This window comes from Gossypium raimondii, chromosome 5 (genome assembly GCF_025698545.1).
Source record: "Gossypium raimondii isolate GPD5lz chromosome 5, ASM2569854v1, whole genome shotgun sequence".
Classification (NCBI taxonomy): Eukaryota; Viridiplantae; Streptophyta; class Magnoliopsida; order Malvales; family Malvaceae; genus Gossypium; species Gossypium raimondii.
This window is the reverse complement of record NC_068569.1, coordinates 23,903,845-24,033,403: the sequence shown is the minus strand read 5'-3', so window position 1 is coordinate 24,033,403 and position 129,559 is coordinate 23,903,845. Positions and strand designations below refer to the sequence as shown.

Genomic DNA, 129,559 nt, shown 5'->3' with positions numbered 1-129,559 from the left:
TAAGAAACCAAAATATAATTTTATCTTACTAATTTAAATTTTTTATAAATTATAAATAATCTTTTTTTTTTCCATTTTAGAGAGATCGAGACCCCTGCCAACTTTTAACTCCATCTTAACTGAGAAGGCATCCTTCAACCCCATTAAAATTAGGATGCAGCTCAAATATAAAATCTAATGTTTTTTAGTAAGCCCCGTCTCTGATCTACTTCTCATGTGAACAACACTTTCATCATCCGTGTTATTATTTTAAATATGCCATATTCAATTTTCTTTCAATTAAGGAACCGTCAAAACACACATAAATGTGATACAAATCGGGTGTAGAGACGAAAGACGAATGCCATGTCGGTTAAATCAGCATTGGCTGCCATGGGAATACAGTGGCAACTCAAGAAACCTCATGGTACGGACGTACGGTGTAGTTGGTGGTGATGGTCAATGGGGAATATTATTGTGGATGTGGCTTAGGTGAACCACAAATTTTCAAAGATAGAGGGGCACAAAACATGCGTGCAAATTAGATGTTTTTGTTCATTGTGTGGGGGGCAGTTGGATGCCAGCCTACGCTCCAAAATCTTCTTTTATTTTTTGGCATAATTCGAAATTTAACTTTACAAAAAGAAATTATTTTATTTTTAAATTTGTATATTTTGTCAAATCATCTTAAAATGTATAAGAAAATTAATGTTTTTTAAACTTTTCTGATGTGGCTTACACGTGGATTATCACGTGGATGACACATCAACATTTAATTAATTTTTTAAAATTTTAAAAATAAAATTAAAACCATTAAAATTATTTAAAAGTATAAAAATAATACAAATAAAATAAAGTATTTTTAAAATTTTAAAAATTAATTAAATGACGACATGTAATCCACATGAATATTATGTCAACAAAGAGACGAAAAATAAAATAGAAGACTAAAATGATTTTCTTTTGTAAAATTGAAGGGTCAAAAAATATTATCCCTTTGTTTTTTTTATTTCAAGAAGGAATTTAAATTTAGAGTCTCCGTTTGATGTGAATCCAGATTTGAGAGCAACATAATTTTTGGTCACAAGTTTATTAAGAGGTTTGATTAGGAATAGAGGAAGGAAATATCGAAGTTTAAACTATTTGTGATTTTATATTTAAGAATTTTTGTCTATAAATATAAAAAATATCGATGTTAGATCAAATGATCGCCATTAAATATAAATATAAAAAATACATAAAAATTAAAAAATAGTTGACACCTATTCAATTCTATAAAAAAATTCATATACGTGATGTGATTTGATGTGATGCGATCATAAAATATATGAGTGATTAGTTATATCGATCTTATTGAGCGATGTCAACTGGATAGGGAGGGTGACCTAGATTAGCGTGGCCTTACTCTCTAGCAATATATAACATTGGTGAGGTAATCTAATAGGGTATGTTTAACTAAGGGTGTTCAGTCGGTTAACCGACTCGAAATAACATTAACCGAATTAACCGACCTTTCAAAATTTTTAACCGTTAACCAAACCAAAATTTTTTCAAAGAAATTAACCGAACCAAATTTTTTTTGGTTAATTCGGTTGGTTAACCGAATTAACTGAAATTTATATGTTTTTTTTATTTTTGGTTAAAAATTAACCGAATTGAATCACTACATAATTATTTGTTTAGACTTTTAGACTTTAGTTTTAGTTTTAGAATTTTATTTTTATTTACTAAATTATTTGTAAATTTTTTTAATTAGGTTGAGTTGGGTAATTAGGTTGGGTTGGATACTTGGGTTTCGATTGGATTTAGGTGAATAGTGGACCTATTTATATATTATAATTTTATTTATTAATTTTTTCGGTTAAACCGAAAAAATTCGGTTAACCAACCAGTTTCGAACCTAATTAACTGTTAACCATAAAATTAAAAAATAATTAACCGACCCCCAACTAAAAAAATTCAATTAACCGACCGATTAACCGAATTTTTTCGATTTTATCCGAATTTTGCACAGCTCTATGTTTAACAATTGCCCCCAGTTTTGAAGGGGAGTATAACATTAGTTAGGTGTTTCCTGTGTATGGCATGATGTGGGGTGTTGCAATTTTGAAAAAAAGATTGAATTTGTAACTGATGGTTTGATGGGGCGTGACTAAAGGGAACATATGCTAACCATTACTTAGGATACACGTATTATAGGTGTTATGACAGATCATAGGCCACATATGAGCCTGTGGTTGGTTGCAGTTATTGCCATAATTGGGATGTGTTGATCTTGAGCTAAACACATGTAAGTGTAGTGAAGAAGTCTTGGGTCATTCTTATAAATAGGGGCACTTTTTCTCGATTTTTTTTATTATCATTTTTAGATTTTCCTTCTACAAATTTACTTTTGCACCATACCTTTCGTTTGGTCTTTAGAATTTGTTGACTTGTTATTGTATGGCGTGAGCCTTACCTTAGATAATACAAAAAGCAATATACATTTTAGCAAAAACAAGCCCACCCAACCCTAAGCCACAACATATGTACGGGGAAAACATGTTAGATAAGGGTTTTTAAAATTGGACTGATAATCAAATCGATCAGGTTATTTGTTTGTCGATTAAATAGATTATTAAAATTAAAAATATATTAAAAAATAGGTTCGATCACACAATTTAACTGATTTTTTTGCTTGGTTAAACCGGTCTAATGGTCTTCTATGGATTGGTACTCGATTGATTCCCTAACCAACCAGTTCAATCGATCAATCCAGTCCGATTCAGACAACAATGAATAGAAATTTTATCATTCGAGTTTTAGGCTTCTAACTCATGCAAATAATAATTAAAATACTTTATTTCATAAATGAAAATTTCAATAAAATAATTAGACATAACAATCAAATATATATAAAGAACAAAATCTAGATTATTTATAATTATTTCATCTATAGGCATTTCTAGGGGAAATTATTTATGAACCCTTCTCACCACATTATTCACGGTCCCTACCTATTAAAAATAAACATATAATCTTTGTTTCCACTTCATCCATGATCTGTCCTTACCAACTGTACATATAATGTGAAAAAAAATGATGTGTTTATTTTTAATTGGTAGGGACCATAGATGATGTGGTAAGAAAGATTTATAAAATAATTTCTCCGCTCCTAGACTTAACTATAGAAAGGAGAAGGAAAAATGTGGTACATTACCAAAACATATTAGATAGAGTATTAAGAAGTTTGATTTCCTTTAAATAGGATTTTAAATAAGATTTTTATGTTCGAGTTTTCGTAATTAAAATTCTTGTGAAACTATATTATTCCTATTTCTTGCCTCTAATATTATATAAAAAAATATATTAAAAATATTATAAAAAAACATTATTAAAAGAGTTTTAGCTCTGCTTAAAACATTCAAACTAACTCAACTTTGTTTTTAATTGTGGTCCAAATATGGCCACCAACCATTAGAAAGTCTCAAACAAGACAAGACCGGAAAAACATGTGGCAGATTCTTTTACACAAGGCAATGGGTGAAGGGAGACAAACATCTAGAAGTATTTATATATCAATTCGAATTTGATCTTAAAATATTTTCTAAGTCTGAGCTTAATTAATCTAAATAATAATAAAAATATTTCTACTTATATTTAATTATAAAAATGCATAAATATTATGTATATTTATACAGGCGATTATGCATTATAATCCTATGAAATATAAAGTTTAAATTAATTCCTCACATCCTTTTCTAGCTTTCACATACGCAACATATTCGGAAGCCGCAACCCCTCTCTCTCTCTATAATATGGAAGTTTGATTTTGACCCGTCGCCAGCCACCGCCACCTCTTTCTCTTCATCAATGGCTGCCCCACCCCTTCCCAACATTCTCGATCATATTCATATACCAGCTTCTTAAAGCCTTCCCTCTCCTTTCGTTTCTCTCTTTTGCTTCCCTCAATTCAACTTCATATTGTAAATACCAACCAGAAGGAGAAAACAAAAACCCTTCCTTCTTTCTATTGATTCTGGTAAAAAAGCAACTAGTATGCAATCTTCAAGCGGTGGTGATAACGACTTCGGTTCACTCCAACAATTTTTGAACCCCTCCCTTGTCTCTCACCACCAGCACCACCCACACACTTTACTGGCTCAAGGACTCGATCAAGTTCCGTTTCCGAGCTCATCATCGATGCAACCAAGGCCAGTTGGTGAACTTAATGGTGTTGTCAAGAATCCCAAGAAGCGAACTAGGGCGTCAAGGAAAGCACCCACTACGGTTCTCACCACTGACCCAACCAATTTCAGAGCCATGGTGCAAGAATATACTGGAATTCCTACACCACCAGGCTCATCATCATTTTCTCGAAAGCTCGATATTTTTGGCTCTGGTTCATCAGGTACCCGGTCGTCCACTCACTTGGAACCTTTACGTCCCTCGGCTAAAAGGGTTCAGCCTGCTGCATCTTCATTATTAAACAATATTCCTTTAGCTGAAGCTTCTAATATGTTAAACTTTCAAGCCCAGATTCTCCAGCCTCCACTTCAGCCTTCTCTTAATTTGCCTGGTTGTTCAGCTTCAGCTTCTTCAACAATGGCTTCCCTCGATGGTGTGAGTGGGAACCTCGGTGGCTCACATGGAAACTGGAGAGGTGGGGTTGGATTAAACGATGGGAACCAAGATCATTTCAGGCCGTTTGATGGGATTTACGGTAATACTTCTCAGAGACTGAACAGTTTCAAGTCGAATTACTCTTCAATATCGGATTTCCAACATGAAAAGGGACTGGAAAACGTTTCATCCAGAGCTCAAGGTACAGTTGATTCATGGATTTCTCCTGCAGACTAGAATAGTTTGCTGAACTGTTACAAATTTAAATGTGCAGAAGTACTAGTAATTTTAATGTGAAAAGGATTTCGCTGCACTAGTCATCATATTCTCTCTTTTCGTTTCTTTTCGTTCATTTTAGAAATAATCATCAACAATTCAATTAAAATATGTTGAATCTATCATATTGGATAATTATTTGTCACCAGATTTTATCATATCATACATTCCAATATACCCTACGCGCAGTTAATAGCTATATCATATATATATGTCTAGGATTATAGGATAATACTAGGTCGGTGATGTTAATCAAAGGTCTGTTTTATTCCTTAATTCCCATGTCCCTTCCAAGTGGCCTCGTTTTCTCTTGGGAACTGCTTGGCTAATTGTAAATTTGAATATTCATTTTTTTTATATTATCTTATTATGCTCATGCTAATTTAATCTTAAATATTGTGTTTTAATTATTTGATTTATCTTTTTATATTATATTAATAATAATAAAGAGTTGAAAGATGGTGCAGACCGATGTGTGGCAATAGTGAAGCAATCCCAATCGAAACTTCTATGCCTGCCGGTCGCAATCATAAAATATAATATTCCATCATTTTAATTATTTTATTTTAAAAAAAATCTTTCTCAATCTTAAGAAAATCCGAATCATGAAAAATATATAAAGAAAAATCCACCGCATCAATGATGCACAAAACTCATCATCATCTCAAATCTGTCATCATCACTATCATCTATCATAATAATGCCCTTTGAAAATGATTTCTAATATAGATCTAGCGATATCCTTACATTAGTAAATCTCGTATTTATACCGCATATAAATAGAAATTAAAAATCAAAATTAAAAAATTTGGAAAAAATAACGATAATGTGACCTGATATTAAAAACAAAATAAAAATAAAAATATGGTGAAGAAGGCATAGTACCCAAACTCATGCCTGTTTTTTAAAAAGAATCTTAATTTATCCTTTAACTTTCATTTTTTAAAGAAAATTGTGTATCATATAATCTAAATTAATTCTCAATTTTTATTCTTTAAGACAGGCTATCCTCCATTATAATTTGATGAAGCCACCGTTATCATAAAATCACAAAAATAATACTATAAAAATAATGTATACTTCTATTATATGTAAATGCACATATGGATGGCCAAATATATAATGATAAGCATGTGATTCAATAACGCCGTTTGTTGATAAATTAGATTAAATAAAAATTCTTTGCGTTGATGTTTTACATTGTAATTTACAAAAATATTGGTAATGAGTTTTTTATTAATATTAATTTTATTATAGATTTTATCATATATTATATATATGATGTTTAGAATTATTTATAATTCCTTTACAGTCTTAAAATAAGAAGATAATGCACTTCACGCACTTCATGACAATAATATCAATACTAATTAAACTAAAACTCAATCGATTTAGTAATGAATTTATAATTTGTGAAATTAGTTAATGTGTGAAGGAATAATTAAATTTGCCAGCAATTACATTTATTTACGGACCATATTATTTTTTATACTATTACGTGACATTTAAAATTGGGTTCACTCCTTAATATCTCTTTTCCTTACCCAATTATTTTGAAAAATAGAAATAGAAAAACAATAATTACCTAAAGTCAATAGAAATAGACTGCTTAAAAGTACTTATTATTCATCTCTAGCCCATAAATAGGAAGATAATGTATTTTAGCGCACTCGAACTCACATCCTCCTACTTTGACAACAGTACCCATACCAATCGAGTTAAGACTCAATCGACTTTACCTTACTCATTCTAAGACACTTACTAATATACATTAATTGAAATTATTAAATAAATCCTACAATCACATCCAATCATATAATAGCATATAAAATTATTTTTATTTGTCGTTGTTGACTAATAAATTTGAAGAAAATTCAGAAATTGAATTTTCTCCTTCCTTCAACCATGACAAAGTTGTTTTGATTTACATCTTGGGTATTTTTTAAAATTTTTTTCTTTATTTCATCTATAGATTTAAATCTTGAGAAATTATTAAAGAATAAACCAAATATTTTGATTTCTTCTATTGATTTGCATCTTGGGTATTTTGATTTTTTTGGCACAACTGATATTTTGATTTTAGAAAATACAATTGATATATTTTTTTGTTAAAGATGCCATCACAAGATTTAAATACGAGTATTTAATCAAAATACTTAAAATCTTAGTCAACAATCATATGTTTTATATGACATTATCATATAGTTGATAGGATCATAGCTTATATGATAAAAGTGACTTCTTAATAAATCTTCCCATATGAGATATGGGAATATGGTAACCTATAAATATATATAATATTTTAAATATGTTCATAATTTATAAAAATATAAAAATAAGTAAAAATATCATGGAATATTAAAAGTCAAATTGTATTTTACTTCCTCTACATAATAAATGGGTAAATTAATCTCGTGTATTAGACTAAAGAGTAATTTGATCTTTCTTCATTAAAATTTTAACCTTTTGTCTTGTTAAAAGTTAGTGTGGTTGACAGATATTAATGTATACAGACCAGTTTTTAATTACAAAAATAGATAAATTTTTTAATAAATAGACTAATTTACTTTTTAATCTAACATATAAAAAAACTAAAATATAATTTAAGTCTTAATATAATAGTTTTATTGAAGAATGAAGATTGAGTCTATTATTAGGTAAATGGCAATTTGGATGAAGAGGACAAATAATGACATGTAACATTTTTTCTCCTTTGGAATCATGGGTGGGTGGGTCCATCCCGCTGAATAATCTGGTTTTAAGCAATTATCCTTGTTTTTTATCTTTAATTTATGGTCTCACTCAATCCATCAATTTTACGTTGATTCGTTTTAAATTTAATATTTTTTCCCTTAAAATGTAAATGCAATCCATAAAATTAGATAATTTTAATAAATACTGTAGTTTATCGCCTTTTAAAACATGCTAGTTTACCTTGATATCTTTTTAAAAATAATTTTAAGAATTATGTTTATGTATATATATATATTAATATTTTGACCTATTATAAAAATAATATGAAGATAGATAAAACAATTCCTAGCTTTGTTGTTAGGTGGATATATACGAGAGATCGTTTTATTATAGGGATCTGATTAAAATATATTTTACTATAAAATGGATAATACAATGGTTTATTTAACCTTCTAATATATACGAGAGGTCGTTCTATTATAGGGATCTAATCGAATAGATCTTCTACTATTAAATGGATAGTACAATGACTTATTTGGCATTACAATTTTATAATAAAAAAATCATCTTAGCCTTCCATTTAATTTTTCGTCTTTTTAATTATTAAACTTGTGTTGTTTATCAACTCTATCCAAAATGGATGAAAATGTAAGGTTTGTTAACTTCGGTTACGTGGCATATAAAAATATACGTGGATGCCGCAATAGCAATAAATTAAATTTTTAAATTTAAAAAAATTCAAAAAAAATATAAATTATTTAAAAAGTATAAAATTTATAAAAATAAATATTTTTCAATATTTTTAATTTAAAAATATAATTAATTGCTAATAGACATATACGTGGATGCTACGCCAGCAAAGTTAACTGACGTTAACTTTTCCATCCATTTTGAGTTGATTTGACAAACAATACAAGTTCAAGAATTAAAAAGCTGAAAATGGGCTAAAACGCTATTTTTATAAAATTAGAAGGTTAAATAAGTCATTATGCCTAAATGAATCAATTTAATTATCGTATTATTAAAAAAAATTAAATAAGACCAAATTAAAATAAAGTTACCATTTATAGTTTAAAAAATATAATTTACCATTTAACATAACTAATATTTTTAAAATTTTTATAATTTTGTAAATAAAAACATTTTATTTAATATCTAAACCTTTTTTTATAACATTACAAATTTAACTTTTTTTATAAATCTAACTTTTTAAACATTTTTTGTAACACACCTTAACCCTAAACCGTCGCCGAAACAGGGTTACGAGATATTACCGGACATGTCAATAATTTACAAATAATTCTTAAATAAATAACAAACGTATTATAATATAATCATAAATTCATATAAATATTTGTTATTAATTGACTTCATTTTTTTTTATAACTTAACGTTTCATTTATCATTCAAACATTAGAGACCAATTCTTTACAACCAAAACTTACAAGACTCTTTAATAAGACCGAAGTACATGGCACATTTACCAAAGGAAAAATACATCACCGAAGTTATGCTGAAGTCGGGATTGATCTGGACGCTAAACCGAAACCTTTAACCTCTATCGACCTACGCACGGAAACAACTGTACGCTGAGTATTTCATACTCAGTGATATTATCATAATTCAATTATAACAACAATAAACATGTAATGCACAAATCACACATACAAATTTAAACTCAAAATTCATATTTCAACAATAACAAATCATCAATTAATATCATATATCCACAATTTGAACTTGGACACATCATGAACCTTAAGTTCATTCATCAATCTCATACACATTTCAATTCACAATTCAACTTTTTCATCTCATTTCAATAGCTCGATTGATCAACTCATTCGGTTTATCATTTCATTATTTACCCCTATTAACAAAACTTGGACTTTGACAGATACACGAATCCAACCAAACACTCCAGTATGACACCCAGTGCCTCATCGGATAGTTCAAAGCAATAGTTGGCACCCAATGTCTCATCGGCAAAGCCGAAGAAAGTTGGTACCCAGTACCTCATCGAATCTATCCGAAGAAATATAGTGACACCCAATGTCTCATCGACTTGAGGTCGAAGTATCCCTGAACTCTTCCAATCCTATGGCATGCCAACTATATCGGACTCAACCCGACTAGTTAATAGGGTCTCCAAATTCAAATTTCAATTCAATTCCACTTTTTCACTTTCAATCACAATTCAATTCAAAATTCACTTTTTCATTTTTCAAGCCAATATATTCAATTCAATTCTACACTTATATTCATCATTCGAGTGAATTTCTTTCAACTTAATAATAATACTTACCTTATATTTCACTTACCATACATATAAATTTAAATATAGCATTTAGTAATAAGTTATTTGAATTATAGTAATACAAACCGTAAATCTCCCGTTTTAGTCCTCGATAGCTTTCTCCTTTCCTTTCGATGCCGATGCCTCGAGTTCTTTGTTAGCTACGAAAATAATAATTTTCACTATTAATCACGGCATTAAATTACAATAAATAATTGATTTTTATTCAATTCCTACTTATTCTCAATTTAATCCTAACTAAGTTTACTTACTTTTCTAACTTAATTCATATTTCTTTTCTACTTAATTTCTTGCCATATTTAACTCAACTATTCAATATTCATAATAAAACCCTCATTTAAAACTTCTTACAATTTAATCCCAGCTATGTAAAACTTATAACCTAGTTTACAATTTAATCATTTTATCAAATTTAACTAGAAACTCTATAAACCAAACCCCTAATTTAACAATTTGTTCAACACGAATCATGTTCAAAAATCTAAGAACTTACAAAAATTTAGCTTGAATTCAACAAAACTTTGTTCTAAGACTTCTAAAACATCAAAATTAAAAGAAAAGGACTTGATTGACTTACCTTTTAAAGCTTTAAAACCTTAAACCCTAATTTTTCCTTTCTTTCTTTCTCTTTTCTTTTCTTTCTTTCCCTACTCTGTTTTCGTTTCTATTCTCTGTTTCTCTTTTCAATTCCTTTTCTTTTCTTTTATTTGTTTTGTTTTAATTATAATAATATAATAATATATATTTACTTAATTAATAAGCAATACATATTCTATTATTAAATACGTATATTTATTATTATTACACATGTAATTACTATTACCATACACTTGTATTAAATCATCATCATACATTTGTCTTTATTTAATTTATTTACCACATAAAAATCTTATAATATAATTATTTAATTAATAAATATCTTTTACTTAATAATAAATAATAAATATATATGTACTTAAATAATAAGTAATTTAAATCCATGAATTACAATTGTATGCTTATTTTTATTACACATGTATATTTTATTACCATACATTTGGCTTTAATATATATATATATATATATATATATATTTCATTAATTTAATAATATAATATCAATTAAATAATAATTTATGCTATTATATTCTAATATTAATTACCGCCTCAACTATTACTTAATGGGATATTTTCCATTTTGGTCCTTTATATTTTCTTTTAATCTATAATTCAACTTTTACCCTTATTCAATCTAATCCTTCTTCCTACTTTCTCTTAATTAAGCTAAATTCACTTAATTAAAATCTAATTAAACACACTACTAGACTCATAAATATTTTTAATAATTATTTACAAACTTGGTTTATTAAGACGGAGGCCCGATATTACACTTTTTCGATGCCCGTGAATTTTGGGTCATTACGTTTTTAATAAACTGAATGAATTCATTTAATAATAATATCTTCCCAAATGCTTTTAACTTCATTGTTCTCCCCACTTGTGAGATAGGGAGAGACCCCACCTTTTATGTCTCTCTCACCATTTTCAAGATTAAAATCTAATTAAACACACTACTAGACTCATAAATATTTTTAATAATTATTTACAAACTTGGTTTATTAAGACGGAGGCCCGATATTACACTTTTTCGATACCCGTGAATTTTGGGTCATTACATTTTTAATAAACTGAATGAATTCATTTAATAATAATATCTTCCCAAATGCTTTTAACTTCATTGTTCTCCCCACTTGTGAGATAGGGAGAGACCCCTCCTTTTATGTCTCTCTCACCATTTTCAGGTTCGAAAGCAGCGGCTTCAAAAGCTACAGACCTTTGCACTTCATCACACCCTTTTCATCTAACATATCTATCTCCGTGTTTCTATACTGGGAACCTTCTTTGACAAGTGCCCTTTCCTTTTCTCTTTTACAACATTATTAACATAGTTAAATTTCAAGGTCCTCTATCTCTTTAGAGTATATAAAAATGGTTAAATTTCAATTTAAATCCCTATACTATTATACTCAAATTTAAGATTTAATTTTTAATATAATTTGGTACTATAATATTCATAATGTCATAAATTAATTTAAATATTTTATTCTAATTAAAATGCTAACATAAAACTTAAGAATTATTGACATCATTAAAATTCTTTGTTAAATTCATATCTATTACAATGGTTTTTTGTCACATGATTATTGAGTGAATACTTTTAAATTTTAGAATGTTACACCAATAAAATTAACATAAAATTTCCACAGTATTAGCCACTAAATTCTAAAACTTTTTTTTTTGCATTTTATAAAATGGATTGTTTTAAATTTAGTCCCTCTGATATACTTAAGCTTGAAATTTAATCATTATCCTTTAATTTCTCAAATAATTTGCTCTCTATATTTTATAATGTTTTTAATTATTTTAAATAATTTATATCATTTAGTTTTCAATTAAAATGATATGCGGTTATATATGATTTGAAAACAGATTTTAAATCTACAAAGTAAAGGGATTAAATTATTGAAAATAAAAGTAGGACTAAATTCCAAATGTATAAAGCTTTAAAACTTAGAATCATGGTTGTTTGACTGAATCGAACTGGTTGGTTGAAACGTGTATCCACCTTTCTTTCTTTCTTTTTCATTATATAGAAAATGGTCAAACTTAAACTTTACTGCTTATGCTACAATAAAATTTAAAATTATATAATAATGATCAAATTTCAATATTGATCCCTATGCTACATTCGGATTTAAGATTATATCTTTATACTTGACTTTTCAACATAAATTGATAATTTAATTTTAAAATGTCTTTGATTAGCTCAAATATTTTATTTTGATCAAAATGTTGATATAACTTTTAAGAATTGTTAATAGTAATAAAATTATTTGTTAAATTTAAGTCAATTGCAATGCCATTTTTGTTACATGACTACGAAGTGAGTTTTTTTTAAATTAAAATACCACACCAACAAATTTAACAAAAGAAATTAATGTTGTTGTGTTAACAATTGAATCTGAAATTTTAAGTTCGAAAAATAGATATAAAGATTAAATTTCAAATATAAAAGAGAGTACATAGACTTAAGTGTATTTTAATATTCAAATATTTACTTTATAATTTGATTAAAAAATAAATAATAATTTTTTTAAACATTAATCTCATTATAGGTTTTTAATATATATGTTATTTTTTATACGATGCCTAAAACTACTTATAACCCTCCCTCAACCCTTAAATAGGAGGATAATATGCTTCAACGCATTCGAATCCACATATTCCTGTATTGACAATAATATCGATATTAATCAAACTAAAACTCAACACGAAACGTGATAGGGTCTATAGTAATATAATATAATATCGTTAAAATTTTGTGTTTTCGGTAAAAATTGGAGGGTTTTTTTTTTCTTTTTAGATAAAAATTTGAAGTTAAGAGAACGTAAGCAGTGATGAAAAATAGAAGGTGACGAAATTTGGTCATGTTTCAAAGGCTGCAATGTTAGACCATTTTGAATAATTGACATTTTCCTCTTTTTTATTTTTCCATTTATTTGACTATTTATTTCCTTTCGGGTTTTGTTGACCGAAGAATTTATATCAACCGTTGATTTTATTTATTTTAAACAGAAATTAGTTATCATTACACTTTGAACTTGATTGAGATTATTAAATCACGTGACTTAAACACATGAGAGTATTAGCACTGGTTATATGTTAAGATTTTTTAATAAATCTTAATTTTAAGATTACTGTTGAATGAAATTTTGATAATTAAATATTCTTTTTCTGGAGACATTATTATCTTTGTCTGCCTCAAAGAGGGTTTCAAGTGATTTTCAATAAACCCATGTGTTTCCCACTTCCGATAAATACGTCTTAACGTTACCCACTCAAACTTGTCGTCTTATTTTCCAACAAGATAAAATCCATAACTGACAACTGATGCTGTGTCATCTTTTGAAAGACATTAGAACGTAGAGGAGGGTTTAGGTAAGTTCTAGCAAAAACGGGAAGTTGTGGAAAGATGTTGGAGAGGAAGATCCGAGTAAATAAGTGTAGTGTTTAGCCAAGTCCTCGTAAACCTAATTTTATTATCCTTAATATTTATTAAATTGTTGAAAGCTTTTTATATATACAAAATAATTAAAAAATTTAATTCATAACAAACTTGATATATATGATCTAAATAAATTAAATATAATATATAATCATTAAATCATTAAAATATTAAAAATGCGAAAAGCTTAACAATATTGATTTCATATTGAAATAAGTAAATCTCGGGTAATTTACCAAAAAAAGCCGTTTTTTTTTAAAATTTACCGAAATGGGCCGATTTTTTGATTATTTACCGGAATGGGTCATTTTTCGTGAAATCGCGTCCACGTCAGCGCGATGTCAGGGTACGTGTCAGGACATCGTGTCCACGTCAGCGCGATTTGCTAACATGGACACAAATCGCGCCTACGAGGACGCGATTTGCTGACGTGGATGAACAGTTTATGTTTTTAAGCTTGGAAAACTTTGAAAGGCCATAACTTTTCGCTCGGTTGTCCGATTGAAACGATTTTTTTTATTTCGAATAAATTTTTGAGATCTACGCGCTGAAAAACAGCCGAAGGCGGTTTGCCGCAGTTTTCGTCGAAAAAGATCATTTTTTGCCCCTAAATTTTGATTTTTTTGGTTTAAAATTGAATTTTGAAACATTCAAATCATTATTTTCCTTATTTATTTGAAGTAAACACCGGATCTTTTTTTACAGAATTGTCTTATATCATCCTGTTATAGGTATAAGTCAGCTCATTCCACTTTTGAGAAGTTCCCTAAAATTTTCCATTTTATTCAATTTAGTCCCTAAAACCTAAATAGTCATATTTTGAAATCTAAGCTTCGTTTTTTAATTCAAATTCAATTTCATCCTTCCATAACATTCAAATATTCTTAAATACAAAAATTTCATGCTAATTTTGAAATAATTACACTTTAGTCCCTATACTCGTAACTAACAAATTCTACTTTACAAATTAGTCCCTATTCATCTCTAAGCAGTTTGTCAGTGTGTAGATCTCGAAAAGTTATTCGAAATAAAAAAAATTGTCTCAATCGGACAACCGAGCCAAAATTTATGGCCTTTCAAAGTTTTTCAAGCTAAAAAATATAAACTGTTCATGCCACGTCAGCAAATCGCGTCCTCTAGGGTGCGATTTTCATCCACGTCAGCAAGTCGCGCTGATGTGGATGCAATTTCCTGGCGCGTACCCTGACATCGCGCTGACGTGGACGCGATTTCGCGGAAAATGGACCATTCCGGTAAATAATTAAATAGTTGGCCCATTTCAGTAAATTTTGAAAAAAAAGGGCTTTTATTGGTAAAATACCCGTAAATCTCTCCCTTTAAATTTTTATTATTTTTTAAAAATTACTTACAATCACAATTAATGTTATTATGTTTTATCTAACTTCACGACTGCGTCCCCAAAATTACACCCTCACTAATGTAAAAAAGTTCCCACCACATTTCATCTCAATTCGTACTTATGAAGATATTTAATTAAGTTAAAAAAGCGAATATAAATACAAATAATTATAAATTTGAAAATTTTAATCTATAAAAACAAAATGTCAATAATGGCAAGAAAAGAGAAAAAAATAGAACACACAGATTTTATGTGAAAACCCTTAAAAAAAACCACAGGTAGAGAAAAAATTCACTATGTCAAATTCGAATGATACAAGAAGAGAGACAACTACATCTATTTATAGGTTTGTAAAACCATATTCTAATCAAGGTCAAATAGAAATAATGCAGTAATGTTAAAACACCTTATTTTAATTAACATCAAATAGAAGAATCATACTTCTATACGGATTTCGCTTGTACAGCCTTTGTCGTCTTTTATTTAATAAAAATTTGGGTCACATATCTTTAACAATTAAATCAACATAAACAAAATATGAATTAGTTTAGAAATAGTTTCGATAAAAAATTAGTTGAGAAATAGAAAATGAACAAATCATCATAATTAAAAATTTATTCATTTAAATTGATTCATTTACTATCTTAAAAATAAAAAAATCGTATTTATGAAGATAGGACAATGTATTCACCGTAATTTCACAAAAAAATCACATTTATCGGAAATCAACATAAAGGTTATAGGATTGGATCAAATTAATCTTTATACTATTAAAAGAATCAAATAGATTTAAATTGAACAAATTTAACATTTATTGTATAAAAATATTTTAAAAATATTTTTAATTGTAATTTAATTCTAAATAAAATTTTATTTACAAAACTATAAAATTTTAAAATATTAACTATTTCAAACTGCAAATAATTTTTTTAAATAATAAATATTAAATTTATTCAAATTTAATTTTATATAAATTTTTAATAGTACAGACATTAATTTAATTTGATATCTATCATAGATAACTCAGCTTAAGAAACTGAAGAGAGCCGAAAGAAGTAAAAAGGCCAACGGAGTCGCTTGTTCGGGACGGTGCGTGACACATAACGGGACGTCATGGAGAGCTCCATATGGCATACTGGAAGGACACGTGTCCAAAGCATGAACAAAGGAGAGAGATACACCAATGTGGTGAGATGGGAAGTCCCACGTAGGAGACAAAGTAAAAAAAGAAGAAAAAAATACCTTTCTGGTCCCTCTTAAATTTAAAGTTCAGCAATTTAGTCCCTTTTGAAAAATCGGATCAATTAAGAATAATCAATCACGGTATTAATGTTTTCTATCAATTGTGCATAATTTAGATTGGCACAATAACAATTTAAGCCTTTGATGTTTAGATATTCAATGTAAATGTTGATAGAATATGTAGGTGTTGCAAGTTAAATTTATTAAATTAACATCAAATTGATAGAATGCGTAAAATTTAAGGGTTAAATTTGTTATTATAACAATACAAAATATGTACAATTGATAAAAATATCAATATTGTGATTAATTGTCCTTAGTTGTTCAATTTCAAATTGATAAGGAATAATTACTCTAATTCTTTTGAGAGGATTAATTTGCTTAATTTTGACAATGAGATGGATCAGAGAGATCTTTTTATGCAAAAAATTAATTGTTTAATTATATTTAAGGTAAACTACAGATAGTCACCCAACTATAAAAAAAATTCATTTTAAGAACTCAAAATAAAAAGTTTGCAATTTAAATACTCGCGTTACATAGTTCGATCATATCGGTCACTCTTGTTAAAATCACAAATGGCCAGCTGACGTAGCAGTTTAAAAATCGATATGATAACAAAATTTTCCCTCAACTTGTACATATTATATCAATTTAGTCATAATTTTAAAAATTAATCTGAAAATTTATTAATGGTCTCAATTTGATCCTAATTCCAAAAAAATTAAAAGAAACATATAAAAATACATAAATATTTTTTAAAAAATATAATAAATAATTTAAAAATATAATAAAAATAAAAATATTGTTAACAAAAAATAATAATATATAAAATTTAAATTTTTATATTAATATAAGTATATTTATTTAATATTTAATATTATGTTTTTAACATAACTTTTTATTTTTATACATTTATTAAATTTATTATGTATATATTTAAAATGTTTATGTAGTTTTATATATTTCTTTGAATTTTTAGAATTAGGATTAAATTGAGATTTTGTAAATTTTGAAGGTTAATTTTTAAAATTATGACTAAATTGATATAATATGTAAAAATTGAGAGCTAAATTTATTATTATACGAATTTTTTAACTGCCACGTTAGCTTACTGTTTATAATTTTAACCAGAATAAAAAGGATAGAATAAACTTTTTGTCTTGATGAAAATTTTTAGTTTACCTTTATATTTAATTATTTATTTCCAGCGATGGGTGGTGTGAGCCCAATAACCCAAGTTGGGACATGGGTCGGGTCTCTCATTGCATCTAATAGTCGAAGTTGTACAATTTGCAATCTTAATTTGAACCCAACATTAAAGATAAAAATGATCTCTCATCCTTCATAATGCACATTATCTACAATAAAAAGCCCACCAGAACCATAAACTTGAATCAAAAGAAAAAACCCTCTGTAGACTATACACTGTTTAGTTTGTAAAATCATTGAGATTTGCTTAACTGCTGCGTTTTCTAGCAGATATCATCACAAACGGTCCGTTTCTCATGCATGTAAAACCAACTAGTCCACAAGTTCGGCACAGATCTTCGAGTTCTCGTTCCGAAACGGCGAAATAGCTACCAGCAATTCCCATCATATTCTACACCCAACAATGAAAATGAATTCGATGAGTTCAATACCATTAACGATATCAACGAATTTGATTTAGGATACAAAATCAAGTGGCCAATTCTGGATTCCGGTTGTGCATTGAATGATGAACATTTAAACTTGTGGTCAATGCCATTACGAAGGTGAAATAGTTTACCTGTCGGAAAGCATTCACAAATGGCAGAAACGTAAACGGCCCATCAACTATGTAGGTGGTAGCGACAAAAACACCGCCTGGTCGAAGAACTCGACTTATTTCAGCTACCTAGATGAAAAGTTTTAGGATCACTTAAAACATGAACTGTAAAATATAAAAGCTCAATACATTATGCCACAAGTAAGCATCCAGTAATTAGGAGCAATAAGCCCAGAATGATTAGTTAATCATCACATTTGAAAGAAATGCTTACAGCGGTTGATGGTGAAGGCCAACAGTGCAAAGCAGCACCAGCATGCACAGCATCGATTGAACTTGACTCAAAAGGAAGTCGAGAGATATCAGCTCGGACCAAGGTCACTTTCCTTTGAAACAAAAAGTGAGAATGAAAAATCGGATGTAACATTCATAAGTATTTAAAATTACATACTTTCACATATCTAATGAGATTAGCTTAAACTAAAGGTAAACTCATACTCTTTGGGGAAGTTTTCCTCTTCTCATAGCATTGTTGCAGCATGTTTTCTGAGTAGTCCAAAGCAATAACCTGCGAAAATAATCCACTCTTGGCGAAAAGCCTGGTGAACATCCCGCTGCCACAACTAGCATCAACGATCTTTCCACCTAGCACTCGCTTTAGGTAATTCTTTGCCATATCAAACTGCAATGTATATCAATAGTCAATTAGTGACTCACATTGAGGGGTAATACGATCCCATATCAACGACCTAAAGATTGGATTGTGGCTTTATAACGCAATGGTCACCCCTTTCCCTAACAAGGTGGATTTTCTCAAAGGACAAAACTTGCCTCTGGAACAAACGATACCTCTTAGGAGGAAGTAGGCAATCCTTACATCAACTGCGGCACCTTCAATATATTAATAGAAAAGACTATGAAACAACAATGGCATGGATAGAGTGAAAAACATTCCATGCATGTTATGTTGAAATTGTAGGATGATTAGAAACGGATGTTTTGTCATGTTACCACTTCATAGTCCCTTCCTGATGAACAAAATCGTAGAAATTGTCATGTTACCTCTTTCTCTGGACCTGGAAAGCCGCCAAATACAAAATTTTGACGCCAGCCTCTCTCGTAGAGAAAGGACACCACTGGAGTCCTGGTTATGAAAACAATCCCAATATGCAACGAACAAGTAAGATAAAAGCAAAACTAACTTAGGACATAACATCAAAGGACATGTACTAGTCAATTGCAGCCATACGCAGCAACAACATCGAAAATGGTTCATAAGGCTGTGGTAAACAACAAAACAGAATATGAACTGTACTACCATGTTAGGTTCCCAGCATAAACCGAATTGGCAATAGGTGGCTCAACTTGAATATCAAGAAAGCCTACAACTTAACAAACTCGGGACTGGTATTAAACACGAGAACATGCAATAACAAAAAAACCGAGCTAAAGTTCCCACCTAAAACCATCTCAACCTGAATATAAAGATCGCAGTTAAATCAAGACTTAACCATGTATGAAAACATCACTTTAACCTGAAGAGTTCGGTGGCTAGCGGCATGGATTCATCGTATTGCTTAGACCCACTTGAGGCAACAAGGTCAAGATGCGTTTGGGTACCAGAGTAAGTCTTTTTGCATGTATTACATTGCAAATTAGACCCAACTGTTGATCCCCTGTTCCATTCCAAATCCAAAACTAATTCAAACCCAATTTGAAATTCATTTTGGGGGGGGGGGGAATAATAACAGCAACTCACACGTATATAGGGGAATCACTAATCACCGTTAATGGGTTATAACAAATGGGACAAGCTAAACCACAGCTGCCGCCGCCGCCGCCGCTCTCCTCTTTCTCCACCGCAATCGGTGCCTAACAAAGAGTAAAGTAATGCTATAAGCAACAAGACAAATAACTTTGGCATCAAAATTAACCCCTTTTCTTCGGGTTTTGCTATTGCATACCGTTGGCTTGGTTTCAACGAAGGCACGAACTTTAGCGGTTAAACTTCTTGTGAAGACGAGTGTGGTGAAGGGTCTGAACAAGAATCGTGCCGAGTTTTTACTGAGTTGACTCGGGAAAAACGGGGGTCTGAAATTACCGGTAATAACTGAATTCATGGTTTCTCTCTCTCTTTGACTGTAATAATTGAAGAGGAATTTCTGGTTTGTGGGAAGAAAATGGAGGTAGGCCGTATGTAGAAAAGACGACGGAGAGACCCAAAAGGCGACGTGGACTTAACAAGACCCTGAAACTTCTACATACATACATGGCTTATATATACTGAGATTGTTTTTGAACATACTGAGATATATGTGAGGATGAGCAGGTAAATTGTGAAATTGTGAAAAGATAATATATTATATAAAATTGTGAAATTATGAATATTAGATTATATCAAAGCGGGTGAAATTTAACTATATAAAACTATATATTTATTAAAATTTTAGTTGAAATGTCAAAATCGAAGGATTATATGTTAATGTGTGACAAAATGTGCTGAGACGTTCATTTATCTACCCTTTAATTATATAGTTAGGTATTCGCTTTTCGATCTGGATAGAGTAAATTTTGTGGTGAGTTGTTTATCTCTTTAAAAAATATGATTATTTTATTAAAATGACCTAAAATAATTAATTAGAAAAATGATTTAGGTTAAAAAACAATCAATCAAATGATTTGAAATGTACAGTAAAATAGGGTTAGGAGATTTAATGGTTAGCACCATCATGATTTTTGACCTAATCATTGCCTGATGATTTTGTCAGACTTAAAAAAAATTAATATTTGGAGTTGGGGGACTTAATGGCCAGCACTTGGATATATTCTTTTTCATACAATAGCACACTAGTATTCATTTATACCAGTATTTGAAAAAATTTTGGTTGGGGGATAATTGGCCAGCACCACTTTATAATATTAAAATATAATATTTTTTGGGTGCTGGCACATTGATGGTCGACACTCACTTTATCAGATAAAAAAATTTGGGTTGGGGTACTATATGGCCGACATCACTTTTTTCAAGTACCGAAAAAAATTCTAGTGCTGGGACACTGATGGCTGACACCCTTGTACCTGATTTGAAAAAAAATATATTCTGGGTGTTGGGACACTGATGGCCGACACCCTCCTAAGTTTATATATATAGAAGCTATTTGGTTGTGGTATTGTAACTGGATGGGAAAAATATCATTAAGATCATCTTCAAATGGGAGTATTTGGGTACATAACCATCAAATGAGGATATTGTATTTGGAAGTGTATCATCAAATAAGTGTACAACCAAATTTCGAAGTTGAATTATATATTGTCATATTTTAACAGAGTTGAAATATATATGTGAAAAATATGTGAGTATGAGCAGCGTCTTTTTAATAGATGATTGTGAAGAAACACCCTTTTCTTCTAATTTCGTAACATTTAAATGAATAATATGAAAAGATAATATATTATTTTAAATTTATGAATATTAGATTATATCAAATTGAGTGAAATTGATCTATATAAAACTAAACATATTTATTAAAAGTTTAGTTGAAATGTCAAAATCGAAGGATTAAATATTAATGTATGATGTCGAACTTTTCAACCGTAAAGTGTTGTAATCACTGAATTTTGTCAGGGATTAATTTCGTGTTTAAAAAAAAAGGAATTTTTTTAATTTTTTTGACCCCTAATCTTTTCTAAAATTACCTTTTGACCCCTAAACTTTCTCAAAATTACATTTCAATCTCTAAACTTTTTCAAAATTACACTTTTGCCCCAAAACTTTTGCTACATTTACGATTTGGTCCCTCTGGCAGCAATCAGCCCAACTTGCGCCTGCAACGGCGGCGGCCGGCCTACCGCTCCCTAGCAACCTACAACCTGCAAAAAAAGAGAAGAAAAATCAGTTTAAAAGGGGTTTTAAACCCCCAAAGCAAAAAAGAAAAGGGGGGGAAGCAAAGCAAGAAAAGAAAAAGCAAAAATTTTTGAGAGAGAAAAAAAAAATAATAATAACAGCACACCGTCGGCCATAGCACCAGCGCCACCATGCCCACCGCCGCAGCACCCCCATCGCCGACACCTAGCAAAGCAAACAACAACCAAGAAGCAAAAATAAAAAGAGCAAGAAGCAAGCAACAAACAAAAATAAAAGAGAAAAAAGAAGAAAAGAAGGGAAGAGGAGACCACCGTGTGCGCCACCGCCGGCCGTCGCTGGGCAGCAGGTCACCGTCGGCAAAAAAGCAGAGGAAGAGGAGGGCTGATCGGAAAAGAAAGAAAGAAAGAAAAAGAGAAGAAACAAAGAAAGAAGAGGGAAACAAAAAAAAATAACAGTCGGGTCAAACCGACCCGACCCGGATCTGACACGACCCAATCCGGCGACCGACCCAGCGAGCCCATTAGTCAAGCCCAAAGCAGCCCAAAAAAAAACAAAGCAGAAAAAAAAAGGAAAAGCAGCAAAAAAAAAGAAGCAGCCCAAAGCCCAACAGCCCCAACAGCAGGCCAATAGCAGGCCCATTTCTCCAGCAGTCCAGATTTGCACCCAGCAGACCAGCCAGCAGGCCCAGATTCGGTAGCAGCCCAGCAGGCCCAGTCCCCCCAGCAGCCCAGCAAGCCCAAGTTCAACAGGCCAGCCCAACAAAAAAAAAGAGAAAAAAGAAAAAGAAGGAAAAAAAGGGAAAGGCCCAAAATTCAAGCCCATAACATTGGGCTTTTGGTAATTTCTTTAAATCCATTTTAATTTTGTATATTTTAATTAAATTAGCATTTTAAAAATAATTTTTGTTAAAATATTATTATGTTAATTGTATTTTCATGTTTAAAATAAATAATAAATAAAAATTATTTTAATGCATAAGGCAACAAACCGATTTAACATCAAGCCGTTGATTTCATCGGTATGTTGGGTGAATATCGATAGCTCGTGTTAAATACGGGACGTCCTAAAAATGGAAAATTTTCAAAAATTCTCGTTTTTTTATTAAAAAAAGGGGTTTCTCGTGTTTTAATAGAATCAAAATTAAATATTAATTTGAATCGTTTGACACTAATTCGTCGATTTCATTGCCATGTCGGGGTAAATATCGTCGATTCGTGTTAAATATGGTACAATTTTAAAAAAATTGTCGTGTTTCAAAAATTTCGAGTTTAAAAAAAAAGCGAGTTTTCAAAAAAATTTCTCATGTTTCAAAAATTTTCGTGTTTTCAAAAAATTCTCGTGTTTCAAAAATTTTCTTGTTTTTTAAAAAAATCATATTTCAAAAATATTCGTGTTTTAAAAAATAAAAAATAAAAATCCATTTTTCAAAATCCTCGTGTTTTCAAAATTCCAATGTTTTAAAAACTTTCGTATTTTCAAAAATTTCCGTGCTTTCAAAAATCTTCGTGTTTTCAAAAATCCTCATGTTTTCAAAAATTCCGGTATTTAAAAAATTCTCGTGTTTTCAGAAATTCCCATGTTTTAAAAACTTCTATATTTTCAAAATTTTCGTGTTTTTTTAAGAATTTTCGTGTCTCTAAAATTCTCGTGTTCTTAAAAATTTTTCGTGTTTTTTTTTAAAAAAATTGTTTCAAAAATCTTCGTGTTAAAAAAAAAATTTCTAGTATTTTGATCGGATCACGATTAACTATTAAATTGAACTTGTATTTTTGAAAATTAAGACAACACGCGTTTAACGAGATACCAATTTGGGGCGTCGCGAGGGTGCTAAAACTTTCCTCGCGCGTAACCGACTCCCGAACCCTAATTTTCTCTGGATTTCAACGTAGACCTAAAATTGCCTCTTTTTTAGAAAAGTTTAAAAATAAATTTTCTTCTAAAAAGAGAGTTTTGAAGGTGTCCGATCACACCTAGAAAAAGATCAGTGATGACTCCCTTTTTCAAATAAAATCGAAACTCCATTTTCAAATTTTCGACAATCAATTCGATTAGCGCCCATCGCAAAATTTTTAGGTCGCTACAAGTGTGATATGATGGTTGTTTATTTGTCTTTTAATTATATAATTAGAAATTCATTTCTCGGTTATAGGAGTAGAGTATATTTTGTAGTGAGTTATTTACCTCTTTAAAAATCACTCGCAATATGATAAAATGATTAATTATTACTATATTCTCTTAATTCCAATAAAAAAATTTAAGAAATTTACATTTTTATAATAATTAATTTAATTGTTAATTGCATCATCCATCCAAGTGAAAGGGAAGGAAGTTTATTTCGGGGGTGTAGTTGGAAATTTTGGAATGAAGGCTAGATAAAATTATAAGATTTAGAAAAGTTAAGCAAAAAAATTATGTTAAAACTTTAATTTCATAATTAATTAGCTTTAAACCCATAGATTTACTAATAAATTATAAATTTTATAGTATAAAATTCAGTATTGTTTGAAACAGATCAGTCGATTCGATCAAGAACTGATTAGGGTATCGGTTTAGAGAGTGACTTTAAATTGGTTGAATCGACGATTGAATCATTTTTTTTAATTCTTGTGAATTTTTAATAAATTTTTAATCAAACTAGTTAGACTGGCCGGATCAATGAACTAATGGCCTGACCAATTCGACCACCGGTTCAATTTTAAAAAAAAATATTGGTATAACTAAAAATTCTATAACGTGCGTATGCGTATGGAAATTATATAATTTGAACATAGTTGTTAGTTTTAAAATAACATACAATAAATAACGAAAGGTATGTTTTGAAAATAATTAATAATAACACACCAATTGTATACAATATTAAAATGAAAAATAGATTAAATTGTAAGTAAAATAAAATTAAAACATGTAAATACATCGTAATAAGAACATCAAATGAACTACAATTGTTTCTCATGGTGTTGTTATCAATCTTAAATTAGTGTCAAGTTGATTTGTGGCACCAACTCAATCAAGAACATTATCAATAGATAATACAATTAAAATGTAAATATTATATTAAGATGAAATTTTAGTTCAATGATAAAGTAAATTTTGTTTACTAATGTAAATAGCAGGAATTCAAATTCATACATGTAAACATTTTTATTGGTTTTTTAAATAAAAGGATTAAAATATTATTGAATAATATAACTTATTTTAATTAGAGAATGTCATTCTTGTAATTTCTCTAATTGAGTTAATGTTTGATTGGCTAACAAGACCATCTCAGTTAGGGTCTTAAATAATAGTATACATATTTAGTAATATTATAATAAAACTAAAATTAAATTTAAAGAAATTTGAAATATCTATAATCCATATGAAAGTTTTAATTTTGAGAAACTTTTGAATCAGCAAAAATGTCTTTTAGGGTAAATTATTAAAATAGATAATTTTATTTACATCAGGTTACATTTTAGTCACTTATGTTTGAAATGTTACGTTTTAGTCAATTATGTTATTGTTTTGTTATGAAATAGTTACTCTGCTGTTAAGATTTGTTACCTCCCAAACGATAAATCGACGTGGCAGTTAAAATGGGTTTTAAATGCCAGCATGGATATCCAACAAAGTAAATTAATTAATTTTTAATTAAATAAAATTAATTAATTGAATTTTTAAATTAATTAAAGAAAAATGTTAATTTGATTTCCCAAAATAATCAAAACCAATGCATCATATTAATCTTTGAATTGAAAAAAAAAAAAAGAACCCTTGTTTTTTTTTTCTTTTAGTTTTCATTTCCATTTTGACAAAAAAAAAGTCAAATTTTTATAATCATCTTTGTTGAATCGAAATAGTAGAAATCAAAATGAGTGCTCCATCAATCGGTTAGATTTTTTATTTAAAATGGAAGAACAAAGAGTCGATTTAATGGATGGTCCAGGCATGGATTACAATAAGTAATGGATTTTTTTGTTCTTTACCTAAATTTTAGGTTCAAATATTATGGTGTTTTTTCACAAAAATGTGGTCCATCTTTTCATCTTTTTCTATATGTGTGGCATACAAAAAGGACATGCTTCATCTTTGTTTATTTGTGTATTGTCGGCAACCACAATAGCAAACATGTATTGAGGTTGGTGTGTCCATTTCTTCTTCTTTTTCTTCTTTATTGTTATGCTTTTTTCTTCTCTTCTCTGATGGTAACAAAAAAAAAAAAACTCAATTGTTAACTTCTTTTTAAATTGGAGAAATTTAGGTTTTAGGGCAAAATTTTGTATTATATTTTCATGAAAAAAATTAAATTTTCTCATCCCAGTTGGACTCCATATTGACATTTAAAACTCATTTTAACTATTAGGTCGGGCTGTCGTTTGGGAGGTAACAGATCTAAACGGCAGAATAACCATTTTGTAACAAAATGATAACGTAAGTGATTAAAACATAACATTTTAAACATAAGTGACTAAAATGTAACTTGAGACAAACAAAAATGACTATTTTAATGTTTTAAAAAATGACTATTTTAATGTTTTACCTTGTCTTTTATTGTTCATTATATCGCTAAATAAACATTTATAAAGTTTTTATTTTTTAAAATGCATAATGACTTATTTTGCTCTCCAACTTTATAAAAAAAGTTATCTTAACCGTCCATTTATTTTTTCACCTCTTTTATCTATTGAATTTGTATTGCTGGTCAAATCACTTAAAAGTGGAAGGAAAAATTCACTGACATGGCATCCAAGTGTATGCCACATTAGCAATTAATTAATTTTAAAAAATAATTTTAATAACTTTTAAAATTTTAAAATATAATTAATTGCTTACATGGCAATTCATGTGTATGCAATGTCAAGCCAACAAAATTAACAAGCGTTAATTTTTCCATCGATTTTAAAATGATTTGACAAATAATATAAATTTAAAGGCTAATAGAGGAAAATTTAAATGGAGAGCTAATTATTTTTAAATAAAAGACAAATAAATTATTATGTTTTTTAAACAATAAAATTTTAAAATAATACCATATATTGAAATAAATTAATTATTTTAAAATGAAAAATAATTAGACTCAACATCCGTACTAAAAAGATGGCATCGAATAAATAACATCGCAACCTAAGTAAAGGAAATTTTAAATGCAACCTTTATTCTAATTGAGTTAATGTCACACCTCGTAAGCTAGCTATCATAAAACTACCTCAAATACCAGAAAAATTGAAGGTTTCACTTAAAATTTTTCAAGGAAAAAAAATGCTACAATTTGACTAGCAGTGATTAGTGTAGTTTATGGGCCGGGTCAGACATAAGAATGATATTAATATATTTTATTTTTGTTCAAGTTTGGTTCGGCTCAAAATATGGACTTAAATTTTTGTCCAAATCTGTTTATGTTTGTAAAAAACTAACCCAAATCTATTTTAGGTCCGTTCATATTATTTTTAAATTTTTTTAAAATATTATATTATATTAATATTTAATAAATTTTTTTATTTTTTTTATTTATTGAAATTTTTTATATTGTTATTTTAACATTATTTTAATGTTTACAGTAGAGTAGTATTATATATTTAGTATAAGCTTATTTTTTAGTGTGTTCTAAATTATATAATATATAAAAATAACATAATATAAAATATTATAAACTTAAAAATAGACCGAGCTCGAGCACTAATGTTCAAGTCTGAGCTCAACCCATATTTTAAGCAAGCTTAATTTTTTTGCTCAAACCCATTTTCAAGCCTAATATTTTTATTCAAACTCTCTCATATTTTGAACAGATCTTTAGACTTGAGCGAATAATTCGACCCATTAACAGGTCTAATCGTGATAAACGAAAAAGCATGATTATATTAAAACGAATAAAATTTAATAATAGTCATAACAATAAACGAAACACCAATTATTCAAAATATATAAAGAAGCAAAATTTATAAGGAATATGTTAACCTTCGTTGGAATGAAGCTGGTAAGCAACACTCCAAAACAAATCAATAAAATTAATAAGAATCTTATTTTTAAAATAAAAAAATTAAAAAATAAATTAATATAAGTTAATTTTATTATTAAAATAAACATTTCAATCGAAGTAAATCAGTTTAAAATTTACATTAAAAAGAAAAGGGAAACGTGGATCAAAATTCGGCTTGAAACATAAGGAAAGGTGGACCACAAAATGATTTGGTTTGGTGTGGTGAATTGACTGAATCACTCTCAATATAGTTACACTTCTTTCAACTTTGAATGCTCACATGGAGGGGTCGTGAAAAGCGAAAACGATGCTTTCTGTAATTTCCTTTTTTGTTAATTAGAACCATTTTTAGAGAACCTACACCTTTCACGGGTCAAATTCTGCTATCTCATTTTATATGTGAATTTAATATATGTATTCTTACACTAATTTACCAGAAAAGATCCATTTTTAAAAATAATATTTATTGGAATGGCTTGATTTTATTAAAATGTACTGAGCTAGAGTCGTTTCTAGGGGAAAACTAAAAAAGCACGTCTAGCTCAGCTTTTTTTACCCCTTTGACATGTAAAAAGCTCTCATGTCAACGTGCTTTAGTAAAGTGTTTTCACATAAGCGCGCTTTTACTTGTGTTCCGACAGTTATTTAAAATAGTCGTTGGCCCCCTAACTGTAAAAAAAAAAAGAGAGTATAAACCCCCACACATTTATCACAATTCTCTCCTAAATCTCTAAAAATTCTCAATTAATTCTAAAAAATCTCTCAAATAGTCTCTTATTTTTTTCCTAAATTCTATTTTTATCTAAATTATACTTTTTATTAGTATTTTCAAGAAATAGTTTTTTTTATTAAAAATTTGTTCGTGTTCAATTATATATATAGCAATTGTCGGGTCTTTAATCCATCTTGATAACAAGCACATCTCTGTCAACCAATTGCAAATGGTAAGAATAAATTTTAATAAGTTTTAATCTTTTTTTAATTTTTTTATTTCATAGTTATGATTGAACTTGATATTTTTTTTATAATTTTTATGTAATTAGTCGGAAGATCGAATTTTGCAATGTCATATACCCGATCTTCCATCACCGTTGATCGAAACCTACTTGAGGGAAGTTGGTTTTTTGTACGTGGCCCTTGTAGGCCGAGGGTGTAAGTTGGATCCGAAACTCATAAACGCGTTGGTTGAGAGGTGGAGGCCCGAGATGCACACATTTCATCTTCCATGCGATGAGTGTACTATTACTTTAGAATACGTGCATTTACAGTTGTGGTTATCCATGGACGGGTCGGTAGTCAACGGGTCTATTTAATCTACTGATTGAGGAACTGTATGTTACGATCTTTTGAGTGTGGTTCTGGAGACGATTTAAAGAGCTCAGATAGAAATGGCCTCGTTACGAAATAATTTCGCGGAGCTGGCGGAGGATTCGACTGAAGAGGAAAGAGAACGATATGCTTGAGCGTACATCCTTCAGATTATCAGGGGTATACTGATGCCATATAAGTCACGGAACCTCGTACATCTAAAGTGGCTACTGAAACTTATCGATTTTAAAGCAGTTGACGAACTCAGTTGGGGGTCTGTCGTGTTAGGAACATTGTACCGAGAGATGCGTCAGACGACGCAACCAAAAAAATAAAAATTGGTGGCTGCCTTTTACTACTACAATCATGGGCTCGGTACTGCTTTCCATTTTTACGTTCTCGAGTAAACTACCACTATACATTCCTACTCGTAACAAGGTAAAATTTAGTAGATATTATCATTATTAAATTGATTTAAAATAAAATTATTATGCTAATAAGTTATTTAAATGGTGGAACCATGCCCCGAGTCATGTGGGATTATCTACCGAACTTGAAGATATACAACTTTTATTAGACCAACGATCGGAAGCGGATGTATATATTTATTTAATTTTGAACTATATACAAATAACGTAGTCGATTTCATATTTAGTATTTAGTAGTATGTATATATATAAAACTAATGTTTTTATCACGTTTATATAGTTTGAATAGACACCATATGAGGACTCAGCAATTTAGGTAGTAATTCTTGATGAATTCTTTGTGAATCCCAACGCTTAGCACGTTAAGGTTTAATCGACAGTGTACGCTACAATCGAGATGCATGAGGCGGATAGAGTATTGCGGCAATTCGAATCCCAACAATAGATTCCCGTGGCACCTTAGGAGCTTGATGATCTACATCGTATCAAATGACAACTACCAAATATGAATTGGTCGATATTCCACTTGCAATATATCAACATGTGGAATAATCTGTAAGATTTTTTACCTACTAGTGAAAATATTATTGTTCTGGAGTTAGCATGCGATTCGGACTACATGTCATGGTTTAGGATCCATGGAAAGTCATATTTGTATGGAGAAAAGGCAAGGTGTCGACATCCTCATACGAGTAGGCCACGACGAGACCCTTTAAATCCAATGGGTGATGAGGCAGGCCCATCATCAACGCGCACACAAGAACCACCCCGATGACCTCAGCACCGATGCCCACACAACCCTCGGTCAGTATGTATCGTCTTATTCTGGTCTATATCCTAACTCTATTATTTTCACACAAGCACAAAATTTGCACAACATTTTTCTACTTCTAGTTCTATGTCAGGTTGAACTGTCGGTCATCCATCCTCGATGTGGTACACGCTCGGGCCATCTTGTTTCTCGATGACAGTGATGTCTATGATGATGTATAGTCCACCTATGCATGAGGCACCGACATATAGTCCACTCGTTATCCAATCAGCTTATGGGACTCAACACAGTTACACTCATTCGTTATAGATGACGTAAACACCTCCGAGATCTTTGTTTTATCAAGATGGGTCATCTTCCCAACCACCTATTTATAGACCGGAAGATGCACGACGACAACCGCAAATGAAAGGATCTACATCGACCAAAGGCAAACCCCAACAACCACAACCCCGACTGAAAGCTGAGCCTAGAATGAATCCAGCGCGTAACCATCGACCTCCCCAATGTGTCACAGATTTTGATCGACATATACACTAATGAATTATATATTGTATCATTTAAGAAAATGAAAGTTCTTTTGAATCTTTTTTGTACATAGTCTAATTTTTGTACCATTAAACCCTAATCAAAATTGAATTTTACTTTGATTCTTTTCACATAGGATAGCAATAAGATTTGATTTGAAAAGAATTATCAAATGTTTTTTTTTTTGAAAATTTTCATGAAAAAAAATATCAAATTTACTTTGGATTAACAATGGCTAATAATTCCCATGAAGACATATGTTATAATGTTTACTTTCGATGTGGACATGATGGCATTGTACGACTTGGGTTCCTACACCACCTGTATAATCTCTGTTGGTTTGAGCTTTCCCGAATATCCATGTTGTCATGTATTCGAGCCGGAAACGGTCGACCTTTTGGTTTGCGATGCAATTCTTTATCGGGTAACAACTTAAACGGAGCAAGCGATATAGGTAGCCACTTACGTTCATCTAGTACTCTTCATAAATTTAAAATTTAGTCTTTATACTTTTATTTCTAATAAATTAGTTCCTTTACTTTTCAAATTTCAAAGTTCAGGTCTAACTGTTAACACTGTTAAAATTATTTTGTTATATCCAGATTCATTGTAACATTATCATTTCTAGTTACATGACTACCGAGCAGAGGCGAAGCTAAAATTTTTTTTAGGGGGTGAAAATTAAATTGTAATTTTTACGATAGCAAAAATGAAACATCATCATTTTAATAGTCTATATCTTTATAACTTTTAAAGAATTATATCAAAATTTTATAATTTTTAGGGGGACCAAAGTGTAATTTTATATTTACTAATTTAAAATTTTAAAATTTTTAAAGGGCCTAAATGAGTTTTTTTTTTCATTTTAGGGGGGCTGGGGCCCCTGTCAGGCGCCAACCCTCATAGATATTTGGATTAGAGGTGCTCCTGGGCCGGGCCCAGAAAAAATTTTGGCCCGCGTCCTATGCCGGGCTGAAATTTTGTCCAGGCCCGGCTCGAGAAAAAATCCCTAAGCCCTAGCCCGGCCGGGCCCATTTCTTTAATAAACACTAAAAAATCATTTAAAAAAATAAAAAAGTATTTTAAAAATATTTTAAAATTAAAAAATTTAAAAAATATATATATTTATTATATATTCGGGCCGGGCCCAGGCCCGGGCCAAAAAAGTGGTGCCCGAGGCCCAGCCCGTTTTCTAAACGGGTCTCATTTTTTTGCCTAAACTCATATTTCGGGCTTATAATTTTACCCAAAGCCTCCCATATTTCGAGCGGACTATCGGGCCGGGCCAGGCCGCCCGCCCATGAGCACCTCTAATTTAGATATTCAATATCTTTTAGAATAAATAATTGCATCCAACATATATTTATTCTAAATTAATAAGTTAGGATACTCACGTCAGCAATTTTCTTAATAATATAAACAAGCATTTAAATAAAAAAGATATGAGCAAATTTTTTAATCTAAATTTCCTTCTTGAGAAAAGAACATGAATATTCAAATTTTATTGCAAACATCGTGTATGAAGATAAAGTTTAATTGTGGAGATATAAAATAGATGAAAGAACACTGATTAGTACGAATGATTAATTCATCCAAATTTATTAGAGTTTTATAACTTTTTTTTTATAAATTATAAATTTTAAAATATTTTTATAATTTTAAAAAAAATTATGAAACATTTAAAAACTTGGTATTGTAACTATAGTTTAAGACTAGTCGATTGAGTCTTAATTCAATTGATATGATCATTGTTGTCAATATAGGAGGGTATGGGTTCGAGAGCGCTGAAGCACACTGTCCTCCTATTTATGAGTTATGGGTTGGGGAGATGCTATGAGTAGTTCTAGACATTGTCTTACTAAATTAGTCGTCAAATATTTAATGAAAAATCTATAAATTGATAATATGGATGAGTATGTTATAACTTTCGATGGTAAAAATATCAGGGACGGAGGGAAGTCTCTGTATTTAGGGTGGATTGCATTTCGACTCTCTATTGAAAAATTGAGAAATTAGTCCTTATACATTTCAAAATGTACAGATTAGCCCTTCAGTTAAATTTTATCTGTTAAATGATGATGTGGAACGTTATTTAAATAGTTAATTACTAATTTAGTACCTAAACTACAGACTAAAATATCATTTTGAATTTTAAAATTTTTTAACAATAAATATAATTTAAAAAACTTAAAAATAAATATAAATTATTAAAAGTATATTAAAATTTTTTAATAAAAATTATAAATAGAGAACTTCTAAAAATTAAAAATATAAAAAAATTTATGGTTTTCATCCAACGAGAACATTTTTGCTTCCATAAAAACTTTTGAGATGTTCTAATTTTAAAAAGGAAACCAAACAATAGTATGGCAGCGGAGGTCAAGATGTCAAAATATATTTGTTCAAATATTCACACAGACGGCAGGCCATTGGTGCATTATGTCAAACGAAAACCATAAAAATTGAACTTAATCACCATGTTGAACTGATCCATCAAAAAGAAAAAAAAAAAAAATCCTATGCGAACATCTCCAACAAAATTAATATTCTAAAACCCCCATTTGATTCTTGAGAGGTTTTCTACTTCTCCCTTAAGATGTTTCCCTTGCCATTTGGTTGTTTCAGTTCCATATATTTTTTTAATTTTTGATTCTTTTGGGTTTTATAAGAATAGAGAAGAAAGTTTTATAAAAACGATGATTTCTAGGTTTCGACTTGAAAATTTTATATTTTTAAGTTTTTTTAATTTAGATATTTTTTATTTATAATTTTATTTTTAAAATATTTTAACATAGTTTTAATATTTATAATATAATTTTAATAATTTATGCTTATTTTAAGTTTTTTAAATTTTTGAATTATTGTTAAGAAAAATTTTAAGAAATCAAAATGATATTTTAGTTATAGTTCAAAGACCAAATTAGTGATTAACCATTTAAATTAATATTCATAGGGGCTAATTTGCACGTTTGAAATGTATAAATGTTAGTTTACCTATTTTTTAATAGAGATCAAAATGTAAATCAATTCTAAGTACAAAGCTTTTCGACATTTTTCTAACCTTTTATAGTTAAATGACAAAAATTAAACATAATTTATTGAGCAAAGATATAATTTGCGAATAATATTTGATACTTAGTGAAATTTTAGACTTAAAAATAAGACATATAAATTTTAAAAAATTACTTACAAAATAAATAAATAAAAACACTGCAATGTACCATATTTATGGACTCATAAATATTTTTAAAATACGACAAAATAATCTATACAATACTAGAATTATTGGAATTTCAAATTTAGATACTTGATGGAGAGGAAGGCGGTACAAGATTCAAAAATCAGTAGAGTAGCAGCTACTCTACCTTTTCTTTTTATTATTATTTAAAAAAATTCAAATGTATAAATACATTGATGAAAATCCATGAAAATTTAAACGAAAAGGGAAAGGGTGAGATCGAATTTCAAAGCAAAAGGCAGAAAAAGAAAGTTCCAGATCAAGAGATTTTCAAGTGTTTGGACAGGTTTCGTCATTTTCTACCTTTCTCTATCTCTCAGTTCCTGTTTTCATACTTCCTCTTCACTCTTTCACAACTCTACAAACAGTACCCTACTGCCCTCCTTTTGCTGTTGTTGCAGGGGAGGAGTAAGAATAGAGGAACCCAAAGGCTTTTGTTTGATTAAATTGAAAGCATTTCCATTTTTTTTTCTTTGCGTGTAGTTTTGAGAGTGGGAGGGAAAAAAATGGAGAGGAGCACTCCAGTTAGGAAGCCACATACTTCTACAGCAGATCTGCTCACTTGGTCTGAGACTCCTCTGCCGGACCCCGCCACCTCCGCCGCTCGCTCCGTCCGACCTCACCAGGTACTTCTTCTTCATTGTGGTGGTGAATTTGTGTTATTTTTTATTGATTTTTTTTATTAATGGCAGCCGTCGGATGGGATCAGAAAAGTGGTGTTTGGAGGCCAAGTAACTGATGAAGAATTTGAAAGCTTAAACAAACGGTGAGATCTGCTTTATTTGAAAATTTTTCAGCTCTTCGATTGTTTTTATAAATATAATCTGTCAAATACAGTTTTGAGAAAATTGAAATAAAAAGAGAGAAAAAATTGAATTCAAATCTGCGCTTAAATTAAAATTTTCATGTTTGATCCGTTCAATTATTCGTGACTTCTTTCCTTATTAGCTGCTATTTATCAATCATTAATTCGTGATCCATCGGATCTCCGTTCTGATCTAACCGTATCAACCGTTGGAGATCTAACTGTTCCAACTGTAACTATTTCTATCGTATTGAATCGATCATGTCTTCCTGGATTGGATAAAATTTCTTACTGCTCGTAATTGCTTAATGCTTTGCGAGGATCCGTGATTTAAAATTCGTTTGTTTGTTGAAATTCCAAGTAGAACTCTGTTCAAATTCGAGTTTTGATTCTTTCGTTCTTCATCTGTCTCAATTGTTCATTGCTCCATTGTTATATGAGATATGACCAAAGAACCTCTAAATCCGACATTCACAGGGTAACATAGCTGCAGCGGATTTTATAAGAGAATTCAGGAAGGCACTAGAAAGAGAAAATGAATATATGACTTGATGAATTTTGTATCTTCTTCATGCTGCTCATCTAATTATCTCTGCAACTGTAATGTGGTGATGTTTCCAGGAAACCTCCTTCTGGATATAAAATGAAGGAGATGACTGGTAGTGGTATTTTTGCAGCCAATGTAGAAAATGATGAGTCCGAACCAGGCAGTGCCAATCCTGCTTCAAACAACAAGACGGGATTACGAATGTACCAGGTATCCGTTCAATTCTTTCGTTTTCTATTCTATTATGATGATATACTGTAATCTATTGGAACATGCTATATTCGTGTCAACTAACATTTTACTTAAATGTTTTGATGTTCGGCACTGTCAGCAAGCACTAGCTGGAATTAGTCACATTTCTTTTGCTGAGGAAGAGACTATTTCTCCTAAGAAGCCAACTACTCTTCCTGAGGTGGCAAAGCAGCGTGAGTTAAGTGGAACGCTAGAAAGCGAAGATTCAAAGTTGCAGAAGCAGCTCTCAGATGCAAAGTGCAAGGAGCTTAGCGGACACAACATCTTTGCACCCCCACCTGAAATTTTGCCGAGACCAACAACCGTACGTGCGTTGGCATTGAAGGACAGTTTCGACTTGGGAGAATCTCATACACATAATGTAAGTACATCTTAAAACTCCTTCGTCCTTACTGACTTTTGGCAATGCTAGAGCGAATTGTACTTAATGCAACTGATTGCACCTAAGCTAGCTATAGATCTTATAGCAGAAAGTTTAATTAATAGGCGAATTAGATTTCTGTCATTCAATTTTTGCTTATACGGGGACTGCATCGCCTTTTGCAATCGTTAAGTACTTAAGTTTTGCCATTTAGTTCGATTTGCATCAATAAACTCGGAAAAGTCTAACCGATTTATGAACTTGGATGTCATTTTCTAGTCGAGCGATGAGGCCAGGGTTAAGACAGCAAAGAAAATTCCTAATCAGAAATTGGCTGAGCTTTCGGGTAATGACATATTTAAGGGTGACGTTCCGCCAGGTTCTGCCGAGAAGCCACTTAGTATGGCGAAAATGCGGGAGATAAGCGGCAGCAACATCTTTGCTGATGGAAAGGTTGAGTCTCGAGACTACTTTGGTGGTGTTCGCAAGCCCCCAGGTGGTGAAAGCAGCATTGCTTTGGTTTAACTTAGGTCTAACCCTGTCAGTTTGCAGTTGTTTCCGGGTGTTTTTCGGTTATGTCTTCAATGGGGTGTGATTATATCATTTGACCTTTTTTTTCAATGGGTTTTGGTATTTATGTTTTAGGTTATAACATGTCAAATTGAGCTATGGACCGTTGCTAATTGCATTGTTTGTCTATAGTCTTTGTGTTTTTCAGTCCCAATTTAGTAAAGGTCTTGGGCTGTTGCAGATTTAATTTTATTGCTCTTTTTGGTACATTGATTATCATTATATTGTTGGTGTGAGTAATTGACCTCGCTAAGCTTTAAATACAATTAGGACAAAAGTCGTAATAGAGACTCTTTACGCTTGTGCTTGCAACTGTGTGGGTACGGCTTAAAAATGCTTCAAATTAGTGTTTTTTTTTTTTTTGACATTTTGAATTTAGTTGGTTGTTTAATTGAGTATTTTATTACTTGAGTAACACGTATGTTTAATAGAGCTTTTAATTTTACTTGCATTTATTTTTAGGGTAAAATATTAAAATAGTCATTTTTGTTTGTTTTGGGTTACATTTTAGTCACTTATGTTTAAAATATATATTATTGTGTTGTAATATTTTAGACACTGACGTGGTATGTTAAATCATCATTTCAAACGAAAACATAGACAAACTACGTTAAAAGAAATGTAGAAGGGAGGAAAATAGAGGAGAGGCAGAATAGAATAAAAAGAGAGTTAAAAGAACGTAAAAGGAAAAAAATTAAATAGCTCAAAATAAAAAAATGTAGGGATTGATTGTATAAATTAACGTAAAATTTTATTTGAAATTATGATTTAATGTGCCGGGTTAGTTTATTGTTATATTGTTAACAATAATTAAAGGCTCAGAATTTAGTGATTAAAATTTTATAACACGATAATTTAATGGACTAAAACGTAACATTTTAAACATAAGTGACTAAAATGTAGTGCGAGATAAACAAAATTGATTATTTTGATAATTTATCCTTATTTTTAACTAGTTTTTAAAAATTTTATTTAAAGCTCGAGCACGAGCAGAAATAAGCAAGTTCAACATGATAATTGAATGAGTCTAACTGAATAATTAGATCTTTGAGAGTGAAGCTTAAATCAGCTCAAACTAAATTCGATGAAATACAAATCATGCTTAACGTAATAAATCGATAGTGATGATACAGTGCTTTTTGAAATTTCAGTGAGTGAAATGAAAGTTTAAAACACCAGATTTTGGCTCCCTTGCTCCGCACCGGTAAAAAAATTCGTTTAAATTCCAAAACCAGCGTTTCATTTAGATTTTAGAGAGATATAGAGAATGGAAGGAACCGAAGGAGAATTTCAAGACGGAGCTCGAAAATTACAGATTTCCATTCGATGTGCCAAAGCTGCATTTCTACTTTCTTCTCTCAAATCATCCGTCAATCGCGTCAACGATGAGCCTGAGGTAATTCACAAATCCCCCCCCCCCCCCCAATTTTTTTGCTCGAATTTGTGTTTAACACAGTTCAAAACTGATATCCGAAGTTAATTCTGATCTCATGACTCGACGTAGGAGAAGGAGAAGTTAATAAGAGAAATCGAAAATCTGAGGGTGGCGTTTGTGAAGGAACGACTGAAGATCAACAAAATCAAACTGTGTGGACTGACGGAGCTGATTCTTCAAGTGGTCTTCGCTATTTTGATTTCCTGTTTCTTTACAAAGCAAGCGTTTGATACCTTTCACTACTGATGGTGTATCTTCCTTTCGTTAATTACTGAACAAACTAGCTTCTGCTTTATAAGTTCAAAAAATTTCCAGTCATTTTGACATACGGAAGTTGCGAAAAGCATCCATTTGATTTTTCAAAAAAAAAATCGGCTGTTTGTTTCCAGATCATCAATTTGCCAAGCGAATTTACGTAGCTTTCCACTTGTTCGAAAATTTTCATTTTAAGCATAGATGTATTTCAAAATTCTTCGGATTTGCGTCTATGTATAATTTTTTCCCCTTTCAAAATCGCAAAAGTTCACTGATATTGAGTGAATCATCAATCACAGATTCAATTTTACTACGTAATCTCTCCAATTTTCAATTTGATTCCATTCAGAAGACTAGAATCAACACAATTCGTCTCCATACAAAGGCTAAAAATAAAAAACAAGTGCGTTAAAACCCTAATTAAAAACCCCCAATGCCCTAAACGTAGCCGTATCGACCACCAACCATATCCTCAAACCTCATCCTCAAGTAAAAGCATATTCGGAATCCCCTTATTAACAGGAAACTTCCGGCCGGTCTCGGGGCAAAGGAGCGCACCTTCCTCGAGATGAAGTTCCAAGAGGGCATGATGAAACTTCCCCCAAAACTCGACGTTCGACTCCAACACCGACGGCTCCGGCGGCTCCTCCGGCATCTCGTCGTAGCCCATGATTCTGGAAGCATCGGAGAAGGCTTTCCAGTCGATCTTCGGAAATATGTTCCTAAGGAAATCGTGATTGATCTCGACTTGCTTCTCCACCACTTTCTCCACTTGGATCTTCAGAGGGAAACCATTGGTTACCCCTTTGATGTTCGACGACAACATGTTGTGAGTTAACAATCTCATCCCTTTTTCCTTTTCTTCAGTCTTTTCGCTTTGTTTTCGAATTCTCGGGTAGATTAGAGCCTCCTAAAATCCGGGGTTTTCTCCTGTGGAAAGACCAATATATGTCCTTGTATGTAGATCAAATTTGGGGTGTTATAGTAATTTAACATGTTTGGTGTAGTTGAAAATAAGCCCTAGTTCTTAAGCCCAATCTAGGTTTGTGCTGAATATTTCTAGCCCACTTTAGACCTTAGGTCATTAGGCTTGATTTTTTAAGGCATTATTAAATATCACAATTAATATTAGAAATAATGCTGCAACTACTACATTAACAGGTGATGCATACTCTCATATATAGTAATTAATTAATCAATTAAAAGTGACATATGGGCAATTTATGAACTTTTTTAATAATAAAGTTTTAAGCTAAGCTTACAGCAGGATTAGTCGTTATCAAACAATGGGAATGTAGAAAAATGGTTGTTATAATTTAATAAAATTTTCACACTTTTCGATAATTCTATTTCACCTCGGGCTTCTTTCGCCATACGATCTGTCATCCTATCACTCTCTCTCATTATCTCTCATTATCTGGTCTTGAATGAGTCTAATTTCACTGTAGATATTATTTACGCTAGCTCATTCCGAATAATGGTTACCAACACCAAGTTAAAACAAGTTTATTGCTGCTAGTGTATAAAAACAAGTTTTTGTTGGTCAAATATATAAGTAATTAAAAATTATTTTTCAAATATATTGAATTTTAAATGATTTGTCCATTACTTATCATAACAAACAAGTCTAAATCTTTAAAATAATAGATGGCATTTAAAAGAAGTTAAAAAAATAAATTGACTATAAATGGCACAGAAAAACATCATAGTCCCTGCATGTCCAGCAGCTAGACCCAAGGTATCCATACAACAATACACCTGCACAATTTATTTGCTATGTCCTCCATCGTCACAATTGTACACAATATGAACTGAGAAATTAACTCCTCCAGAAACTCTGTTGAATAAATAATGATGATGATGATGACCTAAAATAATAATAATACCCAAAAGAAGTATTTGTAGAGTTCCTTGATTTAACTTGATACTAAAATCCACCACTTGTAAAGGCCAATGCTATAAATTGTGGTGTAAATAATTACTCTCATTGGGTAAATCCTGTACCTGCACATAAGCAGACATTTAGAGACATGAAAAAAATAATTAAAATATCATGTAAAACGTGAAACGAATACGAAAAATACATAACTATATTAATGTTTCAAAAATATTAATATATCAAATTTTTATATAATTGTAAAATAATAAATACAATACGCATACGGTCTAACAAATTGTTCCTGGAATAACATTGTCAGTTTCTTTTCTATCAAGTTATTCATTGTCGGCAACAATAACTAACTTTCTTGCTGTGGGTGCTCATCGAAAAGCTAAACGATTGACCATTAAATGTGATCCATTCCTATGAGTGGGGATCAAATCCCCTGGGCACATCATTAAAAGATGATGTGAGTAACTATCATACCACACCTTATAGTTAATATTGTCAGTTTTGAGTAATAATAATAATAATAATAATAATAGTAATTTATATTTGATATGTTAAGGGTGAATAATTTTATACAATTTTTAGTAAATTAGATTATTACATATAAAAATTTCTAAAATAAATTAAAGTTACTTTCATTGATAATAATACATCAAATTTTTAAAAATCACGTTTAATATGAATTTAAACAACTGTCACATCAACATAAGATACACGTGACATACCATATTTCGTGCTATCTACTAACTCATTTGCCACATCATTACATAAATATAGAAATGGATCAATTCACTTTTTACCTATTTAATTCTCTCTATATAGACAATATTGATAAAAAAATATCAAATTTACTAAAGAGTTAATTTATTTTTCAAAATTAATTTTCGCCAAAGAAAAGAGATAGACCCTAAGTTGAAGTTCCATTATTTTCTATTAAAGTATATAACTTTTTTGGCAAACTACATAGATAATCATTTAACTATAAAAAAATTATTTTAAGCATTAAAACTAAAAAATTACAATTTAAGCACCTACTTTATATACTTTGGTAATTTTGGTCATTCTGTTAAAAATGATAGTTAAAAAATCGGTATAATAACAAATTTAGTCATAATTTTAAAAATTAACCCTAAAAATTTAAAAGTGCTCTCAAAATTTTAATAAATGAAATTTAAATTTATTAATACATATTAATATAAATTTAAATTTATTATTGTATTTTTAAAATATTCATGTATTTTTATATTTTTTGAATTTTTAAAATTATGATTAAATTGATATAATATATAAAAGTTGAGGCTATATTTGTTATTATATCGATCTTTTTAGCTGCCATGTCAATTTAATGTTTGTGATTTTAACAAGAGTGACTCAAATAATTAAATTATATAATGTGAATGCTTAAATTACAATGCTTAAATTACAAATTTCTTTATTTTGAGGCCTAAAATAATATATATTTTTTATAATTGAGTACAATTTAATCAATTTTTTTTTCTATAAAGTTATAATTTCTTCACCCAGTCACTTCAAGCAGATATTCGAACACCCCATGCAAAACCTTGGCACGTGCTTCGAATACAGATCATACATATTTATTTACCGCGTATCCGGTCGAACCGGCGCAGATCCTTGAAGTGATCGTTAATGGCGGGTAGAGAATTCACGTATATGAAGTGAATTTAAAGCCTTGGAAAGGGCTAGTTCCACTTCCAATATTATATATGAAATGAAGTGGAAGATGAGAAAAAGAAATGAAAAATTGAATAACCTTTTGAATCCAGATCTTCGAGCTTGAAGAGCAGCTCTTTCATCGGCAGTAACCGGATAAGGCCAGCGAGAAAATTCACGATCGAAGAAATCCCAGTCGGGCAACAGTATCCCACTAATTCCGAGCATCCCAAACGCGTAAGTTACCATAATTTTCTTCAAAGAAAACGTGAATACCCCAACTAAAACCATGATCACCGATAGCCATACTATAGCCAACCTTAAAGCACCATCGTTCGCCATTTGATTATTCGAAGAAGATAGCGGCACTGAAAAAAAGGAAGAATGGAGAAATAGTGGTGTTCTAATTTGGTTGAAGACTCAAATTCATCAAAGTATCCAATAGGAAAAAAAATAGCAGCGGATTTAATGCCCCATCGCCTCAACGGTTTCATCACTTTATTTAAAAGCATTAAATGCGTAGTTGCCACGGCCATTGTCTGAGTTGGAGTATAGTATTCTCTATTTTTCATCATCTGTAACGTGCCACGTGTGCTCCCCCCTCTGCTTGAGAGTGACGTGTCTGATGAATCATGCTTAGATCAGATCACCCGTTCAGGTTCGAAGACTCACTCGAAAAATGAGAGAGTTTGAGTAACAATATCTATCCGAAAAATGAGCTTCGACAAAAAACAAGATTCGTTTTCTAAATGATTTTACCTAAGGTTTAGCCCATAACAACCCAAAACTAACCCACCAATGATCAGATATAATCAAGCTAATGACCCAGCATACCTAAACAACCCAAAACCCCATAATTCATTTTCTCATTCTAGTGCCTTGCTGAATTCTCTTATAAAATCCGCTGAAGCTATGTTACCCTGTGAATGTCGGATTTGGAACTAAAAAGCTTACGATTCTGAAGTGCTTTTAACAATGGAGTGCAGAAAGCTGTCTCTGTTTCTGCCTCTACTTTCGTTTTTAAGTGATTTCAGTTTTTATCAAATAAGCAAAACTAGTAACTCATAGCAGAAAATGGTGCCATCCATAGTCCATTCTCGATGAGGAAAGATTAAGAAAAAATTCCACCTTACCTGGTTTTCTCTATCCACATCAAACACTTAACAAGGATCAGCTCCTATGTCAACTGCATTGACATCATAAATTAACATGGTCGCAAAGTGGTATTATCCCACATTTGTTACGTAACAACCTAATTATAATTCATAACGTTACATGTCTACCACTAAGTGCAACAAACTTATCATTAAACATCAGGATAGGACATTTATCTACCAAATTTGAACCATCATATGCTTCTTTAAGAAATACAGTGCTCCTTGCACCTTTATTTGTAATGTAAAATATACCATGGTGCTTTATCAAACATAGCACTAACTTGGACGGTAATCGGTACTCTGAATGAAATGCGTCCAGTTTTGCAGATATCATCCTCTTCTCCATGGTCAAACTGAGGAGTTCATGAAGCACAGCCACCACTCTTTTTCGGGTTTTTGGATCCGCAACTTCAAATCTCCTTGCATTCAAGTATGGAGAAGGGAATTCCATTTTATGCCACTTCTCAAGCTCCTCAAGATAACTCTTATTCGGTCTAAAACCAGGAGCATAACACATTTTAAATGCGAATGGACCAAGATAGTTACCATCTTTCGTGATCCGAACCTTATTTTGACCACCAGCAGATTGCAACATCCTTTCACGTGCGAATCTCTCCTCACGAGCAGTCACTGCCAGCGAAGAATCCCAATTCTCCAAGTTAAGATAAGCTCTACCATTGATAACTTTGATGGAAAAGTATTCAGGATATTTGAAAATCAATGACTTTTTGAAGTCATGAGGCAAGCCAAGTTCATTTCCAATGAATTCAACCTTCTCCAATGGCACCCTGCAATCAATAGACAACATTAACAACTTCCTGAGGTTCTTAACCAAAATGGGTTCCATTAAATTCCTTGCTTCACCCTCTTCTCTTGCAACCTTTTCGGCTTTTCCAGTTAGTGTAACAAAAGGGAATTCTTTTCCACAGCCACCACCAACACGGAATATTGAAGGGTACTTCTCAATGATGGACATGAAATTCCATTTTGCCACAAACCCAACTTCCTTTTCGAGGTCACGAAGAAGAAGACGTTGATGATTTTGAGATTGGATAATGGACTTTAGCTGAAGAATTAAAGATGGTTTCTTCTGCAAATCCATTACTTTGTCAAGTTGATAGTCTCTGTGGTATATTTTCTTCTTTGATCTCTTTCCTCCATTTGATATTTGCCTTACTGAAACAACCATGAAGTCTGATTTTTTACATCGGATTGCTGAAGATGATAACGTTATTATGGATCTTCTCTTCATTATCAAGTAATAAAATAAAAGACGTTGCTTTTTCTGAGATAAAACCTCGAGCAGTTGGTGTGCGAGTCCAAAACCAAAATTACCACAAAGATTGGGTTGGAGATAAACAAAAAACCAGATATGGCAGGAAAACAGATCTAGATATCTGTTCCCCAATCAATCAAGACAGAAACGTCTTCTTTTCTCGATTGTATACGCCCAAACTCTTCCAACATTATCAACCAAGTCAAACAAAACCTTGACTACAGCCAGAGTGAAAACTTCAATGAACAGAGAGAACCTTAACCCCCCCCCCCCCAAAACCCTAAACATTAATATTTTGACCACAGACTCGGCTCATTTCCCATCCTGCCGGGCTTATCACCTTCAATAACATCAAGCCCAGGTGCGTCGTTTAAAACCAAACATTTCATTCTCGCATCACCCACACAACCCATAAAATTAAAATCGTCAACTTCAATAAGACCAACGTTGGTTTTACGACTTCCTCCAAACTATGGTTAACTCCAATTCTCCACCTGCTCTTACCGCTACCCTCCTTGAGCCCATAAATTATCCTCGACCCAACCTTTTAAAGAACTTCCTCTGTCATTAATATCATTACTACTAGTTTGGATGGGCGGTGTGTTTACCTCCGGTGAGGTTAAAAACAGCGGTGGCGGTGAGATTAGTTACTGTAGCAGTGAGATTGGGTACTGTAGCGGTGAGATTAGAAACAATGGTGGAGTGTGTGTTTGGATTCAAACGCAGCTGTAGCGGTGAGGTGAGAATGAAAAATGACTATTAAGGACATCAGATTAGAATTGATATATAATAGAAGTTATTTAAATTATTTTACATTTTTAAAATTATTAAAATATGCAAAATCATTTAATAAAATATTAAAATGCATCTTCCAATATTTTAATGAATTATATAATTAATTTAAATTATTTATTAGATAAAATGATAATTATTTTTAATTTTTTTATAGTTATAATTAAATATTTTTTTATAACAATGATAAATATTATTTTCACAAATAATAACATTATACTTGGATCTAATTTTGAAGTATCTAAACGGATGATTTTTAATAAAAAAAATATAGTAACATTAGACATAACAAGTTTCATTATTACTAGAAATTAGGTTATGATACAAAATGTGTTTACAAATATTGATTCATTAAACTAGTTGCAATGATTTCCCTTAACATTGTGATTTCAAGGTCACTTTCTCTGTTAGAAGAACTCGATTCACCTCTGTCAAACTGGCTTGAAGAGACTGGCATGTCCGGTATATTCTCAAATTCTCGAAAATCCTCATCATTTGACCAAGCATGTCTTCGAATGTAATTATGCAAAACCATTGTTGCAATAACTATTAAAACTTGCTTGTTGAATGAATAACTTGGAATATCTCTTAATATTGGCCATTTTTTTTTCCACACTCCAAATGTTCGTTCAATCACAGAGCGTAACGAAGAATGGGCATGATTAAAGATTTCTTTTTTTCCAGATACTTGATGATTACCTCGACGAAAATCAGGTAAATGATATCGTTCCCCCCTATATGGACCTAGAAAACCTGCCATTTGTGGATATCCGGAATCCACAAGATAATATTTTCCTGCAAAAAAAGTAAAACATAATATCAAGTTTAAAATTAAATTAAAAATTTTAATATTTTTTATGTAAAAAGTAATTAAAAAATTAAAGTTCGACCTGGTGGAGGGTGTGGAAACTTCAGCTCTTGCTTTCTAATTGCTTGTAAAAAAATTCTACTATCATGTGCTGTTCCTTCCCAACCAGGAAATGCAAAAATAAAGCACATGTTGAAGTCACAAGCTGCCATAATATTTTGAGTTGGTTCACCTTTCCGTCCGATATAAGGTATTTGAGAAGAAGGCGAAATGCATGCTTTTATGTGTGTTCCATCTATGGCCCCAATACAATCCTTTAAAATAAATACATGTAATGAGATAAAAGTTAGAAATAATTTATGTTTTAAAAATATAAAGATTGTGTAAATTTTACCTTAAAGTGAGGCCAATATCTTGTATCATGTCGAATATGGTTCGGTACTTCCTCGAATTGACCTTCAATGGGTTTAATCGTGTCTATTCCCATTCGAGCAAATATATGCAACATATCAGTAAAAATTCGACTAACAGTTTCCCCAGATCGTTGAAATCGCTTGTTGCATTTGATTCTCTATTTCCAAGAATGTACAATAATAATGCTAACTTCTCCATCGCCGATACTTTCCCATTCTTTAAGCCATAATTTGTTTGCAAATCATGCAACAATCTGTGAAATATATTTTTTGGCATCCTAAAACTAATCATGCAATGATCATCGTGCCCATTTAATACTTCGTCCACCCACATTTGACCAGTATAATTTGAATCCATACGTGGTTGCATAGTGAAATAAGTTTCGTGGTGTACCAATACACTGCTTAACACATATTCTTCCTCATTATGATAATTGTTGTGCTCAACTTGGGTAACAATTGTGGCTATTCTTCGTTAAGCTTCTTCACTTAATTCAGATGTATCATAATTCATATCAAAACTATTATATATATTGTTAAATTCATCCATAACCTGAAAAGGTAATCAAATGTAAGTAAATTAATATTTCGTGACATTCTATACAACACAGAAACTTGATTAAAAGCATAACATAAAAATACCAAACATAAAAAGTAGCATACATTAGTTTTACATATAAAAAAGTAGTATAGTTATATTACAATAATATTTCTAAGGAGTCGATGGTGGAGGTGGTTGATGATATGGTTGGAAGGGAAATGAGGATGTTGCTACCAAGGATGAAAATGATGCAATTGGATTTTGTTCAGCATACTCACGTCGAAGCCACCAAACCCTATCATCTAGATCTAAGTTCAAAAACATTTCTCGTTTCACCATTATTTGGAACATTTTGGTGGCAAAATAGTACAGTTCATCTCTTTTGGAATTTCATCTCCCAAAGCATAAAGCATCCATTGCATTTGAAATAGTATATTGAGAGTGAGGAAAAATAATTTCATTCACTAACTTCCTTGGACTAGCCATACTCTCACACAATTTCTCAATCTGAGTAGTTAATGTATTTCTTGATGATTCTCTACTTGAACTTGACTTTTTTCCCTTACCGTGTACATCCCCAAGTGTTTGCTTTCTTCGATTAGGGATTTCATGAGAAGGGTTTGATGGTACCTCATCAGGGGGAATACCTTCATTCTCGTTACTATGTTCATTGAATCACCAAATCCCTCATTAGGTGCATCATCTCCCATAGGAACCCCACGTGGAAGAACACCAGACGAAGGTGCCCATGCGTTCTCTCTAGTGGCTACAATGCCACCAAACATTTGCCACATTAACTCATTTAATCGTGGTTCAATTCCTTTCTTCTTAAATCCTTTAAAATCGGATTTTCCTACATAATATGTTAAACGTTAAATGTTATACTAAGATTTTTATAATCGTAAATTAATAATTTTAATAAACTTTATGCATTAAAATAATGATAAAGTTAACACTAACCTGTATTTTTTCAGCCCACCACTCTTCAGTAGCATCGACCGTCTTTTTAAATAGACACCATCCAATACCTGTAGATTCCTTAAGCAACTCCCTCCATAACCTCTATTCTTTTTTTAATGTATCCCACTTATTTTTCAATTGAGGTTTTCCATAATTTTTTCCCGTTTTTGCTTGAAAAAGAGCAATGACATTTTCCCATCCCTTTGAGTTTAGATGAGTTGTCGGTCTATTGCCAGCATTGACTTCATTCACGCAAAGTTCACAAAATATCAACGTCAACTCATCGTCCCAAACAGCTTTTGTTGCTAAGCTACTATCTCCCTCCACAAAATTTCGTGTCTTTACCATCTATTGTCATTGATATAATTCAGTCAATGTGCTAGCATTCACCAAGAAGCATAGAGAACATATATAGTCTATAAGTTATTTTAATTGTCTATAAATAGATACATGTGTTATTATGGCTTGTAAGATGGACTTATTTATTTTTTTATTTATCTTTTTTTGTTTTGTTTTGTTTATTTTTTAATCAAATGTTCTTGGACAAAAACTCAGGTCAAAATAAATGTGTTAGTAAATGAGTCAAAATTTTATAAATATAGAAAGGAAACTATGACAAATTATGACCATTGTTCAGAATTGGTCTCTAAACTATTGTTGTTATATCAATTAAGTCATGTCATTATTAAAACATGCCAAATATTACGTGGCATTGTAACAACTTGTTTTTTCACCGGTGTAGAAAAATTCAACTTTGAGATCGAATTGTTTAAACTGAAAATTTCTGAAAAATTAAACCAAGAAGTTTCCGGGGCGAGAATGAGAATTGAGATGAAAATGTTTAAAGAAATTAGTAAGTATAGTATAAAGACTAAATTGAAGAAGTAGTAAACATTAGGAGGATTAGGTGAGTTATTAATCAAAGCTATGAGTCGGAGGCAGTAGTTAGTGGATGATATTGATTTTAGCCATTGAAGTCCACTAACATATTTATGAATCAATAGTGGCCATTAGATTTATGATTAGAAAAGGATTTATATTATTATTATTATTATGAGAACATAAAAGGAAAGATGAAAGAACAGATTTGGTCATTCTCATCTCTCCCAGACGGCAAAGAAAGGAAGAAAGAACAAATAAATTTTCTCTCCATGCCGTGAGTTCAATCCGAGAGGTTAGTGTTTCCTCCTTCAAATTTTGATTGAATTATAGCTTTAGTGTTACTTAAGAGTTAAGAATGAACCTATTCAAGTGAATGTAGAAATTGAAAAGAAAATGCTTAGAAAACCTAGAAATACCATAAATGCTCAAATTCTGTATCCTTCGATATGGTGGTTGGATTTGTTTTGGCAAGTTCTTTTATTTGGTTTCTAGTAGAAAGATGTAACAGAGTAGCAGACTTCGATATGGGTTCATAATCATAATAATGGCCTTGCTTTAGTTATGGTGGTTATGCTTTTGTACCCTCTTCTTTAGTGACTGGTACGTGGATTGGGATCTTGCAGAGCTTCAAATAGAATTTTCCCAAGATGATCCCGTTGTTTTGACAATTGAAGCTCGGGTAAAGAAGATCGCTAACTTGGCTCATGAATCCTAAGCATATTCATGGATTATATAACTAAAATATTTCTTCTCAATCGTGCAAAATATGTTGGGAATTTGGGAGGTGCATTGAGCAAAATTTGTTCTTGAAGGTATAGTATAAAATGCTTTTTGTTACTTTCGGACGTGAAGGTGAATGAATCTCGATTTGTTTCTAATTTCTGTGTGATTGCAAATGGTTATCCATGCGGGACAAGAAACATAGGTACTATGTTGTCTCTGCTCTTGCAGATACAAAAGTAGATTTGAAAGGTACATTATTTTCTTTTAAGAAAATTAATTTTTGTAATATGTGTTCAAGTTTTTCTTTTAAATATTTGAAATAGTTTGTAATAAGGCTTCGCATTATCTTAACTGTTTCATTAGTTATGTATAAAATTATATATTGTGAATATATCATATATTAACTCATATAGTGTGGAATTTGGATCTGGTTTCGATTTTAATGCAAAGATGGAAAAAATTAGTGTTGCCAAGGAATAGCGCCGTAAATGTGGGTCTATGACTCCATTGTAAAGGCAAAATAGGAAGCCAAAGCTAACTCCATTTGGTGAGTTTTGTTGGGGGCTCCAAATGAAAATGGATATCTATATCATTTAATTTAAAATGAATTAGTTTGTTTTCAATAAACATTTTAGCTTTTTGGAGAAAGGAAAAAGAAGAAAGAGGAGCAAATTATGTTAAGTGAAATTCAGAATTAGTTTTAAGATATGTTTATTCTAAACGAATTTCGAATGTTTTGATGGTGAACTATTTCTTTATCCACATAATTTCTCATGTATGATTCGGTTTCATATTTCGATCATCTCTTTCGAGTGAGCTTCCACGGTGGGAAATCCACCTTCGATTTTGAGGTTGAGTTCGTCTTTGACCGGGAGTTCATTAAGGTATCTTATGTGGATATTGTTCTCAAGTATAGGCACTTAAATAAAATTTTCCTCTTTTGTTATGATTACATATGTTTTTCCAATTCTATTCGAACTATGCATTATTCTTTCAGTCAAGCTCTCGAATACATTGGGAAGAAATATGTGATTCTCTTCTTTTACCCGTTGGACTTCACATTTGTTTGCCCCACAAGTGTCTTTCACTCTGAACAACTAGCCTAATAGTTTTCTATGATATTCGAGTCTCATTCTTACTTTCACCTCCTAAAATGCTTCACGCTTGCGAGATTATCGCTTTCAATGACCGCTATGAAGAATTTGAGAAGCTAAATAACTTCTAATTTAACATACATGACACCTAATTTTATAAGTTTAATTTTTAGTTCATTTGTTGCTTATCTCGTGTTCTCTTTATGCTACTTTTTGTGGTTTTTGTTGATACTAGATGGGACTTGTGTGGATTATTTGTCATGCTCTATATTTCTTGAAATTACTTTGGAAAGAGTGTGTATGCTTGGTGGACAATGTGATGACCAATCATATTGACAAGGGAAGTGTATGGTCGAGCATGGTTCTATTTCTTAGGGGGAGATATATTCTAGTTTTCGTTGATTTGTTCAGATTGTGTGTTAATTGTTTGTTGTTGATCTTGTCAAAATGTCAAAGAGGGAGATTATTAGAACTTTGATTGCTTCTCTTGTTTTATTTCATGTTCGAACAACATATAGAATAACAATTTTGTATAGTCAAAGTTTTTAGTGTTGGCATATTTGACTTTTTAATTACATGGCTTTTGCTTTAATTTTATTTAGCAGCAAATGAGGAGGTATGGAAGTTGAAGATGGGATTAATGAGATTATCTTTAGTTTAGGCTAAGCCTTTCTCTAGAATCTTGGGAACCTTAGAACCTTTCTATACAAGCTTTTGTTGTTTCGTTTGTTTAGCTGTACTTTGTTTTGTTTTTGACAGTTTTTAGTTTTTGAGGGTTTGAGACATGAATACAGCATTGCAGGAGATGTTTTCTTATTTTATCTGGTCTCTTTCATTACATAATAATGTTTTAATTATGTTGATTTTTATAGGTTAGAAGGGAGAAAATCAGTGAAAGAATGAAGTATCTGTAAGATTTATACCAGGATGTAACAAAATCACAGGCAAAGCTGGTATGCTTGATGAAATCATCAATTATGTTCAATCTCTTCAACGGCAAGTAGAGGTAAAAAAAACATGTAATGAGAAAGAACATATGGATTTGTGTATGAACACAAAATTCTTTTCATTTCTAGTAATTACTTAACGCTTTAAGAAACTACTTTGATATAATTCAAACACATATATAGAGTAGAAAAGAAGGGTTTTGACTTACGGATCAAAGTTGAGAACAATATTGATAGGATGAGTCGAGAATATGAGCTTCTTTGAGTCTGCTGTGAGTGTCAATTGAAGGAGTTGAAGAGCAGGGTTTTCTGCAGGAAAAGAAATTAATTTAATTTTCAAGGCTAAAATGGTAAAATGATAAGCAAAAATAAGGGCGTTTTTGTCTGTTACAGTGCCAACAGTTCAGTAAATTCATCTACTGCTGAAATCTTCTCCAGCTGAAAATCAGCTGACCAGTGTGTTTGAAAGGAAAACTCACTGCACTGACCGTGCAAACCAAACAACTGCTGCAGTGAATTTGGCACTGTAAACGCACCTCACTGGTACTAACTGGGCATCCAAATGAGCACTAATATTGTCTTCCAATGCCACCTGCTTCTAACTCAGCGGCTACACAACAAATTTTTTGAGAATTATCCACATCATCATCTTCTTCCTCTATTTTCCTCTGTCATCCACATGGTATAAATATTTCTTCAAAGATCTTTTAAATACATAAAATTAAACCTATTTGTATCAATATATATATTTGATATTCACATCTAAATCCAAATAAAGCATATAGAAACTCCAAACTACTGGCCTGCATATTTTAGTCCTAGTTAAGCATAAACCAAACCAACCCATTGCTCCACATGATATACAAATTTCCTTGATATTTTTCACAACATATTTAAAATCCTTATAATTTATCGTGCACTAGTTGAGCCAAAATTGGCAGTAGTTGGCTTGTCTCATCTGCTTGAGTATGTAATCTCCAGTGAAAATGATGGAAATTATATCACCAAATTCCTGCTTTCCCTCATAGTTTGGATTATATAATAATATTGTTTCTGTTTTAGAACGAATTAGCTAGATTGTCAATATTAAATTTATGGAATATTATCTTATAAAAAGTGTGCTTAAAACAGAGATTGAAAAATCTAATATTAAATTGGAATCTGGGTATTTCTCATAGGCTTTAACTTAAAAGTGAGGCAAGATTTCTTGTTATATCTTCAAAAAATTGAAATGGTCTACATTAGGTGATCCATTAGGGACTTAAACACGAGTTTTGTGAAATGGGTTTCCAACTGTTCCCATCCCATCCCCACAAAGCTTAGTCCGCAAGCCATCTTCGTCACGCTTTGTTGTGAAACTTACGAAAGTGGATTACAGAGAGGCTAATTGCTATTGTGGGATTTAAATATTTGTAACATAAAACAAAGGAAAATTAAAAATTTTTATAAAAAAGAAAAATCTGATTAGTGGCTTAAATCGGAAATTGAAAGTTTATTTGGTATAGATAGTATTAGTATGTTGCAAATCATCATTAAAAGTTTAATTTCCTTGATAGCATCAATTTTTAATATAATTTATCTGTTTTAACATCTTGTCATCTGAAAGGTGATTGGGACTTCATTCTTATCTTTAGAAACCCTGATTATATGTGGGATATTGCTCACAACAATAGGGAAGCCAACGAATTTACGGATAAGTTGGCTAATGGTGGTGCGCTTGGTGAGACCATCTTCAATTCATGTCGCCTCTTGCTTTGAGCATTGATTTGCAATTGAAGAGAGCACTTGGGAGCTCCCTTGTTTTGTTTCGGGTCTTTTTGACCCAAGTGTTTACACAATAATTTTATGCTGTATTTTGATTTATTTTTGTTTTTCTATATAAGTTTATTCTGTGTTGCACTTTATGTTGCCTTAATTATATATTAAAATATTAACAACAATTTATAATAATTTTTTTATATTATTATTAAAATATAATAATATTAATTAATTTAAATATTATTTAAATGCATATTTGTTACTTGATAATAATATTTTTAAAAGTATTTTTTGACAGTAATACTAAATACTCAAATTCTAAACTAAACTTTTCAAAAATATTTTTCCACAGCAGTTTTCAAAAGTAATGAAAAACTGACCCTTAAAATAAACAAAACTCAGACTCGAAAATCAGGCCGTCGGCCGGGCTCGTTAACAGTTGTAATGATGTGTCGGTCAATGAGGATGTTTAGATGCATTGGTTGGAAACCTGATGAAAGAAGCAAATCAGTTTGTTTAACTGACAATTGAAAGTTCAAAACTGGAAAAAAAAATTTAAAAGGTTTTTGTCATATGACATCACTGCTTTATTTTTTTCAATTCACAGTCTCTGGTCCACCCGACAAAGGAACCTGGGTTGAAGTACCAAATCTAAATGATGATAATTAAAGTATTGTTAATCCAAATTAAACAATATTATTTTGAAATGTTTTATAATTGAGGGCAGGGAATGCGTTAAGTAGAGTCGAACTCAAATTCTTATGCTTACAACATCGTATTTTTGTCACTAGGTTAAGAGGTTGTTACTATTGAATATTCTTTCATTTTACAAAATAATGTGGATTTAGAGAATGAACCTATTGGATAGGGTAATTATAGTATTTGAATTCAATTTATCTGTAAAAAATAAAATAAAACTGATTAGAGATTGGTAAGGAAGAAAGGGAAATTTTTATGGGAAGAAAAGGAAGAGGTGTGTCTCAGTGTGGGAGCTGTTGGCAATTGACATTGACACTAACTACATTGACAAATGAAAGAAGAGTTTAGGTTTGAAAGAGCTAATATAGCTTATGATACAAGGTAAGTTCCCAATCTTGCACAAGTAAGAAATTAATTCATCAATAACTAATACCACTTCTTATTCCCCATTTCTTAATTTCTTTGGGTAATTTGATCTCTACAATTTTAATTCATTGCTTGTGTAATAATTTAAGTATGTGTAAGATTAATATTTTTGTGGGTACGAATGTCTAAGTATAAATATTATAAGAAATGAAAAGAATTTAGTAGTGGGTAGATTGAGTTCACATCTGAGACTCCATACTTTTTGAGGTTTTAGTGGACTTCTGCAATGTTCATATAAAAAAATCCCCACCATTGAATGATTACAAGAGCAAAAATACAATTTTGGTTGTTAGCTACCTTTTCTTTCTTCAACAAAGTGATGGATGTGTTTGGAGTATGAATGTCAGTTCGAATTAAAAGTGATTATAAACTCACGATATAATCTAATCTGTTTAATTTTTTTTCGATAAGAATTCTTTCAAAAAGTAATTAATATGGAACACAAATAATTAAATAAAAATAAAGAATCCAAATAATACCATCGTTTACTTATATTTACAGAAAGAAAAAGGAAACTGGTGTTGATTTGGGGAGTTTGCTGCACCAACTTCTCCTCTAACTATGTGTAGTCCTCGGGTGAAAATATCCTCAATTGTCTTTTCCCTATAAGAAAATTAGATAGCTATCTTGATGAATAATTATTTTAATTTTCACTCTTTTTTTTAACCTATAGCCCCTCTTATCCAACCCATAAATAAAAGGATAATGCGTTTGAACGCACTTAAACCCATGTCCTCCTGCACTGACAACAATGTCTATATCAATCGTGTTATGATTTAATCGACTATTTTTTGTGTAAATTAATCATATATAGACATATATGTTGAATCTGGTACGTAGATTTGTTAATTACTTTTAATTCTTCCGACGTTATAGAATTTTGAAGCCATGCAAAAGGTGCAACACACAACAAAAATGTATGACGAAACAATATTCTTCTTCCTTCCCTTTGCGTGCATGGAATGCTTTCCTCTTTGACCAATTTCCCGCGTCCACGTTCTCACGAAATCGTATTTTAATTTTCTTTGTGAAAAACGAACAATTATTTTGTCTTTTATAATTTTTTAAAATTTTCACCGGCTCATTTAATATATATATTTTTGAAAATTTATACATTTTTCAAAAATAATTGCAAAATTAATCAAAATTAAGTGATAAAGGTTGTCAAGAAATTGAAATTGAAGACTTAAATATAAATTATTTATCAATTCACTTTTAATTCGGTTAATCTGTAGTTTTTTAATTAATAAAATACGATTTTTATATTCAATTTGATTATATTAAAAAATCAGTTTGATTATAAAATTATGAAAATTTTTATTTTACATAATGTTTATATTAGATGCTTCTATATTAAAATTTTCCAAAAAAAAATTTATTTTGCTTGTCTATCATTTTTCTTTTTGGTCATAGAACAAAATTTTAGGGTGCTGAATGAAATTTTAATTTTTATAGTTTATATCTTTATAATTTTAAAGGATTAAACCAAATTTTTATAATTTTAGGAGGGTGAAGTGTAGTTTTACCTTTACCTAAATCCGCCTCTAATCATCATATCAAATTATGGTTGGAAGGATACCTTTAGTTTCACTTTAAAAAATTTATTGTCGAAAGGCATAAAAATTGGATGAATTAGAAGATAAGGTAGATTTTAAAAATATTTAGGGATTTAGGTTATTTTTCTCATATTTAGGAAAATAAGTCAATTTTAGAGAAAAATAAAAACCATGAAGCGTTTTCAGCTAACATGTCGAAAAACACTTTCTGCAAAACGTGTTTTCTTTTAATAAACTAGCATTTTTAGTCAAATGGTTAAATGTTAGTAGTTTTATCTTTTAAGTCTTTAATTAAAATAAATATATTAAAAAAAGCCAAATGATTGAAATCTCAGGGTAAACCAAAATCGTGAAAAAAATTGTATTTGTTAAATAAATCTATAAATCTTTCATTAAAACAAATATAAATTATTAATATGATGCATTACATAACTTATTGTAATATAGCTTTTTTTTTAATACTAATTAAAGATGAAATTGAGAAGTAAAAGAATCTGTATAAATAGCATACCTCAGGAGTTATGGTGGTAAAAGAGGCAAAGCAAGTAATCAAGCAATTTGGCAAACCAAAGAAAGAAGAAAAAAAGGATAAAAAACAAAAAATCATGGGAAGATCTCCTTGTTGTGATGAAGATGGTCTCAAGAAAGGTCCATGGACTCCCGAAGAAGATCAAAAGCTGGTTCAGTACATAAAGAACCACGGCCATGGCAGCTGGAGAGCTTTGCCTAAGCTAGCAGGTAATAATTTATAATTTTAGGTTAACCCTAATGGTAACCATTCACGGTTTCCTATCTTTGAGTAGATATATAATAGAGTTGTTAAAATGCGCCATTGCAGGTCTCAACCGATGTGGGAAGAGTTGTAGGTTAAGGTGGACAAATTACTTAAGGCCTGATATCAAGAGGGGCAAGTTTTCTCAAGATGAAGAACAAACCATCCTGCATTTGCATTCCATTCTTGGGAACAAGTAATTTTAAAACTGCATCTATATATATATGGTTTAGGGTTATATATCAGCTTTGATTTTCTCTGTAATTTGTTTGAGTTCTTATTTTGGTTTTTAATGGTGAAAGGTGGTCAGCCATTGCTACACATCTGCCAGGGCGCACAGATAATGAAATCAAGAACTTTTGGAACACTCATTTGAAGAAAAAGCTGATTCAAATGGGGATTGATCCAATGACCCATCAACCAAGAACTGATATCTTTTCGAGCTTGCCTCACTTGATGGTCCTGGCTAGCCTTAGAGACCTTTTGGAGAACCCATTGCAGGCTGAGGCTGCTCAGTTGGCTAAGCTTCAATACCTGCAATTTCTTCTCCAATCTTCGGCGGCTTCAATGGCGTCCAACGACAACTATGGTGGCGCCACCACCATTGGAGCAGAAGACATGGAAGGTTTCAACTTATTAAATTCAACCCAGTTTTCAGTTGGAAACAACGAAACCTCTCAACTGCTCCACTATCCACCACAACAACAAGTCCCTTTCGGTCTCCAAACATCGTTTAATAATGAGAAGAAAACCTCATCCAACAGTGATGAGATGGGCCATTGCTCCAACTTTATCGTCAGCCAAGGAGATAACCTAATCGATCACTCAGTAGCAGCATCGTGTCCTCTTCAAAGCTCCCCGACGTCCCCTCCGGCAACGGCGGGCGCCGCCGATGCATCGGTTAGCAATGTTCCGGGAGATGCAAGCAGTGCTTCGAGCTACAACGGTGGCGCCGCCTCTCCCTACTGGTCTGATCTCTATTTCGACGACTCTCTCATGCAGGACATTATCTCATAGATGTTTTTCCTTTGTTCTTTTTAAATTTAAGTCTTTGAGTGTCTTGGGTTTTGAATATTTCTTTTTGTTACTGTAGATAACTATATATTGCATTTATTATTATAATTATAATTAGTTTAAAATTAGTATAAAAATATAAATATAAATATTAAAATAATATTTTCAATACTATGTAAATGATAATATAATTATATAATTATAGTTTACGGAGCCTTCCCCTTCAGTCCATACCTGCTACTTTCATTTAGTAATCATAAAATGAGCATTAAGTAGGAGTGCAAGAGACTCCATTAAGTAGTTGACGAGTGTTTTTTTTTTTTCATTTTACCTCTTAATTTAATTATTATGATGACTTGTTAATTATGTATTGGATTGGTTAATTTGAAAGTGAGACTTACATAGTCAATCCCTTGAGGAAAAGAAATCAAGTTTCTCTAACTACTCTAATTACAATCAAAACCTAATTTAAAGAAAATGTGTAATGTTTAAAATATGCTATTTTTATTTACAAATTTAGAATTTAGTCTCTTAATTTTTTAAAAAAATTGTAACTGTAAATATCGACACAATTAAAATTATTTTATTAAATTCAAGTTTATTTCAATATTTTTTTGTTATATGGTTATTAAGTGAATTTTTTTTAATTCAAAATGTCACACTAGCAAAGTTACTTAGAAGATTTTAACGGTGTTATAAAACTTGAGCCTAAATATATATATATATATAAATATAAACAAAAATGTGGAAGCGAAAAGAGTCAAAAGGATAACATATGACTAATATATTACAACCATATAGAATAAAAACAAAAATAAGGTAATATTAATGTAATGCACAATTTAAAAAGTTAGAGCATTTTACATAAATTATGCGATACTTAGTTCATAGCATATTCACATGTCTATTATTACTTCCATCATTCTATAGCATATTCACCTTTTAAAATGTCATTACATATCATCCATCATCAATAGACTAAAGCCAAAACACAACAAAAAGTTACGTGCATATATTTGAAATATCATATCACTAATTTCCTTCTGCTAGCAATCTTGTTAGCCACATCTCCTTCTGTTCAGTTGGGATGGAGAAGGAAATAACCATACCGATTGGATTACTAGGAATCTTCCTTGAAGTAGTAAGTTTGTTAGCTTCAGATAGTCCTATTATTTTCATCGACTCATCCCACAACTGCATAAACTTCTAAGTAATTAAGTGCTTTGTCCCTATTCTCTTTGTCAATTCCTTTGCGGCTTCAACCATTTTGCTTCTCAACACTTTAGCAATTCCTAAAAAAATCAACTCCATCATTAGGATTCAAGCCTACCTTACTCTTTCTAGCTTTTTCAACCCTTCTAATTTGGCCTTTGCTAAGAGATGGCCATTGTCTTCAAAATCATTTCATACCCAACATTTTCAATTCCAATCATGTCAGCTTTTCCTACACCAATCATTTGCATTCGTTCTTTGTTCCACCATTATCATCTCCATTCTCTTCTACCTTTTCAATTATGTCAGTTGTTGTTTGGGTATCTTTTCCAATGGCATGGTCTTTACTATATATCACACTAAAATTTTCAAAATATGGCAATGTCCAATTCTTGAATGGGACTGCATTCTTATGATTCTGCATACATATTCATATAAAAATTATTAAATGCGTTTAAATATAAACACAAATTTCATATATAATCATAATTTATAAATTCACCTTAAGGAATTCATCTCAAACCGCTTGCTCAACTATTACCACTTTCCTTATTCTATCCCATCCAAAGTCACTGGTGTGCTTGCTATATATCATGTCATGTACAATTGACCACTCCTTCCTAAGTGTTCTTAGCCTGTTGTCAATATGAAGCTTAGCCTTGACACCAAAATGTGGGAATTTTGATTGTAACATTCTCAAATATAGGTAGATACCCTTGTCTAATGCCACAAACAACATTGTGGCTGCCTATATGGTACAATTCAACACGACATTGTACCAAAATTCTATCCTTTTCATTTGTCTGGTGTCTCCAAATAGACTTGCTACTTGAATTCTCGCATGTAAATTACCTTTAGAACTGCCATTATTTATATATATGCCAAATTGGACTAACATAATATATTATTGTGAAAAGTAGAACGTCAATAATTACAATTTATCGCAAAGAAAAGAGAAAGAAAAATAAAGAACACACTGATTTTACGTGAAAACCCTTTCGGAAAAAAAATCACGGGTAGAGGAGAAGATAATTCACTATGTCGAATTCGAATGATTACAAGAGGAGTAAACTATGTCTATTTATAGGCTTGTAAAACCATATTCTAATAGAAGGAGTGTAGTAAGGTTGAAACACTTTATTCTAATCAATATCAAATAGATGAAGTGTAATAAAGTTGAAAAACCTTATTTTAAAATAAAAAAAGTGTAGTTCTATATGGATTTTACTTTTATTTTATTTTAACAAAGATTCGGTCACTCATTTCTAACAATTATAATTGTTATCGATCAAATGTAGCTAAAATGAAAATATAGAAACATAAAGATACCTCATAAAAATAAATGCACAAATTACATGAAAGTATAAATAAAATATTTATAAAAATATAGTTTGTGCATAGACAACTAAACTTAGTTCATATATAAAAAACATTTAGTTCTACATTTGTTGAACATTCCTAACATTAAATTCAACTAAATGTTCTATTACTTCACCTCTTTAATGAAGTAGCCCTTCACTCATTAAACATCTCTATAGTAAGTTGTTGTCTCCACATGCTCCACTCATTTGTATGCTCAATTCCAAAAATTAATGCTTCATTAGCATCATCCCTAACTTCCTTACTACTTGAAGCTTCATCATCCCATTCTAAAAGGTCGTAGGACATTTCCTTCCGAATATAATTGCGCAACAAGCAACATGCAAGGGTAATTTGATTATGTGTCTTAATGGGATAGAAAGTAGGGGATCCTAAGTATACTCCATATCATCTTTAAAAGACCAAAACACATTTTAATTACATTTCGTGCAGAAGCATGCTTCATGGTAAACAACTCTTCAGGAGTGGTAGGTTGATAGCCACGCCTCCATTCATTTAGGTAATACTGTTGCCCTCTAAAGGGGGTTAAGAACCCTTTTGAGTGTGCGTAACTTGCATCAACAAAGTAATAACAACCTAAAATAATTTATAAAACAAAATGTCAAGTTACATTTTAAATAAAAAACTTGCTTAAAGTCAATTTCCCTTATATGAAGTTTCATTATCATCTTAACCTAAGAAACACATATCAGTGGGCCTTTTTAAACCATTCCTCCTACTCAAAGCATCTCAGAGAACTTTATCGTTAGCAGCCGACCCTTCCCAACCTGGTAACATATATGTAAATTGCCAAGGGTGTGTAAAAAAATACTGAACTGAAATACCTGATAACGATTTTCGATTTTGACATTTTAAATTGAATAAACCAATTAAGGCCATAAGCCCATAAACCATGTACATACCCAAGCTCAAATTTAAATCTTAAACCCAAATACCCATTAAAACTTAATACTCTTAAAGTCCAAACCCATTAAACCCAATACCCACTAATATTAAAAACCCAAATTAATAATTTAATTTTTTATGATATTAATTTTAATTTTATCATTTAATATATATAGCTAATTTAATTTTAATATTATATGTAAGAAAATAAAATAATTTTTATCATTTAATTTTTACTAAATTTATATGTACGATAATTTGAAATTGAACATTCCTCGGGAAAATGAATAAATAAATTTCATATACTCGATTGTTTTTATGATATTCATTTTAATTTATTTATGATAAATTTCATATATCAAAGTAAGGATATGTTGGACATGTACGAAAATATAAAATAAATAAATATTTTTGAAGGATATGTTGGACATGTACGAAAATATAAAATAAATAAATATTTTTGAGTTCATTAAAATTGTTTGAAATGAATGTGATTTTCTCCGAAATAAAATGACCTAAAAATAAATTTATGTTTTTCAAATTAAATGAAGTTCAAAAATGGAAATAAATCATTTGGTCATAGTTAATCGTTGAATGAAGAAATACTAAATATATTTTCTCATAGATTCTTTTATAGGTAAAGTCGTAATGATTTTAACGAATTAGAATTGGGTTGAGAAAAATATTTAATTGGGAATATATTAAAGTTTATTTTGAGATATAGAAAAATAAATATTGGGTTCGATCAAATAATAAAATATTGAGTTAAAAGCCTAGAAAGCACTTGTAATTGGATCCAATATGGAAGAGACCCAAAAGCCCCTTATGTAAAAGAGTGGGACCACAAATCTTAATATTATTAACTAGGGTTGCGACTCCTTGTACTCCTAGTTAAATTAGGAGTTTGTTTTCTAGTTGAAATAAAATTTTACAATTCAACAAGGGTTTTACCTCTTCTACCTAAAGTTTAAACCATTTTCGCCAGTCATCAGTTAATTAACTTAAACCCCTATATGTGTTTGAGTTTAATAATACTAACAATAACTTATTGAAATACCTACTCACTGTCTCACCGAACCTTTGAAATATGTCACTACAAGTTCTATTCTTAATGTGATGAGAAAGTATGATTAGGAAAATTGCTACTTGCTCATCGACCAAGAAGTTTTTTGTGTCCCTCAACCCTCCTTTTATTTGTAACAACTCACACAACTTAAAAAAAATAAGTTCTAGACTATTAATTCATCAATACATGTTTGCTCATCACCATGGGCAAAATCTCTAATTTCTTCTCGCTTCTTGAAAAATGCAAAGTGTTTTTTTTTAGGCCTATAAGAAGTTAACAAAGTAACAACTGATTAGTGTTTTCATCTTAATCCAATGACTTAACACAATTAGTATCCTTCTCCTTTGATTCCTAGACTCAATCAACTTAAAACATCCATTCTTACTTCTTTGAACATTAATACTCAAACAAGGCATTCTTTATGAAATAACAACATACAGTATTATTTATCAAACAATTGGAGGATTAGATAGATTCATAACAATTTACAACTTAATGAGATGCTAATGGTCCAACCAAGGCAACAGTAATATAAGTAGCAGGCTAAAATGAGATTAGTTAGATCTATAATCTATGAAGCTTTTACATGTGAAATTAAAAAAATAGATTTAAAATATATACTCTAAATTTAAAAAAAAAACGTAGCTATGAATTTTATTAAAATTCAGAGTAGGTGCATGCATGTTATTTATAGGTGAGAATGCACATATAAAATCTTTCAACTTTATTTTGTGATTGTGATAATCTTAAATTATGTATTTAATCTAAATTTTGATAAAACGATAATATTAGAAGAAAAGAAAGTTAGATAGTCAAATATATATTTATTTCAAATGTATGCATGTTGGTAGGAGAAATTATTTGATATATATTTTTATCACATTATACATGATTCATTTTAATTATTTAATAATATTTCAATAATTTTTATGTTATTGATACATAATTTTGATAAATTTTTATCTCGAATCCCAAACTCCAAATCTTAAACCCAAAACCTCGAGATTTGAGTTTAAATTTAGAATTTAATGTTTTAAATAATTTCCAATAAAATTGGAAAATCAATTAATTTTGGTAATCAATTCATGTTTGTCTATTTTGGGGCAAAGACTGAAAGTCAAAGATACCCATCGACACGTAAGGTTATAATTGACATCAATAATTTATCAGTTCACCAATTTTAGCTTGTTCACTATTGAGAATAATTTGGTTCATATTTTCCTGGCAAATCACACAGGTAATATTTCATTAGTTCATACAGTATTTTTAGGGTGGGTAAAACTCGATTCGAATTAAACGAATTGAATTAATAGAGTCAACTCAAATAAGTAGTTCGAGTTTTGAGTTCGAATCAAATTAAATTTTACAATTCGAAAAACTCAGAATAATTTGAATAATAGATTGGTATAAATACCTTTTTAGTCCCTGTCAAGTTTGAAAATGAACAAATTGATCTCTCTCAACAAAAATTACAAAAAAGTCAAAATAATTTTATAATTTAAAATTTATATTTTTAAAAAATTTCAAATAAATTCTAAAAATACATAAAAGTTTAAAAAATTAAAAATTTCTAGAATAATAATTTTGGGATCTAAATAAGTTAATTAATGATTCAAGTTTATCATACTAAAATATTTCTTTTATTATTATTTTACTTTGAAAAAGTTTTCAAATATATGTGTTATAATATGGAATTAGTTATATTGTAACAAGATTTTACTTTGACATATTTAATTTTTTAATTTAACTCGAACAATTTCACTTGATTCGACTCGACTCAATTCGAAAAAAATTCAAATCAAGTTAAGATGATAAAATAGGACTCGTCAACTCGAAATCTCAATTCAATTGAACACTCACCCCCTAATTGTATGCATTAAACTACTGCAATTTTTACAAATTGGAGGGGGAACGTAATAGAGAGGACTTGAAACTTGGATCTTACAGCATTAATCCAGCTTTAATTAAGGTATGGATGCATGCCTTGGTTAGTGGTTCGAACCTCCACACGCGTAATATGTATAATTAATGTTTTGCATAATGTTGACATTTTTTCTATGAATTTACATGTCGTATCTTCACCAATCAAGATACTTCTTAAACTTAATAAACCCTTCCGAATTCTCCTCAAAGTACGGAAGACAAAAACTCGTATAAAAACAATACCTTCTATTGAGGGAGTAAGACACTCTAAAGTAAATACTCACCCTGAGTACATATGATAGCAATAATTTATATTTGTATTTATACCGTAAGAATAACAAATTAAGTGAATGATGACAGTAGATTTAGAGAAAAGTTTATATTTAAGATTTCTACATTTATACTTTAATAAAATATTCCAATAATCAGAAACATATTTTAATTATAAACTATTTTTTATAAATAATTATAAATTATGCTTTAATGAATATTTCAAAAGTTAATTATTTGGTTAAAATTAATAAAATTTAAAAATATATATTCAAAGTTTAAAGATCGATGTTATTAAATTTTTCTAAAACAAATATTTCGCAACATTAAAAATATTCTTTAAAAATATAAAAAAACAATGTTAAAATGTTTTTAGATTAATATATTTTTGCTTTTAATATTGTTCAAATTTTAAAATTTTATTGCTTAAAAATATAAAACTATTTATTTTGCAAGTACTATTAAATTGATTTAAATAAATATATAATTTCTAAATAATATTATATTCATTTTAATATCAATTATTATTATTTTATGAAAAGTTGATTTGTTAATTATTATGTTTTCTAAATAATATTATATAAAACACAAATATACCGGTCTACTTATAGAAAAAAAAAAAAAAACACAGTCACCGAGAAACATATTGGATTGCTTAACTCTAACATAGACCTAATCTCTCCCCTATTCAGCGTCAGCTTAGAATCGTGAACCTGAATGAAGGTTTACAAATATAAGTTTGTACTATATATAGTAAAGTCAAGGTACAAGCAGTCAGTGGCGGAGCAGGATGGCTCCATAAAATAGAAAAAAAAATTATTTAGATTTTTTATAATTTATAAAATATTAAATTAGTAATAATAAAATTACATTTTAACTCTCTTAAAAATAATAAGAATTTAATTTAATCTCTTTTTTTTGAAAATAAGACTGGGATTTTATTGAGATAGATTAAAGAAACAAAACTAAGAGACGGCCCAATCAATAACCCTAAGGTCTATCAAAGAAAAACTAAATTGAAAAACTATCAAAACTTCTTACTAAACTAAATGGAAACTAGAGAACAATAAATGAAATTAAAATTACTTAAAACCTAACCCAGTCAAATCTAAAACAGCTGGATTTCAAAAAGTGTCTGTTGAATCGTCATTTACAAAGCTCCTAGCGTTCCATCGAAAGCAGTCCTCAAGACATTAATACTTCATTCTGCTATCTTTTTTGGTTTCTTCTTCTGTGAATCAAATCTTCAATCTGGATTTCTTGACCAAATTCCTACTACCGAGGCAAAAGCATGGCGATCCAGTTCTTCTCCCCTCAGATAAGTAGTCTCTCCTTTCTCAGGCGCATTTTTTGCTAATCTGTGAGTATATGAGTTCTCCGATCTTTGAATATACTGAAAAATGAGTTCTTGAAAATCAGATTTCTTGTTCTGAATATCTCCGATAATGGCTCCGATTGCTGATTTGTCTGTGGAAGTCTCCTGACATTTTCTTATTACTGTTCTTGAATCCCCCATAAGTTTTACTGACTGGGTTCTTAGTGAAATCCCTAGCGTTGTACCATCTAAACATGCATATGCCTCTGCCGCGAAGGGAGAACGAACATTTCTATGGATAACTGTCTTTAACACCATTAAGTTTCCCCTCAGATCCCATCCTACCATGCCAGACGCTGATCTGAAAGTTTTGTTGTCGTACGCAGCATCAAAATGGATCCTGACTCTCGGTATGTCCTCCTGTACTCTATAGCTTCTGCATATTCTCTCATTATTCTTTAAAGCTTTTAATCCTTCCTATTCTGCCATATATCTTTGAATATTAAGTATTTAAACCCTTCATATTGTGTTTTTCCTCTCATGAATAAATTGATTTCTCGAGAACCATATCCACCATAACGCATAACAGAAAAGTAGACATTGGCCGTTGTTACTCCTCTTGAAAACCCAGGTTAGCCATTCCCACAAAGACTGACTCGTATTATTCATAATCCATGAGAAATTTAACAAATGGTAGACTTCAGTTGTCATAGGGCAATCTTAGAAGACGTGGAGGCTTCCTTCAACTTCAGATCTGCATCGGGGGCATCTGTCATTTGTAACAACTCTCTTGATTCTGAGATTAGCAAAGTTTGGAATAAAATCCCAAGAGATCCTCCAGATTGTAAATGCAATTTTTGATGGCATCTGTAGGCTCCAAAGTTTCTTGTAAAATTCTTTTGTTTCGGTCTGTAATAAATAGTTTCTAGGATCCAGATTAGCATCTTGTAATAGTTTATAGGCACTGCGGACTGAAAACTCGCTAGATAATTCTCCTTTTCAAACCTGGAAATCCTCATGTTCAATCTCTGCAAGGGGAATCTAAAGAATTTTCTGAGCAATGTCCTCTTGAAAGGTATTATTAACCAATTCCAATTTCCATTCTCTGTTTGAAACATCAATAAGATCCGAAACTAACTGTATTTCTCCTCTGTTTGTTCTGTTATGTGCATCAATTTTATCAATTCCCTGAATCCAGTAATATTCCCATATCGAGATTCTGTTCCCTCTGCCCACTCTCCAACACATTCCTTTTTTGAGAAGACCCTTTGCAGCCCAGATACTTTTCTAGGTAAAAGAATGTAAGTTTCCCAGCTTCGCAGTTAAGAAACTAGAGTGTGGGTAATACTTTGCTTTTAAAATTCTGGCTAATAAAGAATTTGGGTAATTAATGAGACGCCAACCTTGCTTCACTAATAACGCAATATTGAATTGGCCGAAATTCCGAAAGCATATCCCACCGTTTTCTTTTAATGAACAGAGATTTTTCCAAGTGCACCAATGTATTCCTCTTCTGCCCTTTCCTTTCTGCCACCAAAATTTAGCAACTATGCTTTCCAACTCATCACATAGCGTTCTAGAAAATAGAAAACAAGCCATCGAATAGGTTGGAATAGCTTGTAGAATGGCCTTTATATAAACTTCTTTACCTCATTGTGATAGAAATCTTTTGCTCCAATTGTTGATGCATTTTTTGAACCGGTCCTTCAAACTTTGAAAAGCTTCCTTCTTCCTTCGACCCACCATATTGGGCAACCCCAAATATCGTTCTGGTTCATTCGACCTCCGGACCCCGATCAAATTTACAATTTGTCTTCTATCCTCTTCCAACGTGTTTTTGCTAAAAAATACTGAAGGTTTTTCAAAGTTTACACACTGTCCCGACTGAGTTTTGTATTCATCTAAAATATCTTTGAAAATGTTAGCACCCCTGCTTGTTACTTCTCCAAATAAAATGCAATCCTCAGCAAATAAAAGATGGGAAACCTGTGGCCCATTTCTACTAACCCTCACTCCGTTTAAGGTGCCTTTTTTCGTTGTCTGTCTCAATAAGCTCGATAAGCTCTCACCGCATAAAAGAAATAAAAACGGGCTGAGAGGATGACCTTGTCTCAATCCTCTGGTTGGCGAAAATTTTACCACGCTATGTCTATTAATGACTACAGAGTAGAAAACAATAGAGACGCATTTCATAATGACCCTTACCCAGTTAAGATCAAACCCCATTCTTATCATGATTTCTTCTATAAAACTCCATTCAACCCTGTCATAAGCTTTACTCATATCAAGTTTAATGGTCATAAATCCTTTCTTCCCTAGTCTCTTCTGTTTTAATTTATGCAATACTTCATATGCTAGCATCACATTGTCTGAAATTAACCGACTAGACACAAAAGCACTTTGGTCTTCATCGATACATTTTCCAATAACCTTTCGAAGTCTACTAGCTATTACCTTCGCAATAATTTTATAAAGTACTTTGCAAAGACTAATCGGCCTATATTGCGTCACTGACAATGGATTATTAACTTTGGGTATAAGAACAATATTTGTAGAATTAATAGGACTAACCTCCATATCTCCATTCAGTATTCGAGAGCAAAAGTATATGACGTCTTCTCTCAAAATCTGCCAACACTTCTGGTAAAAAACTGCTGGAAAACCATCCTCCCCTGGAGCCTTTGTTGGTCCCATATCAAAAATTGCTTCCGTGATTTCCTCTCTTGTATATGGTGCTGTAAGACTTTGATTGTCTTCTACTTGAATACATCGCTCAATCCTTGATAGTATACAATCGTAATTCCCTCTTCTTTCAGTCAAGAACAGATTTTGAAAGTAAGATCGCATAGCTTCTTCAATGTCCTGTAAAAACGCCAATTCTCTCCTTTCTTCATTCACCAACTTATGAATAGAATGTTTTCTCTTCCGTTGTGAAGCTTGACTATGAAAGAATTTTGTGTTTTTGTCCCCAAATTTCAGCCAATTTATTCTAGCTCTTTGTTCCCAGTAGCATTTATCTTTTTCAATCTCAAAGTTCAAATTTATTCTTGTCTCTATCAACTCAGCTAAGATCTTATCATCCCTTTCAGCGTAAACTAACTCCCAAGTTTTTTTGTAAGAGTTTGTTTAGATTTCTTTCTCTTGATTTGAATTTCCCTGACCCACTCATTTAATCCTGTTTTCAAACTCTTCAACCTCTGCAACAATTCCCCTGATGATTTCTCCCATATACCTTGAACCACCTCAATGAAAGAATCCTTCATTAGCCACCAAGCTTTAAATTTAAAATTGCTGCTCCGTACTTTCACTGCTTTTTCAGTACTATCGATGAGAAGAGGACAATGATCTGAGAACGAATGGATAAGATGTTGGGTTTTTACTTTTGGAAACATCGTAATCCAACCTATGTTAGCAACTCCTCTATCAAGTCGTTCTCGTATATTTGTTTCTGGTAGGTTACCTCTCTCCCAAGTGAACCAACTTCCCTCAAAACTCACATCATACAATTGACAATCTTCAAGCATTTTCCGGAAACATTCCATTCTTCTCTCGTCTCTGGGTAATCCTCCTTTTTTTTCAAATCTATACATGATTTTATTGAAATCTCCACAAACCAGCCATGGAATGTCCACTATTGTAGCTAAGCTCTTCAAAATTTCCCATGAATCATTCATATCCTGTACATATAGAGATCCATAAAATCCAGTAAGTCTCTATTTTACTCCTCTTTCATTATCTTCAACTAACACATCAATATACCTTTTAGAAAAACTACGAAGAATTATATCAACATCAGTTTTTCATGCTAAACATAATCCTCCCCTTGTACCTTCAAAATCAACTTCAATACTATTGAGATACCCACATCTCCTACGCACTAGTTCCATCTGCTTTCTGTTGAGTTTTGTCTCCATAAAGAAGACTATTTGGGGAGCTTTTAACTTCAGTAAATACCAAAGTCTTGTAACCGTCCGTTGTCTCCCCAAACTACGAACGTTTCAGCTTATGATTTTCATTGCACCCGGTCGGCTAACCTCTTGGTAGCCGCCAATGATAAAAGAATTTGACCTTCCATCTCACCCCTATTTCACTTTTTCCCTTCCTCCTCCATTATAACTTCATCTTCCAAATAATGATCCATTAACGCATACGTCTGATGGGGACATAATTTCTCTTTCTGTTTATCCATAGCTGATTCTTTCCCTTCTAAGCTAAACCCCAGTATAGGATCAATGGTTTTCTTCGTACTTCCTTTTAGATCTCCATTCTTTGGGTTCAGCCCCTTTGATCTATTTTCCATCCAACTCCCTTCCCTGTCCCCGTCCTTTTCTTCTCGTAGCCAAATATTGTTCATTGATAGAGCTCTATGGGATGGGGCCCGCAAAGATAAATCCCAACCAATCTCTGTGAAATCTGTTCCCATCATCATTTTTGTCTCGCAATAAGAGTCATTGTGTCCTAAACGACCACAGAAAAAACAAAATAGCGATAAACGTTCATATTTGAACTTGATATACGAGCATACTCTACTAGACATAACCTGCTTCTTTCTTCTTAATGGCTTCCTAACATCAATCTGCACCCTAACTCTCATATAATTGCGATTTTCCTTACCCAAATCTGAACCATCATACTCTAGGAAAACTCTAATAAAGTTCCCCAAAAGCCTCGCTAAACTCTCAGAAAATAAACCAATTGGAACATCATGGATTTTACCCAAAACGGCACATAAACTAAAGGTATTTTAAGCGGATCTTCACCTCTTCGCAATTTACTCAGAATTAATAAATGATTGTTGAAATTCCACGGAAGACCCTTCAAAAATCTCTCCATATCCATGTTATGAAAAAACTTGAAAATGTACCTTTTTTCCCCCATATCTCGGATTTGCACCCCACAGATGGGATGCCATAAATTTGCTAAAGTACTCTTCATAGCCGAAAAATTTATAATACTTGTTGTTAAGAAACATCCCACAAGCTGATAATCTCCTACCTCTGTTTGTGTCCTTAGATCTCATTAGATCTGCAAAATTTCTTCTTCTTCTTCTTCATTAAGCGATAGTTGTGCTAATTCAATCTCCATGATTGCAGGGATTAAGAACCAGAGAAACGCTCCACACCTACCAATTTATAGAATGGAGATATCCTTGAACAGCGTAGAGAATCAAACAAGAAGAACAGAAAAAACACCCAGAAACTTCAAAAACAAACAAAACCCTAAAACTTGTGCTAGAGGCGACAGACAGAACTGTGTTAGAATAGCAGACTCAAACCAAAATATTTAATTTAATCTTTTAAAATTATAAAGATATAAATTATTAAAATAATAAATTTATATTTTTACTATTATAAAAATATATAATTTAATTTCGACTCAAAAGAAATTCTGACTCCACCGTTACAAGCAGTTTAAGTTGTATTTAAAAAATGGTCCAACTCATCCTATTTGATGGGTTTAGGCTTATACAAATCTTTTGAAGTGCAAGTAGTCTCGACAGGTGACTCAAATCTGAAAATGATTGAGGAAGGGGGACCACTAATCGAAGATCAACGGGGATTGAAAATGAAAATGGCAATTAAGATACAAACAGAAGAGAAGAACCACTGTCACATGGCAATCCCACCATCCTCTTTTGGAATTGGCAGCTAAAACTTCACTCCCATTACCATCTTCTGTTTCTTAAATCCATGGTCTTATTGCACATATAGGTACTGTTGACATATAAAAACGGGGTCGACTTGGTTTTAAAATGAAAACGAACATGGGAGTCGCCACCAATCCTTTTTTATAAGGTGTGATCGGGACACCTTGAAAATTGATTGTTTAATAAATAATTTCATTTTATTAAAACAACGATTTTGGTCCACGAAATTTAGAAAAACGGGTTCGGGAGTCGGTTACGTACGAGGAAGCATTAGCACCCTTGTAACGCCCAAAATTGGTATCTAGTTGATTAATTAATGTCTTAGTGTCAAGAATTGGAAACTTTGAAGAGATTCGAAATACGATCCTTGTATTAAAAACTTGTATAAATCAAATTATATGTTAAGACCCTCTCATTTCGGAGAGAGAAAATGTCATACCCAATGAGTTAGGGCATGATATTTCACATCCTCTAAAATGAGCTTGTCCTTAAAGAAAACTCATGCAATAAAATTCAAAAGGATATTCAATTGTTTAAGTCAGATGAAGAAATTGTAGTCCAATACGTTAGGACACGATTTCTCAAAATTTCAAACATTGAATATTGCCTTTATTATTTTTTAGAAAAATCCTCATCTCGAGAAAACAACATGTCATATCCAATGCGTTAGGACACAACGTATCGAACTCCCAATAAAGAACTTTTATGTTTTTTGATTAAAGAGTATTCTCGATTATTTAGATTCAACGAAAAAAATTGGAACCCAATACGTTAGGGCTCAATCCTCTCGAAGATCCCAAATACCGAGTATTACATTTATTTTCAAAATTTCCTTTTTTACAAATTTCGGTAAAAATTGATGTAATGTTAAATTTGATATATGAATAAATGCCACGTTAATAAATAACAATAATGAATACGACGATGTGAACATAGATAACACAAGCAATCACAACAAAATAATAAATAAAGAAAAAGGACAAATCGATTACATATAAAATAACAAGTAAATAGACAAATAAAACTAAAATGTTTTTTATGATAATGGACATATAAATAAATAAATAAATAAATAAACACCAAGTGAATCAATTATAACAACAAAGAGAATAGATAAAAATTATAAAATATAAAAATATATATATATGTACATATAAGAAAAATATATGTATTTGAAGTCAGTAAGTTATCAGAAAGGCTCTTAGGAAGTTATTTCTTTGTTGTTTTTAGGCCATCACTTTGTGGTTTCATTTTGTTTTGGGCCTTTGTTTGGGTCCGGTGGATTGGTTTTGTTTTATTCTTTTTTCATTAATTAAAGTCCCAGTCTTTTATTTTAAAAAAAATATAGATATATATAAAAATATACATATTTTAAAATGTAAAAAAAATATATAAGTATGTATATAAAATTATGAAGCATAGAAAATATATAAAAGTATGTGTATATATATATTTAAAAAATTAAGAAATATATACGCATATGTATTATTATAAAATGTATGCATGTATATATATATAACAAAATTTGAAATTTAAAAGGTATAAATGAATAAATAATAATAATAACAACATAAGATTAATGGTATAATAAAATAATGATAATAACATTAAAATAATTAATTAAATAATAAAATAGCTAAAAACATGGACTAAATTGAAATAAAAATAAAAAAATGGGGCGGATTTGAAAATAAATAAAAGGGGAGGACCACATTGAATGCGTGAATAACAAGGAGGGACCAAATGAGAAATAATCTCATCCCCCCAAATGCACAGCTTCAAAGTGGATCGAATTGAAATCTGAAAGAAATTTTAGGGCCAAATTAAAAAAACTAAAGGAAACTTGATTGCAAAATAATTAAAAAAGCAGAAGGGCTAAATGCGCAAATAGACCATTCCGCAAAAACACGCGGATCCTGCTAGCGGGTCGGCTCGGCTAAATCGGGTTAGGCCAAAACGACGCCGTTTTGGGCCTTTGAGACCACTCCAAAACGATACCGTTTTGGTATCCTATAAAAACCCTAAAATTTCCAAAAAATTCATTTTAACCCCTTACTTAAAAAAAAGAAAGAAAACTCTTCAAAACTCTCCCCTCAGCCATTGAGTTCGGTCTAGGGTCCGGTCAACTTCCGATCACCGGCCACTATGTCGACCGCCGTCTGCCGGCGACGGTGCCGCTGTATGCGGTGGCCGAAAAAGGCTAAAATCTCTGGTTCAATCCTTTCAAACCCCCTAAACCCAAATCTGAGTTCAAAAACCCTGACACATTAACAAAAATGCCCCAAAAGCTCAAGAAACCTTTCGGTTTCCAGCCGTCTTTCCTCGGAGACGACTTCCTCGGTCGTCCACGGCGTTGAAAACCCGAAAACAGGTGAGTTCCTTCCCTTTGTCTTTTATTTTATTTCCGTATGTAAAAAATAAAATAAATAAATAAAATAAAATAAAAGTAGACTACAAAACGAAACAAAAACTAAAATGACAATAGATATAAACCTTCGGGATTTTTCGATTGATTTTTGAATATCCGTCCCCTTTACATTGTTTGATTTTTGGGCTTATAAAGCTGAAATACAAAATGTTTTTCTTTTATTTTTCACTGTTATTACGCTGCCTCTACTGTTCTTGGCTGCTATTTTCGTCCTTCTTGCAGGTTATGGGGCGAGGTCAACTTGTTGTTTTGGTGCAAGGCTGACAAGCGGTGGCAGAGGAGGCGTACGGCCACACATGGGAGCAGCAAGGCTACGGTGCCCTAGGGTTGGGGATTAGGTTTTTTTGCTGAAATATTTTAGGTGTTTTTGGGCTTGTTGGGCTAGGTTTCAATTTGGGTCAGTTTGGGTTTGATCATTGGGTTAGTTGGGTTTGTTGGGCCTATTGGGCCTGGGCATAAAATTGGGTTGTACAAGTACTTTAATTCATATTTGAAATATAATCATACAAAGGCTTAATACATATTTAGTACTTGAGTTTAACATATTTTATTTAACGTGGTACTTGTATTGTTTTTTAGTCTAATGCGATACATATATTTAACAAAAATCACACATTATGGTACCAAATTAGTAACTCGTTAATAATATTAGCAATTAACTATACTTAAATCAAATTTAAAATTTAGAGTAAATACTAAAAGTTAACACCATCACCTTTGACTACCAAAATATATAATTTTTGTTAGATACTGAACCAAAAATAACACATACATTAAAAACCATATTAAGAAATTCGGATATCAAGTAATATATTAAGCTTTACAAAACTATATAAATAATTTTTTTATTTTCTAATATTAAATAAAAAAGGAAATTGGGAATATTTAGATTAAATAGAATAAAAGCACATAATCACAATCTAAGATGAAAGATTGAAATTGAAATGTGATGGATGGAGAAATGGGATAAAAAAGGAGAAGCATCATAGATGACTTTTAACATTAACACAAAAATGGAATCTGAGCTTTTTTTATGAAGAAGAAAGGAAAGGTATGGGATGGATGGCTGTCCCCTTTCAATATCTAAAGCTTCCAATGCAATCTCTCAAGTTGAGATACATCTAATTCTCTTTTAGAGAATCAGATGCAATCATTTTATAATTCATTCTCTTCCCATATCAGCATCAATTGAACATTACGGCATGTTGACAATAGGCTTTGTCACAATTTAAACACAACATGTTTTAAGTGAACATGTAAAAGAATCGGTAAAAGAACCCCAAATGGTTCAAAGCAACCAGCAAAACCGGTAAAAGAACCGAACATCCACCAAACTAGGGAGGACGACTACGAAACCCGCTAAAATTACGTACAAGACAAGATAAAAACTTTCGAAAGTGAAAACTTATTTAACAATGGAAAACAAACAAGCAAACATGTAAAACTTAAATACAACACAGGTTCAAATTGACTCGTGAAATTACTTATTATTTCAAAATAGAAGCAGATTAAGAAGCCGATAAAGAACCATTATTCAAGTATCTACGACCAACACACTTTTCAAGAAAAACTACTGGTCGTTAGTGAAGGTTCAACGACAACACCATCATTTGTCCATCACAGCTTAGGAAGACAATGAAGATACCTACAAAATAGATCTATAAACTGAAAAAAAAAATGAAAGCACATAGAGTAAATGAAGAGCTCACAAAATATATTTACAAACTAAAAAGAGAGAAGGCACACAGAGTGAATAAGAAAAAAAAGAAAAAAAGAAAGAGGGGGTTGGTGTAGAGGGAGAAAAAGGCAGATGATAGTCAATACGTATGCTAGCGTCATCGTTGAGCAAAACAAAAAAGAAGTAAATAGCTTAGAAAAATGTAAAACAAATTTAACCATTTTTATTTGAATAGATAATGTAAAAAAAATAATTATAATAATATTTTACAATTATGAATTAGAAAACCTATCCAAATAAAGAAATGATGTTCCTTTCTCCTGCTTCAACCCAAACATAAGGTTGAGATACCTCATTTATTTTATAAAAATATATAAATGGAAAATATTGTTATAATAAATCATTTCTTTTGTCTTTTCATTATTTACCAAAAGAAAAAGAAAAGAAAGCTTGAGGTACCTCATTTACTTTAATTTCTTTTATTAATTTTAATTATTCAAATAATATATAAATTTTCTTTTACCTTTATAATTATTTATCCAAACATAATGTTTGCATGAAAATTTTAAAATTTAAAAGTTTTAAAATGCCAATAATTTAAAATGAATCATTTCAAAATGCTAATATTTGTGATTGTTTTGCTTGGATAAATATTTTTTTATATAAAGTTTACTCATTGAAATTTCTTTAGTAAAAGTTAATTATAAAAGAAACAACAATGAAAATCAAATGTTGATAATGATAATGAATTGTAAAAAAATAGAGAAAAAATAGAATACTTAGATTTTATTATGTGGAAACCCTTTCGGGAAAAAAATCACGGGCAGTGGAGAAGAAAATTCACTAACTATTAAATTCGAATGACATAAGAGGAGAGACGATTACATCTATTTATAGGTTTAAAAATCTTATTCTAATAGCAATGCAGTAATGTTGAAACACCTTATTCAAATCAATATCAAATAGAAGAAGTGTACTTCTATATGGATTTCACTTGTGCAGTCTATACCGTAGCGCAGGGGCCTCCGCCCTCACAGATCCCCCTATCTTACCACTTTTTTAATAAGAATTTAGATTACACAACTCTAACACTTGTCATGCATTTAAAATTTCGAACTGATCTATTATCTCTATCATATCGATAGAAAAAAGTGTGTATATATTGGAATTAAATAAAAACCATCCTTAAAGTTTCAAGCTTTTTATCGATGATATTAGTATTACTGAGAGCTATTTAGATGAAATAAAAACAATGAATTTGAGTTGAGTCACTCAAATTACATATAAAATTTGAAATTTGTATTATTTTTATTTACATAAATAAATTGAAAATTTGATAAAAGAAATTCATTTTCCAGGTCTAAATAGGCTCCTATTATTCCAACCCGAATCCATTTACAACCCAAATAAAATTTATTCTCAAAATCAATCATTTAAATTTGAGAATAATAAAATCTGATTCAAATTAAGAATGGTGAAAATGGGTTTTGAATATCTTGAAATTACAAAGTATATGATACAGAAATAAAGCGAAGGAAGTAATTAGAGTGGTGGGTGGGTTTTTGTTTTTGTTGCAAAGGATAAACAAGAAATTGAAAATCTTGAATAAAAATAAAAAAAGTTGTGGCTGCAAATTGCCTATCAATTTTCTTGTGTATCCCCCCATTTCCATTAACCAATCCTCTTCACTCAGGCTTCATATATAGAAGATATTCATTGAAAAAAAAAAACAGAGGGAATAATCTTTAAAAAATAATTTGTCATTTGCACTATTATCCTCCATTAATAATGCTTAAAACCTCCTTTGGTTCACAAAATAGCCAGAAAGATAAAACTTTTTATTTAGAAACCAAGAATTCCGTGCCTTATGGTATATAGTTAAGCAAAGATAAAATCTGGGTTTTTGTTTTGGGAGTTATGTCTATCATAGTTTGGTTTAGAAGGGATCTTAGAGTTGAAGATAATCCAGCACTCTTAGCCGGAGTTAGGGCAGGCCCTGTTTTTGCAGTTTTCATATGGGCACCTGAAGAAGAAGGCCATTATCAACCTGGAAGGGTTTCAAGATGGTGGCTTAAACATAGTTTGGCTCTTCTTGATTCTTCTTTGAGGAGCCTGGGAACTTGCCTCATAACAAAGAGATCAACTGATAGTGTTTCATCTCTTCTCCAGATTGTTAAATCCACTGGTGCCACTCAGCTCTTCTTCAATCACTTGTATGGTTAGTCCCCCCCCCCCCATTTTCTTGTAAAACTGAACAAAACTATGATTATATATAACAATTGCGGCTTGCATCAATCCAGAGATAGATTCTTATGATTGTGATTGTTAATTAATTTTGTGTTTCTCAGTATGTTCTCATTTTGGCATCATATGTTCCCAGTAGTTTTCATTGATGGTTTCCACTTTCTTTATTTGTTAGTTTCGATACGAAAAGATGATTATATCAATATCTAATATATAGATATAGTAATTGAGTGTTATGAGGTTTGCATCAATGGAGAAATAGATTCTTATACTTTGTGGTTTAAATATGCCTTGGCTTTCTGCAATCTTTGGTTTCTGATTATGTTCCATTTTAGTAAGCAATGGAAAAAGAAAGTCTATGTTTAACATAAGTGGAAACTTACTGCCTTTTTCTTTGGGGTTCAGATCCTATATCTCTGGTTAGGGATCATCGAGCAAAGGAAGTATTGACGGCCCATGGTGTAGCGGTTCGATCGTTCAATGCGGATTTGCTTTATGAACCTTGGGATGTAAATGATGATAATGGCCGCCCTTTCACTACTTTTACTGCTTTCTGGGAAAAATGCCTTAACATGCCTTTTGACCCTGAGGCTCCTCTTCTTCCACCTAAAAGAATAATTTCAGGTTATTCTCCTTTGAATGCCCCTTCCTTTCGTCATGCATATCCGGTTATGGGTATGGGATAATGATCCCTCAAAGACCTTACGAATAACCGTGTTGATTAATATAGCTTTTCCATATTGTTAATGTATTACAATGGTCTAACATAATTGATTTATACTTGTATTGAGACTGAGGCTCACCTTGAAACTGTACATGTTTATTGTTCAATCTGTGTGTAGGTGATGTGTTAACTTGCACTACGGATGTGTTGGTGTTTGAAGATGAATTGGAGAAGGGAAGCAATGCGCTTTTAGCTCGAGCATGGTCACCAGGGTGGAGCAATGCAGATAAAGCTTTGACAACGTTCATTAATGGACCTTTAATTGAGTACTCGAAGAACAGAAGAAAAGCTGATAGTGCAACAACTTCATTTCTTTCCCCCCATTTGCATTTTGGGGAGGTTAGTGTCCGAAAAGTCTTTCATCTCGTTCGAATGAAGCAGGTTTTATGGGCTAATGAAGGGAACAAAGCTGGTGAAGAGAGTGTAAACTTGTTTCTGAAGTCGATCGGCTTGAGGGAATACTCAAGATACTTGAGTTTTAACCATCCTTACAGCCATGAAAGGCCTCTTCTCGGACATCTTAAGTTTTTCCCTTGGGTTGTCAATGAGGGTTATTTCAAGGCATGGAGACAAGGAAGAACAGGTTATCCATTGGTGGATGCTGGCATGAGAGAGTTATGGGCCACCGGTTGGCTACATGATCGTATTCGAGTTGTTGTATCGAGTTTTTTTGTCAAAGTTTTGCAGCTTCCATGGAGATGGGGTATGAAGTATTTCTGGGATACCCTCTTGGATGCAGATTTAGAAAGCGATGCTCTCGGTTGGCAGTATATATCCGGTACTCTCCCAGATGGTCGTGAGTTCGACCGCATCGATAATCCGCAGGTTTGGCTGCAGTTGTTTTTAGCTCGCTTTCATCAAGTGTTTGATATCTAGTGTATGCATTCTGATCTAGTTAAAAGTTTTTTACAGTTTGAAGGTTACAAATTCGATCCGAATGGAGAATATGTCCGGCGGTGGCTTCCAGAACTTGCAAGACTACCAACTGATTGGATTCACCATCCATGGAATGCTCCTGAATCTGTACTCCAAGCTGCTGGCATCGAGCTTGGATCAAATTACCCTCTGCCTATTGTAGGAATAGATGCTGCAAAATCCAGGTTGCAAGAAGCACTTTCAGAGATGTGGCAACTAGAAGCAGCTTCAAGAGCTGCAATTGAGAATGGAACTGAGGAAGGCCTCGGAGACTCTTCCGAGTCAGTGCCATTTGCATTTCCGCAAGACATACAAATGGAGGAAAACATTGAACCAGCAAGGAACAATGCTCCAGCTACAACACGGAGATATGAGGATCAGATGGTTCCTAGCATCACTTCTTCGTTGTTGAGAGGTGAACATGAAGAGTCTTCTTCGTATCTTAGAACTTCAGCAGAAGATAGCAGAGCAGAAGTTCCAGGAACTGTAAATATAAATCGAGAACAACGGAGAGACACATTAAACCAAGCGATTCCAGAAACAGCACGCAGCCTGCAACTTAACTTCCCGATTGGGTTGAGAAATGCTGAGGATTCCACAGCAGAATCATCTAGTAGTAATAGGAGAGAAAGGGATGGCGGAGTTGTTCCAGTTTGGTCCCCGCCATCTTCGAGTTACCCCGAGCAATTTATAGGTGAGGAAAGTGGTATCGGTGCAAGCTCATCTTTTCTACAAGGGCATCCACAGTCCCACCAAATCATAAATTGGAGGCGATTATCTCAAACCGGGTAAATTCATCTGAATCATCGTTCCATATCGAATCCATATCAAACCGATCAATATCAATCCAATGCCTGTGTAACCATGACTACTTCACAATATGATTTACAGGTAAAACGAATACACGCCAAAGGCAGGTACCTAGTACTTGCAGAACGCTCAGTCTAGTGGCCGGATTGGACGATAACATGGCATGTTATCAACCCCATATATTGTCCACGAATCTAACTCGACCTGCAGCCAACTCGGGAGTTGGATGAATGATCAGCTATCCAATGTTCTACCATACGCATAGCTCTGCTGTATAGTGTTTTGTCTCCTTTATATAAAAGGGTAGATGAGATTCATGGTAGAAATGTTGTAATCCTGGAATAAAAACAGGCTTCTGTGTATTTACTTTTTAACTGATTAGGAAGTTGTATTGTATAACTCATTCCTATTGCTCCCTCTTTTTTCTTTTTATTTAATTACTTATGTTTGTCATTTTTACCGTCAAATTTTCGGATATAAATTTAAAGGAGATATGGCCTTCCAAGAATATTAAATGATCGATGTGTTCTGATGCTTTTGAGTCTCGTAACCATGTTTTTTTTTTCGGTCCTTGTGGCAACTTGTTCTAGGTTCTTGTGGTATTAGGAAGTCTGTTGGTACGTGGCTTTAAAATTTTAACTACTTGTTTAAAAGGTAAGTCGTTCCTTGTCTGCTTGCTCAAATTGGCCTGGAATGCAATTGTGTATTTTATTTGGTGTGAAAAGAATAGTCTTCTAATTCTGTTGAAGAAAATTAAAGATATTGTACGTTTTGGTCTTAGTGGTAGATGTCCCACTGAGTCATTCCCTGTCAATAACCGATAATGTTTTCAATGGAGTATGAGAATGTATAGGATAGGCTTATGGTTTTAATTGTTGTAATCTGTTGTGTAAGTTCTTTTGATTGTTGTGGATTGCTAGATGTATCAAGTTTCTTTTTTCTGCTTCTTGGATAATACAATTTACTTATCCAAAAAAAAAAAAAAGTTGAAAATTAAATCCTCTTAAATTTTGTTATTTAAAATTGCAACCAAATCATTACTATTATTAATAATTTCCATCAAAATTTATTAACTTAACATGTTGATTAGACTATCATTCATCTTTAAAGTTCTTTTTGTTTAAGTTATAAATACAATAAATTTTATTACATGTATTAAGCACTTGTGTTGATGTTGTTTAAATGTATCATTTCATATTATAATTTTATATTTGGTTAAAGTGCAAATTTGCCATCACACTATAGGTAAATATTGAAAATTTCCACTATATTTTATTTTCTTTGATATCTGTCATTTAACTCTCATGCAATTTAATTTTACTACTCAATATTTGTAACACCCCAAACTCAGCCTAGACGTCAAGGCCAAGTCTAAAGAGTTACATTGACGATATTAGAACTCCACATTTATGCTTGCAGATAAAAAGAAAATCATTCAACACGTTATAGCAATCATAGAATCAACCAACATTCAACCGTCATCAAATATCGTATTACTAGAGAATATTGAAATTTACTAATAGTATAATTAAAGGGTGATAAAGTGATTGACCGAGCTTCCACTACACCGACCCGATCAAGTCTACGACCCACCTAAAATTCAGTCAACACAAAATGAGTTGTAAACCCAACGCATAAGAGTAATGGATTTAACTAAAGCACAATGATAAAAGTAGTTATCGGATCTCAAGTTCCAATCAGAATTAGAAGACATTTAGTATGGATTTATTGTATCAATTTTATAATAGAATAGTTCCAGTTCAGATACAGAACAGATCAGAAACAAATGCAGTTATTCCTACCCCAATCCTCTACACACCATCTCCGTCCATCCCAATACATCATTTAGGGTGTAGAATACCCCTCATGCCCTACACACCACTTAGTGTCAATATGACACTTTTCAGAATGTTTGCAGCCTAGCTGCCAGATCAATAGGCGAGTAATGCTGAACTCACATATAAGTAGTGGTCTAGCCACCGAATCAGAATAGGTCACTTCCTTCTTTACATGATTTCCCACCTAATGCAGTTACAGATTACACATGTCAAAATGTACACACAGTCGTTCAGATTCGGTAAACATTTATATAATCAGAATCTCAATCTCAAATTATTAGATAACAATCTTACGACCAAATTCAGATCATACATATACATTACAGACAGCCCACATTTGCGTTAACAACACTTACGACCCCATAGATGACTTCCAAAACTGACCCACATGCCCGTGTGATTCCACATGGCCTGGCACACGCCCGTGTGATCAGCCGTGTGTCTTACACGGCCTAACACACGCCCCTGTGGTCTACTCGCGTGATCCTAAATCTCAAACAGTAAGCCACATGACCTGGACACACGCTCGTGTCTCTGGCCTGGGTGGTCCTTATCTTGTACTCAACGAGATACACGGCCTACACACACACCTGTGTCCTTGGCCCGTGTGAACCCTACATTAGCATGCCCACACATGACGGGGGAACACGTCCGTGTCCCCTACCCAAGTGGCTCGAATTTGGTAAGTAGTGTGTTACACGGCCTACCACACGACCATGTGGCGTCGACAGCCATGTTTTTCGGTGCCTAAAATTCACAAAATTTAAGGTTTTCGGTACGCACTTGAAGAGATTTCGAAGCAATAACAATGTAAAGGATCTCCGAAGCCTAAAATGACCATCCAATAACTCAGTCAACCAACTTTATCGACAATAATGCACACCTATACACATAATACTTTATGTCGAAGGTTTCGACACGAAACCTTCCAACGAAATCAAACTTACCGGAAGGTCAACAATGGTCACTTGAATTGTTGAGTTGAGGTATGCTACTCTCGATATCCCCGACTAAGAGGAAACCAAACGACTAATTATCAGAAACTACACAATATGCTCGAGATGCCGAATTTAGAACATTCTACGAAAACAATAAAAGAAACTACGGAATTTACTGAATTGATGGTGAAACTTACTCAATAACCTTTTGATCGATACAATTAACGACGTATAACTTCGTCTAGACCCATGCTTATGACCGTGATCAAAATGAAAAAGAAAAATAAAAGAATCGAAAAGAGAAAAGAAAAGGAAAGGAAAGAAAAGAACAACAAAAAGAAAGAAACGAATAGAAGATGACGACAAATTTTAAATCTTTATAACTTCCAACCAAATTCTAGCGCTTAGCAAAAAAAAATGTTTACGATCACGTACCTCGAGATTTAAACATAGGCCCAAACAGAATGCAGAAGCTTAACCAATAAACCAGTAGGCTTATTCTTGATATAGGTTTAAACTGAATTAAACTTATTTATGTCATTCAAGGATAGAGGTTATCTTTAAAATAAAATAGTAAAATTTCTAAAAATACAACCCAAACTCCTGACCTCAACCACATAAACAAAGCACATAACCACAAATACATAATCAATTACAATGGAAATCCAACAGTCAAACATTAAAATTTTTGAGGCGTTTCAATATTAATTTTGATTATTTGAAAATAGAAAAATTCTTTCAAATATTTTATTTTAATAATTAAAATAATTTGACTTATAAATATTAATAATAATAAATTAAATTAAAATTTCTATTTAATGAAATAAAATAAAAATACATATATCATAAATAAAAAATAAGTTTATTTTTATAAAATGATCATTTTATTTGATTTCAATATTATATTAATTAACTTATTATTGCTAATTATTGAAAATATAAAAATATTTTTATTAAATTTTGTCTTGAAATTATTTTAAAGTAAAATTGAATAGAAAAATCCAATGTGGCAAAACTTTTAAAGCAACAAAATTAAAAATAAAATTAAAGTATAATGGTAATTTTTTTATAAAATAATGATAAATATCGATTAAAATGAGGTATATTTTCACTTAAAATATAGTGACAATTCTACATATTAACCCTTTTATATTCAAAATTACCTACATTAATTTTGACTCTTATTGTTTTTTAATTAAATTGTAATTAATTTTTTCAAAAAGTTAAATTATTTTTAATAAAAATGTTGAATAAAACATTAATTTTTTATTATATTAGTGTTGGCAACATGCATGACATAATACTATTTGTTTTATATACCACATCCACAAATAATTTTAAATTTATAAAATATTCAAAAAATTTAAAACCTTATAAAAAGTTGATAAAAATTTAAAAGAAAAATATGGAGTACATGTGGATAGTTATGCGGCCTACCATGTTTAAAAGTTTAACATTTTAGTCATTATTCCCGTTAAAAAAATAATTCAACTATTTTTAAGGGTTAAAATCAAATTCAACTCTTTTAATGTTGAAAACTAAGGGTGTGACAAAAAGAATGTAAACGTTGAAAACTAAGGGTGTGCTTGATACACCATTGAAAATAAAATTTTCAACATTTATTATTTTAAATGTGTTTGATTTTTTACTTAATATAGAATTTTCAAGTCCGTAATTTTAGAAAATAATACATCGATTTTATTTTATTAAAAAATTAAAATAAATGATCTTTTTTAAAATGAGATATTCAAATTACCACATGTATCTTTTATCCAAAAATATCAAAATAAGAATATTAATAAGATTAAATTTAAAATAAATAATATTTTAAAATCAATATTTATTTATACTGAACAACATAATTATATTCCGTATTTATATTTACTAATTTACCAAATAATTTTTGAATAGAAATTTAGCACTTATAAAATTTAACCGTAAAATTCATTACTTAATTTTTAACACTCGAATTTCAATTTATCAAATACCCTAAATTTGATATTATGCCTTCCAACTATTAAAAAATGCATATTTGAAAGTTAAATTGCTAAAAGATAATTTTAACAAAAAAAAATCTAATTTAATCCAACCATTGTTGATTTTTATTGATTGATTTTTATTTTACCTAAATTTGTTGAGTTTTGCTATTCTAAAAGATTTGCAAGACTAAACATAAAATTTACTCTTAATTAAAGCAATCCAATAGTAGACTAAATATAGCATTTATTATCGATTAAAGTAATCTAATAGATTTTCTTTTCTTTACATAATGTCTAAAATTATCTATAGTCCTCTCTAATGCATAAATAGAAGGATAATGCACTTCAACGCACTTAAACTCATACCCCTTACATTAACATCAATATTCATACTAATCGAATTAAGACCCAATCAACATTGATTACGTATCTTTCTTTATTTTCTCGTTTAAAGATAAAACTGAAAAGGCATGAAGCTATCAAAGTAGAATGCAAGTCACTTTTCATCTTTGCTCTTAATAATGGCCATTCAATGTAAAGTAAACATATTTGTGTAAATCTTTCATTCATCAAAAACCTACCAAAATATAGAACATCTATTTTGTCATTTCTATGTATTACTCAAATTTTATTGTAAATTTAAATATGAATTAGTTTTCGATATCATACGCGTTAACGTAAATATATAAATTTATATTATTATCATTACAATATTAAACAAGTATGCATTATATTTTATTTTTCTAATTTAAAACTAAATAATAATGTTATTAATTTAAAAATAAATTCAAATTGTGTAAAATATAATCAAATTAAACTTTACAAATGATCATATAATTTTTAATTTTCTAATAATTTATTTTCATAAGTGAAATAATTATTGAGATTACATAATTTAATTGTATTAAAAAATACCAATGGAATAAATTAAAGACAATTTAAAATTCAACTTCCTAAAAGGTTAAAATAAAGTCTATATTAAAATAAATACTAATAATATTACAAATATATCTAAATTCTCGTTATCATCTTCCATTCTGATCTTCTTTTTAATCTATCATCATTGTCATTATCTTCAATCAACATTGAATTTCGGATGCAATTAATTTATTTGGAGTTGCAAATTACTTAAACTATAATAACAAATAAATGATTTGTATACAAGTATAATTATAATACTAATTAGAAAAATAATATAAAATAAAATTGATAAAACATACCATTATAAAGTGAAGCGTTGATAGTGAAAAAGTGAATAAGGGTGAGTTAAAATAAAATTAGTATGATATTTATAAACTAAGTAAATGTATGATAATGATGAATGAATATTATAATTTTACATCACCGCTAATTAAATCTTTTTCCAATGCCATTGTCATTTGATTATGTCTTGAAATTTCTATTAAAAACCATTACTTTGATACTCCGTTATTTTACAGATACTTCAAACTTACCAATACTAATAATTTCTATTTGTTGAATGATATTTATAATGATAAATCTTAAGTTTAATTGGTATACAATTGTAACACTAAGTAAATACTAATTTATTTAAAATAATATATTCAACTGTGTAGCTCAAATTTTTTATATGATTTTATCTAGTATTTTTTATAGATATATCTAGTATTTTTAACTGTATAATTCAGATGGATAAAAGCTCTATTTAAAAAAATATTTATTTAATGTTAATTTAGTAATTGAATGAACATAAGATGATATTCTTATTAATTCAAAAGTTTGTCTTGTGTTTTTTATATAGGTTAAAATGTGCTAGAAATCTCTATATTTTTATTCATTGAATTTAGGTACTCTATTTTTAGAATTCAAAATTTTGGTCCAACTATTAATATTGTTAACCTTTTGTTGTTAAATTCAAGTTAACTACAAAGTCATTTTTTAATTATATGGCTACCAAGTAAATATTTTTTATTTAAAAATATTGCAACAACGAATTTAACAAAATAAAATTAACAGTGTTAACAGTTGGACCTAAATTTTGAAATATAAAAAATTAGAAGGACTAAATTCCATGAAATAAAAGTACAGAGACTTGTGACATATTTTAACCTTATATATATCATTGTTGATACAAGTCTCAACAAGGAAAAAAGTAGGGAGGAGAAGGTGGTGGTGCAAAGGAGGTCGGTTCACATGAATAGGCGAAGAGCCAGAGAAATGTAAGAAGATGAGGTAGATTGTTAAGGGCTAAGAGGGTTGTTTGTTGAGAATAAGTGCTTAAAGTCACTAGAGGTGGAAGAAGATCTCTTTCTCTTCAAATAGGAGGATACCACTTGGTGCCATGGCAGGGTGGTTACTGTCACGGAGTATGTGAGAGGCATGCACGTTAAGACCCATTTTGTTATGCTTTTTGAAGGAGCACAAACTTGTTACACGCAAGTGATCCTTAATAATCCCTGAAGAGATTGTTCACACATGCTTACCCATTTATTACAATGAGTTTTAGTGTGCATGTCTCTCACGTACTCCGCCATAGGTATTAAAAATTATTAAATGTTATAAAAAATTAAAAATACTTCTTCTTTTATAAATTTTATTATTTGTATAATTTTGAGGGGAATTTTGTATAACCCTTAAAATCCAATTAAGCCTTTTTAATAATTAAAAAAATCACTTAAGCCCTGTACAACAATAGTTTTCCATCTAATGCCACGTCAGTCGCTATGTCATTAAATTTTTCACGTCAATCATCATGTCATCACTTAACGGTCTGTCTAGGGTTCTAATGAAAAACAATATTACAAAGGCTCAATTTATTGCTAATTTTTTATTAAAAGCTCAATTGATTGCACTTTTCAACTAGGAGTTTCTTTTTTAATACTTAAGCCTTATATAAATAATAAATATTTAAATATTTAAATGTATTAAAATATAAATATAAAATATTATAATGTTGAATATTAATATAATAAATTATTTAAATTTAAAATTTTATTTTAATAGAAAATTTTAACAATAATAATTTTAAATAATATTCATAATCTATTATTGAGAAATATTAATAAAAATATTTTAATTATATAAATATGAGTATTTGTTTAAATGATGCTTAGCTTCATTTTTCATTCCTAACTCTAACATGTCACTATCCACTCTCATAAATCTAAAATATGTGATTTAAATTAAGTTTTAATTATGTGTTGTTTATTATTGAGTTTATATAAGATATTAATTATCATAAAATATTTTTTTGTTTCCCAAGGTATCCGCTAAAGCGAGTCCATTGACTAGTCCTCCGTGTTCTGTAGGCCCATTAAAGGGGTAGGCACTGACCACGAGTTTTAAAGTTACTTCATACTCAAGGCGAGGATTGAACGCTTGACCACTAGTTAAGGTAGGAAATAAATGCTTTCAAAAAAAAATTGAACTCATGACCACTGTTAGAATTGTCCATGGGTCGGGCCATCCGACCCGGTCTGAAGACCCATGCAAAAAGTGTGAGGGTTTGAGAAAAAATATAGGCTCGAAAAATAGGCTTAGGCAAAAGAAATAAGGCCTGTTTAGAAAATGGGCCAGGCATCGGGTAAGGTTTTTTCTTGTCCTAGCTTGGCTCGAATTTGCAAAAAAAAAAATCTTCTATTTTGCTATCATTTTCCTACTGTTTTCCCACTGTTTTGCTATCATTTCACTATCATGTTGCTACTATTTTGTTGTTATTGTTTGAATATTGTATAATTCTTGTTTTATTGTTAATTTTGCTACTATTTTAGATGCATTTACTTATTAAATTGCAATTATCTTAGTGTTATTCAAGTATAAAGATTTTTTAAAATTTATTTTCAATTTGTTGGGAAATATTTATTTTAATGTGTTTAGTGTTTTTGATGAATTATATTTTTAATGTTTTATATATAAAAAAATAAATAAGAAATTTTAATGCCGGTAGGCCGGGCCAGGTTTTAGTATTTTTATCTGGGTCAAGCTTGGGTAAAAATTTAGGCACATTTTTTGGGCGAGGCTGAGCCCGAGCGTAGAACTTTGTTAGAGCCCAGCCCGAACCCGGCCCATGGACAACTCTAACCACTAGTTAACATAGGAAATATTATCTTATTATAAAATAAATTTCGATTGTCAAAAGGGAATATTACAATAATATTTTGCAACAAGTATATTTATATTGTTTTTGTTTGACTAAAACAACTTCTAAAAAATGATTTCATAAAATTTGTCAAACAAAGGAAAATATTTTAAGCAAAATCATTTAAACACAAGAAAATTATAAATTATTTTTAGAAAGTTGTTTTCAGTGAAACAAGTGCAGTCTAAATATAAATATTAAACATGAAGAAGAGATCCACTTATACCCTTTTATATATTGTTGTACAATTAATATTCTAACGATCTAAAACTGTCATATTTAATATTCTATTCATATAAATTATACATGTCAAATTTAATATAAATTAAGATTCTCTATTTGTTTTATGTAAAAAAAACTTCTAATCGTTCACTAAATATCAATATATATAATATTTTAAATTATTATAATAAAAATATTACATCAATTTAGAAATTTATTTACATAACAAATATAATTATATTGATAAATTTAATAATTAAATCGTTAAATATTAATCGTATAAAAATATATAATTAATTTTACACCAATGTAAATCGCTTTCTTAAACATGAATATTTAAGGAAAATGAAGGGAGGGGATGGCATTTACTTACATCATTCAACATCATGGATATTTTCAACTGAAATTCTCAGTCCAAATGCATGACCTCATTAGATATGATAGGTCCTAGTCCCCATCTATTACTGCATTCTAACTTGTCATCAAAACTCAATCACATGTCTTCACTTTATGAATTTAATTGCTCTGCCCCATTGGCATTTATGTCAATTGCCCCCATAAATTCATTCAATCAATTTTGAATATTTAGGTTTTAATAATATTAAATTTAAATTATTTCGAATTTAAATTTTATTTAAATTGAGATTAAATAATTATGTATGACAAGTAAAAGCGTGGTTTTTGAAAAAAAATGCAAATAAAAACGAAAAATGATTGGATTGAGTTTGGGATTCAGATTAATGAATGAGTTTTCTTCCATTGAATATGAATGATATGAAGAAGAAAAAATCATCATCAATGGCAACTGCCGAGGTTTCACAGCTTACTGCTTTTGCTTATTCTTTAGATCATCTTCACAATTTTAATCATGTGGGTTGTATAGTTTATAATGAGACATTAACATTAAATTTTAAATCTAATGCAATACTCGTTATCCACTTGCAATGGTGCCTCGGATTGAGTACTTACAAGGTCCTACGTATGCCTTACGGATCCATAGGAGTCAGTCAGGTTGTTGGTTCCGTCGACTTTCGTTCTCGTTTTTCCTCCTTTTATCTTTCTGCTTTCTCATTTCCATTCTAAATATATAGTATCCCCCATTCATGGTGGAGCTTTTATGAAGATTACTTAAACATGCACAAAACACCGTGACTCGAACTTCGGGTTTCATGAGAAACTGTTCTTAGCTTGGTTGTCTCTTGAAAAAGGGTTTCTGACAGATAAGGAGTCTCTCGTCGTTGTTACTTTCGATTTCTATGACACGGGCTTCCCATTTCAACCGCCTAGTTAGAACTCTAGCTGAGTCAATAAGCAGAGCCGTATCGCGGATTATTATCCAACCCTGCAACAACCATCAAATGAATCACATCTTAAAACGTAGCAAAAGAAAAGAACACCATTGGAAGTATTCGAAACCATATTTGATAGTTGATAGCTTGGTTTTAGTACCTCGGGACGAAGCATCCGGTCTATCTCAGTGAATATATCAACCATGGTGCACCTCCAATGTTGACTAGACTCAAGAGATAGAAGTCCTTCTGCATGTACCATATCGTAAGTTCTAGGATATGTTGGAAATGCTTCACACCTGAAAGTGATCACAAAACAAATTAAGCACGAAACAGAAAAGGAAGACATATGTTGCTCATATTTTAGCGAACACAATCTAACAAGTAAACAGCATAGACATCCTCAGGTAGAGTTTGCTTCGGATTAAGTCTTATGAATGTCACAGGATGAATGCATTTTAAAAATAAACCGCACATTAGTTCATTGCCCATAATTTTGTTTACCCCCGAGGGAAAGCATATTAGGTTGCAAAACTCATTATACGGAAAATGCATGTATTAAAACAACACAACAAAAGCAATAAAGAAAAGTTTAGCTTGAGAAGAGAATCACCAATCATGTAATACACCGAAATAGCCCCGGTCAAGAATCAGGGGAAGGTACTTAGGTCCAGTTGTTGGGACTACATTCATTACCCAGACAGACTTCCTGGCTTCCAGTAATGCAGCATTTAAACCACCATAGCGAGCATTCATGTCTAACACATTCCTGAGCATGTTATAAGGTGGAGAAGGATCCTCGTCGCCAGGTCTCTTCGGATGGTCAGAGAATATTAGCGGTGATAGAAGAGACCAGTAATTACGAACAATTATCCTATAGTTTGCAGTATCCTCATTGAGTTCATCCAAATGTAGACCTCATAAAATACCGAAATGATTAGAAAATAGATGATTGGAGTGGTGGTCAGAAATTTCTTTAATCATCGTCTTATCATGATGGAATTGTTACTTGTAACATAAGCATGAGAAGAACATGAAATTACCATATAAAGCTAGTTCACTTCGGTTTAAGTTAGATCTAGAAGGCCAAGTTGCCCTCTCCTCAATAGGGACCCATCGGCGGCTATGCATTCCGCCTATACAGTTCTGAAGGGGTCGATAATACGGAAATTCAACATCTTGTACTTTGCTACAGATAGAAGGACCCGAACCAGACTTCCTGGTAAAAATTATTCACGTAGTCAAAATAAATTCTTTTTTGAAGAAAATGGACGTAAATCGAGGAAACAGCCTTACCGGGAGTTATAACAGGTTTTTTTACTGGTCTTTTTCCACACAACAGTTTCATCTTGTTGCGACATCAATTCCCAGCATAGGTTTTCTGCAAAATCACGAACAAAGTTCCACCTTTTCTGTTTCTCTTTGTTCCGAAGAGAACTCTGAACATTGATAAGAGGTGAAGTCCACACAAAGTACCCGCCCGGCCTTAGAACTCTATCAACTTCAATCAAGAAGGTACCGTCTGCAGCGCACATTTAACATAAAAGTTTAATTGTGACCAGCTCAAACACAAAAACGAAATAAACAATGTTGAAAAAGTCATATATATGAGTAGAAATATGTTTACAAATTATAATTAGCAAATACTATTAAGAGTTTGGCTAGGAAAAAGTGAAGTTGACCATGGTTTTAGTGCATTCCTTCAAATTATCCATTGGTTGGCAGGTGTGAACTAAGCAGTCAAAACGAACTTTTGGCTAGGAATTTATCATCTAGAGAGCGTTTAACATTTTAAATAAGCACAGTTGGAAACTGTTAACTGATACCTTTTTTATCCCAGTCAATACCACAGCGCGCACAATGCAGCAAATCAAAAGAAAGAGATGGATACGGTAACTGTTTTGAACTGAAAGAACCAATCATTGCAGGAAGGCCCCTTTCGAGAGTGAGTTGGACTTGACTGCCCGAGGACTCATAATTCGCAATGCAAATGGTTAAGATCTGTTCGGAAAAGAGATGTGCTCCAAAGCTGCCATATCCACATCCTATATCCAAGATGGTCCGGATCTGCACAAGTAGCCTTATGGATTATGCGAAAGAAAACTAATGGAATCATGGCACCGTGAAATACCAGTCCTGTTCATAGTAGCTTATTAAGAACATTTTAAGTTAATTCAGCTTATATAGACAAAATCACAATGTGCAAGCCAAAAGGTGGCAATTAAATAAGAAATGATAACTTCAAAAAGTATGTCAACTGGGAAGCTAAACAGATATGATGTTACTATAGGAAGTAAAAATCATTGAGCAATGGAGAAGTACAAGCTCAACATTTATGTTCCGGGAAAATTCTGATTACCCCAGCTTGTATGAAGTTAGATTCATTTCTCAGTCCAATCATCTCAGCAATCTGATGGGAATAGTCTTCCACACCATCAAACATGAGTGATGCTGAACGGAAGGAAATCTGTTCTTCCTCCAACATCATCATCCTGAAATTGCATGAATCGAGTTCTAAAATACTTCTATAAGAAGGAAGTTAACCGACAAGTGAAACACTCAGCTCACCTCTTGGTTAAACTGCCTGAAGTAAACACCTCTTGACCAGTGATTTTAACATTTGCAACCCAAATGATATCTCTCCCAGTTGGCCACCTTAGAGGAATTTTATAGTTCATAGGTGGAAGAACTAGACAATTTTGTCTAGACCCTTGTCTGCATACTCGATCATACTCATTGCCATCCGAAAAACCCGAATCGAGATTCTCCGAAACATTAAAGCAGGGAATATAGTTCTCCAACTCTCCAGGACAAAATTCTATTTCTTTCATCCTTGAAGTACCAAAAGAAAGCTCCCCTATATCCCACAAATCAGAAACAAGCTGCTCTTGGAGTCTCCTAGAACTATGAAATATATGACCTCTGGATGATGTTGAAATGGAAAGTGTCCACCAAAATGAACCGGTAATAGCAAGAATCACAATCACAACTAAACTTGACTTCAAAAGTAGCATTGTTAACCTATGGCGACTTCTTGGGGTTCCAACAGTGAAAGGATCAGATGCAAAACCATTGTCAGTGGCATCGTATTTAGTAAGAGGAGAATTATCTGAAAAAAGTGACCAAAAAGGAAACCTGTGGGAAGATTGGTTTCTATCAAATTCTTCCTTTTCTGTTTGTTCTTTCACTTGGGAGTCCAAAAGATCATTGCTGCTGCTTGTGACCCGTATTGCAGGTGCACCTCGGTGCAGAGGCCTTGACATTTTTATAACCTGAAATCACCAACAGTTTTAAGATACTAGATCTATAAACACTGCTGAAAGTGAAATTCAAAGAAAGCAAATATTGAAGAAGTGGCTTTTTGAGGAAAGTAAAGTAGACACATTGAGTTTCACAACCTGAAAGTAATAAAGGGTGAGCTCATTACCATTCAAAATCATTTGTTTTCCATTAAAATATAACTCTCTTTACTACCCAATTCTAAAATCTAATGAAAACCCAGATTAAAATGATCAATACCCAATTTGGATCAACCATTTGAAAAACCAAAGTCATAAAAAATAAAAGAAGAAAAGTTTGTGAGATACCTTTTTGTTCGTAAGAACTGAGCTGGAAATTGAAAGATAACGTAATACAAGTTGCCTTCGATACAGTAAGAGTGTTGAGTAAACGACTTTTCTATCGATCCAATCACGACTAAGCTCGTGAAAAAATAAAAACTCTCCATATATGATCGTAATAATCATTCAAAAACAAAGAAATGGTATGGTTTAAATACATGCCAATGTCTTTAATAAATGAAGATAGACATTTTTTGAAAATTTTGAAACTTTTACTCATCCAAAATTTTATCTTCAGACAGTGTTCTCTGCTATAAACGCGGTAAAGCGCCACCAGTACCGCTCGAGCGGCCACCCCAACTGTAAATTATTTTATTTTACTTCCATCATATTAATCAAGTCTCATTTTAAAGTATTTTTTTATTTAAGTTATTTAATAATTTAGGGAACACATAAGACTAACTATATATAAGGGACGGGATTTAGATTTATTTATTTATTTATAGATTTGTGTTTAGGTCGGTTCAAGTGATATATTTAAATTATTGTTTAGGTTCAGATTTTTAATTTATTTTAATTAATTCTATTCGTATTTATTTTTATTTAAAATTGCATATATTCCTATTTTAATTTAAATAATGTAAAGAATTAATCGCAAGCTTATCATTAGATTAAGAGATTGTTGATTAATAATATTAATTATAATTATTATAGTAATACTTATATATTTTTATCGTTAAATTTAAATAAAAAACTTAATAATTAGATAATAATCGAAAGAAATTGGTAAACTAAAACAGGATCCAAAGATAATACAAAACCAACCGTTGAGTTGAAGTTGGTGTGGGCGTAGATCTAACAGAAAAACGACAACGCTTTTATTTTTGTTTATTGTGAAATCGAGTTTGACTTATGCTGGAAGGGCTAAATTCGGACAAACCCCCCTTGCTATTCGGTATATAATATATATGTATGAATACTATCCTCGAAAAATTAATTAAATCCTGTTGGTATGATAACTAGGGTGTTTATCATTTTAGGTGCGATTTGAATTCGAGTTGCGTTAATCGCATTGTTATTAGAACTTTTCTTTAAAAAGAGTTAAATTTTGAAAATTGAATACATTCAATTATATTTTTAGTGATTAAAAGGTTAATAAAACCATCATTATTTTACCATAAACTAATGTTGACATGGTGGATGAAAATAATGAGAAGCTGACACGTGATGTGTTGTATAGAAGCATGCTCATAATTTTTTAAAATTTAAAATATTAATAAAAATTTTAGAAAATATATTTCAAGTTGATTTAAATTTAAATATTTATTAACCCATATTTATTATAGATGCGATTATTAAAAAATAAAATATCATTTGAAAATCATAAAATATTTTTTAATTATAAAATGTATAAAGTTGGCTAAAATTATAATAAAATAATTATTAAAATTATAACAAATATAAAATTGCTTCAAAATTTATAAAAACATAAAAAATTATAAAAATCATAAGAATTACTACTTCTAAAAATTACAAAAAATCTAAAAATCCTCCAAGTCAAAATTTGTAATATATATTTAAAAGCACGGGTTTGAAATTTTTTTGAATTATCGAGGATATCTTTTATTTTCCATCACATTACTAAATTCACAATTAAAATAATTATAATTTAATAGAAGTTGTTAATAATCACCCATTTAAAAATAATTATTCGTTAAAAAGTTGTGATAGTTTTAAAATAAAATTATTACTTGAATAAAACTCTAAACATCTTAATTATCACTTAATTAATATTAAAGTTAGTTATCTTAATTAATTATTGTTCCAAAAATGTTATTTTGTTTTGATTACATAAAGTAAAACTATATTTTATATTTAATTTGTTAAAAAAAGGCTTTAATCATGGTAGAACCAAACACATCGGTATTCGTTATCATTTTATTCGGAATCTTGTTTCTACTGAAGAAATTGTTTTGAAGGCTCGTGATACAAATGAGCAAGCTGCAGACATTTTTACCAAGTTGCTTCCGCAAGCAAAGTTTCAAGGAACAACTTGGTGTTTGTAGCTTTGAATCAAGATGGAGTGTTGAGCATTTGAGTGCAATCTTTTTTTGGGTGTTTGAAAGAGAACACGCAAGTAAAAGCATCAATGGCAACCGACACTTTTCCATCGTCTACTCAATCACTCCTACTAATAGTATTATAAAAATATAGAGAATAAATTAGGCTAGAAATTAAAGTATAAGAGTTAAATTTTAAATTTAAACATATTAAAAGGATTAAAATTAAAAATTACTCATTGTTAAAATGCCAAAAAAAAAACATGATGGTGTGTGCCACGAATAAATCTAAAAAAATTAAAAATATTTGAAAATTACTCATTGTTAAAATGTCAGACATGTTAATCAATTTCATTGAAAGTTACATGCATGAACACTTCCATACTTCATAGAAGGAATCTACATTTTAATAACAACAAAGTGTACCACAATAGCATTTCATAAATATATGATATTTGATTAATATAATCTCATTATAGATTCTGATTATTTCTGTTTTTTTATAGATAAAGCTTAGAACTACTCAGTCTCTCCCTAATTCATAAATAGGAAGATAATGCGCCTCAGCATACTCGAATCCACATCCTCTTGTATTGGTAACAATGCCAATACTAATCGCGCTAACTCAATTGGCGAAAAATATATATATTTAAAACAATTAAAAGAAAAAGGTTTTTTATATAGAAAAAACAATGCAATTAGTAGACTATTTATGTCTAAATGAAAGGGACAAGCAATAATTTTCAGACCAAGGTTTTTGTATTTATACGCCGACAATCGACATACTCTTTTCAAGGGAAAAATACATGTGTAGGTCATTTGATGTCTCAAAGCTCAGATCCAAACTTGTGTAATATCACACTAGAATTCGTGATAACTGTGGCCGTAGGAATAAAATCGTATCATTTTTATATTTTCAAAAATAAATTCTCTAAAAAGTTGTTTTTTAAAATTACTTAAAGACAAAATAAATTAGAAAATGTGAGGTAGAATATGCTTAAATGTTAATTTTAGTTTTTTATTTTTAAAATTTTAAAATTTTCTAATTCTTTCAGTTTTTTTTGTAATATATTAAAAATATTTTATAATTTTGCTATTTTTGTAATTTATATAATTTCTATGATTTTTCATTTTTTCACAATACATTAATACTATTTTATAATACTTAATATTTTTTAAAATTTTAAATAAAATATATTTTTCTATAATTTTATAATTTTCTAAATTTGTTATAATATTTTAATAACTATTACGTTTAATTAATTAAAATTCAATTAAACTCTCAAAATAATTTAAAAATTAATTAAACTCTTCCCATCAAATATCACATCCGCCACCATATTATTTTCATAACAACCCACTTAATGATTCATCAAAAGTTTCGAAAAAAATGTATATTTTAGGTCTCAACTAATTACTAATTTTCAATTAAAAAATCAATTTATTGTAATTTTTATTAAAATTTAATTAATTCTTGAGAATTTTTTAACATCTAAACTTCATTAATAATCCCATAACGTGTATATGATTTCAGTTTAAGCCAATGGTTTTACATCAATGATTAGAGTTTAAGGTTTGGCAGTTCATTCTCTTGCCTAAGTTAACCCACTTTATCATTTCATTAAAGTGGTGTAATAAAATATTAACAAAATATCCACATTTATTATTTATATATTTATTGGTGACTTAACATTTAAACAAAGGCTTCTATAAAATTATAAATCTAGATTGATGAAGTAGTAAAACTCCATTAAAGTTTGTACTATTCAATTTTTAATTTAGTTTTTTTTATGTATAAGGGATAATAACAAATTTAATCTCAATTTTATACTTTTCCTCAATTTGATCCCTACTCTTTTATTTGTAGCAAATTAGCTCTCAATCATTCATTACTATTTTGTCTAATATACCATATTAGTAAATAATTTAAATTTTTTAAATAGTAAAAAATCATAACATTTGAATAAGGACTAAATTGATAAAAAATGTAAATGTTAATAAAGACGGGTCAAATATTTATGAAATTCGAATTTGCAATATACTCAATGTCATCCCTAGATAGCAAGTACTAGAATAAACCCCCCATAGTTTTTTCTGCTAATCTTTTGATTAGCATCAATCAAGCACCAAGCAATGGATAAAAAGTAGATGACACGGGAGCCCACACTCAACAAATCTTGGTGGAAAAACTGGCTATTATTATTATTATTAGGCGGATGACCACTTTATAGCATGCTAGGTATATGTAAAAATGCCCCAATCAAATGGCGAACAATAATTGCGAAAATTGAAAAACCCGATATGTGAAAAAGGCTTAAGGACCATTCATTTACCTCTATGACCTATTTTAAGCCTCTCAAACAAATTCCCCCATTGCATGTGATGTGCTCGTATAAAAAACTGGGTGCTTAGGGAAATGTCAGAAAGTTATTTCAGTACTCTATCCCATTTCTTATACAGCAATAATCAATAAATTTTGCATGTGAGGATCTGGATCTCTGGGTTCCTTTTTTGCCCTTTTAAGCCCATTTACACTAAAAATTTAAATTTACATGTCACGCCCCGACCTATGGGTTAAATTTCAAATTAAAATTGTGGACTGTTGAATTTATTTTAATTTTTTGTTTGAGCGTGCAATTGGGCTTCTATTTAGGCCTAATCTGTCAAAATGCTAAAAACCTTAGTACAATATATACATGTGCCGCATTTTTTAGTGTACAAAATCTTAGTGTGCCGAAACTCTAGGCATTTCTTCCTCGTTGCCGAATCACACCTTGCTTGTTCGGATTCTATTGACGTGTAGGTCTGTCGACAATTGTACCGTTTCCAATTGCTGTAGATTGGTAAGCAAGATTCCTTAGATTGGTTAGACTCTGTTTTCGGATGCGCAACTAAGTTGCGTTTTACTTCTTCCCGTTTTGCTTAATTGGTCTCTTTCGGATCTTGCCGAAGACTTATGTTGCCGATTCTAATGTTATGTATTTGCATGTGCTTGCCGTTTGAAGAACCAAATCTAGGTGAACTGGATCGAAATTAAACTAAAAGAGTGTGCCGAAATAGTGAAAGTGTCTCACGGGCGTGTGGAGTGAAGTTGTGTGTTCTAACTGTGTTATGCCGTGTGGGGGGGCTTAGGTCAAATGTGTGGGTGCTTCGAGCATGTTTAGTTGCTTTTTATTATTATTATGATTACTAAACAACCTTGATTCGTGATTGTGAATGCACTAGAAACATCATATCTGAAAGGGGTACATCCTTTGTTAAGTCGTTGAAAAACTGTGAGCATTGTTTGGTTGAAAACTCAATTGTGTGACGTAAGTATGGTTGTACTATGCTGCCATTTTTATGAAATGATGTTGTTGAGTATGTATGATGATGTTTCAATGATATTTCTGCTCATACAATTGATGCATGCCTACTGTTACTGCTTAGACAAACAATTTTTACAATTTCATGATAGTCGCATAATTAATACTGCTACTGTCACTATTTCCTGTCACTAATAGCATGCCATACTGTTGCATAAGGGTTGGGTTGTTGAAGGAGGAAGTTCAGGCTTTAAAAGCTGGATTGGTTCCCCAATCAAATTCACTAATATACTGGCAGCTCATCCGTAAATATTGTTTTGGTGTGTAGGGCTGGACGAGTTCTGGGAAACTCTTACTGTGGTGTGTAGAGATGAATTGGGTAGTAGACTACACAGTCATTCATGAGTTTGCCATTGGATACTGTAAATTTTGTAGATATCATGATTTTGATTTGTTCTTTGCACTGCATGTTTGTATGCTATTATCACTACACCAAAACTGGTTTTTAGCGGCGTTTTTTTAGGCCTTTAGCGGCGCTTTTTAGCGCAACTAAAAGTATTTGTGGCACTTCCACAAACGCCGCAAAAAACGCCGCTATTGACAACGCCGCTAAAGGTCATGACCTTTAGTGGTGCTTTGAAAAAAAACGCCGCTAAAGAACGAGACCTTTAGCAGCGCTTTTATTAAAAATGCCGCTAAAGAACAGGACCTTTAGCGGCGCTTTACCCAAAAACGCCGCTAAAGAAACATGATCTTTAGCGGCGCTTTTATCACAAACGCAGCTAAAAAGCATGACCTTTAGCGACGCTTTTATAGAAAACGCCACTAAAAGCATTTTTATTAAATGAATTTTTATAATAACAAATAGAATGGTCAAATTTTATTTTGAATGTATTACTTTTCATTAACAATAAAAGTAAAATAAATTATAGTAATAAATTTCAACATTCACCTATAATATGGCAATAAAAGTAAAAGAACATATATTCTTTTCATTAATATATAACAAAAATTATTACTACAATACACGGTTATTATACATTCGCTTCCGTTTTCTTGCAGCGCTGAATTGATTGAACTGTACGAGTATATGTTACTTACAGGGAACAAAATTTTGGCTACATATTTAATTTCTCAATGTCGTCCTTATTTTTAGTCTAATAATAAAAACATCACCTTAATTTTCCGTAGTGGTAAAACAAAAAAAGAAAACTTTACTTATCACTCCATGTGTGACCAAAGAAAAATACATCCACGGCTTCTTGCAAATTCTCAGTAGCATCTGCCCTCTTTGAGTAACTACATGACAAAATTAGTATTATTTAAAAAGATAACTACAATTGTGTAGCAACTTATGCTTGGTGGTTTACATAGACTAGAAATTGCTGTTATATTATTATAATATAACTGAAATTCAGAAAGTTACTTTTTATTGGAAAAAAAAGTCTGAAAATAAACAATTAGTCTAGTTCTTCATCTGTAAGAAAAATTACTTCAACAACAATGTTCAAGAGGAGCATCCATGCACGCAAATGACCATTTTTGTGTGTGTGTGAGAGATAGAGGAAACGCAAATGGGTAAATACTATCTTGTGATTCTGCCAAATATGACAAGAAACAGAACTAACCTGAAAGTGCAATTTTGTCGTCTGTTTCTAACCCAAGTTCCTGCACCAGGAAAAAAATGAAATTCATTCCAATTTCTACAGAGGAAAGGTTGGAATAAAGAATAGAGAAAAGAGTTCAAAGAAAATAAAATGATTATATGGGGGCATATTAGACTATATTTAAAGATAAATTGGTAAAAGCATTAGCAAGAAGAACATACATAATAATAATATATTGGAATAAAAATACCTTCTTTATTGCCTTAAGCTGCTCATTCAACAAGTATCAACGTTGTTCACCACTTATCTTTCCTCGATTGCTTTCGCAATTGAGTCCTAAAAGTATGCTTCAAATGATTTAGACCTACTCAAATCAAACAACAACAACAAAAAGGTTTAAATAACGTAGAGGTGCAAGGAGATTCAATGGCATTAAGTACCTGAATCTTGCTGATTTCCATTTCCTTTTTTACTAATTCCAGTGTAAGTTGCAACCGCTTATGCACCTAATGAAAACAGTACAGAACAGTTTAACAAGAAAAAAGATAATTACTCCAATCTCCAAATATATAAAATCAAACAAACAGGTCAATGCCTATTCAGGATAATTCACATACTAGATGTTTGAGACTTGTGATACCCTAATCAAATATAAAACCAACTAAACCAGAAAAAGATCTAAAAAAAGATCAGTAATCAATAGTACATTGTATCCAGTGCACTCACATCCAACTCTTCAATAACTTGCTGGCATTGCAATTTGTTTGCACCAGATATTGCAGCTCCAAAATCTGCTAACCTTGGAAAATTGAAATCAACTATATGCTGCAAAACACTAAGAAGGCAAAAAAGAAGAAAGATTTCACAATTAAGTCGCTAAAGTTAATTGAACAACGCAACAAATAGATTTTGATAGTGATATGATGTACATATAATTCATTAGAAGCAGGAAAAAGTGCTGCTGAAGACTTTGACCTTGCATTGTCTCCATTATCTGCCAGAATTACAGTCAAAATACAAGTATTATCATCTAAAGCCTTTTTTAACAATACTAGAAATGAGCTACTGGTCTAACGTACACGCCCACTAACTGGAAAACCTCAGAAGCGGGAGCAGTAGGTTCTGAGATTTCATTGCTGCATGGTAAGCAATGTTAATAACTTCTTTCTCTCAGCTGAACATTAGAAGAGTTACACTCAAAGGAAAATATCCATTCAACATAGAATTTTTAAGCCAAACTAACCTTGCTAAAGTTTGTGAAGTCCCTTGCTAAAGTTTGCTTAATAAAACCTCTGTGTTGTTTATAACAATTTTACTTCAAAATAGAAGTGTTCAGTAGGTATAACAGACAAGAAGACATAGTCCAGACTAAGGAGAAATATATCAGCACTAAAGATGAAATAAAAGACCTCCCTAAAATCCACCGAAATAGGAGAAAGGAAAATGAAAGAAAATCTCCTGGAAAGCACCAAAAATAGCTTACTGAACCCAAGAACCAAAAATAAATTATGAGATCCAAAATTGACGGAGGTGAAAGGATAAATTTAACATTAAACCAAGAACCAAAAAACAGAGATTTCAACAAAACCTATAGGTTAAAAGTGCTTTGGGGGAAAGAAAAAAAAGGGTCAAAGCTGTAGGGTTTATACCTTGTAAGCAATCACAATTCTCAGCCTCTTTCCTGACAACATCAAGAACAGAATCAATGAGCTCAGCTCCCTCCGTGTAATAACCCTTGGCCCAGTTGTTGCCAGCACCAGACTGTCCGAAGACGAAGTTATCGGGGCGAAAGGTTTGTCCAAAAGGACCAGATCTGACGGAATCCATAGTGCCCGGCTCCAGATCCATGAGAACAGCGCGTGGGACATACCTTCCACCACTGGCTTCATTGTAGTAGACATTGATGCGCTTCAACTGAAGGTCGGAGTCACCGTTATATTTTCCAGTGTTGTCAACTCCATGCTCGTCGCATATGACTTCCCAGAAATTAGCCCTGATCTGGTTCCCACATTGACCACCTTGGATGAACGAACCATCCGATCTGCTCAAACCTCAAAGTGAAGAAGAAATTGGGAGAGGCGCACTTTAGGGTTTGGATTTGGTTGAAAAATGAAAGCGGGTTGTTTACGCGCTTTTTTTAAAGTAAAATGATCTTTTGTGGCGTTTTTAATAAAAACGCCACTAAAAATTAAAGTACTGAAAAGAGACAGCCTCGTTTTTACTAAATTTTAATGCATAATTCTGGCGTTTATATAAAAACGCCACTAAAAATTAATTTATTGAAGATAAACGGTGGCGTTTTGATAAAATTTTACCTAAATATCCATATTAATCTATTACTTTTTTAAACTTATTTATTAATTCTATTTAAACTAATATTTAAATATATTAAATGGTTTAGATTAAAATTTTTAAATATAAAAGCATTAATTAATTGTATAAAATTTTATCATTTAATAAATCTCAAGTAAACATTAACCTTAAACCCTAAATTAACCATTCAATACATATAAAGTCTATCTATTATATATCTCTTAAATAATTTAAACTATACTCATAATTTCAATATATTAAATTTATTATTATCTCTTTTATAATTATATAAGAACATATTTAAAATATAAATTAAAAACCTAATTAATCTAAACCCAAAACCCTAACCCAACCCCTAGGGCCTAAACTCTAAATCCTTAACTCTTAACCTCAAAATGTCTAACCCCTAAACCCTTAACCCCTAATTAACCTCTAAACCTTAAATCCCAACCCTTAAATTATACTCCCCAATCCATAATCCCTAAATCCAAACTCCATAAACCTTAAAATAGTAACTCCTAAACCGGCCTTAAATTTTAAATTAATCATATACCCTAAACTAAAACCCTAAACAAATTTATTGTTATCTCTTTTACAATTGTATATATAAGAACATATTTTACTTATTTCATAAACTAATCTGTTCAATTTTATTTTGTTTATACAGAATGTGACATGAACTCGCTACCCATTTGATTTTGGATTTTGCAAGACACTTTAACTCAAAAAATCGAACAAGATTAATTATATAATTTTGGGCATGAAAATTAATATTTTGTTATTTATTTAACAAATAAAACTTTAGGCATTAATTTTCAATCATAGAATATGAGGTAGAGAAATTTTTTCTAGTTGAACCTAAAATAAATCATGTTTACAAATGGCTTAAAACCATAACAACTTAGACCCTAAACCAACTCCGAACAGAAAAGATAACGATTTTGGTAAATTTTGATAGAAGCATACTCTAGTTGTTGAACTATAGACAAATTGATTAAAGTAAAAATGAGTTGTTAACTCTAACTAAAATTGAATATTTTACAAAGTCATTTTAATGGTTAATGTGACCTTCACGTCTGGATCAGGTTGGGAGGTTGCATTACACATTACAAGTATTTATCGATGAACATCTTAACGTGGAAATGCTGGGGATTCATGAATACTTATGCATGGGGCACCATATGATTCAAAGTAACCCCTTCTCAACCAATTTTTCTGTATTTAGTACTTATTTATTTGCTACTCAAAAGAAATAACAAAACAAAAGGTGAACTGATTAATTGGATCTTAATCCTGGATCTTGTGATGTAGTAATAAATTTTGGTGGATAAATGGGAGTATCTTGTTCAATTCCTTAGGGCCCAAGCTTTTAGTTATGGTTGAGATTAAGGACAATTGATGATGGCATAAAAGCTAAAGCACTTGCCGTAAGTGCATGAAGCTGAGATATGGAAGAGAAGATAGCGGAGATTGGAAAGCAAATGTAGGTTATGTGAAAGAGAAATATTGGCCATCGGATACCATAGGTCTTAGACCCCAAAAAAGAGAAACTGCAAATTTTCTAACTGGTTAGAGAATTGCTATCGGCATTCAATTTTCCATTAATAACAAAATAAGGATACCTAAACTGCAAGATTAAATTCTAAAATTTAATTTGAAAGAATTTTTTTAAAATAAAAATAATGCCGTCTAACGACAGTGAAACATGACCACCTGTTTTTTCTTGATTAATTTTAAAATGGAAAAAAATAATGGGGTGAGAGAGGCTCGAACTCTCGACCTCAGGATAACTCAGAAGCTATGAGACCTACGCGCTAGCCAACTGCGCCACCACCCCTTGACGTTTAAGTTTAACTATAATTTATTATAATTTTTATAAAGGAGGACCTTATCAAAATATTAGAAAATTACCTGAATCGTGTTGTTTTATTGCATTTATGTGACACCCACGAGAGGGTTTTTTACCCAAATAGGATAGAAAAAAAAATACTGAAATGGGATGTCAGAAAAAAAATTTACCAAAATAGGTTACTTTTTCATTGGAGCCTATTTGGTAGGCGCCAATGAATAAAATAATAATAATAATTTTAATAAAATATAATTATATATTTTTTTAATATTTTTTTGAAAAAAATACGGATCAAAATACAAGTCGGGTCGGGTGGCGCCTCTCAAGTAGGCGCCAATGAAGGAGCCTGATGGAGAGGCGCCAATGGTAATGTATTTTTTTAATAAATAATTTTGTTTATAATTTAAAAGGTTTATAGTTTGTGAATTTTTTAGGATATATTTTAGAAAATATTGTGAATTTTTTATTAATTATTAATTATAAATTATCTATATTTAGTGTTTATAGTTTAGATTAGAATTTTGTATGAATATTTTAAAATTTTTGTATGAATATTATAATTTTTTATGAATATTGTAATGTTGTATGAATATTGTAATTATTTTATAATTAAATTTGTATTTATAGTTTTGGATTAATAATTTTTGTATGAATATTGTAATTTTGTATGAATATTATAAATTTTTGTATGAATATTGTAATATTATAGTTTTGTATGAATATTGCAATTTTTTGTATGAATATTGTAATTTTGTATGAATATTATATTTTTTGAATGAATATTGTAATATTATAATTTTGTATGAATATTGTAATATTGTAATTTTGTATGAATATTATAATTTTTTATGAATATTGTAATGTTGTATGAATATTGTAATATTATAATTTTGTATGAATATTGCAATTTTTTTGTATGAATATTGTAATATTATAATTTTGTATGAATATTATAATGTGGGGATATATTGTAACATTGTAATTTTTTGTATGAATATTGTAATTATTTTATAATTAATTTGTTAGTAATTTGGGAAAAATTCACAATATTTTGTTCACCATTGGCGCCTCCCAAATAGGCACCACCATTGGCGCCTTCCAGATAGGCGCCAATACTATGTATTATACGGGTTATATACTAATCCGGAAAAGTATAAATTATATTTTAATCAAAATTTTTTTATTATTATTATTTTATTCATTGGCGCCTACCAAATAGGCTCTAATGAAAAAGTAACCTATTTTGGTAAAAAAATTTTCTGACATACTATTTCAGTAAATTTTTTTTTCTATCCTACTTAGGTAAAAAACCCCCCACGAGAGCACAAGAGAAAAAACTAAAAAGTATATTTGTTTTTAAAATTAATAGTAATTTTGTAGAAGTGGCTTTTTTCGAATCATTTAAAATTTTTATTTAAACATATTATATAAAAATGAAAAGACAAAGTATACTACTCATAGCTCATCTTCAATTCATAAATAAGAGGGTAATATGTTTCAACATATTCGAACCCGTATTCTACTGCATTGACAATAATATTTATTGTAATAGAATTAAGACTTAATTAACGTAAAAATAGATTTACAAAACTTTTGATTTAACACTCATTCAAAAATTGATTTTATAGTTATTTTACATCTTTTACCAGTCCTTATCATTTAATTTGGATATAAGTAATCACAGATTTAAAGTACAAATTTAATTTATAATATTTCTTTAGATATAAATTAAAGGAGTGGCATATTAAAGTATTGAGTTAAAGGTTAAGGATTCAGTGATCAATTTTGTTGATTTTGATATTGTTGTTAATGTAAGAATATCTGGGTTTAAGTAGACTGAAACGTGTTTATCCTCTTAGTTAAGGGTTAGGACAATCAGTTGCGAATGACTTGACAATGAATTTCAAGTCGAAGCGACTAGTCCGATCTATTTTTCACGTTCATAGGAGTTCGTTTACGTTTCTCCTTTACAAATATGATATTTTGTGGGCATTTCTAATAATATCAAGTGCTATTCCTATTTTGACATTTCTAATTTTTGGACTTTTAGTCCCGATTAGAAATGGTCTAGAAAAACTTTCTAGTTATGAATCGGGTATAGAACAAATGGGTGATGCTTGGTCACAATTTCGAATCCGTTATTTTATGTTTGCTCTAGTTTTTGTTGTTTTTTATTATTATGTTGAAACGGTTTTTCTTTATCCATAGGCAATGAACTTCGATGTATTGAAGGTACCCGTATTCATAGAAGCTTTCATTTTCGTGCTTCTCCTAATTGTTGGTTCAGTTTGTGCATGAGTATTGAAATGGTCTTGGTAATTTGAATATCTAAATTTTTAGTAAAAAAGATAATTTATTTCAATTTTTAATAAAATAAAATCTAACTTAAATTTTTTTACATTAAGTACGATTACTCTATTCAACACTTTTTTGAAAATAAGTAATAGTCGCTCTTTTACAATTTTATTTCCTTTAAAATGATTGTATAAAATAATAGTTGAAGGCTTTGCTGAGGTTTTAGATGCCAAATGTAGGCCCAATCAAATTTTAAACCTTAACAGGCCATACATCTCCGCTCTGCATCCTTCATCTACTTCTATATAGAGGTTATTATGGGTCAAACTGAGTTCGAGCTAGTTATAATAAAATTGTAGACTTATTTTATGGGCTTGGGCTTGACATAGCCCAGAAAATATGTATAAAATTTTTTCCCTTAGATAAAAAGCTAAAACTCGAGTTTAGCTTTAACTCGTCTGTATTAAAAATTTTATATTATTTTTAAATAAATTTTTAAAAAAATATGATACATTAAATACACTAAAAATATTAAATAAATATTTTTCAACAAATTAAAAATAAATTAAAAAAAGTTTTTATACTTAAATAACACTAATATATGTACAACTTAATAAATAAATGTCTCTAAAATGTAGCAAAATTAACAATAAAATAAGAGTTATACAATATTCAAACAATAACAATAAAATAGTAACAATATATTAGTGAAATCACAGCAAAACAGTGAAAAACTAACAATTTTTCTAAATGGACCTTATTTTTTTTTACCCAAACCCAATTTTAGGCTTATATTTTTACCCAAACCTTTCTACTTTTCAGGCAGACCTTCGGCCCTGGCCGAATGGCCCGGCCCATGATTAGGTCTACTCATATATTCTACAACATAATATTATTTATAATATTATTTAAGTGTTTTACTAAATTTGTGTTACCCTTAATCGAGTTAGGAAATTACAATAAAATAAATAATATTATCCGAGGGTATCTTAATCTTTCCGCTTTAAAAAATCAATAAAAATATGCATATTGTGAGATTTGAACCCACACTAATTACATTAATAAAACCTTTAATTTACCGTGTAGCTAAAGCTTTTTTAAATATATTTTTATAAATTTTAATTTTATTATGCACATTTTATTACTTTCATCCATTGTAAATCTATACCATTATTTAAGCTCTTGTGTCACCCTCAATCGGGTCACCAACTCGGTTAGGAAGTTATGGGAATGCCCTTCCGTAATTAAAATAAGCAATATTATTCGAGGATATTTTAGCCTTTTAACTTAAAAGCCCATTAAAAATATGTATATTGTGAGATTTGAACACACACCAATTGCATTAATAAAATATTTAGTTTTCTATTCAATTAAAATTTTTGAAAATATTTTTATACATTTTAATTTTATTATGCACACTTTATTACATTGTCGGTTAACTCGGCATCGGCTCAAGATTGATAACAACACCATGATAAATAATTTAATCTATGTTTTTCATTTACATATTCCACGTGTTATTATTAATTAGTTTTAAATCATACATTTTATTATTTATTATATGTAATTTTAAATAAACATTTATATTTTAAATTTGTGATTTCCACGCATACACGTTTGATAAACTTTTTAATTTTTAAAATCAAATTCCATCAGCTAATATCTATTAATTTGTGTGTTTTTTTTTTACTTAAGCTATTTGTGAGAAGCAAACAAAAAATAACCATCCAAAAGGAAGAACAAAAATCTAAAAGAGATGATCCTTCTCATTGAGTCATGAATTAGATTTTGAGTCAAATTTAGATTTATAAGTTCAAAATAATTAATCTAATTGAATTTTATTTTTATTTAGATTTTTAAGTTAAAAAGATAATTAATCTAATAGAATCTCATTTTTATTTATTTAGCTTTTTATAACAATAAGTATTTTATTTATAACTTAGTGAAAAGGACTTAAAATATCATTAAAAAGTCATTTTTAAAAAAATTTGATGAACCTCAAATGGGTGGAATTCAATTTAAATAAGTTTGATTTTTAAAAAAAGCTGAAATATAATAATAGTTATTTAACTATGCATTTCGTTCTATTTTGGTCATTTAATTAATATTTTTTTCGATTTAAACATTCAATTTCTCGAAATTATATATTTCAGTCACTTTCCATTAGTTGTGGTTAAATGAGGGATGAAAAGCTAATGTGGGCTTTTATTTATTGACCTAATAATAAATTTGGCCTTCCAATATTTATATATTCAATCAATTTGATCTGAAATCTAAAACAAGTTTCACCAAATTCTATCAAGAAACAATTAATATTAATATTAATATTAATTTAATATTTATCTTGATAATATTTTATTAATTTAATATTAATGTGATTAATTTTAATCTTAATTGAAGAAAAAAATTTCTGAAGAAATTATTTCAGAAAATTTTTAGAGATATTCTTATTATTTATAATTTGACCCCAAAAGTTTATAGAAATTACCAAATTGCCTCACTGATAAATTTTTGAAAAATTTTCTGATTTGAAGTGAGCCCATACTCGGCAAGCATGAGCTTAAGGATGGCGGAGAGACTACTCTGTCAAAACGTTCATCCTAAATGAATTATAAAGGTGCGATTTTGATTAAGTATTTATTAGTTTAGATAACACAACCAAGTTCTTATTTTTTGAAAAAAAAAATTCAAACTTTGGTTTTCCCTTAAACCTATTTTTCGTTGTGTTTTCCAAACCCGATTTTCCAATATTATGTTCATTTGAGTCTAGACTTTGTGGCATGTACATAAGGACCTTTGTTGTGCAAATGGTCAAATTGGTGTTAATATTATGTGATAAATTAATAATGGTTGGAACTTATGTAATTGACTTGCGATGTGATAAATTGATGCATGTTTTGATCTTGTGTGATACTCGTATGCATAATGATCTTAATTGATAGGTGTTGGCATGATAAAGATTATAAGTATGATAGTTTGAATGGTTAGGTTGCTAAATGGCATGTAAAGAGGTAAAAATGATAGTCATGCTTGAAATATAGGTTATGTGCATGGTTGATTTGGTTCTTTCCATTATCATTTGGATACTAGATACTCAAAATGATTAGTTTTATATATATTGGTTTAAAGCAAGAAAAAATTTCATGGTTAGATAAGTAAATGGGGAAATTGAACTTGAATGAATGATATGAATTGTTTATTAAGTTAAATGGTTAATTTTAAATTGTTACAAGTTCATTTTGGCATGTTTTATTAGGTTTGGCATAAGTGAAATGGTCAAATGAATGTTGGTTACAATATGTTTTGGGTTGAAAACATGTAATTTAGGTATCAAGATGAGCTAAGTAAACTGGGGCAACGTAGCAACCTTGGACTCTTGACGTTGCAACATCGTTATCTTAGAGAGTGAGTGATGTCGCGACGAGCATATGCATGTCGTCGCGACATGACATATTGATATAACCATTTCGTAACGAGGAGATGACGAAGTTGTGACGTCGGTCCAATAAATTTTATAAACTTCATAATCTGGTCCTAGTTCAAATGTGGATTGGTAGAAGAGTATTCATAAGCCCATGTAAGTCTCGGAATTGATTGTATATCATACCATATGCTTGTTTTGCTTGTATTTAAATGTATAACAACATAAATTGGAATATTTATTTGATCGTTGCTGCTCTGGTAACTAGTGTAGCATTCTATAGCTCAGATCCGACGACCGGGTCGGGCAAGGGGTGTTACAACCACAAACCTCAGTGTTTGACCATTGGAATATTCATTTAATCGTTGTTGCTAGTAACTGCATTCCCTACAAATAACTGTTTTTTAACCACAATATGAACCAAGTAAGTGGAAAATGTGGATTTAAAAATCTTCAAATATTATTTTATTTATAAAATAAATTCAAATAATATTTAAATTTGGATATTTACAAAATATTCAAAAATTATAAAAAAAGAAGAAGCTGATATTGACTCGCTAGTCCAACATAAAAATACTGGTTACGTACGTAAAATAAAGAAAAATGAGGCTAAGATATTGGATATTTCAAGCAGAGATCCCTTTCCATGGAGCTAGGATGTTGCTTTCAAAACAGAACCCTAATGTTCTTTTAATACCAATTTCGTTTAATAATCTTGTTGTAACTATTTTTATTACACTGACTTCATCTGATAAATATTAAGGTTATAACTGTGTAGCTTTTAAGCGCATAATGTCTATATTTTATTAATTTAAAATTTCAGGGTTATGGATATAGTTTGAGTTATATATAAAAATTTTAACCAAAACAAAAAAAGTTACATATAGCAAAGATTTTCTAGGAATTATCTTCTAAAGAAAATGGATCTCTCCAATTAAAGAAACTCAATCACATCGAAAGTCTTCAAAGAGCTCTTACTTGACTTGATTTCCTTCAAAATCCAATACAATAAATGAATAAATTGCGGTAGAAAATCCTCTAAGATATGTATTAAATAGTGCAAGGTTTTTCGATTAAAAGAACGCCAACATATATGGCAAGTTATACAACAAGTCATATGCAAGTTAAGTTACAATTGGAGTTGCATCTAGAATGTGTAATTGGCATTTAACAATATGTAAGTTTGAACTAGTTCATAATTAAGCTTTTTTTATATAATAAGTATAAAATTATAATTTCATGATATAGAAATATATTCAAATGAAAAGCCTGATTCAACTTGCTAGTCGTTCAAACCAAATATTATAGTGGTCAAATTCGGCTTGACAAATAGCTCGAGCTACTCAAGCTTGAGCTTGACTTAATAATTATTGTTGACACATTTTATGGCAAGAAAGATTCTATGGCTATTTTTGTGGTTGAAACAGTGGCGACAACTTCAAGCCATGTTTCATTGCCTTACTTGTTTATTTTAAGAGTTGACAAATTTTAGAACAAAAGTATTTGACTATATGTTGTGGAATTATTTGGACGAATTAAAGCCCAAAACGTGAAGACCAATTGTCTTGAAATTGAAGACTTGAATATTGATGTCTTTCGGATTAAACTTATGAAATTGAAGATTACATCGGGACTCTTATGAAATTATTATTTTATTTTTATTTTTACCCTTACTTTATAGAAAAGTGATTAGATTACAACTCTTATGTAAACAAAACTTAAGTTTTGCCTGGATTAAAATAAACCGAGAGACTGAGATGTTAAGAGAGTACAATTTTGTTCAAGTTAGGAATGTTAATTTCTATGTGCGCATTGTTTCTGTAAATAATTAAGAGAGTCTCTTGAGTTGTAAAACTAAGCTTTTGAGAGGTATGCTTAGTAGGAGAGTGATCTAATCTTTGTATAACAGTGAGGTCACCAAATCGGTGAGTGTTAGACTAGTGTTAGGACATAAATTATTAGTTGTACTATGAGAAAGATAGTAGGTCATTGCTTTGGGCTAGGCCCCGCGGATAAACTGAGGTTGAGCTGCGTAAACAACCTTGGTGTTCTTCTTTATTGTTTTTGCACTTTTAGGCTGTGTTTGATAGGGGAAAACCAATTCCGGAATTGGTTTTACACATTTTCCAGTGGTTGATAGCAGGAAAATATTTTCCTTTTGTAAAACCAATTCCAAGACACGGGAAAAGCTATTACAAAATTGGGGAAAATGTCTTACACCCTTCATTTCGGTAAGACATTTTCCATATTCTCTCCAGCCTTCTAAAACCTTCATTCCTTCATTTCCTTCCATTTCCAAACCCCCACAAGATCTGTCGACTGATTTTCCCCCACAATACGTTCTCTCCGACCACCATTTCCGTCAGATCTGTGGGAAATTTCAGGTAAGACATGCTGGGTTTGTATTTTCTGTTTTTGTTTCTGTTTCTGTTTCTGTGGGAAATATTCTGTCGAAAATGGTTTTATTTTTTTTGAACTGCATGTGTAGTTAAACTCTCACATACACTGGTATATATGCGAATCCTGCTACTCCAACTTTCGTTGTTATAGGAGATAGCTTCGGTTTTCTTTCTCTCTACTCTTTCTTTTCACTCCAGATCTATGGGATAGCTCGGATCATTGCTTTAGATCAAGTGCAGGATTCCTTGCTGTAAACGCCTTTTCTTCTCTGTTGCTTGACCACCTTCTTCTATGCTGTCTTCTTCATCTAAACCATCTAACATAGCCTGAAATTCCTTGCTGTAAATTTGGTGCTTCTTTCACGCCTTCTCCTCTGCATAATCAACTGAATTAAACACATCGAATTTGGGTTAAAGAAACATGAAATAAAGGTGGGAATTAAAGAAAAATAAATGAATAAAGGTTGTTTTTGAAAAACTAAATTATAAATATATTAGAGTTTCATTTTTTATGTATTTTTCCTCCATTGTTTCTCATTTCTGCCGCACTTTTATTACAGAGTATGGGCTTTCAAACAGATCCTCCTATTTCTTCTAATTGGCCTTTTAACATACACAAGGTTGAGTTATTATTTATGAACAAAGTCATGTGAGTTATTTCTTCTAAGAAAATTTGGGATACCCAAAGGAGAGTAGACAAATTAAAGATTACCCTTTGCTTAAATGGTTCTAAGAATTAATTTAATGTTGGTAGTGCAAGTGTGATGAAAAGTTGGCATATACATGTCTCACACCAAGTATACTTGAAAAATGCCTACAAAATCCCCTAAAGAAACTGCTACTGCTGCTGCAAACATATTTGTGTTAGTTGGGAGGGGTATGGGTTAGGGTTAAGTTATTTCCTGTATTTATGTTGTATACATTAAGAAATTTTAACATAGTTGACTGCATACGAGTCAGAAAGAGATAGAAAGAAGGAAGTTGATAGGTTGCATTCGGTTTGGCCAAGTAAAAATCCAACCCTACAACCACAACCACATCAAATTTGTATAGATTCTCATTTTGGGAAAATTTAGGGCACATTCGTTTGTTTGGTAGGTTACACCGAAGGCCTTGCCCACTAATTTCCATCCCAATCCTAAATTGCATAAATGAAGTTCACATCTGCTTGTGGCAACTGTCTCTATCTCTTTCAAACACTAATACATTGGCATGGAATGGTGAATCAATTAGCAAGGGTTTTGTTAATTAAACTTTGAACTCATTATTTAGGGTTAGTATGTTTTGACAAGAAAATCAGTTTGAATTATATGTAGATACCGCTTACGGCTTTTGGATATTTTATATAATAATTGCCTTTAAAAATAAGTTAATTCTTTTAAAGAAACTAATCATAAATTATGAATAATTATTTTCTTTTTACTTCCATTCACACGAGCGAAGTTCACATGTTTTAGCTCATAATTCTCTGATTATTGTTAATATGGTAATGAGAGTTGTTGAGGATGATTATTGTTAATATTATATCGGAATTATGGATGAAATGTTGGAGTTTTTAATTAATACCGATATAAATTTAATTATTATAGAAGTGAAAAGATAAAACATGTGATGTTGTCTTTAATTTATACAAGTTGGATGTAATTGTGTTAAAATAAACTGTTGAAGATGACCCAATTTTTGTATGTTTATTGATTTGGATTTTGATTATGTTTATTGATGATGGCAAGACTGATGTTGTCTTAGCTTCTATTTTTTATTGCTCCTAACGGTTCTAATTTCTTTGTATGCTTGACCTCCAGCTGTATAGTTCTTGCTGTCCTAGCCTCTACCTCAGCATTCGTACTCGTGTTGGTGGCCTTGGTCGATATTTTCATAAGAGGTTTGTGGTGTGCTTGATTTATGATAAGCCTTCTAATATGCATTTGTGGTTGTAATAATTCGGTTCAAGTGAATTAAATGGTTGTTATGTACATTTTTTCTGTAATTTGTTGGGAAATGGCAGTGATGAGCTGTTATATTTATGATAAGACTGATATTTTTGTTAATTATGTCCGAAATTTTAACTGTATATATAGCAATTGTAGCAGTGCACTTAAACATTATTTATTTTTTATAAAAAGTAATCAATTTATAATTTAAAAATTATAAAAATAGAAATAAAAAATTTATAACATTGTCAAATTTTTTGTTTATATTGAAATAAAAAAGAAGACACACTTGATAGCAATTGAAGTATTTAAAACTCTTTTATATTTTAAAAAGAGGCATCAACATTTATAGCTTTTGAGCAATATATTTTAAGTGATCTTAACTTTATAAAATCATGATCAATATATTTTAATAACTTTATAAAACATATTATTAACTATGATCAATATATAACAAATACATGAAAGATATTTTAAGTCATGGTAACTTTAATACATGATCAATATATTTAAAACTCTTGCACCAATTGAAGTATTGTATTAACTATGATCAATATTTAAGTGCTACTTTAAAAAAATTATTATTGGGCAATTACAATTAGCTTGATATGTATGTATGCACTTTTTTACTCATGGTAACTTTATGTGATCTTATGAAAATCTTGCATCTTTTGTAGTAGTGATCATATATTTGTGTGGCATTATTTTGTGTAGATGGATCGTAATCAAAATCAAATGGCAATTGCCGAAGTTGTGGCTTCAGTTTTAGCTTTTGGGGCTCTTTGGATTAAAAAATTAGAAACTAGGAAGAAAATTGCTTCTCGCCCTCTTGTGAATCGAGATTATGAAAGAGAAAACTATATTAATAGTATTTTATATAGTGGTGACCAGCATTGCATTGATATAATAAGGATGAGACCGATCGCCTTTTTTAATTTATGTGATATTCTTAGTACGAATAATTTGTTACAATCGTCTAAATCATCGATATTAGGGAGCAAGTAGTTATATTTTTACATATAATTGGTCATAATGTAAGGTTTCGAGTGATTGGATCTAGATATTATAGATCAATTCAGACAGTTCACCATTACTTTAGGGTTGTATTGAGAGCTATTTTGAAATTGTATAGACTAGTTATTAGATTACCTGATGAGTCAACTCCTAGTGAAATTAGAAACAATCCAAGGTTTTATCCTTATTTTAAAGATTTTATTGGAGCATTAGATGGAACTCATATTCGTGCATCCGTTCCACTTAACATGCAAGGAAGATTTCGTAGCCGTAAAGGGGGGACGACACAAAATGTATTGGCTGCCATTACATTTGATTTGAAATTTACCTATGTTCTAGCTGGTTGGGAAGGTAGTGCACATGATTCTCGTATCTTAAGTGATGCACTTTCACGCCCAAGAGGATTAAGAATTCCAGAAGGTAATATTTATCACAAATAGTTCCAATAAGCTCATAGTTTATCAGTATTAATTACGTATTGTAAAATTGTAGGTAAATATTATCTTGCTGATGCTGGATATGGCATCCGAATTGGATGTATTACCCCATATCGTGGTGTCCGATATCATTTAAAAGAGTTTGGTGCTGAAGGGCCTGAAAATGCAAAGGAACTCTTTAATCTTCGACATTCATCATTACGGATCACTGTTGAACGTGTTTTTGGGATTTTAAAGAAACGGTTTCGTGTATTAGATGCTGAACCATTTTGGAATTTTCAAACTCAAGTAGATATAGTTTTGGCTTGTTGTATCATTCATAATCATATAATGGGAGTTGATCCTAGTGATTTACTTAATCAAGGATTATACGAGGAGTCTGAGTTTGATTCTATAATACAAACTCTCACGGAGCGAGAAGAAAGACAAGAAGCAAGAGAATGGTTTGCTAAGAGAGATGAGATTGCAGAAACTATGTGGACTGATTACATGGCTAGAAATATTAGGTAGATTTAGGCTTAGGGTTATTATTTCTATGTTATGTATGTTTTAGACTGATGTTTTTTTTTTTTTGTAAATGTTGGTTGGATAATAACATTGTCAGATTTTAGATTGTTGGATTTTGATATATGTCTTGAATTGGTTAGATATTGATTATGTTTTAACATTGTTGGATATTGAATTGATTATTATGTTTTAAGCTTGTTGGATATTGAAATTATTGACAATGACAATTATTTAATGTAGAATGGGTAAGGGCAACAAAGAAGGGACCTCCAAGCAATTCAGGTGGACAAAACCGATGGAACATGTTTTCCTTGAAATTCTAGCAGAGGAGGCTCGAAAAGGAAATAAGCCTTCTAATACTTTCAAATCAGTTTCTATTAATCGAGTTGCCGACGCCATTTCTTCTAGATTCCAAGTCCAATGCGATACAAAGTACGTGGAAAATCATTTGAGGACAGTAAAAAACCAGTGGCAGATTATATGCAAAATTCTAGGTGAAAGTGGTTTTGGATGGGATGATAACATGAAAATGATCACATGTGATAGAGCGACATACGATGCAACAGTGATGGTAATATATGTATATATATATGTTAAGTATATTTCAATTATTTTTTACTTGTTATTCTAATTGTGTATAATATCCAACAGGCACACAAGAAGTATGAACCATTTTTGAATAAAAGCATTGATCATTATGATGAAATGGCTGTGGTTGTTGGCAAATATATGGCAACAGGGAGTTTTGCCAGAACATTTGCTGACATAGATTTGGATGATGATAATGAAGATTCAATGCCTGTAGACTGCGACAATGAAGAGGCTGAAGAGGTAAGAACAAATGTATCTTCATCTGGCACATCCAAACGTAAAAGAAAAAGTGGTCAAGAAAGTCTCGTTGATGAACAAATTAAATTTGTGGGTGACCAACTTGGCGAAATTGCTAATGCTTTGAAACAATTTACTGCCGACAAGACAGCACAGCTTTACGAACAAGTGATGTCGATGCAGGAAGAAGGATTTGATGATGAATTCTTGTGTTCTGTGTGTGATTATCTAGGGAGTCATGAATCAGAGGCCAAAATGTTTTTAGTTAAAAGTAAGAAGCATAGAAAAATTTGGCTTCAAAAATTTTCTCAGCGTTGAAGATATTGATACTTTTATGTGGTGTAATATTATGCACTTGGACAATGTTGTTACTATGTGGTGTACTACTAATTATGTATTTGGATAATATTATTTCTAGTACACATTATGGTTTCGAAGCAATTTATAATTATTCAATATTCTTACTAGTACTCATTGTGGATAATATTTTTTCAATTTATAACGATCAATATTGTAGCTTATTATTGAGTATTATTATAAATAAATCATTGCAATATATGTAAAAACAATTTAAAATATAAAAATTTATTAATATATATTAATATATGTAAAAACAACTTTTCCGAAAATATTTTCAGAAATCACAAACAATGAGAAAATATTTTACAGATTCAATCAAACACCAGAAAATATTTTCCAGTAAGTCATTTTACAGAAAAGTAAAACATTTTTCAGAAATTATTTTACGGAAAACATTTTACTGCCAATCAAACAGACCCTTAGTTTTGTGGTTGAAACTATGATCACAGTTCCAAACACTATCGCACCTATAATTTATGTTTTTCAAAGCAAGTACCCCCTCGTTTCTACAATTATCAAAACTAATTTAAGTTTTTCTCGCATCAAATTTCAGGACAAAGCCAGAAAATTGCTTTAAAAGAACTAAAGATGAACCACATATTATTGAGGGAGGGAAGTATAATTTTACTATTATATTAATATATAATTTCATTAAAAAAAATTAAGAGATTAAATGAGAAAACTACCAACATCAACAAAAATCTGCATTATTCTTCTTAAAAGAAAGCGTATTATGATTTATGGGATGCAAATTTGCAATTTTTCAATATAATTATTAAATTATTTATAAATTTATTATACACTTCAACATCTACAAGTTACGGGACAGGCTGCAAACATTTAAAACCATCGATTGGGTGTCGTTGATGGGTCTAGTTTTGAATATTGTCCTCTATTTTTATATTTGTATATTCATATCTGGCTGAGATTTTATATGTACTTACTTTCTTCTGTGTCAAAGGAGGAAATCCAGCTCATTATTGTGAATGTGTGATAGGACCCAACGTGGGGAGACCTGCCAGTTCACCCATTTCTTTTTCTCATACTACAATTTAGCTCAAAAATTCCTTTACATTCCTATACTGGTTTAATTCTCGTATTCAATATGAAGTAGATTTGAAATTCTTTATCAATAAGAAGGTTGGTTTTCCAAAAGTGATGTGATGACTACAACCAGGGGCTGGCTGGGCTGGGTTTACAAAGAAGCCATAAAATGACAAACATGCGATTTTCCAGTGGGGAATTGCGCGTGGAACATGATCATGCTCTTCCATTAACAACTAATCCCCCATCTTTGTTTATTACGATTTGAGGAGATGAAAATGCCAGTTGAGAAGCTTTTTGAGATTTTGTTTTCAACGCTGCCGCCCCATTTCCGTCTGGTTTGTGATCCTAACTGTTATAGTCTGTGCTTATGATTAGTGGAGTTTATGAACATGGGTTCATGTGGGAATATGCATCCCTCTACCCATAACATTAAGCACGATTTGGTACCAAAATTTATAAATGTCATGATATAAATACATAAATATATGTCCATAAATACATGACATTTAGTGAACAAGTCCTTTGAATGATGATTAAACAACTCTGCCAGTGCGTGCAAGTCTGGCTCTTTTATATTTTCTCAAGGAAATAGGGGCCACTATCACTATTTTTATTACACTTCAAAATGAACTCATCTATAAGTAATCACCAATTTAATTTGTTCTATGTTTGGTCAAACACACCAAATCACATAGAATAATATATTTCTTTAAATCCCAATTTGTTATTATTATTATTATTATCTGACAGATTGTTCGATTACATGAACAGTAAGAAACTAAAAATCCAAGATATATAGCCACAATGAAATTCACAATCTTACAACCTAAAATGAAATTCACAATGAACAGTAAGGGACCAAGGGGTATTGATTGTGGAGTTGGGAGGGTATATTAATGCAGAGACAGTGAAGGACAGGCTTGAGTGCATACGGTCACGGAGCTGTCATTCTTATTTTACCAACCCGGCCCTCTCCCTTTCCCCCACTTTCAACATCTCAAATAGTACTGTAGACAGCAAATTAACGTTAGCAGCTGTCTGGTCTCTCCTCTCTCTCTCTTTCCCTCTTACAGCAACAGCAACAACAACAATCAACCAACCAACCAACCAACTTCCATAAGATCTTTTAAAGTAAGCTTCATCATCCCATTTTCAGACCATCTTCAATGATTCATTTGTTGTGAGCTTATAGGGTGGGGGCGGCGCCTTTGGAAATGGATAAAGAGACAAGTATCGTAAAGCAAAAATTAGCAAAAGTGATGAAGATCATCAACCGGAATTGCAGAAGCTTCAGCTTGTTACTACATCAATCTTGTCAACTGTAAATATAAATCCGAAAAAGGAAAGTTACCCATTTGTTTTTGTTTTGCTTTGTTTAAAAAGGCAATGACGGCTGCTTATCCATCTTACCGATCACCATTCGGTGACACGACGTTGACGAAAGTGTTTGTTGGAGGATTGGCTTGGGAGACACCCACCGACGACATGCGTAGGTATTTTGAACAGTTTGGAGAGATTCTTGAAGCTGTTATCATCACTGATAAAATCACTGGGAAATCTAAAGGATATGGCTTTGTAAGTATCTTTTCTCTAATTAATTTCTTCTTATAATATATATGTATAGTTCATTAAGATCACTGCATTTCTGTAGGTTACTTTTCGTGATCCAGAATCAGCTAGGAAAGCCTGTGTTGATCCAAACCCTATAATCAATGGAAGAAGAGCAAATTGTAACATTGCTTCACTTGGAAGGCCTACACCTTCACCTCCGCGAGGTTGATCAACTTTTCTTTTCTTTTTTTTATTTTTAAAGTATTTCCGCCGGAAACCTTTATTCGAAACATATAATGAATTGGATATGGTGAATTCATATATGCAGGAAGTATTCAAGGTAGCAATCCTTATCAGGTTGTTGGACAGCAAGGTGCACCATCTTACAGTGGAGTTGCAGCACCACTGCCACCACCTCTACCTCCGGCTCCGGTCTTTTATGCACCATACGGGTATGTACCGCACTTATTGTTTTCATTCAAAGTGGTCCATGCCTTCAACACATTTCTTTTTTTTTCTTTTGCTTATAGATATGAATATTAATCAATTTGGCAAAACCGGTAAATTTTGCAGAAAGCATGGCTTTGCTTTGTAGGGCTCAAATGTGTTTATCAAAATGGTCCCCCAAATGATGTTTAGATATATGAGTTTATACCAACGGACCCATTTTTAGGCTTTTAATTAGTATGTTCAGATTTTATGCATTCTATCTCATGCTTACCGGGTACTAATTAGAGTGTTTGATGAATTCTGTGTTTACAGGTACACAACTTATGGTCCTGAATATGGGTATCACCAAGTAAGTGATTATAAGTTGGGTTTTCTTTTGTTCAATATTAAGTCAAATGATTCATCAGCCAACAATGTTGATTGAATGGTGGCATTGCAGGGTGTCTATAATCCACAAATTCAGCAGCCACAATACTATCATCAACTGTATGGATCATTGTCATCGTCATCATCAATGGGCTCCCCATATTTTTATGGGTATTGTTTGCAACCTCCAAGGGGGACATTTTCTGTACAACGCTTCCATGGACCTTCCTATCTTTACTATCCTACTCCAATGGAGGGGTCCTTCTCCACCTATCCTCCTCCCCCACCCTTTCCCTCTTCCTCAGGTAATTATTTTCTAATATTATCTTCTACCATCGATATTTACCGCAATGATCACGGAAGCATTCGTTACAGCCATGTGAATGAGCTGTATGTATTGTTGACTTATTGCCATTGCCCCAAATGATTGATCCATAGAAAGTCATGACAGAGGAGCATAGTGTAAACTAGTAGTGATTGCATATGGTTTCAGTATCTGGGATGATGGTTGATTCAGATTCATGGAAAATATGGAGAGCCCCACTAACCATGTTATGCACTATGTTTTTATTTTTTTGATATGCAAATGTGGAGAGCCCCAAATTACCATCATTTTTCATCCTGCCTTCGTATTCTCACACACAAATGCAGATATAATCATATAATAGATAAAAGTATTATAGAGATAACTTTATCAAAAGATAAGGATGTATTTTGGTCTTTTCTTTATTCAGAAAATGAGAAAATTAGTTTTAGTATATTAAATCAAAGAGTAAAATAATTTTTTTATTTAAAATTTTTATTCATTTCTACTGTTAAAAACTGACATAACTAACATACACATGACGTGCTACTTGTACCGCATGTCAACGTACAATACCCAATTTTTAATAGTAAAAATGGATAAAAATTTTAAACAATTCACTCTTTAATCTAATGTATAAAGATTAATTTACTCATTTTTTTAGTAAATAAAACAAAACGTATTCCGAGTCTCACAATAAACTTTATTATACTTTTACCACATCATATATGACAACATTTTTTTTCCATTTTACTAATTTTGGTTGCAGATTCTCAGACTCAACAACATACCACAACAGAAACAGAAGGTGGTGCCACTACATCTGAAAGTCCAAAACCCTAAAAAGATGTTCAAACTGTATAATCTTGATGTTCTTCAAAATCACCTTATTTCACTCTTATATTTCTCAACAATTTAGCCATAGGTGGATACTGAATGCCCCCTCTTTGCAGTAAAAAGAGCACTAATCAACCACCCTATGCAGATTATTTTTCCCTCTTCTTTAATTCCCAAGAAAAAAAGGCCATTAATTCTTATATTTTTTGTTTCCCAAAGTTTAACACATCTTTTTACACAATTGTATGAACAGTGAAGGGAATTGGATTACCTCAATAATCATTTTTTGTTGTTGTTGATTAACAATTTAGCTCTCAACATGTTTTTTTTTTCTGTTGATTTTAAAAATATTAGCTATATTTTGAGGACAAATTAGGTATTAAATATTGAGTTAATGAATTATGTCATTATTTTGTTAAAGAATTAACAACAATTAAAGAACGAGTGATATTGGAACGTTACAAATCGATAATCGTTTGTGATATTTTTATATGTTTATTTAATTCTTGTTATTAGATAATAATATGTTTTAACATTATAAATTGGGTAAATTACCATAATAGTCATACAGGTGTTCTCATTTAGTCACTTGAACAAAATTTTCAATTTAACCATTGTTGTTAAAGAAATTGTATATTTTGGTCATTTTGTCGTTAAATCCCTAATGGATGCCGGCGTGATCTTTTCTATATTGGCATAATAACAAATTTAGATCTCATGCATTTACACACTATGTCAATTTGATCATGATTCTAAAAAACTCAACAAATTTAGCCCTTAATATTTACATATTCTGTCAATTTAGTCATCATTCTAAAAAAATTATAAAACATAATTATAAAATATTTAAAATATTTAGAAATTTTATATAGAAAAGAAAAATACATAAAAAATTAAAATCCACGTCCAAATCAAGGTTTTCAGGATAAGGTTGGTGGTCCAATTGGTCAAACTACCAGTTTGTTGATCAGTCTAGTCTGGACGATTCAATTAATAAATCATTAAAAATCATAAAAAATTAAAAAAATATTAAAAATAAGTTCAACATGTTTTTTAACTTGATTCAAGTGGTTTGTATTGGTTGGTGACTCAACTGGTCTAAAGTCTTTCTTCGGATTGATACCTTGACTAGTTTTCAGTCCATCTAATTCGATTTAGATAGCTGTAACATCCCGATTTAGACCCTAGCCGGACAGTGGTTTCGGGACCACAAATCTGAGTCAGAAAAATATTTTAATATTATTTTCCGTGCTTATAGTATGTGAAGTGATATGTGCAAAATTTTCGTGATTTAATTTATCCGTTTGCGTGCTTAATTTGTGAAAAGGGCTAAATCGCATAAAAAGTAAAAGTGGCATTCTCATTATTAATATGCTAATTTGTTATGATTTAATTTATGGGAAGTCTTTAAAAGGTTATTATGCCAGGTTAGAAAGAAAATAAGGGCACGTTTGGTTCGCTGTATTGGATTAGAGGTGTAATGGAATAGATGTGTAATAGCAAATCAACTGTTTGGTTGAATGTAATGAAATAGAGGCGTAATAGTAATATTGTGTTTGGTTGAATGGAATAGAGGTGTAATAGCATAATGGAAAAAACTAAAATGACTAGAATACCCTTAGCATAAATTTGTTTTGGTAAATGATTATTGTTATTGTTATTTAAATTTTAATAAGATTATTATTATCAATAATAAATAATTTAATCATATTTAAACATAATTATTATTAAATATATTTTAATTAAAATATATAATTTAATAAAATTCTTAATAATTAGCAGAAATTTGTTTTGGTAAATTATTATTGTTATTGTTATTTAAATTTTAATAAGATTATTAATATCAATAATAAATAATTTAATCATATTTAAACATAATTATTATTAAATATATTATAATTAAAATATATAATTTAATAAAATTCTTAATGATTAATATTCTTATATGAATTTACTCAAATCATAATATATGATACTGTAAAATATAAATTAACATAATTATTATTAAATATAGTATAATTAAAATATATAATTTAATAAAATTCTTAATGATTAATATTCTTATATGAATTTACTCAAATCATAATATATGATACTATAAAAGAAAATTTGAAATAATTAATATTAAATATATTTTAATTAAAATATATGATTTAATAAAATTTAAAATAATTATAACTAATAAATTATATTTTATGAATTTGTATAATTTAAAATAATAATTATTACATATAATTTAATAATAATATATAATTTCATAAAATTCTTGATAATAAATTTTCTTACATGAATTTATACAATTTAAAATAATTAATATTAAATATAATTTAATAGTGATATATAATTTCATAAAATTCTTAATAATAAAATGTTCTTATATGAATTTACTAAAATCAATATATAACTTGAGAATTATATTCGCATAAACATAATTAACTTATATTAAGAAAATGTTAGATGAAAATGAAATTGTACATCATAATCCATATGTTATATAGTTTTACAACATCAAAAGTTTGAACATTGATATTTAATGGTGAGAAAGAAATCTTCTGACCCATTCCAATCGGGCAACAGAAGGTAAACTAAAGAAAACGATTATTTGAGTTGGATGATCGGGAATTTTACTCAAAGCATCATACCGTTGATCGTCGGTTAAACCTTCAATTGACCATAAGGCTGAATATAAATTTGAAGCTTTCTCTTCCATCTTTTGATGTTCTTCGACTTCACGAACTACCACCCTGAGGCAATACTCCTCATGATTTGATCGCCAACGGCTGGATTTTTTCCCCCAACAAAGTGGCAGCCTCATCAAATGAAGAATACATATTATCACGAGCATCAGATTTCTTCTTTCTCTTTTTGAAGATGAGGAACCCCCTTGGTCTCTATCTCCTCGCGGATCTGTGCGAAACATCCATGTCGTCTAAAGAGACGTCGACCATGATCATAGAATGTGTTTCTCTTCATTCATATCTGTAGTACGTACATCCTCAGCATGTATTTCTTCAAGAACATCAGCAGCTGTTTGAGCGTCTTTCCCAGTCGCTCGATCTCTTGCGTATATGGCAGTAAGCTGGTTGTAGTAAGGGAAAGAAAGATGTCTGAAATGAGAGGCTTCTTTGTGACTTAAAAAAAAATGAAGAAATCATATTAGTTATAAGTTTTGTAAAAAAACAAATAAATACTTGAAATACATTTTACCTTTACATAAGATTCCCAAACTGCATCTTCACCAACAACGAGCTGCCTATGCTCGTCCCAACCAAAGCCGCTATTGTTTTCGCCATTAAGCATGTCATAGACGACTGACCATTCCCTTTTTAGGCACCTAATCCGAGATTCAATATTTGGTTTCGCCTTCAACATTGCTCTTGGTAAAGCCTTTTCTAGCATTTTCTCTAGCTCGTTCAAATAACCGGCTTTGAACCTGGTATCAGCATTAAATGTTCCTACATTGTGCAAATCCACCATGCAAGAAACTAAGGCTGCATCTTCTTCTGGAACCCATTTTCTTTTGCTTCCTCGAGAAGCTTGAGAAGAATCATGTGATTGTGGAACACCTGACATATTTATCTTAAGAAAAAAAAACAAATTAACATTATTTACTATTTTTAATATCATGAATCAAAAGGTGAACAGTTTATAATATTTTATCGTTAGTTTGATATAAATTTAAATTTATAACACATCCTGAATGAAAAGATAATTAAATTATAATTCAACAAAGTTTAGTACAATACAGAATTTTAATCAAACACCACCAAAGTTTCATAATTTAATTCAGTTAACTCAAAATAAAAAAATTTAATTTTTTCAAGTTGAATCGAATTTTTCTCATAAATGTTGAGGTAAGATACAAGAGTGGATTTTGAAAATCAAACTCAAAGTTTTAGGTGACAATTTCCAAAGGGTTCCTTGCTAGTGATTGTTGTGAAGACATGTTAAAAAGCAACAATAATATTGAGAAATTCATTCGAAGTAAGTGATAAAATTTTATTTAGATAGTTTTCTTTAAATGTAGTGGGTGTATATATGTGATGCGAACGGATTCTTATTATTATGTGTGGATATTAACTCTCGGTGAATGGAATAGTGTAAGAAAACTACAAATGTGTTGCCAACCCTCGAAGAACTATAATTGACGTATGTCTATGAAATCTCTAGGACATGGGATTCGACCAACCCAATTTGATTCTCGGGTATGGAATCCGAACCATGCGTTGACAGATTATAAGTTTGACAGATAATTTAAAACTTTTATAAGTAAGATGAGAGATTTGGTAATAAAAAAAGCTTTGGGTAATTTATCTTCCTTGGGTGCCATCAACTGGAGGTACAGGTCATGGCTTCATTTTCACTTCAATATATATATATATATATATAGCCGAATAAGAAAGGGTTTTCTTGGTTTCTCATATATGGCCAGAAGCAGATACAGTGGAAGGAGACCTTATCAGCTAAATATTTCAAAAAGAGTGAAACGTAAAAGCAACATATAGGAAAAAACTCTCTTAGTTTCATAATTCCACACCAACTTGGAGATTAAATTAGCAGTAAATGTACTTGGGTGTTAATTCATTTCAAACATTTCAAAGCATTCAAAGTTAACAGTACCAAATTAACAGCACCATTTCAAACATTTCAAAGCATTCAAAGTTAACAGTACCAAATTAACAGCACCATTTCAAACATTTATCAGTGAGCAAACATTTCAAAGCATTCAAAGTTGAAGTAGTAACAGCACCATTTCAAACATTTCAAAGCATTCAAAGTTAACAGTACCAAATTAACAGCACTATTTCAAACATTTATCAGTGAGCAAACATTTCAAAGCATTCAAAGTTGAAGTAGTAACAGCACCATTTCAAACATTTCAAAGCATTCAAAGTTAATAGTACCAAATTAATAGCACCATTTCAAACATTTCAAAGCATTCAAAGTTAACAGTACCAAATTAACAGCACCATTTCAAACATTTATCAGTGAGCAAACATTTCAAAGCATTCAAAGTTGAAGTAGTCAAGTCAGTTTTAAAGATAATCTCTTTTTTTGGTACTTGCTCAAGATATATATGTTGGAATCTCTATCTAGTTTAGATTCATTTTGAAAACAACCACCGAGAAATTTTATGGCAACCAGGACTATGCTGTCATTCTAGAGCTCATTATATGCATGTTAAATTGCAGTAGCCATGACAGAATATCAGAGTGTTTCTATTCAACAAAAATCTCAAAAAGCCTACAAATCCAAACAGGACATGAGCATTCATAGTCCTTTGTTTTCATTTCTGACTGATCAAGCAGATGGAGCCACTGCAAATAAATTATACAGCCACTGCAAACAATTGTATAGCCACATGCAATGGGGGAAACTAACCTGTAATGAGGAAATCGGAGAGGAGACCGATGAAGAACTGCTGGAGCAAAGAACTTGTAATTCAGGACAAACAAACAAACAATGAAAAAAAACCATAACCGGCAAGAACTGAAACAATCGCATGCAGAGAGGAAAGAAATAGGTTACTCAGAGGCAGAGATTACTAATTCAAGCCGTCCGGAGATCTGACACCGTCGAGTCGGAGAAGGATGCAAAGCTGAAATCGGGAGCGGGTAGAGGTTTGGTTCGCCGGCACCTTCTGTTGATGTTGGGATGGAGAGGGTCAGCTGGAGTCGATTTCGGCAATGGGAGGGTAAATGAGACACCGATCACCTAATCTTTGCTTTTGCAAGGGATTAGAAATCGGTGGTGAAGCAGCCAAAATGCGGAATCCGTCCGCAACGGATTAGGCCCTTATTAGGGAAAACAACGAACCAAACGCTGTATTCAGTGGGGCCACCGATTCGGGGTGTAATGGCTAATCCATTACACCCAACCAAACAAGGTGTCAGGGTTTTAAAGCTTTTATTCATTCGGCCTTATTCAAGCTTAATCAAGGTATTTTTTTTTGTTTCGGTTTTTGATAATTTCTACGTTTTTGTGATCGTTGCTTTGTGTTCTAGCTAACCCATGCTTTAATTTTTGAAAGTGTTGATGATTTTGAAAGTTGTCATTGATGAATGCATGTGTTTTTGGATATTTGATGATGAATTATGAAAGCTTAGTGATAGATATCTAAGTTTTGTAAAGTGATTTTTGATGAAAATATTAGTTAGGGATTAAACTGAGAAAATGTGAAACGTAGTGGTTAAAAGTGTGAAATAAATGAAAATATGGGCTGCTAGGAAGCTATACAAAATTCGGCTAGCATGGGTTGTCTCTAAATTTCATGAATTTATAATTTTATGAAATA

The 129,559-nt window shown here is 31.0% G+C and overlaps 11 protein-coding genes and 1 non-coding gene across 25 annotated transcripts; 5 read left to right on the top strand and 7 right to left on the bottom strand.

Annotated features, from left to right (window-relative positions):
* The first annotated feature begins 4,017 nt into the window (after positions 1-4,017).
* On the top strand, positions 4,018-4,818 carry LOC105771152 (uncharacterized). The gene has a single exon (XM_012592564.2). The coding sequence runs from the start codon at positions 4,018-4,020 to the stop codon at positions 4,816-4,818; it is 801 nt and encodes a 266-aa protein (XP_012448018.1).
* Positions 4,819-17,832: 13,014 nt separating this feature from the next.
* LOC105770581 (uncharacterized methyltransferase At1g78140, chloroplastic) lies at positions 17,833-20,587 on the bottom strand. Its single transcript, XM_012591847.2, is given in 9 exon segments — positions 17,833-18,117; positions 18,286-18,393; positions 18,539-18,650; positions 18,763-18,784; positions 18,787-18,946; positions 19,327-19,408; positions 19,800-19,940; positions 20,024-20,136; positions 20,229-20,587. Coding segments are annotated over 9 exon segments (1,038 nt in total). The 5' UTR covers positions 20,385-20,587; the 3' UTR covers positions 17,833-17,973.
* A 13,865-nt stretch (positions 20,588-34,452) lies between these two features.
* On the top strand, positions 34,453-37,101 carry LOC105770234 (uncharacterized). Its single transcript, XM_012591337.2, has 6 exons — positions 34,453-34,645; positions 34,843-34,985; positions 35,052-35,125; positions 35,786-35,921; positions 36,043-36,324; positions 36,604-37,101. The coding sequence occupies exons 2-6, from the start codon at positions 34,866-34,868 to the stop codon at positions 36,847-36,849; spliced, it is 858 nt and encodes a 285-aa protein (XP_012446791.1). The 5' UTR covers positions 34,453-34,645; positions 34,843-34,865; the 3' UTR covers positions 36,850-37,101.
* A 1,760-nt stretch (positions 37,102-38,861) lies between these two features.
* LOC105771021 (multifunctional methyltransferase subunit TRM112 homolog A) lies at positions 38,862-39,518 on the bottom strand. Its single transcript, XM_012592417.2, has one exon. It carries the CDS (start codon positions 39,429-39,431, stop codon positions 39,057-39,059), a length of 375 nt encoding a protein of 124 aa, XP_012447871.1. The 5' UTR covers positions 39,432-39,518; the 3' UTR covers positions 38,862-39,056.
* A 719-nt stretch (positions 39,519-40,237) lies between these two features.
* On the bottom strand, positions 40,238-42,622 carry LOC105770895 (signal peptidase complex-like protein DTM1). The gene is made up of 2 exons (XM_012592258.2): positions 42,244-42,622; positions 40,238-40,588 (listed from the first exon to the last, which is right to left on the bottom strand). The coding sequence occupies exons 1-2, from the start codon at positions 42,483-42,485 to the stop codon at positions 40,501-40,503; spliced, it is 330 nt and encodes a 109-aa protein (XP_012447712.1). The 5' UTR covers positions 42,486-42,622; the 3' UTR covers positions 40,238-40,500.
* A 586-nt stretch (positions 42,623-43,208) lies between these two features.
* On the bottom strand, positions 43,209-45,097 carry LOC105770894 (protein WHAT'S THIS FACTOR 1 homolog, chloroplastic). The gene has a single exon (XM_012592257.2). The coding sequence runs from the start codon at positions 44,550-44,552 to the stop codon at positions 43,407-43,409; it is 1,146 nt and encodes a 381-aa protein (XP_012447711.1). The 5' UTR covers positions 44,553-45,097; the 3' UTR covers positions 43,209-43,406.
* Positions 45,098-56,720: 11,623 nt separating this feature from the next.
* On the top strand, positions 56,721-58,086 carry LOC105770169 (transcription factor MYB93). Its single transcript, XM_012591252.2, has 3 exons — positions 56,721-56,913; positions 57,014-57,143; positions 57,250-58,086. Exons 1-3 carry the CDS (start codon positions 56,781-56,783, stop codon positions 57,962-57,964), a joined length of 978 nt encoding a protein of 325 aa, XP_012446706.1. The 5' UTR covers positions 56,721-56,780; the 3' UTR covers positions 57,965-58,086.
* A 19,392-nt stretch (positions 58,087-77,478) lies between these two features.
* On the top strand, positions 77,479-80,911 carry LOC105770168 (cryptochrome-1). 2 transcript variants are annotated; one of them, XM_012591250.2, is made up of 5 exons: positions 77,480-77,983; positions 78,415-78,633; positions 78,852-79,558; positions 79,646-80,436; positions 80,540-80,911. In XM_012591250.2, exons 1-5 carry the CDS (start codon positions 77,683-77,685, stop codon positions 80,541-80,543), a joined length of 2,022 nt encoding a protein of 673 aa, XP_012446704.1. In that variant the 5' UTR covers positions 77,480-77,682; the 3' UTR covers positions 80,544-80,911. The 2 variants fall into 2 exon arrangements, with proteins under 2 accessions (XP_012446705.1, XP_012446704.1); XM_012591251.2 differs by having other exon boundaries at positions 77,479-77,983; positions 79,646-80,911.
* A 9,354-nt stretch (positions 80,912-90,265) lies between these two features.
* Positions 90,266-94,712, bottom strand: LOC105770166 (probable pectin methyltransferase QUA2). Of its 5 annotated transcripts, none has more exons than XM_012591245.2 (10): positions 94,411-94,711; positions 93,959-94,095; positions 93,392-93,856; positions 93,183-93,315; positions 92,650-92,890; positions 92,120-92,345; positions 91,867-92,042; positions 91,437-91,740; positions 90,984-91,122; positions 90,266-90,876 (listed from the first exon to the last, which is right to left on the bottom strand). In XM_012591245.2, the coding sequence occupies exons 1-10, from the start codon at positions 94,567-94,569 to the stop codon at positions 90,718-90,720; spliced, it is 2,139 nt and encodes a 712-aa protein (XP_012446699.2). In that variant the 5' UTR covers positions 94,570-94,711; the 3' UTR covers positions 90,266-90,717. The 5 variants fall into 5 exon arrangements, with proteins under 5 accessions (XP_012446699.2, XP_012446700.2, XP_012446698.2 ...); XM_012591246.2 differs by having other exon boundaries at positions 93,392-93,853; XM_012591244.2 differs by having other exon boundaries at positions 93,392-94,095; positions 94,411-94,712.
* A 6,008-nt stretch (positions 94,713-100,720) lies between these two features.
* On the bottom strand, positions 100,721-103,491 carry LOC105770272 (uncharacterized). Of its 9 annotated transcripts, none has more exons than XR_008196190.1 (7): positions 102,599-103,147; positions 102,435-102,491; positions 102,285-102,349; positions 102,082-102,190; positions 101,606-101,861; positions 101,377-101,416; positions 100,721-101,047 (listed from the first exon to the last, which is right to left on the bottom strand). XR_008196190.1 is itself a non-coding variant. In XM_052631501.1 (7 exons), the coding sequence occupies exons 1-4, from the start codon at positions 103,254-103,256 to the stop codon at positions 101,828-101,830; spliced, it is 480 nt and encodes a 159-aa protein (XP_052487461.1). In that variant the 5' UTR covers positions 103,257-103,491; the 3' UTR covers positions 100,721-101,047; positions 101,377-101,416; positions 101,606-101,719; positions 101,796-101,827. The 9 variants fall into 9 exon arrangements, 6 of the variants coding, with proteins under 6 accessions (XP_052487461.1, XP_052487459.1, XP_052487458.1 ...); XM_052631501.1 differs by lacking the exon at positions 102,435-102,491 and having other exon boundaries at positions 101,606-101,719; positions 101,796-101,861; positions 102,062-102,190; positions 103,005-103,491; XM_052631499.1 differs by lacking the exon at positions 102,435-102,491 and having other exon boundaries at positions 101,606-101,719; positions 101,796-101,861; positions 103,005-103,487.
* Positions 103,492-105,420: 1,929 nt separating this feature from the next.
* On the bottom strand, positions 105,421-105,505 carry TRNAM-CAU (transfer RNA methionine (anticodon CAU)). Its single transcript is given in 2 exon segments — positions 105,421-105,456; positions 105,468-105,505. It is a non-coding gene; the product is annotated as a tRNA-Met (tRNA).
* Positions 105,506-120,676: 15,171 nt separating this feature from the next.
* On the top strand, positions 120,677-123,570 carry LOC105771282 (uncharacterized). The gene is made up of 6 exons (XM_012592707.2): positions 120,677-121,331; positions 121,408-121,531; positions 121,636-121,759; positions 122,070-122,106; positions 122,197-122,428; positions 123,197-123,570. Exons 1-6 carry the CDS (start codon positions 121,143-121,145, stop codon positions 123,268-123,270), a joined length of 780 nt encoding a protein of 259 aa, XP_012448161.2. The 5' UTR covers positions 120,677-121,142; the 3' UTR covers positions 123,271-123,570.
* The last annotated feature ends 5,989 nt before the right edge of the window (positions 123,571-129,559 follow it).

Bases quoted from the DNA above. Each gene is read 5' to 3' on its own strand.
- LOC105771152 (XM_012592564.2), top strand. From the start codon at position 4,018: ATGCAATCTTCAAGCGGTGGTGATAACGACTTCGGTTCACTCCAACAA.
- LOC105770234 (XM_012591337.2), top strand. From the start codon at position 34,866: ATGGAGAGGAGCACTCCAGTTAGGAAGCCACATACTTCTACAGCAGAT. The intron at 34,986-35,051 runs GTACTTCTTCTT...TATTAATGGCAG, and splicing joins GCTCCGTCCGACCTCACCAG to CCGTCGGATGGGATCAGAAA. The intron at 35,126-35,785 runs GTGAGATCTGCT...TGATGTTTCCAG, and splicing joins TTTGAAAGCTTAAACAAACG to GAAACCTCCTTCTGGATATA.
- LOC105771021 (XM_012592417.2), bottom strand. From the start codon at position 39,431: ATGAGATTGTTAACTCACAACATGTTGTCGTCGAACATCAAAGGGGTA.
- LOC105770895 (XM_012592258.2), bottom strand. From the start codon at position 42,485: ATGGCGAACGATGGTGCTTTAAGGTTGGCTATAGTATGGCTATCGGTG. The intron at 40,589-42,243 runs GTTATTCAATTT...GCTTATGTGCAG, and splicing joins CGAAGATCTGGATTCAAAAG to GTACAGGATTTACCCAATGA.
- LOC105770894 (XM_012592257.2), bottom strand. From the start codon at position 44,552: ATGAAGAGAAGATCCATAATAACGTTATCATCTTCAGCAATCCGATGT.
- LOC105770169 (XM_012591252.2), top strand. From the start codon at position 56,781: ATGGGAAGATCTCCTTGTTGTGATGAAGATGGTCTCAAGAAAGGTCCA. The intron at 56,914-57,013 runs GTAATAATTTAT...GCGCCATTGCAG, and splicing joins AGCTTTGCCTAAGCTAGCAG to GTCTCAACCGATGTGGGAAG. The intron at 57,144-57,249 runs GTAATTTTAAAA...TAATGGTGAAAG, and splicing joins CATTCCATTCTTGGGAACAA to GTGGTCAGCCATTGCTACAC.
- LOC105770168 (XM_012591251.2), top strand. From the start codon at position 77,683: ATGTCTATCATAGTTTGGTTTAGAAGGGATCTTAGAGTTGAAGATAAT. The intron at 77,984-78,414 runs GTTAGTCCCCCC...TTTGGGGTTCAG, and splicing joins CTTCTTCAATCACTTGTATG to ATCCTATATCTCTGGTTAGG. The intron at 78,634-78,851 runs GTTATTCTCCTT...ATCTGTGTGTAG, and splicing joins ACCTAAAAGAATAATTTCAG to GTGATGTGTTAACTTGCACT.
- LOC105770166 (XM_012591244.2), bottom strand. From the start codon at position 94,569: ATGATTATTACGATCATATATGGAGAGTTTTTATTTTTTCACGAGCTT. The intron at 91,123-91,436 runs GTGATTCTCTTC...GATCACTTTCAG, and splicing joins TTCGGTGTATTACATGATTG to GTGTGAAGCATTTCCAACAT. The intron at 90,877-90,983 runs GTACTAAAACCA...TGGTTGTTGCAG, and splicing joins ACCGGATGCTTCGTCCCGAG to GGTTGGATAATAATCCGCGA.
- LOC105770272 (XM_052631497.1), bottom strand. From the start codon at position 103,256: ATGTCTACTACAATGAAGCCAGTGGTGGAAGGTATGTCCCACGCGCTG. The intron at 102,191-102,284 runs GTACATCATATC...TTGCCTTCTTAG, and splicing joins CTGCTTCTAATGAATTATAT to TGTTTTGCAGCATATAGTTG. The intron at 101,862-102,081 runs GTGAGTGCACTG...TGTTTTCATTAG, and splicing joins AAGTTATTGAAGAGTTGGAT to GTGCATAAGCGGTTGCAACT.
- LOC105771282 (XM_012592707.2), top strand. From the start codon at position 121,143: ATGACGGCTGCTTATCCATCTTACCGATCACCATTCGGTGACACGACG. The intron at 121,532-121,635 runs GTTGATCAACTT...TCATATATGCAG, and splicing joins TACACCTTCACCTCCGCGAG to GAAGTATTCAAGGTAGCAAT. The intron at 122,429-123,196 runs GTAATTATTTTC...TTTTGGTTGCAG, and splicing joins ACCCTTTCCCTCTTCCTCAG to ATTCTCAGACTCAACAACAT.